Source organism: Pteronotus mesoamericanus, unplaced genomic scaffold, assembly GCF_021234165.1.
Source record: "Pteronotus mesoamericanus isolate MK-2021 breed Mesoamerican mustached bat unplaced genomic scaffold, CSHL_Meso_final contig_657, whole genome shotgun sequence".
Classification (NCBI taxonomy): Eukaryota; Metazoa; Chordata; class Mammalia; order Chiroptera; family Mormoopidae; genus Pteronotus; species Pteronotus mesoamericanus.
The window spans coordinates 786,780-930,958 of NW_026555229.1; the positions used below are offsets into that span (position 1 = coordinate 786,780).

At 41.2% G+C, this 144,179-nt stretch overlaps 2 protein-coding genes and 1 pseudogene across 2 annotated transcripts; 1 reads left to right on the forward strand and 2 right to left on the reverse strand.

Moving 5' to 3' along the window:
- Positions 1-11,163: 11,163 nt before the first annotated feature.
- On the reverse strand, positions 11,164-83,373 carry BLNK (B cell linker). Its single transcript, XM_054581293.1, has 17 exons — positions 83,200-83,373; positions 59,182-59,247; positions 55,613-55,662; positions 45,826-45,866; positions 41,101-41,257; positions 38,246-38,406; positions 36,135-36,216; positions 34,870-34,941; positions 27,616-27,688; positions 25,953-25,980; positions 25,099-25,141; positions 22,788-22,872; positions 22,288-22,319; positions 19,173-19,249; positions 18,256-18,339; positions 16,014-16,169; positions 11,164-11,491 (listed from the first exon to the last, which is right to left on the reverse strand). The coding sequence occupies exons 1-17, from the start codon at positions 83,244-83,246 to the stop codon at positions 11,372-11,374; spliced, it is 1,374 nt and encodes a 457-aa protein (XP_054437268.1). The 5' UTR covers positions 83,247-83,373; the 3' UTR covers positions 11,164-11,371.
- Positions 83,374-107,908: 24,535 nt separating this feature from the next.
- On the reverse strand, positions 107,909-125,674 carry LOC129077031 (sodium-dependent serotonin transporter-like). Its single transcript, XM_054581217.1, has 13 exons — positions 125,341-125,674; positions 121,631-121,765; positions 120,969-121,188; positions 120,120-120,258; positions 119,449-119,583; positions 118,994-119,097; positions 117,731-117,858; positions 117,360-117,472; positions 116,562-116,693; positions 115,408-115,507; positions 113,866-113,966; positions 109,817-109,984; positions 107,909-107,989 (listed from the first exon to the last, which is right to left on the reverse strand). The coding sequence occupies exons 1-13, from the start codon at positions 125,672-125,674 to the stop codon at positions 107,909-107,911; spliced, it is 1,890 nt and encodes a 629-aa protein (XP_054437192.1).
- On the forward strand, positions 122,254-123,537 carry LOC129077266 (60S ribosomal protein L4-like; annotated as a pseudogene).
- Positions 125,675-144,179: the final 18,505 nt, after the last annotated feature.

Genomic DNA, 144,179 nt, shown 5'->3' on the forward strand with positions numbered 1-144,179 from the left:
CTGAAGGACTCAGTGTAGCAGCGTGTGTGTGTGTGTGTGTGTGTGTGTGTGTGTGTGTTCAGATCTAGCAACAGGAATTATCTGGGAATATCTTAATTTTTCCTCTTAAAAGTGTAGTTTTGCTGAATATATGTTGGTGGGTTTTTCTTTCTTCCATTCATCACTTTGTCATCTCTGCATTCTGAGGTCCTTGGTTTCTCATACGATATTAATCACTTCTCTCTGGCTGCTTTTGGGATTCTTTGTTTTCTAACAGTTTGATTATGATATGTGTACTTCCCTCAGAGTTTATCATAGTTGGAGTTTCTGGGGCCTCATGGATTGGTAGATTAATGTTTTTCATCAAATTTGGAGAGTTTTGATTATTTCTTCAAATATTCTTTCTGATGCTTTTTTTTTCTTCTCTCCATCTGAGACTCACATGTATATGCTGTTAAGTTTGATGATGTCCCACAGGTCTCTGAGGCTCTCTAGTTTTTCCCTTCTGTTCCTTGAACTGGACAGTGTCAATTGACCTCTTTAAGTTTATGGGTTCTTCTGATGATCAAATCTGTTGCTGAGCTACTCTAGTGAATTTTTAATTTCAGTTACTATACTTTTTAACTCTATGTAGATAGTTTTAGAATTAAAACTTTTTCATAACTTTATAGTTTATGTTTGGTTGAGACATCATTCTCTTTCCTCTTGGTCTTTAAACTTGGTTTGTTTCCTTTTGTTCTTTGACTATATTTAAAATAGATAATTTAAAGTCTGTTAGAATTTCCGGTGCTTGGACTTTCTCAGCATTTCTGTTGATTGCTATGTATGGGCAGTACTTTTTCTTTGCATGCCTTGTAATTTGTTGTTGAAAATAGGGTATTTAAAATATCCTTTGTGGCAATTCTAAAAATCAGATTCTCTACCTCTCTCCTTCCCTGCCCCAAAGTTTGTTGTTGCTGCTTATTATAGTTGTTTGTTTGTTAGTAACCTTTCCAAATTAATTTTTAAAGTCTCTGTTCTTTGTCGTGTGTGGCCACCAAAGTCTGTTATTTTAGCTTAATGGTCTGTCAGTAATTAGAGATTTCCTTAAATACCCCAAATGGAAAAATCTCCCACTGTGTGCCAGTGGACTCTGTGCTTTTGTGGTGGATCTTCAACACTCATCCAGGCACTTCACACCTCTGCCTTTGCCTTCACCTCATACTTTGGCACAGCCTCCATGTCAGAGGAGATGACAGCTTAGGGCTTTCTCAGGTCTTTCCTCAGCACACACATGACCTGGGCATGCATGCAGCTTTCTAGATTCCCAGGAATATGTTGGAGCTTTACAAAGCCCTTTGGGCACCTCATTTCCCAGCCTTTCCTACCTAACTTTTTGGTTAGTCTATTTACCTCAAATGTTACCTATCACTTAAGGCTACAGCAACTAAGTCCTTTGCTTGTTTGTGTTTTCAGAATTTCCCCTAGGTAGCAGCTTTAGTTCTGGGCCAGCTTCAAGTTAGGCAAAAGCCAGTCTTCTAGGAATTACCAAACTGGTCAAAACAAATAATTACAATTCTTTGTGAGCGAGTTCTGTGCTGTTCCCTCTGTTACCGGGAATGGGGGCTTTTATTTTCAGGGTTATGGCTAACATCAAACAAAAAGGTGAAAGACAACTTTTCCTTTAAAATTAGGAACAAGGAAGGATGTCCACTTTCACTGCTGCTATTAAATACTGTATTAGTGGTTCTAGTCAGGATAATTAGGCAGATAAAAGAAACAAAAGGCATTCAGATAGGAAAGGAAGAATTAAAAATACCTTTTTAGATGACATGACCATGTATGTAGAAAACCCTAAGAAATCCACTAAAAACTCAACTAATAAATGATATCAGCAAGAGTACAGAATACAAGATCAACAGAAAAATCAATTCTACTTATATACATTAGCAATGAACAATCCTAAAATGAAATTAAGAAAAATTCCATTTACAAGAGATCTAAAGGAATAAATTACTTAGGAATAAATTTGACAAAAGAAATGGAAGACTGTTATACAAAAACTACAAATTATTTTTAAAAGAAGTTAAGGAAGACCTGAATATGTGTAGAGACTTCCAATGTTCATGGATCAAAGGCTTAATTTTGTCAAGACAGCAGTACTCCCCAAATTGATCCATAGATTTGATGCAATTCATATCATTTCTAGCTACTTTTTTTTTTTGCAGAAATTGACAAGATGATTCTAAAATTCTTGTGGAAATGCAAGGGATCCATAATAGACAAAGTAATTTTGAAAAGAAGAATAAAGTTGGAAAACTCATAACTCCATTTTGAAACCACAATTCTGTAATCAAGATAGTGTAGTTCTGAAATAAGAATAAATATGTAGGTCAGTGGAATAGAATTTGGAGTCCAGAAATCGATACATTTATGATCAATTGATTTTTATAAAAGTTTTTTTAAAATTTTTATTTCTACAGAGGGAAAAGGAGGGAGAAAGAGAAGGAGAAAAACATCAATGTGTGGTTGCATTCCACGCACCCCCTACTGGGGACCTTGCCTGCAACCCAGGCATGTGCCCTGACTGGGAATTGAACTGGCAACCCTTTAGTTTGCAGGCCTGCGCTCAGCCCACTGAGCCACACCAGTCATCGTTATGATCAATTGATTTTTGACCAGAATGCCAAGACAATTCAATGTGGAAAGTATAGTCTTCCAACAGATGCTGGGACAACTGGATATCCACATGTCAAAGACTATATGTGGACGCCTACTTCACAGCATACATAAAAATTAAAATGGATCAAAGATCTTAGGAGAGGGAGCTGTAAAAATGTTACAAACATGGGCATAAATCTTTGTGATCTTGAATTAGAGAACAGCTTCTTAAGTAAGACACCAGGAGCACAAACAAAAAAAGGTAGATACGTTGGAATTTACTAAAATGAAAAACTTGTGTTTTAAAGAACTCAGAAAAGTGAAAAGATAGCCCACAGAATGGGAGAAAATATTTTCAAATCATATACCTGTTAAGGGAATTGTACTCAATATATAAAAATGATTATAGTTCAAAAATTAAAAAGTAAAAAATGGTCAAAGGATTTGAGTATATATTCTCCAAAGAATATACACAAATAGCTCATAACCACATGAAAATATAGTTAATATCTTTAATCATTAGAAAATGCAAATGAAAACCACAATGAGAATACTACCTTATATCCTTTAGGATGGGTATAATCAAAAAGAGGTACAATGACAAGTGCTGGTGAGTATGTGAAGTTGGAACATTGCAGGTAAGAATGTAAAATGTAGCCACTTTAAGAAGCAGTTGGACATTCCTCAAATCGTTAAACATTGTTACTATATGACAGCAATTCTACTTCTATATATATTCTCTGAAGAAATGAAAAACATATCCACTCAAAAACTTGTACACAAGTCTTTATAGCAGCATTATCTACAGTAGCCTTTTAAAAAGTGGAAACAACTCTATCAACTGCTGATAAATGGGTAAATGGAATATGTTATATCTACATAATAATATTCAGTGATAAAAAGAAATGGAGTACTGATACATGCTATAGCATGTGTGAACCTTGAACATACGCTAAATGAAAGAAGCCAGTTGCAAAGGACCACATGTTATGTAATTCCATTCATATGAAATATTAAGAGTATGTAAATCTATAGATACAAAATAGATTAGTGGTTGGCTGCAGTGGACGTTATTGGAGAATGGAGTGTCTGGTTATGGGTATGGGATTTTTTTTTTGAGGTGAGAATGTTCTAAACAGATTGTGGTAATGGTTGCACAGCTCCAAATATAGTAAAACCCACTGAATTACATAGTTGTAAGTGGGTAAGTTTTATAGTATGTGAATTATATCTCAATAACACCATTAAAATTATCAACTGGTAAAAATTGGTTAACTATTAGAAAGGGAAAACTGGATGCTAAGGAGTACAGAAATGGTGAATGCAGGAATTAGCTACTATTTATAAGATTGAGAGAATAAACAAGAAAGAAACTTAAGTACTTAGAATAGGGCTCCCTACCCTCCTGTCTGAGATTAAGACCTTACTGAAGAGGTTGTAGCTGCCACAGGTTTGTTCAGCTTGCTGATAGTGAAGAAATTCACCAGAGGGTGCAGAGCTGTGCTGGTCTGTCGGAGTAATCAATCCAGTGGCTGTGAAACTCAGTGTGGGGTGCTGGTCAGCTAGAGCTGGTCTGCTGTGACAGCCTGCTGAGTGTTAAAGAAACTTGCTGGAAGCTGTGAGCAGCCTTCCGCTGGTCCACAGGAAGTCGTCCCACTGGGTGGCAGAGAAACTAGAGAGCGTGGCCCAGCTGAAGCCTACTGGGTGGCTGAAAGAAATTCACTGGCGAGCATTGGTGGGCTCAAGCCAATTAGCAGAAACTGGTGGCCTGGAGGATAGCACAAATGCTCAGTGGAGAATCTCACAGGCCAGAACTGGTCTGAAAAAAGTGACCTACTAGGTAGCTGAGAAACTCACTGGGTAGTGATTGTCTCTGGGCATCACTAAGCCACTGAAAGGATAAAAAAACACACTGGGACCAGGAAGGGATTTATATATATATATATATGAAACAACACCCTTATTGGCTGCCCATATTCTGCCTCAGTGGTTATGTTTCTTAACCTCCACAACTCTGTGAGTTAAGCCCCCTTGACTACTGGAACTCAGATTTTGTCAATTGTTATGATAATTGAGCCCCCTGGCTTCTGATAATTAAGCACTGCTGTCATTGTGCTGGTATTTATGAAAATTAGCCCCAGGTACTATTATCCCTGGCCAGTGGAGCAGGAGCACCAATGACTTTCTTAGTAATGCTCATTCTGCTCTTATCAGTGCACTTCTGACGGCCTTGGGGAACACCCTTGTCCTCTTGAACATAGTTCTCTGGTGGGTCTTCTGCCTTTACATAATACATCCACCCTTCCCTGAGTTTTCAATTCCTTTCCTCCACTATCTGCCATTGTAATTCAGGCATTTCAGCCTCAAATCAGTGAAGGTCACCACTTTCTCTGGTTTTCCAAGAGCCACCCAATGAGTTTGCATATTCCCTAGGGCTTTTGCTAGGGTGTTTAGTCCTGTATCCTGAGAATTTCCCTTATGTTAATAAATTCTTCCTTATCCAGTCTTATATTCTGGCTCCTTTGCTTAAGCATTCTCAAAATCTAGTCCCATGGTACTCGTCACTTCCTGTCAGCTCATGGTGCCTAATTCTTCCATCTCCTTCAGAATTTATTTTCTTGCCTCAGCAGGCCAGCATATTTCATAGGTGGTTTTCGTGGCTTGGCAGCCAGGATGGAGGTGAAGACATATCCTGAGGGGAATTTCTGTTGCCTTGTAGGGGAGAGGACTCTGCGGTATCTTTCCACATGGGCAGAGTGCTAGTTCTTATTGAGACTGGGTATCCCTGCAGACTCAGGGTTCAGAGGAGTAGGAGAAGCTAAATAATTCATGCCACTCACCACCAGTGAGGGATTTGCCACCATTCATCACCAGGTGTACTCATCCCGTCTGTCAGGGTCCCAGGTTTTCTGAACTAGGACTCTGACCTTGGCAAAACAGATCTGTCTTGGTTTAGCATTAAATATTCTTTGAAGATCAGCAGCTCTATTAAATCCTGAGTTTGGTCTTCAGCTTTCTTCTTTTCTCCCACTGCAGGAGATTAGCAATTGAGTTGCCACTTTGTACCAGGGATGATTCAAACGCCCCTAGTATGGGGTCCTCATTGCCATGCAAGTGGTGAGTAATCTGGTCCAAAGACCCCAGATTTATTACCTCCTCTCTTGGACAACTCCTGGTACTAACTTTGTCAGTTGGGTTTTCTGGGGAGAAGATGCTGAACGGAGTTTGGAGTGTTAAGAGTTTTATTGGGCAGTAATTCCTTGGAAAGGTGAAAGGGGAGGAAGTAAGACTGAGCGAGAAGAGCTTTCAGACCATAATGCAGATCTGATACTGGTGAAAGAAAAATGGTGAGTGGAAGCAAGTTTGGTATAGAGAACCTTAGACTGCCATGCGTCACTGATAGTCAGCCAACCCAATGGGTGCTCGAGGTTAAAGACTGTCTCTTAGAGGGAGTTCCATTCTGAGCAGAAATGGCCGGACGGAGGGCTGCCTAGGAAGAGGAAAGTCTTGGCTCAAAACCCAAGGCAGATTCTCGACCTGAGAACCAAAGGCTATTGGTGAATTACACTCCTCAGAGCTGAATGCCAAGTTTTTCTTGATGGGAGATCCAAACAGTGCATCTCCATGACTGCCTCACTGTGGGGCAGTATCAAAGAGTGCAACATTCGTGAAACCATGGTCCCAAAAAGGGAGGAGGAGAAGGACAGGAAAAAGAGTATTTGAAGGATTATTGAAATTTTATTTTTTAAATTTTATGAGAACTATAAATCCAAAGATCAAAGAAGCAACATGAAGCTCAAAATAGGCACGTCTTTTCATCTAGTTAGTCACGCTTGAAACTGTAGTTAGTATGAACTTACATTTCTTCTCTATTCCCAATATGCAGTCAGTTAACTTTCTTGTGTTCATCCTTAGACATTTCCCTTATACCCGTTTATAGGACCCTGGTCACTACCATACTGTAAGCCCATATCTTCTCATGAGAGATCTGTGATGATAATCTTCAAATTATGTCCTTCTAGATCTACAAGTGGAGTATTTGAAACTTCATCTGTGGTGTTAGCATTTATTGGGACCTACTATGTCCTAGGTATTTGTATCTATTATTCTCATAAAAACCCTACAAGGCAAATGAGAAAACAAGTTCATTGAATATTTTGTTTAAGATTATACAGCTGGTAAGGGATAGATCAAGCATGCTCAGAGTCCAGGCCTAACGGGCCCACTTACAGGTAAGAAAAAGATAACAGGTAAGAAAAAAAGTTCTACACTTTTCTAGGGGAAAAAGAGAATGCAGCATTGCACTTGAGATAACAGGTAAGTGATTTTGAGTACGGACTTCTATTCACTTTACATTTTTTTAAACAAGGGTTACTCTAATTGTCATTATTTCAAGTACGATAATCATCCTGGATAACAGTTCTGTTTGATATTTTTATAAAATGATAACTCTGATTTTAAAAGATACTTGAGTGGCCATTTAGATACCTTCAAGGATTTGAGATTATTTTTACATTTCATATACCTGACATGCATATGGCAAGCTCCATAAATGTTGGCTGGGTGAATGAAAAAATAGTAATCACTTTGAAATTTTACAATATTTAATGTACTCATTGAACAACTCTATGAAGTAGGCTGCATTATCATTCTCCATTTTACATATGAGAAAGCCAAGACAATTTGTACAAGTTTATACAATGTTATTGGTGGAACTTGGATTAGAAGCAGAGATAGAGGCAATTCATTCCAAGCCCTTGCATAAAATCACAGGAGTATCCTACTTCTCAGCTAATGGAGGTGTTACTTTTAAGGTCATTCAGGTCTTTAGTAGAATAGTATGTCCATCTTGATGCTTTGAAATTGAAGACAATGTAGGACAAGCATCCTTAGCCTTGGCTCTTTGAATCTGTGGTTCATGGAGAGGCCCTAGTGGCCCATGCATCTCTTGAAATTTGATGAGATTTTGTGTGTATGTATAAATACATTTTTCACTTGGGGCAAGGACCCATAGCTCTCATCATATTCTCAAAGAATTTTGTGAAAACTAAAAGATTAATGACGATGAATGTAAAGAAATATTTGGGACTTTCCTGAGACAATTAAAATTATTAAATGTTCAAAAATAGTTAACTTTTTAAAAAATTGATTTTACAGAGAGTGGAAGGGAATAAACAATTCGTTTATTGTTCCACCCATTCATGCATTCATTGACCCCTGCATGTGCCCTGACTAGGGATTGAACCTGCAACCTTGGCACTCCAGGGCAACACTTTAACCAACTGAGCTACCTGGCCAGGGCTGTTGAAAAATATTTACAGGTAGGCTTATTGGAAAAGTCCAAAGACTACTTTTTGCCTCTGCAAAGGAGATTTTGGTTAGGAGAGTAGGAACTAATGTTTATTAGGTTCAACTAAATGCATTTAACATATACTAGCTTATCTTAACTCTTGTATCATTACCAGAATACAAATGTAGAAACTGAAGCTTAGAGTGTTAAGAAACACGCCTGATACCATCCTGATAAATGGAAGACCTAGGTGCAGGGGTGTCCAACCTTTTGGTGTCTTTGGGCCACAATGGGAGAAGAAGAGCTGTTTTGGGCCACACACTAAATACATAAATACTAATGAAAACTGATGAGCAAAAAAAAAGGTTTAAAGTAAATTTACAATTTTGTGTTGGGCTGTATTTATAGCCATCCTGGGCTGCATGCAGCCCACGGGCTGCAGGTTGGACTCCCCTGACAGGGTATCCAGATCTAGCTCTGAAGCCAGTGCTGTCTCACCTTGTGGTTGGATACAGCTGCTGATTGTTAAGGGCATTCAGTGCAACTAACCTTGCTGGGAAGCAGGTCTTTTAGTGGTTTCTATGAAGTCCTGCCTAGAGGCTGTTATATGACACCTTAAGACGATTTTGAAGGCAGGAATTCAACGTTTCTTTTAGATGATGTCTCTTGCAGTGCTGGCTTTGCTTCACATCTCTGCATTCTGTTCTCTGGGGCTCTCTTTTAGGCAAGTCTGTCACAGCTACAGTAAGAGTGGTTTAACTTCCAGAAAGCACAGTCTCTGAACCATTGTCCTGGCTAGTTCATAATAGCCCATCAGGCTTCTGATGGCTATAGGCCTAGTCTTCTCATCTCCATTGTCCATTTGAACAAACTTGAACAGCCTTCCTACTGCTGAAGCTGCAATCTAGTTTGCAATATCCTTGAAACAGAAAACAGGAACCGGAGTAATTAGTTTCCTTCAGTTGCTATGTAGTGTACTTCGCGACTGGAAGTGTGATTCTACTACCTAGTCTGCCTGAAACTCATCCTATGCAAAACCATGTATTTGCCAAGCATTGAACATCACGGACAGGGCCTTTGAGATCTCTTGAAGGCTTTTCTAGTGTCATAGAGAAGCCTATACCACCTGCAGAGGTGAGTTTTACAGAAGTGTATAGAGCAGCCTTCCAGTGGACTTCTTGTATGAGGTGGGGGTAAGGGGAAGACTACTGTCTTGGATTAGGTGCTTGTGCCAGTTTTGTGGAGTGGATCCCTCAGCAGAGATTGATTTAATCTCCCAGAACTTCTCACAACCTCTGCTCCAAGAAATCCACACCAGCAGTGCTGAATGTCAACTGATTGTGGATTAATACACCCTCATGACTGTGCTCTTCCACCTAGCTGGATGGAACAGGCCACTTGGAGGAGGAGAGATTAGGGATGGGGCAGAAGAGTTTGTTATGGAGCCAGGATCTTTGTGGTACCAAAAGGAATTAGTGAGGATTTACTTAACTAGAAAATTATTCCATGTAACACCGAGGAAAACTGATGAACTAGAAAGGACGTAACTTCACACTACAAATGGATACTTTGCTTTAGAAAAGATAAATTCAGTTTCCCTTAAAAGGTGAATTATCTCTTTTAGTACATTCTAAATGATTCCATTTTTTTCATAGAAGGAAAAGAGAGAGAGCTTTCCAAACAAAATTTCTAAAACCTGTTTATATCTGATTCCATTGTCAAAAATGTGTATGGAGTATATTAGTTTCCTGGTGCTTCCATAATGAAGTACTAAAAGTGGGGTGAATAAAGAACAGAAATGTATTGTCTTCTAGTTCTGTAAGCTAGAAACCTGAAGTCAAGATGTCAGTAGGGCCTTGTTCCCTCTGAAACCTCTAGGGCAACCCTTCATTGCCTCTTACTAGCTTCTGGTGGTTTACTGGCAATCTTCAGCACTCCTGGGCTTGTAAGTACATCACTCTAATCCTCTGTCTTCATGTGACATCTTCCCTGAGTATCTCTTTACTTTGTCTTCCCTCTGTGTATGTCTGATTCTGTGTCCAAATTCCCCCTTTTTATAAAGATACCAATCATATTGGATTAGGGCCCACCCTAATAACCTCGTCTTTTTAAAGATTTTATTTATTTACTTTCAGAGAAAGGGGAAAGGAGGGAGAATGAGGAGAGACATCAATGGGTGGGAGATACATGGATTCATTGCCTCTTGCATGCCTCCAGCTGGGGACCTGGCCCGCAACCCAGTCAGGTGCCCTAACTGGGAATCAAACCAGTGACCTATCAGTTCACGGGCTGGCACTCAGTCCACTGAGGCATACCTACCAGGGCCTAATAACCTCATCTTAATTTGACTACATCTGTGAAGACCACATAAGTACACTTCTGAGGTACTAGGGGTCCGGACATCAACATATCTTTCTTTGGGGAACACGACAACTTATAAATAGTAATCATGATAGCATATGACATTTAAAAATACACTTATCTTTACAGGTGAGTCTGTGAGTTACTCTGAAATCGTTACCTTCCAGCCTTTCAAAATCCTTTCAGAGATTGCTGTCTTATTCAGTGATCAAGTACATTCCTCATTTAATTATTAGACTTACCTTAATTATTTGATTATCATTTTAATGCTGTCTAAAGTACAAGTAGAATAAAAATACAAAGTATAAATACATTTCTGGGGTGAGCTAAGATTTCAGTTAGGGCTGCTCAAAATGGTATCTTTTGTGTTCATCAGTCTGCATTCCTGCCCTTATTCTGTTTCTCTAGGAATTTGACCTAGTTTTATGCTCATCTTACTTTGAACCTTATATCAAGTTTAGTGTCCAATTAATAGATGTGCAGATCAAAGAGGGTATAATTATTTTAGTAAGCAAAACTAACATAACCATGGACAAAAACTCCTAGAAAGGCCATATTTATATACATTTCTCATAGTTGGAATCATTACACCTTCCTCCATTATCTGTACTTATAACTATTGTAAATTATCTATATTTTAATTTCTACAAATAAAAATCGTAACCAAGAGATAATTGTTAAACATTGACAGTAGCTATCTTAGTTACATTAGTGTACCAGTGAGCAGTGTAGTGGCTTAAATTTCCAGCTGCTTTGTTTTATCCAAGATTATTTTCTTATTTTGAAAAGAGTATAATTTTCTTACATAACTGAAAATACTTTACACCTGTTCCTTTTAAATAAGAATGTTTATTTGGAGAATATTAATAGCATTATAACTTCACCTCACCAGATATTAACAGTTCATCAGGTCAGGCAATAGAACAAGTCCATGTGAGCTTCTTATAAGGAAACAGGTGACCATCTGAATAGCTGCCTCTGTCTTCTATTTTATTACTGGATGATCAATAATCCAAAATACGAATCTTCGGGACTTTTTCTTATAAGTAGAAATAGAGCAAATGTCTGAAGCAATGATGTTGACTTCCTTTTTTAGAAAATTTATGAAACTTTAACTGCATATTTCAGTCTTGTGGAATCCTTTGTGTTATTTTGACTGTCGATAAGAACCAGGGGGCTGTGTTGATGGTTCTTGATAATTTCAGCAACACTTCCAAAGTACTAGAGCAAGAAAACATAGATTAATTACACATTGGCATTTATATTAACTTTGAGCTTCACTCCCCCCCATCTTTTCCCATTTTCTCCAGTTAGTCAGTTATTAGGTCCCAGCTGACATTGTACCCCAAAATGTCTAATTTAACAAAGACTATAACCTTCAAGGTGGCAGACCTTGGCCTTTCCTGTATTCAGTAAGACTAAATACACAATTGACAGCTTCAATTAGTGTAAGTACTTAGAGAAACTACTTCATTGAATTACGACACAATCTTTTAATATTATCTTTTTATGTATTGTCAAGTGTAAAACTGTCATACAGTGAATTTCTCTACATTATTTACTATTAGGTTGCACAGTCTTAGATACAAGGACTGATACAATAAATTAACCTTAGAATTTAGCATGAGGAAACAGTATTTCCTAGAAAAATTCATGTTTTCCTTCTTGTTTTCTTTTTTGAATAAATAAGCAAAGCTTTGTAAACATTCATATTTTCATTTTTGCTTTAGCACCCAGTAAGTTTAGAGGTAAATTAGTGCCTAATTGAAAATGGAACTTCATGCTAGGCTTTTACCATACATATTTATTTTTCCATGTTAATAACTGTTCTCTAGATTTTAAGGTTATCTTATTTTTTTCTTAAAATGGTCAATGTTTTAAATGAAAGGTAAAATAAATACAACGCAGACCATGAAATCAAATTCATTGATTATACAAAAATGCTACAAGCGCACAATCATCAAATAAATGCATTTAGAGGCACTTTTTAAAAAGTGATAATTATTTTGCAACAGTGCCATAAATTTAGCAATTATCATCACTTGATTTTATTTTTTCTTAATTTTTAGATAAAGACAAACATCTGGAATATAAAATTTTAAAAAGCTATATTAATTCCTTGGATAGCTTCCAAATATCTATATATTGAATAAAATAAAGTATTCACAATATTCGTCAACTTTTTCAAAGGAAATAGCAGTTGCCTTTTAGATAATTGGCTATCTGAATATTAGGTCAGTGTGGAGAGGTGAGAGATGGGGACCTTTGAGTATCTGCAGTTTTTCTTTCTTTCTTTCTCTTTAATCATTCAGCCGTCTTGCAATTGCTAATGATATGCATAAAGACTTTCATTCAATTTGTTTGACATAGTATGTTTTTAAACTGATTCACTTGGAAGTTAAATTTATGGACTAAAGAACCAGAAATGAAACAGCACAACCTCCTTGAAGTGGATTCCAAGGGAAAAAGTGTGTTCTGAACCCAAGAAACATAAGAGAGGGTTGCTATACTTAAACATCTCATTCTTTCCTGGTCCCTGAATATTTTTTAGTATTGCTTGGAGATTTAATGGTTGAAGAAGGAGGTTGGGTTGAAATTCTTGTAGTAGGTAGTGTTATTGACCTATTTTTTACGTTTAATTACATTAAGAATTGAGACTAATTTACTTGCATTTCCCCTCTGTGCTCCTTTTATTTTCTTGTCTAAACTAATTCAGTGTATTTGAGATATTCATACATGGACAAAGAACTTGTTTGATAACTGAAAATCTCATAATCAATTAAAAAATACAAACAGATATCAGAGCTATAGAACTACTCAATACTACATCTACACAATGCCAAAACAGTTACATAAAGAGTTAAACAATTAATCAACTGGTTGCTTTTTTTACCCATATATACCCAAACACAAATACAGACAGGCTTTTCTAAATATCCTTAGGGTTGACATCATGTGACTAAAGTTTGCATTTTTCATTCAGATGTTCAGTAAATAGGAGATATAATCTTTCTATTACAGGTAATTTAAGTAAGAGTTTAATGGATTCTGTCAATACTTCCAGATGCCACTATAGTAATATACTATTTATTTTGGTATCCATAGGCTGGATATGTGGGAAGAGAGATAAAGCTCTGATCTATCCATTCTGAGGTAGGGATGAAGATTCTTTAGACCAAGAGGAATCCCTGTTTACCAGAATTTCAGGACCTCCAAAGAGAACAGCTCCCTCACACATCCTTTAAGCCTCTTACAGAAGTATGGGACCCATGGGGAGGCTTTAGAATGAAACCACCCATTGAAAGTCCTGCTAGGATCACCACCATCTCCTACCACTGATTACTACTATTATGAGCATTTATTTGAAAAGATTTGCCAGATAAAGGTTGTAATGAAAATGAAGGTTTTGTGAGCAGGAAAAAGCAGACAGTCGTTAAAATTTCACTGATGTTAAATGATAATGCAATCTATATTTTTAAACCCAAGTTTAATCTGGATCAGTGTTTGTGGTTTCAGATTCAAGAGTTTTGCATTTTTTAACTATCTGAGACTTAATTAAAAGCAAAATAAAACCCTAAACTATAAAAACTCATAGAAGAAAATATTGGAGACAATCTTCATGAGATTGTATTTGGCAATGATTTCTTGGATATGACACCAAAAACACAGGCAACCAAAACAAAAATAGACAAATAGGACTACATCAAACTTAAAAACTTCTGTCACTCAAAGGTCACAATCAACAGAGTGAAAGGTAACCTATGAAATGGGGGAAAATAGTTGTAAATTGTATATCTGATAAGGGGTTAATGATCCAGAATAATGAAGAACTCCCACAACTCAACAACAAAAGATCAAATAACCTGATTTTAAAATTGGAAAAGGGCTTGAATAGGCACTTCTTCAAAGGTGATATACAAAGGACCAATGAACATGAAAAGATGCTCAACATGACTATCATCAGAGAAATGTAAATCAAAACCATGATGAAATCACCCATTAGGATAGTTACTATTAAGAAAAAAAAAACAAGTCTTGGCAGGGATGTGGAAAAGTTGGATCCCTTGTGCACTCTTGGTAGGATTATAAAATGATGCAATCACTATGGTAAACAACATGGATGTTCCTTTCAAAATTAAAAATAGAACTACCATATGACTTAGCAATCCCACTTCTGGATATTTATCTAGAAGAATTGAAAGCAGGGTCTTGAAGAGATATCTGCACACCCATGTTCATAGCAGCACTATTTAAAATAGCCAAGAGGTAGAAGCAACCCAAAAGTTCATCAGCAGATGAGTGGATAAACAGAATGTGGTACATAATACAATGGAATACTAGGCAACCTCAAAAAGGAAAGCAATCTTGTCATGCTACAACATGGATGAAACTTGAGGATATTATGCTACATGAAATAAGGCAGTCACAAAAGAACAAACACTGTATTATGTGATCCTGCTCATAGGAGGTATCTAAAGTAGTCAGGTTCATAGAAATAAAAAGTAAAAGGGTGGTTTCCAGAGACTGTGGAGAGTGGGGAAGTGGATTTGTTCAACAGAGCTTCAGATATGCAAAATAAAAGTTCTGGAGATCTGTTTCACCACATTGTAAGTATATGTAATACTACTAGACTGTACACTGAGTTAATATGGTAAATTTTATTATATGTGTTTTTACCACATTTTTTCAAAAGAAAAATAAAGAGTACACTAATTGACATAAGACCTTATCAGTTCATTTTACAAATGTTATCCTCCTCTCTGTAATCACTCAATCAACAAATCCATTCATTTAATAATAAGTACTTATCAAGCATCCATTGAAGCCAGCCAGTGTGCAATGGTTCTAGAAATAGAGAGGTGAGCAAGGGATAGTCTAGTCCCTGGCCTTATCTAGTGGAGAAGACAAATATTTCAGAAATTATGACACTTCCTAACAATTGCTGAGTTTGGAATGGATATAGTTCCTTCTGAAAGAATATTGAAAGTAAATATAAATATTTTGAACTTTTAAAATACTATTTTCTCTTCTTAGGTTCTTTCCACTTTTCTTCTCATCCATTTCAACTTTCATTCTACCTATAATTCAACCCATCATTCAAGACCAGAACAAGTATCACTCCCTTTCTGACCATTCATGTGTTATTCCAGTCAATATTTCAGGGCTCACTTATAGGAACAAACTGGCTAAATGTAGCTATGGTAAGCATTGAATTTGGTCCAGATTAAAGAGGAATTGAAGTTCATGTTTGGTTAGTATTTAAGACCTACTGTAATGCTGAAAGCCCAAAAACTTATTCTGGCCCAAAGGTATAGCCTAATGTTTCAACTCAGGTTACTGAATCTCTTCTAATCTCTCCCTGGTCATCCACCGTGTATTTGAGTTGAGATCCTAGTTCTTAGGAGCTCTGGACACTGACCTCAATGTTTACAATATTAATTCTACTTGACATTTTAATGTTGATTTTTATGTTCACCTGGACTAGAATACTGAGTCAGACTGACCCCACTAAGTAGCAAGGTAAAAGGCCTCAAGTGTGACCCTTACATTATACCAGCCTTTCCTCCTTTTTGTTCTCTCATAGGATATACTCCCCAAACACAGTACTTCATCTGTTTATAATGTGTGCATGTGGACCAATTACTCTTATATCCTTTCTCCTCTTCTCTAGTTTCTAATACAGCATGATGCCATTGTGTTCAATACATAGTTATAGAGTTGGATTAAAAGAGATATTACTGACCTCTTCACCATTTTTCTTTCTGCCCAAAGCATACTGTTTTGTGGCTTCAATAAATCGCACAGGGACATTATAAACCCTCTTATTAAAAAATACAACTAATGTATATGGTTGTTTGGAATCATGGCCAGAGCTTTTCCGAATAAGAAATGATCCATCCTGTTTATTAAACAAAAAGCATAATTATGGTTAGTATTACTTATATCTCTACAGGTTGAAATTAGTTTATGAAAAATACCTATGTTTAAAATATAGTTATTTAGCTATATGATTTTATTATTGATAAGTTTGTTTTATTATTTTCCAAGAAAATGCTTAAGTAAATTACATACTAATACAAAATATAAACTTATCTTCTATATTTACCTATGTTTACATATGCTTACAGAAAATCCTGAGTAAAATCAATGCACTTTTTTTTAAATCCTCACCTAAGGACATTTTTTCATTGCTTTTAGAGAGAGAAGATGGGAGAGAGGAAAAGGAGACAGAGAAACATCAATGCAAGAGAGAACCATTGATCGGTTGCCTCCTGTACATGCCCTGACCAAGAACTGAACCCGGAACCTGAGCCACACCAGCCAGCACTCAATGCACTTCTTGATGCGCTAAATAAGATATTATGTTTATAGGCTTTAGAATGTCTGAAGAGATACATTAAGATCAAACCTAGAGGGTACTCTTAAACAAAGAACCATGTCCACAAGTTGCCTGTGAATAAAAAAAAAAAAAACACACAAAAACGATCAAACACATTTTATTCCAAAGTACTTGTAAGAAGAAAGTAGAAATTTGGAATAAAAATATTTCAGCTGACAAAAATTCTCTCCCCAATAACTTATATTGAAGCAGATAAAAACTGTAACACAACATTCAAAATTTGGTTAAATATTTTATAAAATATTCTAGAATCATAGATTCAAAAATTATGAACTAAAAATGGACAAAAAGCAGGAAGAAAAATGCAACAACAGTTGATCAGACTCTTCAAAGAAAATAAAGACAATCTTATCTCAAATGAAGATTTAATTAATCTCTGAAGGCAGGCATGGAAACCACCAAGATAGAGAAGGTTGGGGAAGATTTAAAAAAAGAAGTATAACAAGAGTCAGGTTGGTTGGAATGAAAGAAAGACAAAAAAGGTCCAAGATGTGTGTAATTTTAGTTCTTGAAGAAAAAAAGCAAAACAAAACAATGAAACATAATGACCCTTTAAGATTCTAATTTAAGAAAATGTATAGGAAATAAGAGAAAACTTTATTTGTTGAAAGGCTTCCGTCTATCTGAAAAAATTGACCTGGAATTCAACTCAGAGACATATTCTGATAAAACTATTAAATTTTAAAAACAAAAAGTCTGCAGCGTTTTAGACCAAAATATTAAATTACATATAATGGCAAGAAAATAACATTAGCATCAGGCAGAACAAGCCAATCTAGTGGAGCAACACTTAAAAAAACTCAAGCCAAGGATTTTATAACCAGCCAAATTTTTGTCCAGGTATCAGGCTATGAAAAAACGTTTTGAATGTACAAGAATTCATGGAATAACGTAAACACAGTTCTCCCTGAGAATCTAGTAAAAGGTAAGCTTCATTGAACAAAAAGAGATAACCTTGGAAGCCAGCAAAGGGAATAATGGAAAGCATTTAATATATTTAATTGTAGCATTAGGATTAAAATGAGGGTGGCAAAAATAGTATGTATTTATCACATATTCTGACAGAGTAGGGTGCAAGTGAAAAATGTGGGAGGGGAAAAGGAAAGAAAGGGAAAAATGGTACTTTAATCTTGGATTGTCAAAACTGTCCCTAGTGTTCCTACATGACTGGGCTTGGATACTTCTAAAATCTCCTTCCAGGTACTCTGTGCCATCTTGACCTCAACTTTTATCCCATGCATTGACCCAAAATAGGCTGTTACTTTGCACTCCTGAATGGATCTCATGTAGCAAAAAGTTTTCCTGAGATCGCTCCCTGGAGCCTTCTTCTCTCCCACTATTTGGAGAGCAGGGAAACCTATGAATCCTTGTTGAGACGAAAGGACAAATAGAGATGAGATGGACGAACAAAGGAGAAAATGCTTGAAAGAGAGGAGGGGATGGCAATTCCTCGAGAAAGTAAAGAAAAAAGATCCCAGCATCCATAATTGTTGCAGTTATTTAATTAGCATATTATTAATATTAGGATGACAACTGTGCCTATTATAGGCTGAGGACAGGATATGAGATTTAAAAATGGCCAAACCTTGTTTGATCTGTATAATGCCTCTTCAGCAGACTTCCGATCACAGGCACCAGCGTACCATGGCTTACAGTGAACCTCAGCTTCCTGTGAAATAGAGGGAATTGTTAAGCATGAGATGATCCTTCAGTGATACTGTACCTCTGGTGCATGAAAAACAGTCCCATTTTGCATTACCAAGACAGGCCTAACTACATGTGGACCAGTAATTTGTAATGAGCTTATGCCTTCTTTGATCAATTACAGGGTTATATAATTGACTTTTTTCCCATTTGGCCTTAGCTACTAACCTTAGTAATTGAACATAAGAAATAAATCCTGCTACAGATTCCTGAACCATTTATTCCTTTCTCCTAAATAATTTATAATCTCCCTTTCCATTGTGACCTCATTGTTTTTGCTTTGTGGGGTGCTTTTTAATTTCCAAAGTGTTTTTTATAAATGTTATATGATTCTTGTAACTACTTTGAAGGCAAGAAGGATAAATGCTGTCATCCCTGTTTTACTTTGGAGAAAACCTAGAGAGACTTGTCCAAGGGCACAGAGAGTCCCTTCTCTTTTTAGATCCTATGCTGTTTTGTGTGTTTTAATATCATATGCCTCCACAGATCTATTCTCAGAAAATTACATAGTTTTAAGAGAAGTTATGTGAGGGGAAGAACAACAAAAAGCAACACATTTCTTTTATGATTTTGAAGAACCACAACTTGTTATTTAGGGAATCTAGAATACAGATTGGAACAAATGGAGAAAGGTCTTAATAACTGAAAAAAAATTGTATTCTGTGCCCATCAGCAAATGACAGCTCACAAGCCAACTTAAAATAGAGTCTGTTCTCAGGCTTCACTCCAAACTGTCTCTTATAAGAAGACCTGCCCTTTCCTGCAGCTTATGGTAACAAATAAGAGTTCTTCTCATACCTGTTCCGACATATTGGAATTAGACGAAAAGCTGGGTAATGGAACATCCACAGTTGGGCTGCCCCCTTCTGGAAACCCTGAAAGGGATTTGAAAAATCAAGGCATCTTTATTATTTCTTGAGCAGTTCCTATGCCTATATCACAACAGTATGGGAGGTGCTGCAGGGGACACACACACTGAAAAGTCTCACACACACCAAAAAAAAAACCTTAAGAGCAATGGTTCTCAAAGCATGGTCTGAGGATGCCTGGAATTCCCAAGATCCTTTTGGGGGATTTTTCCAAGTACATATCTCTGCGAAGCCCAGTTTTCGTCATATACTTCAACCAGAAGAATGAATTGCAACAGATTGACTGTAGAATCAGATAGGAGAATTCAATTATCTCTGTTATTCCAGGCATTATAGAGGTTTTAAAAATGTAAAACAATGCCACTCTTCCGACTAATTGTTTTTGTTAGATATAATTATTTTTCATGAAAACGTTATGGTAACATGTGAGTTTAATATCTTAATGGATTAATAAATATGTTTTAAATGTATGTTTTAATGAATGCATTTAACATCAATAGAAATATATAAACCAAATTATTTTAGGTCTGATTTTAAGAGTGTTAAGTGGTCCCAAGACCAAAATGTTTGAGAATTGCTGCCTTAAGGTATAAACTCAGTCTAAGTGTAAAGACACATGAAATAGAGAAAATACTGAGCTGCTTTCATTTGTTCATTCATTCATGAATTCATTTATTCATGCATTCATGATTATGTGCCTTCCATAAATCAAGGCATTGGGAATATAAAAGTCAACAGAACAACAAAATGCTCTGGCATCCTGGAGCTTAAATTTTAATGAAGTGAGACAGGCAATAAAGACATAAATACATATATAATATTACAAAGTCACAAGTGCTCTGGAGAAAAATAAGCAGGGAAGGGGGCTGGAGACAGCCTCAGACAAGGAGTACGTTTAAATATGCTGATCAGGGAAAGCCGGTCTCGCTGAGGAGGCATTTAAGTAAGATCTGCAAATGGAGAGAGAGGAGGCAGCCATGTGATATCCGAGGAAAGAATGCTCCAGGTAGAAGGAGCAGTGACCGCCAGGCCTGGCATATTTGAGGACTTGCGAGGGGCCACTGTGCCTGCAGTGCAGTGAGGAAAGGACAGAGCAATAAGGGATCAAGTCCCACAGGAAGTAATGAAGGGACCAGATTTGTAGGACCTGGTGAACCTCTTGGCATGACTTGAGCTTAAACAAGCATAGTATGTGAAGCCTTTGGAGGATTTGAACAGAATAATAATAATGTGATCTGCCTGCTTTTAACAAGGTCAGTCTAGCTGCAGGGTTCAAAATAGAGAAAGGCAGTAAGAACAGAGAGAAGAGGCCAGTTCAGTGTTCTGCAAGCCCTGGCAGGAGATGATGTGGCTAGAAAACAGGTGGCATCGAAGGAAGCAGTGAGAGTTGTTGGATTCCAGACACATTTTGAAGAAATAGCTGGAATGTGGTGGAAGAAAGCGAGCAAGAAATCAAGGGTGACGCTCGGGTTTTGACTAGAGCAATCACAATTACCGTTTATTAAAAGGCAAAATCTGCAGGAGAAATCAGGTTTTAGATACACTAAATGCTTCATATGAAAGTGTCCTAGGAGCTCACAGGAGACAGCAGGATGTTCAAAGAAACAGGGAGGAACAGTGAGAGCTTGGCAGGCCCGGCCAGGTTGGGTCTGAAGGAAGGGTGTGCCCTAGGGGTGTTGGGGAGAAGCAGGGGACAGCAGGTGGTCAGACTCTCCCAAGACACACAGTACAAGATGGTTGGTGGTTTCTGCAGTTGGGGCAGTTAGTGGAGTGGCAGGCCAACCTTTTCTGAGCTCTTAATACATGCCAGTCCTGTTCTGTTTTCCACATCTTCCCTCATTCTGTCCTCACATCAGCCCTTTGCAGGAGGAGCTGTTCGACCCCATTTTACAGACGAGGCCTTCCCCGGCTGCCCCACCTGAAAGAGCAGTCTCTGTGCCCCCTCCTCTGCCGCTTTGCTTTTCTTTGCAGCACTTGAGCATTTACTTGATATTATATAATTCATCTGGTTTATTTTTTCTGCCTGTCTCCTCCAGTAAAATAGAAGCTCCATAAGGGCAAGGACTCTGTTTTGTCACTGCTGTTATTCTCTGTGTCTAGAAGAGCACCTGGCACCTGGCAGATGGTCAACATATATTTATTAATGGAAGTAATGACTTTAGGTTGAAAATAAAAGGTATAGTAAAACTTTATATAGTGAGACACAAAATTTCTATAGCTAAACCATTTTCATGTTGTGTTCAGAGCTTTTTAAAAATTTGTATTTAGTATGTTTATTTAAGAAAAATGAAAAATCTAATTAAAACCTAAAAAATGGATTTTTGTTCAGTATCAATAAACAAAAGTTTTTGGTACATAACAATTATTCTCTGTATTTAAAATTATTGAGTCTTGGTTATTTTGGAACATTTTCCAAATTACCCATGTAAGGTAGGGTTTGTTTTGTTTTATTGTTTCATTTTTTTCCCTACATTAAATAGAAAGCAAACCAAGGTTTGGGCAGTTATGTTTTGCAAGCATAACTTATCTGATTCATATATTTTTAGGGTGATGTGATCTTTGCCTTGGGAAAATTATCCAGATATTTTCCAAATCTTCTCAGGGTACCTTTTGTAGATCTATTTTATGCTCATTAAAAGGTATTTCAGATTTAATTTAAGGAACTATCATTTATTGAGGACCTTCTGTGTACCAAGCATTGTACCAGATACTTTCCATAGGTTATTTTACTTCTCTTTAAAACAGCTGTTTTGGTTTTGTAAAAAATCAAATAATATCAAATAAATAAAATATGACCAATATGACCAGTAAAATATTCAATGAATACAAAAAATGAAAACAAAAATTATCTAAAATCTCTCTACTTTTCAAAACAACTCTATGAAGAATACTCTTGGCCCCATTTTACAGAAGAAGCTAGGAGGATACCAAGGTCCTCCAGCTGCAAGTGACGTGTTGTGTGGGATCCCAGGTGACTCAGACAGGAAGATCCAGCCTTAGCCACTGCTGCATGATAATACTCTTCATGACTCCATTGTACTTACTTGGCAGAGGTACAGGTTTTTGGTGGACTTGTCTGGAAAAAAAAAAACCAAAAACACTTCAGGTTAATGAAAGGGCAAAGCACAAGATGAGTAAGTTTGAGTTTCTGTTTTCATTCAAGACTCTGTGAACATGCACATCACAAAGGAATCAACAGGAGTGGCCAGTGAACCAGATCTAAAGATAGGAGAGGCACCAGACCTTCAAGATAAGTAAAATTGTTCCCTTTACTTTTGAGAAAGGAGGAGCCTTGACTGAGGTGTTATATTTTAGTGAAGTCCAATAGTTAACCTGAATATTAGGTCTGAGATTCTAAGCAGTTCTTTTAAAATTGTTACCTACTTGAAAACTTAACACGCTTTCAAATTTAATTTTGCAAAGCAATAGAATATCAGATCTTTACCAAGCATCCCAAGCCAATGTCACTGTGTGGTGCAACAAGGCAGGCGTTAATGTCTACAGCAACAAAAGGAAACTTGTTTTCAACGGGAAGGATTCTTACTTCTGGGCCAGAGGAAACGCTGGTGACTGCACAGCCTCTTGCCTGTGACTAGACCCTCGGTGGCGTTCAGCAGGTATAGGTTTTTCTGTATGAAGAGAATTTTCATATTAGAGTTAGAGTGAAATGTCTGTCGCCATGCCAAAACCTAGCAATATCAACTGAGAAGCACTGGACTTAGTTGGATGTCTTCCTATGAACATATTTTCACCAGGATGTCATCTGTTTGTGCACCTGTCGGCCTGGTGATATGTGTGTGCTGTTAGGACCGGCACTCCCACCCCCAGTGTCAACGGGCATACTCTGTCGCCTCGGCTTTCATCTCTTGGCAAGGTGTGTGAACCCGTGGGATCTGGACCTTTGTGTGTGTGAGTGCAGGTGGGAGCCAGAACCTGAGCAGGTTTTAGCCACCCACCTCCTGCTTTCTATGTGGCCTCCCCACAAGTGTTACCACACCTTGGGGATGACTTCCTCAGTCATAAGAGGTGACTCTAAGAAATTTCTTACAGATAAGTGGTAAGATATGACATTTTGTGAATTCTCTACTCTTTTTGAAAAATTAATTGAGCAAACTCAAGGCTATCCCTAGAACAGTGGTAATCTCTTTTACATTTCACTGTGTTTTCCTACGGGGGAGGGAAGAGGAGGAGTTATAAGTAGTGCACAGGGAAATGGGCACAACCTGAAATGTAAGAAATTTACTTTGAAGTCCATCATGAACTTTACTGCTGGACCAGTAATAGGTGTGATTATAAATTATTTGATGCTTTATCCACCCTTAAATTTGGTTTAGGGTGTGTTAAAATCTGGATAGGTCCATGGTATATCTCTTGCATAGAAAAAAGGTTGAGAGTTGTTAATCTCCTGTTACAAGAACCCACCGGGAATAAAAGCAGTAAGACCTTGAAGATTCAGATAAATGGTAAAATAGACTTCAGGGGTTTTTGTGGTACACTGAAATTCAGAAGCCTTGAACCTCTGCAGACTGTGCTTCAAGCTTGTGGCAAGTTACTGTGAGCTGCCATGGGAGAGGTTTTATTCCCAACCTAACAGCTTGGTAGTTTCAGAAGGGGGAACTACAAGCACGTTAGGTTCCCCATAGCTGATTAGCTTTGACCACACCTGCTTGGCCCTGTCATCCTGGAGGCTTCCTTCCAGGCGAGAAGAGGCCACTCCCCATTTTGAGTTTGGATGGCATGCCAAGCTCCTGCACTGGGAGCCTTTGAGAATGAGGACACTTCAGCCACACAAAACATGCCATGAGCCCCTGTGGCTGGTTTTCAGAGGCTCCTGAAGCCATGAAATTTGCACAGCATTGTACTAACTTCCCGCAGAGGCCCACCCTGCGGGTCCACTATCACTCCAAGCTCCCTGCTCAACAACCATGGAGGACAGCCAGGAATGGGAGGCCATCAAGGCAAAAGCACCAAAGGAAAGGCAGAAGAAAGCAAGACAGCAATAAGGGAGTGATGCTCAGAAATAGCCCTGGGGGAAAAAGATGTGGGAACCGATATAAAAACTTTCTAAAGAAATTAACGATTGGGGCAAGTAAAGCAGACAGGTGAGTTGTAATGGATATTCAGAAAATGTCCACCATCCATTAACTCTGCCCGTATTAACTCAGGAAATGGTAAGAGGAACAATTCCTAAGCTTTTAACATTAAGTATCTTGAAGTGTGGAATCAGACGGGTACAGAAATTTAACTTAAACGTAGTATTTTAGGTGTTGAGATTATGGATGCTTCTTTCTGTTTGCTCCCTGCACCCAGGATTTTTCAAATGCAAATATTTAAAAAATTGGAATTTTCTAATAAAAAGTATATGTAAAATTTTAGGATTATGATAAAACAAAGGAAGGAAAGAATTTGAAGATATACTAAGACAGATATTTGAACTCTGAAAACATTATTTTGAAAATTAAGCAAAAGAACTGGTTAAAATAAACACATTTTTAAAAGTCTCATTCCTGAACTAAACAATTAGTTTAAAATGCATGAATGGTTCTGAATTAGTCTTCACACCAGTGGGAGGCCACGGCACTGTTTCTGGCAAGGAATACCTGTCTGCAAACAGACAGGTTTGAGGGGTGTAGACTGTAACCCCCTCCAAAGATGCTGTCCAGGCAAGCTCGGGTCCTGACCAGCTTTGCTGCTCACTGCTCATTGCAATGGGGAGGCCATTTTGTTTAGAAAATTGAGTTTCAGGTTTATGATTAGCTTATAAATAATGAAAGAGTTTAGAAAGACATTTATACACAAATCTTTAATTAACATAACTTTTAGAGGACATCTCCTTTAAAATAATAGAGATTTACCTTCACAAACACTTGAGGCATTCTGTTGAGAGGCAAGTGACATCTATTAAAAAAAGCAAGGATATTTAATACAGTTCAATGTGGAAATAAAAGTCAAAGCAATATTATTAAATTAAATATTGGGGGAGAACATTTCTCTGATGCATAGTTATTCTTCCAATCGCAAGAACAACAATTAAAAACACGCAGTCTCCAGTATGACCTTTGCATTAACTGACAACTGACTGGATGTGTCTCATGGAAGGAGCAATGTCGCCTTGGTGTTGAGACCTCCCTGCTCTGCCAGTAGGGCTGATGGATCCTGTGACCCCCAGCCGCTGCCGGGCAGTAGCGCTTGCACAGTGGGAATCTGGCATATGGCTTTCATCTCAGGGTCCCCACCGTCTCAAGGTTTGCTGGGTGCTTATACATGTCGGGCTACAGAGTAGATACCAGGTCAAGGTGGGCTTCCTTGGATAGTGGGCTGGTCCAGGTTCCCTTTGTCCTGGCCAGAATCTGAATTTAGTCAGGCCTATGTGCACCTGATATGCAGTGCCAGGTCCCCAGCCAGAGAGTTGGGAAGTAGACACACGGGATGCCCGAGGGGAAGACAGATGTCACGGGAGGCAGAGAGCCTGGCTGCTGATCTGCCGCTGGCTCTCAGGGAAGCTGCCAGAGCCTTGAGGGTGACTTCCCAGGCAGCATTTTCTCAGGCTAACTGAGGACTCCAAGTTCTCCTTGGACAGTCCAGGCAACAACTTCTGTTGCTAAGATTGCTGTGTTCACCTGCTCTGGAAGCACTGTCAACTGTAAATATGTGGATAAGAATCAACACTGTAAGAAATGCGAAGTGTTTAACTGCAAAATTAACTTACTGTCTTCAGTGGTGTAGCTGGCTTTTTCCTGGGGGATAAAAAAGATTGGCTTTGTTAAAACACAAAAAGATAAAGTAGAGCCATCTGCTTATCATTCTGTTATCAAATTTAAAATAGAGCAATGAAAGGGATATTTGAGTATGTAGAAAGTCTATCCTGGCAGGACAGAGGGGGAGGAAGTGGGGTTTAGTTTTGACCCCCCCCGCCCACCTCCGATAGAGCCCACCGGCAGATGGCAAAGAGGTTCACTGGGGATAAACAGAGCGCCAGTTGCCAGGGAGTCGGTGTAACTCAGCTCTTGTTCCAGTTCTGTTGTTAATTACTCTGCAACCTCAGGCCTCTTTCTCCTGGCTGTGAGGCCAGTTGGAGTTTTAGTTTTCTCATCTGTAAAATGAGGACCGGTGTTTTCAATGTGTATACAAAGCCCTCCCTCCTCCAACAGCACCCCGGGCTGCTGCCTGGGGATGGTGACAGGAGACACGAGGGTGTCGTTCAGGGAAGGTCGCAGCCAGTCCCTCCGCATGCCGACTTCGCTTGCTTCTAGGTGGCTATTCTCTACTATAGCCTAGGATTTCATCCTGAGCAGAGAAAGCCAAGACCAACGCAAGTCTGAAAGTCACTGTGATTTGTGATCTTGAAGGTGCTTGCCTAAGCTAACATTCTGGCTTGTTTTACTTCCAGTAGAGATTGGAATCTAATATTTCTAAGGTTTAATGCTTCTCTTTTGTGTTTATTTTAAATGCTATCTGTCTCTCTTGCTTCGTTTTTGGCTGAGCGCCGGGAGCATGGGGGAAGAATACCAGTGATTCCCAAGTGCCTCTATGATGCCTGGCACTGAGCTAGGTTCTTCACATATTATATATACTTCATGGGAACATTTTTCAATGGATATTATTACTACATTTTAGAGATTAGGACACAAGGCTCAGAGAGATTCAACAACTTGTCTAAAGTGGGAAATGTACACAGTTTTGGTTAATAAACACCCCTGAAATTAAGAATTGCTTTACACAGAGGCAGAATGCAGGCCAGCTGAGACATTTAAATGGGCTTTTACAACAACCTACTGAGCCAGCATAAAGCCGTGTGGTCACTAACATTAGCGCATTACAGTCCTCACCTGGCAGTTTACAAAGCCCACTGAGGTTCAGTAAGAAATGATTCTCTCACCCACTTTTTGAAAGGAACCTGGGCAGTGTTGTTTTGATGGAACTCCCCAGGTTATGTTGTGTGAACCACATGTTTGTTTAGAGATGATTAGGAACTTGAAAGACTCCACATAGACTCCAAGGGTATTCGAGTGCTGGAACTTCTGTCTCGTAGAACATTGTAGGTCAAAGAACTCAAGATTTAACTAAAAGTTTATGGGAGGACAGACTATTCATTTCTTATTTCAGCAGAAGCACCCCTAGTATGACCTGTAGGATGCTGGGGGTGGAGGAGAACAACAGGGCAGTAGGGTTGCAGGAACACATCTATTGTAATGTGAGGTGCACCTGCATCTGAGCTTGGGCAGGTGCGCTCTTCTGTGTGGGAACAGCGGAAAAGCACCCTCCCCCTGATTCTCAGGCAGGACTGTTTTTGGTTCCCGGCAAGCCCCGCTCACAGCAGTGGTGGGGAACATCCAGTCTCACAGACCTGCTTCTCTGCAACAGGTACTCACCCGGCCCTGGGCAGTGGCGACGGCACAGCAGGTAAAGAAGATGCCTTGTAGTCCCAGGCCCCGCTGCTTCGACCTGTACAAATGTATACACAGGTCAGTCTCCGAATCCTAAATCTGGGGCTAATGGTCACAGTGAGGCTGGCCTTTTAGACAGGCTCAGAAATACATGCACACTTTTTTTTTTTTTTATACTTTCAGTTAAGCATATATAGGTAGCTACATTGAAGCTATTGGGGAACTTGTAGGTGAAGGTGATGAAACATTTTTAAAAATGTCCATTTATTGGCCCAGAACTAGGATGTGAGTTCGGGACTTCATCATAGACACAGAGAACAGACTGATGGTTGCCAGAGGGGAAGGGGCTTGGAGGACTGGGTGGAAAAGGTGAAGGGACTGAGAAGTACAGATTGGTAGTTACAGAATAGTCACAGGGATGTAAAGTACAGCATAAGGAATACATTCAATAATAGTAACATTTCTAAGTGACCTTTTCCTTTCCCCATGGGACCAGCCAAGAGCCCCTGATTCCATGGGCTCAGTGAGAGCCACACAGGGATTTCTCTGGGAGAAAGCCAAGAGCTCACACTGGCATGTATGTGCACACCAGAGGTGCCTAGAGACGGAAGCACACCCCCCCACTCTTGATACACACCCATTGACATTGCTCATTCATAATCACACAAACACTGGCACCTACACCTAACTTCACATTCGTGGATACTCATTCATCTCTGAGTTCCAAGGGCCTTTGCCCATTGGACATATAGACAAATTGCGACGAGTGGCAAGCTACTGCCCTGATCTCATTTCTGAGATCACAGAAGGGATCCAGAGGGCTCTGTTCAATGCACCCAATTCCTCCTCGCCCTCTATGAAGATAGAAGCCAGGCAATCACTGTCAGGGAAGAAGATGAGAGACAGAAATAGAGCTTCGCCACTGAGATAGAGAGCAAGCCTGGAAGGGGAGAGGCCGGAAGCTAGGCCAGCTCCCCTCAGGATATTCTGGCTGCCTTCTCTCGGGCCTGCGCTTGCCTGCATGGACACTACTGCCTACTGGGACAAATCCTGGTTATTGAATCAAATTGAACTGAATAAATAGTTTATTAAGAACTTACATTTGTAAGTCCACAATTCCTAATGGACCTAAAGAGGATACTCTGTAAATGCTGGTTGGACCTGCCCTCAGTATATATTATTTTAATGTGTGAGATAAAGCACAGCTACGTAATCATTGAGGTAATTATCAACTACCAAGAATTACTGAGGACATGGCATGAGGAAAGCACCGTGTTCAGGGCTCAGGGAGAGGGGAAGAGGTGGAGACAGGCCTCTGCCCCCTCAGAATGTGTAACAGGGGAAACCATGTACCTCATGCCCCCTCACCTGACTGGACCAGTGATTCCAAATGCAGAAAACAAAAGGAGGCCTCAAAAAGCATTAAAAATAGAGATCTTAAAGCTCATTCTCATGCACGTTACCAGAAAGGCCTTCAGGCTTCCCCTCGGCATCCATCTGCTCTTTGTTCTGTTTCTTATTTTCAATGACGGTTTACATTCAGTATTATTCTGTATTAGTTTCGGGTGTACAGCACAGTGGCCGGACAGTCACGCACCCTCCAGAGTGGCCCTGGCAATACTTCAGGCATCCACCTGGCTCCACACATAGCCATTATGATGTTACTGACGATATTCCCCAAGCTGCAATCTACATGTCTGTGGCCCTTCTGCCGCTACCATCGTGTACCTCCCAATCCTTTCCGCATGCAACTCTGACATTTCTATAAGCACCCAGCAGCCCAGAGTGGCCAGTATTGATGCCGTGAGCCGCCTTCCCCAGCACCCTGTAACGGAATGCCCCCTGTCCCGGGAAACTCCTACCTACATGTCACCTGACCTAGATGTGATTTTGAAAAACAAACTACAGTTGGAGTTTGTGACATTTCACATGACAATAAACTGGAATGTCATCTGAATACGTGGTATGAGTCCCACTGTGTTTCATTAACTACTGAACCAGATTGATACTGTTCTTCAAATTCTTCATACCTGAGATCCTAAAAGTACACTTGACTACTCATAGACTTTAAGGAAGATTTCAGGGAAGAGGAACAATAAACTTTGTCTGAAAAATAAGGAAGTGTGAAGAAGGTCTAAGTTAGAATTTCCTCCCATGGGGTTTTCCCTCCTCTTAAATACCAAAGGCTCGTTTGGCCTGAGTTCATTATCATTGTCACATCTACTGCCTGGCTGTTCTGCTAAGCTTCCCTTTCCTTCATATCTCCAAACAGTCTGCCAACGTCTTCCTTCCCCTTCCCTCCTTATAAATAACTTCTGCGATCAGATCAGAGGGCATGCTCATTCTTCTCTGCTAGTGGGGGAGGACAGGACCAGTGGAAAACCTGTGGTCTTGCATCAGGAAGACAGGGTTCTAGTTATTTCTCTGCCAGAAAACAGGCTGGATGACCTCTTACAAGCCACTGTGTCTCAATTTTCCTCTCTTTGAAACGGGACACTACCACCTACCCTACCTACCTCAGAGTTACTGTGGTAAGATAATAGAGCAACTTTAAAAATGTAAAAAAATTAGCTAAATATAAAGTAATATTCTTGGAAAGGGATTAAAAGTACTTGAGGTTTAAAAACATTATGCTAAGTAAAAGGAGCCAGATGGAAAAGACTATGTATTATATAACTTCATCTATATGAAATGTCCAGAAAAGGCAAATCTATAGCAACAGAAAGCAGACTGGCGGTTGTCTCGGGCTGGAGGTGGGAACAGCATCGACCACAAATGGGTATAACAGATCTTTCGGAGTTGAGGCGGGCATGGAAAATTTCTAAAACTGGACTGCAGTGATGGTTACAAAACCCTGTAAATGTAGTAATTGACAAAAATCATTGAATTTGTACATGAAAAAGGAATAAAAATTAAAACTCATGAAGGAACTCAGTAAATATGATTATTACTGTTTTTGTTTTATCATCTTGTTATCAGCCACCCCAGTATCTGAGCGCTGTACCAGGTACTTTAAATGCACAATCTCTAAGCCTCACAGAACAGCAACTGGAGCAGAGTGAGTCTCAGAGAAGTTAAGTGGCAGGGCTGGGGTTGGAAACCAAGGCCATTTGAGTTTAAAGCCCAGGCAGGCCCTTTCTTCCCCAGCCAGTACCTCGTAGTGTTACTGTGGGGCGTGGTATGGCATGAGGCTTCACTTGCTGCTTCTCCCTCATTTGGGGAAAGGCAGGTGAAACAGAGGTCTGCTTTTGCAGCTACACATGGGAGGATGGAGTATGACTCTTCCACTTCACGGGCCAGTGACCCTTTCTGCTGCTCCGGGTCTAGGTGGGACGACCTGGTACCCTCCTCACAGCCAGATCCTTGCCTTCTAACCAAGTGAAGTTCTTGGTCAGAATACTCCAAGGGAGAACTTAGGAACGTGATAGAGGGAGACATGTCCAACGGTATAATGATAAAAGTGAAAAATTAGCTTCGTTTTGATCAAAAAAATTGGTTAATGCTTGATATAACAGTGTAGGCTTTGTACAAGCTGGTGCTTACCAAAGCTTCTCAACTAATAAAACAATTTACCCTTAGTTTTTCCTTCTACCGTATATATTTTATACATCATTCTCTTTTTAGTTTTACATACAAATGTTGGTAAGTTTCCTTAATTCTTAATGATTCCATGTTTGCATTCCAAGCCCTTGGGATTTAACTGTCTTTCAGCTGTTATAGAAACCTATTATCATTAGGGGCTTGCACATCATCTGAAGTAGCCTTTCCTCTCAGGGACCATATGGACACATAAAATAAAGAGATTGAATTTAATAACTTCAGAACAGTTTGGGCTATATGTAATAGCCAACTTGCTTATTAGCAGAGAATTGGAAATTCCAAAACTCCTCCTCTATTTTAGAAAATAAGAATATAGAATACTTTTACAATGCTATTTACTTAGAAGAAATTCTGAAGTACAAGCCCTCTCTACCGTCTTCTGACAAAAGTTACAAATCAGCCAGAGGTTGATACTCATTGAGAGATAAATCACAATGGACTTGAGTCTTTCAGTTGGTTTAAAGCAGTGGTTCTTTGCCCTGCATGGACACTTGACAATGTCTGACAACATCTTTGTTTGCCACCACTGGAAAAGGGTGCTGCTGGCATCTAGTGGGTGGAGGCCAGGGGTGCTGCTAAACATTCTGCAATGCATGGGACAGCCCCCAGAACATAGAATTTCCCCACCCCAAATGCCAACAGTGCTGAGGCTGAGAAACCCTGATTTAGAGTAAAGCTTTACATGAAAAGGAAGACACACAATTGTTTTCTGAGAGGTGTACAGGATGCTCTGCCAGACCGTTCATGAATTTAGGCAGGTTAAACTAGGGATTCTGAATAATAACAGTAAGTGAAAACGAGCTATCATTTTAAGAACGTGATTCATGTGTATTTACTCATTTAATTCTCACAATAACCCTAGGCATTTTCTCCTCCATTTTTCAGAGGTTCACTCTAGGAAACAGAGAGATTACTTAGCTCATTAGAAATCTGGAACCTTGCAAGTGTCAGAGCCAGAACCTGAGCTCTCTGGCTTTGTAGCCCATGCTCAGTCCTGACACAGGGCCTCTCGGTCTGGAACACAAAGGTGGGGGAGAGCCTGCCACTGCCCCAGTTCTCTATATAATCCCCCACGAGCACCTCAATAACCATTAAAGAGCCAAAAGCAACATTAACCAGAGGCAAGCGACCTGGTGTGTCGCCAACCTGAAACCTTAGCCCTTTCATGACGTCTATGAGGACACTATCTGAAGCTTTTAATGTGTAATACAGGGTTATTCAAGGACACAGGCAAGCAGTCTAATCATTCAAATTATCCTACTTCCTTTCCCCTCTTGTACTTTCTCCTGTCTATATCCAACAACCTTATAATCAGGACATTATTTTCTTGTTCAGGTTTGGTTTGTTTCTCTGATGTCTCTAGTATTAAAATGTAGCTATACTTGATTAATAGAAAACAAAGGAATAATAAATCCAATGGGCTAAGGCCCTCATGATGGTGCCATGTGGTTAACTACAGCCAGCGTTGGGGGCTCAGCTGCTCTCTCCACCGACTGGCACATCCACCGTTTCCGCACCTACTCAGAGCCAGTCCTGTCCAGGCCCTGGAAACAGCTGCAAACCAGGCACAACACCGAGGGCTTTACCAGAGAGAAGGAGGACTCAGGAGGGATCAGGGGATAAAGGCGGAGTGTGGGGGCCCAAAGGAGTGCACACCAAAGGGATTTAGCCCAAAATAGGGTCAAGAAAGCCCTCCTGAGCAAGTGACATTTAAGGATGTCTTCCAGGAAGTTGCAATTTAGTCAGGGAGATTAGAGTCAGACACACACTAATCACAGAGCAGGTACGGGATTAAGTGTAAGTGGGATGAGATGGCAAAGGAAAGATCTCTCAGGGCTACAGAAGCCATGGTATGCTTCCTGGAGGAGGAGGCCTCAGGCTGGTCCTTGAAGGATGGGGAGGACTTGATGTCATAAAAGTGAGAACACAAAGACTAAAGAGTAGAACCCATGAAATATAGAATGATTGGGGTATTGGGTGTGTTTTAGGAAGAAAAGCTCTTATTTTCTTCCTACAGCACTTAGGAATCTGCAAACACCAAAGATTATTAAACTGTTCTTCTAAAGGAAAATTTAGGCTTCCGTTGATTTATTTCAAAGAAAGATTTTCTGTTCCAGTGATAACAGCCTTCTCCTGAGTCAGAAGTCGCCATGTCAGCTGGGCCCAAAGCAATCATGATGTATTGATATTAGTTGATATGCTGACATTTGCTCCCAGAAGTTAAATGAGCTCGGTAAGATGGTTCTGACTGCTACTCCTCAAATATAAAGAGTCCATGGATTCCAACGGAGAGGCTAAATAAGACAAGAACTTGTGAAGAGGGTGAACAATTGCATAAGATATGAATCTAGGAAAAGTTAAAAATATACTCTTCTTTCGTATTTTCTCAAGGACCATGGCCCTGGAAGCAGAGAGCTCTGTCTCCCCATCTTTTGTGTTCAGCCCTCAGCTCTGGGAGAGAGAGAGTGACTGAGAGGTGGGTGGAGGGGCAGGGAGAGCAGGGAGGGCTGGAGGAGGCTCCGGAACCTCTCTGTGCTGCCATAGGGCGGGGGTGTGGGTACCACTCGGCTTCGTGGGCCACAGCTTTGGGATTGCCAAACCCTACAGGCACCCCTGGGAATTCATGGTTTGAGTAGCTCTGACATGGTAAAAACTAACTTTGTAATGGGATAAAACGGGCAACATATAGAAGCATTAAGAAGCTTAGTCTAGTAACTGAGAAGAGAGCCTAGAGGCAAAGTTGTGGCTAGTGACACTTACAGACAGAAGGTGTGAGATGATGATGCAAAAAAAGCCTGGGCTAGGGTAGTGGCGACTAAAATAGTAGAGAAAATTCAGGAAAAAGAAATAGCAGCCTTTGGAAGGAACGCCGGCACTCTGAGACAGGGGGCCTGCAGGCTGACGTGCGAAGTGGAACAGGGGCTCCCAAGGCGTAGGGAGGGGACAGAGGCAGCGGGAGACAGTGGGGATGTCCAGGTGTCCAGAAGGGAAAGCCTTTCAGGCTGGACACCAGAGCGTTATCATCGCAGACAAGAGAAGTAAAGCCAGAAGAATGGATGAACCCTAAAGAAGTGAAAAGGAATACTCTTTACTGAGGACCTACTGCATGCCAGCCACTGCACTGAGTTTCACACTCACAGTTTCAGAGTTCCCCTGTTGAAGTGCACTCTCCCCATTTACAGATGAGAAACCTGGTGTTTGCAGAGGTGATGTACAGGCCCAAAGTGGTATAGGTGGTAACAGGGATTCGAACCCAGGTCTGTCTGGCTCAAAACCCAAGCTCTTAACTACCATGATATTCTGAAAGAAGGCTGAGGGCTGAATGCAGCAGACATCCTCAGCCTGGAGAGGAGGAGGAGGAGCCAGCAAACCACCCAGTGAGGTAGGATGAAAACTAGGGCTTGTCTAATAGAAGTCCTGGGTCATGGGGCAGGGTTCCCTTCAACATCGGTCCCACCAGACAGTGCATGAGGATGAGGCCTTCTGTTACCATTTATTAAGAAATTTGAAAATACAAGTGATTATTTTTTTAATATGTGATCTCAGTTGTTTATCTTGTTTGGAATAGATTAAAAACCAACCCCCCGAATGTAATCATTCCACAATTTTAAAAAACATGAAATCACAAGTATACTTTACCTGAAGCTGTCACTGGAGGAGGGGCTGGCTTGGAGATGTTATTTGGTTTGGTTGACCTGTTCACCATGGGAGCTTAAACACACAAATACATACACAATGATTATAGATGCAGCCTGCTGAAGGAGATTCACACTTACGGGAACATGCATTGTGGATATGACAGATCAGACCAGAGGATGAGCAAAGAATGGGAAACATACTTATTAAACACATAAGCCATTAAAAAAAGCCTTCTTAGGAGAAATACCTTTTGAATAACTATAGTAATGATTAAAGGAATAATCAAATTATTTTATGATATGGATTTTGTTACAGTGAATACTGGCTTGGAATTTCCTTTGCCAAACTGGAGGTCTAGGAGATGAAAGAGGTGTTTGTTTGTTTGTTTGTTTGTTTGAGAAATGTATTGAACCTAATAGTGGAGGGGCCATATTAAGAGCCCCACCCTCCCTGCCACAGGCAACACATACCAATTTTTTTTTTTTTTGTATTTTGCAGGCTTTGTTTGGGAGGGGATGTTTAATGTGTATTTATTTTCATGGTGATGGTTGACTCAGGAATTCAGATGAGTCTTGAAGCCATTGGTGATATTCAGGGAATGCGGGAGAGGGTTGCGATATAATGGAACAATAAAAACTGAGTACTGCTACTTTAGAGTGGAGTTATTAGATGAGTAATGTTACTTGAAGAGGTATCACTTACACAGGATTGCATTCTTTACAGTGACTATATCCGGAGTAAATAGGGACTGCTCTGCTGAGGGTATGTGGTACTGGCTTTTTAAAATAATTTATTTATAAATGCATTTGTTATCCTGTGAAGGACTTACAAACAAAATGTTTCTGAAACAGCACTAAACTTAAAGAATCAAGACCCAGAGCATATTTTCCTCTTTCATTTTTTTTTCAGTCCTCTGCAGAAATTGTTCCTGGTGCAATATTTGTAAGACCAACATGGCGGTTTTGCGACTTTGCGAGTATGAGGTTTTATGATAAACCCATTCTAGGTGAGGACAGCTAAAGTAAGCACCTGGGTGCTTTCATAATTTAACATGGGAAAACAACCATGAAAGAGGACAAAGGAAGGAGGTAAAGACTATGAAACACAGAGATGGCTCACTCACTGCTGCCTCTGCTCAATCTGTCAAGTAAACAAATGCTTGGGCACTATCATTTCTGAGACCCTTAGTGCTTGCCACCAAATAATCTTGTATGCCCTCATCAACTGGTAGAGATTTCCAGGTGCCTGAGACTACAAACACTTGCCTTTTTCAGATGGGAGAGAACTGCTTTCTGTGGGATGAATGTAGTTTTCATCTTCATCTCCTACAGGGACCACATAATCAGCCTAAAAGAAAAGCCAAAATGAATGAGAAAAATGCTGTACATTCATTGGTTATTATATGGGAAGGTGTGATTTATAAAAAAATAACCTTTACTGAGATATAACTCATATACTATTGAATTTCCCCATATAAAGGGCATAATTTAGTGTTTTGAGTATAGTTACAAAGTGTGAAACCACCACTGTAATCTAATTTTAAAACACCTCATCACCCAAAAAAGGAACACTGTACCCATTAGTCATTCTCCATCTACCCTTTTCCATGACCTGTCAACCAATAATCTACTTTCTGTCTTTAATATTTGCTCATTCTAGACATTACATGTAAACAGAATCATACAGTATGTAGTCCTTTATGACTCCTTTCATTTAGCATAATAATTTCAAGTTTCAACCCTGTTGTAGTAAATATCACTACTTCACTTTCTTTTATGGCCAAATAATATTCCATCGTATGACTATACCATCTTTTATTTATCCATTCATCAGTTGATGGACATTTGGGTTGTTTCTACTCTTTGACTATTATGAATAATGTTGCTATGAATATGCATGTGCAAGTTTTTGTGCAGACGTACATTGCTATTGGGAATACGCCCAGTGGTAGAGTTGCTGGGTTATGTTGTAGCTCTATGTTTAGCAGTCTGAGGAGCTGCCAAACTGTTTCCCACCAGCAATGCAAGCAGGGTCCAGTTTCTCCATGTGCTCACCAATACTTGTTGTTGTCTGTCTTTTTGGTGATAACTATCATCATGTGTGTGAAGTAATATCTAATTACGGTTTTGGCATGCATTTTCCTGATTGTTAATGATGTTGAACATCTTTTTGTGTGCTTACTGGCCATTTGTATCTTTTTTTAGAGAAAAGTCTATTCAACTCCTTTGCCCATTTTGAATTGGGTTGTTTGTTTTTTTATTATTGGGTTGTGAGAGTTCTTTATATCCTCTAAATATAAGTCTCTTATCAGATATATAATTTGCAAAAATGTGATCCCATTCTATAGATTGTCTTTTGACTTTCTTGGTGGTATCATTTTATCTATTTTTCTTTTGTTGTTTGTGCTTTTGGTGTTGTATCTAAGAAACCATTGCCTAACCCAGGATCATAGAGATTTATACCTATGTTTTCTTGTAAGAAGTTTATAGTTTTAGCTCTTGCATTTAAGTGTTAAGTCTATTTTTAGTTAATTTCTTATACATTGTGAGACAAAGGTCCACTTTTATCCTTTTGCATGTGGCTATACAGTTATCCTAGCACAATTTGTTTAAAAAAAAACTATTCTTTCCCCATTGAATTGGCACCTTTTTTAAATTATCAATTGATTGTAAATATAAGGAGGGAGTGATTTTTACATTGATATGAGGCAAATGAGGTAATCAGATCTCAAAAGTGATTTTGCAATCTGCCTTGGTGGATAGCCAAAGTGGGTACTGAGGGAAACAAACCAAACACTTATTGAGCGCTTGTTGCTGGGTGTTCATCTGAGTACTTTAAGTGTGTTATGTCACCTAATCATTTTAACAACTTAATAAGGTAGGTACTGCTATCAACTCTTCCTGCAGACTAGGGGTTTCCTTTGTACATGCCACCCCTCTGCATCTTAGAGGAGGACTGTAGAGGAGCAGAGAGAAAAGAAGGTGGAGGAAAGGAAGCCAGGTGAGGCAGGGCCAGGAAGCAAAGGAGAGTAAAGATGGGGAACTATCTTAGAGGGGAAAGAGAAGATTCACAGGAAATCAGAAGAGAGAAATGGGGTAGTAAGAGGGGCATAGATCCAGTATTGATATTATACCACATGTCTCTAAAAGGTCAAAAATTATTACAATAAGAGAGAAACAAAACACCCTTTCAGCATAACACTGGAGAGCTAGAGGGAGGTAGTGAAGGGGCAAAGTGGTTAATGCTGCATGGAGAGCAGGGATGGAGGAAGGAAGACATGCCTGCGTCCAGACTGTCCTGGTGCCTTCCCCCCTCCCCCACCCTACATCCTGTCTTCCACTTTGTCGGGGAAGCCATTGGGACAGATTTACTTTACCTCATCCTCAAGATCCTTGGGCTTGGGTGGGACTTGAGGTTTCTGCAGAGAAGTTGGAGCTGGCAGAGTAGAAGTCAGCCTGGCCTTAGCAGAAGGCCAGCTGGGCTTACTGGGGAGGGTCTGGCTGATGGGTGGTGACTGCCTCTGGCTTGAGCGATTGTCTTGAAAGGAAAAACAAACAACAACAAAGTATAAATGAAAGGGGTTCTGGGTCATTCCGTGGGGGGAAACCACTGAGATCTAGAAAGTATAGAACCTCCAGCGCCTAAGTAGCCACAAATGATTATTATGGCATTGCCTGACAGAGTAAAATAACATATTAGATAAGAAATTTCAACTGCCCATTGACTTACATTACAAAAACTAGAAGAAGATCTTCATCAAAATCACTCTCCCAGGGGAGAGATGGAGACCCATTGGCTCAGGAGAGCTGATAGCTCAGCATTCTGCCCAACAGAATGGATGATGACCTTGGCAGGGTGGGGGTCTAAGGAAGGTGCTCCCCTGTGGGTTCACTTGCTCTATGAAACTTAAGGGCAGAAATTCTCAAATTTCACTTACACCTGGGATTTTTTAAAAAATGTCAAGACCCAGGCAAGGCACACCCCAGACATAACTAGTTTGAACTTGTAGGGAAGGACCTAGCTTTAAAGATTTTAAAGGGTCTCCAGGTTATTCTACGGTGTATTCAGGGTTGTGACTGCTCATCTGGGTGAACCTACATGCTCCTCCCCTCAATGATTTCCCTCAAATCATTGAGAATTCACAAATTCCCCTGCCTCAGAATGTCTTCAACAGGTATCAGGGAAGGAGTCCAGGATCTGAAGCCAAATGGACCTGTATTCAGTCCACTGCTCTGCTATCCACCAGCTGCACTCCTCTGGGCTAGTTATTCATTATTCAACCTCTCTGGGACTCACATTCCTCATTTTAAAAGTGCAGATAACCCTGGCTGAGTGGCTCAGTGGATTGAGTGCTGGCCTGCAAACCAAAGGGTTGCTGGTTTGATTCCCAGTCAGGGCACATGCCTGTGTTGTGGGCGAGGTACCCAGTAGGGGGCACTCAAGAGGCAACCACACATTGTTGTTTATTTCCCTCTCTCCCTCCTTTCTCCTCTCTCTATAAATAAATAAATAAATAAATAAAATCTTTAAAAGCGAGGATCATCATAACCATGTCAGAGAGATACTGTAGGGATCAGGAAGAAAGCAGTGAAAGCCACAGGAGCAGTGTGTCTGGCAGAGTTGACACCTAACAAATAGAACTGATATTGCTCCTATAAGGTGGTGGAGGGCGTAGGCAACATGGCATCTGCCCAGCCTGTGAGGGAAGATTCAAACTGATGCGTTATGGGAATATCTTAGCATGGGAATAATTTTGGGTGCTCCCTATCCTGGGAACAGCACAGGCACTTACACTGACTTCCTTCTGCTTCCTCCTGCCACAGCCCACTGTCATGCCCCCAAATTTGATCTCCTCCTGGGTCACTCCTGCTCTCAGCCCACGTGTCCACTGAAGGTACATGCTTAACTTCATGTTTGTTGCCTCTTGGGCAGCCTCTTTCTGGGTGATACAGCTGGGCTCAGCCAGTAGGTCATCTATTTTGCTACGCCTATTACTCTGTCAGTTTTTATAGTTTTACTTGAAGCTCTTTATTTGAAACTGGAGTTTACTTAGTTTTCTTAATGTAAGATATAAGCCCATCAGAAGTAGCAAAACACAGACGACAGGCTTTGAAGAGTGTGCCCTTGAATGAGCTACTTAATCACCCTGAATTGTGGTTTCCTGGTCTGGAAAATGGGCCTAGCACAGCCCCTTCCTTCCCAGGGTTGTTGGGATGATTGAAGAGTCCCTTAAAAATATGCCCTGCGGCATGCAGGGCAGAGCAGTGACGAGTGTGGGCTTCGAGGCTGAATGGACTGGCTTGCATCCCAGCTCCACCACCATCTGTAAAACCTTGGCTCATTAGTTCGTTCCTTTGAGCCTTGCTTGCTTCCTTTGTAAGGTGGGGATGAATGCTTCTCTCAAGGTTGTTGAGAGGGTGAAGTAGTTCATAGCTGGAAAGCACTAAGTAAATTAAAAAGTCTGGGAGTCTGTTTGTCTTGTTTGTTGCTGAATGCTCAGTGCTTAGCATACCTCTAGCACATAGTGGGGCTCAATAGGCTGTGGCATGAAGCCTCAGTGCCTGGTGGTCTAAGGAGGCAGTTAATGGCAGTGATAATGGACAAACAGCCCTTTATAGGTAAGGACACTCTGCAGAAATGCGAGTATCATTGTGATTATCGCGGACACACATACCTCCTAAGACTGGAACACAAACTTCTTGGGGACATTAAAAGCCACCACACTCAGGCCTGGAGGTCAAACTGGAGCTGGTTCCATTTAACCTATGAGGCTAATTCCAGACTTAAACGTCCTCACCCTACCTTCACCCCCAGTTAAAAGTCCACAGTCTTGCAGCCATTGTGGGTGTGGGCATGGAAGAAGGAGGAGAATTAATAGGTACTGGGATCCTTGGTGATCATCTTTGTTCTGTGTAGGCATCTCAAGAGAAAGTTCAGAACCTCGTGCTGAATTAGTCCAAGTAGGGACTAATCTGGGAGTCGATTTCACAGATTGCCTGGAGTTGGGAGGAGCCATCAGGCTGTGCTCTGTTATCTTTTGCCTGTTTCCACTATTCCTGGTTAAGGAAGGATACTTTGCCTCTCAAATGGGCAAATTTGCCAGTGGGGGCGCCATTACCTGTGAGTGACCAGATGGCCCACTTGGAGGTGATGCGAATGGGAGGTTCCAAGCCAACGTCGGCCTGCCCCCCACCCCTGCTGAGCACCCAGGGCCCGGGGGCTTGGCCTTACCTATGTACTCGCCCCTGCTGAATGGTAGGGCTGGGTGAACAGTCCTTGTCTCCTGCTCGACGGGTGGCGGCTCATAACTGTCATCCCCTGTTTCCTCGGCGGGCAGCACGTACATCTCTGAGTCAGAGTGCTCATCTGGGTTTTCATAATCACTGTCCTGCAAGTGCAGACGGCAGGCTCAGTGCCTGGCTGTGCTTAGTCGTAAGGACAGCTCCTGCCTTGGGGGCTGGGGCTGCCCCCCAGTGTCAGGATGAGGAAGCAAGGCTTGGACGGGCTGGCTCGCCAAGGTTAGGCAGCCAGCAGTGGTCATGGTGGGGTGCAAGCTGGGGGGAACAAGTGGACCATTGAACCCACAGGGTGGCTGAAATTCTACGTGGGTAAAGAACAGTTGGAGAGAAAATATATTTTACGAAGACAGAAAAATAGAATAACTGATAGGTTTTATGTATTATAAATGTTGACAGTTGAGGAAAACCTAAGTTTAATGAAGAGGGGAAGGGGACACACAAGAATACCTAAATACCTTTGATGAAATGAAGTTAAAAATGATTATTTTTAAAAACAGAGCTGGTAAGCCAGAAGGGCTAGGCCTCAAATGGACTCAGAGTCTACTCTCAAGTATAAATTTTACTTAACTTAATATTGAGAAATACATTGACATATTCTAAAGTTTAAACACTTCAGAAGGATGTAGTGAGGTCTCCGTCCCAGCCACTCAGTTCCTCTCCCCAGAGGCAAACAGAATTACTAACATCTTGTGAATTTTGTTTAGAGATAGTGTATGTATATAGTATGCATACATATGAGTATATTCAGTTCAAGAAATATTTGGTTCAAGAGTGAAAAGGTCCTTTGACCTCTGTATCCACTGCCCCTGCCACCCCATTGCCTGACATGATGCATGATCCATATGTGATTTCCCAGTGAATGGACGATGCACCTGCCTGTCTCCTTTGCTTGCAGTTGTATAACACAGATGCAGGTGTATGTGAGGCAGGTGTAGTATCTCCTTTACTGCTGTGTCCTCAGGGCCTATAACAGGGCTGGCATAGGATAAGAGCTCACAGTGTGTTGGAATGAACAAGTGAATGAATACATGAGTGAGGTCTATGTTTTCTTCCTCAGTTTGTAGGGAGATAGGGAGAGAGGAGGAATAGGATGAAGAGTGGGATAAGGAATGAGAACAGAGGCTTAAAAAAGAGTGGCTTGTCCTTGTCCTAGAGTAGGGGAGAAGGTGAATGGGATGAGATAGGAAAATTCCAGTACATTGGATTTTCCCAAACTCCGATCTCAGCAACAGTACGTGGGAACTCCAATAATCTTTCCTGAACATGAACATGAATTTGGGCTGAATAGAATAATGATAGTAATAATATTCTTGTAACTGACATTTCAATATGCTCTGTACCTCATTTACTCCTCACCAAATCATGAGATAGTTTTCTAAAAAGCCCATTTTATAGTTGAGAAAACTGAAGACAGGAGTTGAGTAATCTGAGCCCACAGTCTGTGTCTCGCAGAAGTGAATGCCTGTCCCCAGCAGGCGGCCTAGGAGGTGAGGTGGGAGTGAAAGGGTGGCCAGAGCCTGGCTTCCCAAGGCTAATCTGGTCCAGCAGGAGGTGGCTGGCACTTTCCGCTTCCAGGCCAAGGACCCAGTCACTGCTGTGGTGGCCTCTCAGAGAGACAGCAGTACAAGTGCTGCAACGTAGTGGCTTTAATGAACATCTGGAAAGTGAGAGAGTCAGCAGGCACCAGATACACGAGTCTGAGTGAAAGATGGTTTGGGCAGCCCACTTTCTTTCAATCTTCATGGAGCAGGGATGGGAAATTCTGAGACTTAATCAGCTGGAGGCTGAGGAGCAGTGGGTACCTCATGGAGGACACTGCGGTCCTTGCAGCCTCGCATGCTGGGCAACCTGAATGAGAGGACCACTTTGGCAGAGGTGGCAGAGAAGTGGAGGAAGAAAGACTCCATGTCAGCTGTTCCTCTGTCACTGGGCTGCCGACCAGATGGGGAGCCTCATGAGGACAGGACTGGGACTGTATATCCAGGACCCAGCACGGGGCCTGTCAGACGGTAGGTGCCCACTGCACCGCTGTGGAATGAACAAATAAACCGAGCTGCTGCCCTGGGCTCCGAAGGGACTGAGGAGGGAGGAATGGGAGGAGCTCAGGCTCAATTCTGGGCGCTGGAGGGGAGTCCTGGGTTCTCATCTTGGGCTGCTGCGTAATTGAGCAACAGTGGGCAAGTCGTATTCACTCTCTTGGCCTTAGTTTTCTTATATGGTGTGTTGTTGAGTGGAGACCCTATTCGATCCATTTCTAGATATAAAATTCACAAGTGACCTGTAGAGGGGCCACTTCTTCTCTCCAGAGAAGTTCTGGCCTGATCCTTCATTTGGAAAATCTTTTCTGTGGGAGACCCACCATGGGTACTTCTTGCTTTAAACACAGGGGAATGCATTGAATGTTTTTTTTTTTTTTTTTATCAAGAGAATAAAAAAGGAATATGCTCAAACTTCTGAGAGTTTTAAAAAAAATTCCCCTTCCCTCAAATTATTCTAAATTCTGGCAAACAAAAATCAATCACTTATTCAATACTTAACAAGTGCAATATGCTGGACAGTCTAATGGAAACTATGAAGAAGAGGATGTGTAATTAGACAAAATGTCAAATTGTCCATTTATTTGTTTAATCAGTTAACAGTGGTTGAGTCCTCCCATGTGCCAGGCATCAGGCTCGACTCCGAGCATAGTCCTTGCCCTCATAGAAATTAAACTCCAGCGAGGGCACCAAATGACACACAAATAGTGAATAATAAATAACAAGTAGATCATCAAACAGATAAAATAGCTATCACTATCGGGATCCTGAGACAGACAGCAGTGAGGAGAGTCAGTCTGCCTTGGATGAGGGTACCTGAAAGGCCTTTTTGAGAAGGAGACACTTAAATCAAGCCTGAAGGACAAGAAGGAGCCGACCAACTGTGGAAGAATGGAGGAAGGCTCTTTGATGTCTTCTCTTTTACCTTCTTGTTCCTGCCCAGGGGCCATGAGTCTGAAATCGCTGGGGCAGGCAGGTCCTTGGCATGTTATAGGAGCAGTGGGCAAGCCTGTGGGACCGCGCTGTGAGGAGCAAGGTGCTGCTTAAAGGTGGTGGGCCCTGGACAGGTCCACAGGGGCCAGATTTCATCAAGCCCGAAGGTGTTTGCAACAAGCCTGGAGTTCATTCTATGTGCAATGGGAATCCAATCAGGTAAAAATAACTGAGTGAATGTTTTTTCAATCCTTATTATAGTTGGTACCTTGATTTTGGTTGTTTGACTTTGAGATACAAGTCATCTCCTCCTCTCCAGGGTGGTTTTATCTTGTGCTTCCTAAGTCCCCTCTGTGTGTTCTTTTTATCCAGCCAGCAAGCTAAATTTTCTTGGTTTCGCTCAGCCTGAGGACCAGCTTTCTAACTTTAATTAAGATATGGCTGTGTACGTGCGGCCAGCAGGGGGCGCAGGTGCAGTGCTTCTGAGGGCTCAGGGGCTGCTGGGCTCTCTGGGCAGTGACTCCGAGCCCAAGTGACCTGTAGAGAGGCCAAGGCGTCCCCTCTTTAAAAAAATCTTTTCTCTGCAGTTAAAAAGAACAGAACTCCTGTTTCCCAATACTCTGATAAACTCCAGGTGGTACACACAACGTGGAGCTCAGGCTCAATTCTGGGCGCTGGAGGGGAGTCCTGGGTTCTCATCTTGGGCTGCTGCGTAATTGAGCAACGGTGGGCAAGTCATATTCATTTTCTTGGCCTTAGTTTTCTTATATGGTGTGTGGTTGTGTGGAGACCCTATTCGATCCATTTCTAGATATAAAATTCACAGATTGGAGCAGGCTACTATTCTGCATGAATTCGATATGTGCAGGACAATTATTGTGAAGAAAAATTTTTAGGATATCTTGTCCCTGTAAGACTCAGCCTAAGAGAAAAGTGGCTGCTGGGGTTTTGTGGGTTGTTAAGACACCTCGAAGAGGTTTATAGTTAATTCTGATGTACCGCCCCCCACTGTCGTGATGGCCAGGTTCCTCTGTCTCATTCTTGGCTTCCCACACTCTGCTAAGATCTGCTTGGTCACAGCAAGCAGCTTGGGGTTTAAAAGCCTGGGTCTGGGATCTGACATCCTGCAAGTGAATTTTGGAACTGCCATTAAATGCTCTGTGCCTTGGTTTCTTCACCTGTGAAATCGGAGGGGCCGATACTCAAAATGTTTAACTATTGCACTAAGGAATGTTCCGAGGCCCCCGATGTGCCAGGCCTTTATTCTTTGGTTGTTGGTTTGTGTAGAGCTCCCAGGAGGGGCTGGGCACTAGGAAATTCAGGACAGAGGCATTTGCCGACTGACATGGGGATATTTAAACATTTTAACTTCCTTTTTGGCTGTGATGGTGAGTACTCTGAATACGAGCAGAAAGTGGGGATAAGAATGCCTATTCCGAGAGAGGGCTGCAGTGAGGACTAGGCGAGGTAATGCATACAAAGCTCTTCGCCTAGCAAGATGCTGGCTCAGGTCTGTCAGTGTCAGGTTATTGCTGCCTTGTCTGCAGGTGTCCCTTCTAGACCAGCTATCTCCCCTCTGGGACATGCAGCCGATCACCAGCATGTGATTCAGACACAAACCCTTAAAGACGCCTCCCGCAGGCCCCGGTGGGAATGGTACCCTCCTAGTCCCAGGAGCAAATACTTACAAAGTCGTCCGACCACTGCTCCTCTTCGTCGGCAGGGCTCTCTGAAATGGCGTGTGGAAGCAGAATGGACACACATAAATCTCAGCTGGCCAGTTCCTCACTGTCCACAAGCACCTTGCCCCTGCCCTCGCTGCCCTTGGGCTTGCTGGTCCCCTTTACTTGACCTTGAATGGCCATTACAGTCATCTGATGTTCATTCACTTTTGAATCTTTTTTTTTTTTAAAGTCAGTTCTCAAAGCCTGAAGAGAAGTCCCAGCGGGGCATAGAAATGGTGCATCAGACCCGTGTCTGTCGTTGTCAAGGGGCATTCTGGGTACCCTAGGGTAGCCCAGTAGGAACCTGCAATCCATACTGTGTTGCTTCCAAGGATTTCTTTGAATCAGTATGTGGATGGCGAAGTAGGAAGAGCACTGGACACAGTCAGATAGACCTAAATTCTCATCCAGACTCTGTTCCTAACCCACTGGACTGTGGGCAAGAACAACTAATGTCCCTGGGCCTCAGTTTCCAGGTTTATAAAATGAGGGGATAACTTTTAAGATTCTCTCTGGCTCTAACTTGGACATTTTATTAAGAGAATTTGTATGTAGTGCTTTACTACATACCAGGCAATGCTATTAGAGATTTGCATTCATTGGGCTCTCTTAAAAAACTAATGTGGAAAATGAGGCCTAGATAAAATGCCCTGTATTTTGCTGTGTATAATGTGCACCCACATTTTTGGCCCCAACTTTCAGGACAAAAGTCTTTCATTTTAATTTTTATTTCAATTATTTATTTATATTTAGATACTTGTTTTTTTGTATTATAAAGGGTATTATTTTGTATATTGTTATTGGTTTCTAGAGTTACACTTTTAACACATAAACATAAATAAAATAATTTTAAACATTTATATAGATATGGAATTGGTACTACCTATGTATAATGCACATACTTATTTTTCCCTCAAAAATTTGGGTAAAAAGGTGCACATTATACACAGCAGCCACTTGCTGTGGTAAACCACTTGCCCAAGGTCAGATAGTAAATGGTAGAGCAAGGGGTTAAACCCTGCAGGCTGACTTCCAAGTGCATGCTCTGAACCCCAACACCATGCTGCCTCGCCGCCTTTGAGCACCACCCTAGTCTCTGCAGGGGTATAAAAATGGATATGACAGATCTCACATTGTTTTGACATTGAAGGATAAAATAGGTCTGGATTATGACAACCAAGGAGAATATTTGACCCCTTTTTCTCCTAAACACATTTGGAGTATGAGAAGCTTGGCATCTATCACATCACATAAACTGAACTTAGAGGTTAAATGCAATCCATGCTACTCTTTTGGGTAGACAATCAACCAGACATAGGTCCAGATGGCAGAGTGGCCCCAATGACTACACCAGAGGGTCCCAGTGACCCTCCCATCCTACTGAGCAGTTGTTGCTAGAGGGCCCCGTGAATGGTCCCTGATGTCCCCAGAACCTCAGCAGAACCCTTGGTTACCATCCCTATCCTCTGCCACAGCAGGTCATTGACCCCAGCTCCACGGGGATTCCACACAGGCACAAGGAAAGGGCTTGGGAAGGTGAAATGGGGCAAGAGGTCTTTGGATCAGAGTGGCCAGAGTTTAAATAACGGTACCCTCTCTTGGGGGAAAAAAATGATAGGCGCTAAGAAGGAGCTTCATTCTACAAGCCAAATAATGGATCAAACTTGGACATTAACAGAAAAATAATTCTTATTAAATTATTCTTTGGGTTAATTTATACCAAATTATAATGTATTGCAGCCATTGGGGCTTGCCAAGAAACTCTAGAAGAATGGGTGATAAGTCCTATACCCATTAAGCCAATACCTGGCACATAAGTTCGGAGAGAATCAAAAATCAACACTTAAGGTGACAAAATGTTTTCATTTCAACCTTTAAAGTAGAAACCTTTATAAAATGCCTTTCTAAAACACACTGCCCTGCCTTCGTCAAGTGCACTTGCTGACCCTTTGCTCAGTGAGTCAGGGTCCACTTTGTGATCAGTTACTGGTGAAAATACTCACAATAGCCTTCTAATTAGTTTCCCTGTCCTTGTTATCTTTCCTCTCCAGTCATCTTTCCTACTGTTTCTAGTTATTTTCTTAGAGGTTGGATCATGCTCTTCCTTTCCTCAAGGATTATCAGGGGCTCCCTATGGAATAGAGCCAAGACTCCCTATCAGCACATTCACATGCCTCCACCTCCGGTCCCTCCATTGAATTCTCTTGCAGCCCTCTTCCCTGTTCACTGCCAGTAATATCAAGAGCTTGCACCTCCCATCCTGCACTTTTGATAGGACCCTGCTCTGCTCATGCTGTTTCCCCAGCCCATCTTCCTCCTTCCATGGAAATGCCTGTCTTACCTCCTCCATGAAGTCCTCCCTAGTCCCTCCGGTCATAACCCATCACTTCTTCCTCTAGACCCCTTTAGATGCTGCTGGCACCTTGATGTCACATCTACTTCATCCTGCCCTTTGCTACAACTAATTTTTCTCACTCAGTATTGAAAAGCAAGATCTATTTAATTTATCTTTGTATCTGGATGGCCTTTTGTATTTGTAATCCATGCATTAATAAAGGTCTGAACCAGTAAATGACTGAATGAATAAAAATTAGTATTATAATAGTAGATACTATTTATTGAACGCTTCCTATGTGCTGGGTGCTAGGCTAGGCATTATAAATGCATTTCTTCATTTATCATCAACATAGTACTATGTGGTAGGTGCATTATGGTTTCCGTTTTACAGTCAAGGAAACTGGGTCTAAGAGAAGTTGCAAAATCTGTCTGAAGGCACATGGCTAGCTAATGTGGGAGCTGGACCGAAGGCCTGGTTATCTGTTGGCTCCTGCAGCTGCAATCTCATGTGAGCCACCTGGCCTTCCCTAGGCATTCAGGTAAAACCTAGGAGAAACAATAAGGGCCCAATCAAGGCACCTTGGCACACCGAAGCAGTAAAGAGACAAAAGCATCCTGTGGCAGAGGTTATCTGATGGTGCCATGCCCTCTACCAGCGACCCCATCTTTTGGTTCTGCAAGCAACTCACAGCATCATACTTTGGACCCCAAAGTTCAAGGTCTTCTCACGGAGCCACCCTGTACAATAGTAATAACATACCTAAAGCCTAGGAGGACAATTATGTATTAGATGGTCCAGGGTGATGTAAAATTCCCTGGTAAAGTCACAACTTTGTAGGCCATTGCCCACAATGAAAAGCGTGACAAGCCAAAGTAGTAGATCTAAAGTAGTGGGTGGTGTTCCAGCGTCTCAGGGAGCCTCCCACGGTGTGAGGGTGGTAGTTTTAGAACCAGGCTCCCTGGGTTCCCATCCTGGCTCTGGCTTTTGCTACATGTTTGGCAGTGGACCAGTAGTTTAATTGTTTAAAGTTCAATTTCTTCACCCATAAAACAAGGATAAGAGACTGAAAGCCTCATGTTTTTATGAGAGTCGAGTGCCATAACACACGTGATGTGCTTTGCAAAGCCTGGCACGCAGTAAATGCTGTATTGATGTTACTTATTGCTGTCATGGGTATTGACAATTCTCAATAAACCCTGAAAACACTACCAATTCTATTTCACTCTAATGGCAACCATGCAGTATGGCAACCACAAAGACATAAATCCAAGAAAGCCTCTAGTGTCCTGGGTGAAATTTTCAGAAGGGTAAATTCAAGTTTAACATGGGCTGGGCAGCTTAGTTTGGGGAATGGGATTTCACACCCCTGCCAGGAAGCTGAGGTGCTGATGGGCCCCCTTGCTGGGGAAAGCCTTTCCTGCTGTGTCATGCACCTTGTTTGGGGCTTATGCTCCATTGGCTGTGTCATAATTTCATGCCACACAGTAGAAGGACTCCTCCCCTTGCCTGGCTGAGGCTTTGGGATTCACATGGCCCTCCCAAGCCTGTGGACACAGCACCTGGCACTATGAGACACATGAAAATGGCCATGATGGCCCCCATCTCAGCATCTGCTCCAGGCAAAGACACACGGGGTCAGCTGTCTTGCTTACTTAAAATCCTGATTCTGCCATTTGCTAGCAGTGTGACCTTAGGCAAATTGCATAACTTCTGGGCCTCAGTTTTCTTATCACTAAAACAGACATTATTGGTAGTACCTATATCATAGGGTTTTGAGAGAATGAAAATGAAATCACACATGGAAAGTGCTTAGACGAGCGCCTGACATGGAGTAAGAGCCCAGTGAGTGATAGTTATTACTGTTACTTGACTTTCTGCTTAATTCTCACAATAACCTGAAGGATAGGTAATCTTATCTCTAGACCAGAGATCGGAGGCTGGGGGAAGCTACAAAGGTTTTCTTGGCTCACACAGTACTTAAGGAACAAAGCCAGGATTCCACCCCAGGCCAAAAGGACCCCAAAATTCAAGGTCTTCTCATGGAGCCACCCTGTACAATGGTAATAACATACCTAAAGTCTAGGAGAACAATTACGTATTAGATGGTCCAGGGTGGTGTAAAATTCCCTGGAAAGTGTCCCAGCAGCTGGAATCATGGCCCTGTGCTGGGTAAGTTCAAGAACAGTGCACTCCGTGAGGGCTGAGAGGTTGCGTGAAGCTTTGTGTCAAAGATGCTATTGACTTGGGCCCTGAAGGACCAGTGGGACTTGAGTGAGAGAATGGAGAGGATGCAGAGCTTAGCTGAGGGGTGGCGGGGGCATCCATAAGGCACAGGCATGCACAGAATGAATGACCTGCCCTGGAGAGTCCCAGGAGAATATGCCAAGAGGGAAAACAAAGCCAGGTTCATTGCCAGCCAAGGGGACGTTCCAGCAACAGTGGACACTGTGGTCCCAGTGACCAGCTGAGATGAGGAAGCTGACAAGGGTGGTGTTCGAGTAACTCTGCCATGAGGAGACAAAGGCTGAGGCAGACCCGGGAGGGGAAGGGATGGCTGGAGGGACAGCAAAGGACTCCATGGAGTGATCTTGATGGAAGAGGTGAAGGGACGGGGTGAAATCAACCTTTCTGTTCTGAGTCATCAGGAGCACGAGGGACCGTGGGGCAGTGCTGGTGGCATCCCAGCCATGGGCTTCGAGGGCTGTACGCCACAGCTCCGTGTCTGACACGTGGCCTCAGCCGTGGCTCTGGTCCCACTCTGGCTGTGCTCTGGGCCACTGGGTCCTCCCATTTCTCCTCTGACAGGGCTGGTGGTGGGATGCAGGGGCCGATGGGAAGACCGCGGTGGGATGCGGGAAAGAAAGAAGGGAGGCAGGGGGACTGGGTGCGGGGGTGGGGACAGATTCAGGGAAGGAACAGAGAACAGAACTACAGAGGCTGCAAGGGAGGCCATGGGCGGGCAGCCCCACCTGGTCCTCCCTGAGAAGAGAAAGGAATGCTACCCAGGGGAGGAGCTGAGGCCCAGGCCCAGACCCAGCCTGGCTAGGAGAGGGATGGAGCCTAAATACATCTTAAAAATTCCCTTTTTTGGTATGTTTATTTATTCCTCCCCAGGACCCTATTAACAGGGTGTTAGGTGTGCATAAGTTGGGGACATAGTCTTGGCTTAGCCACCATCACCTGGCTGTGTGACTTTGGGCAGTCACTTTGCCTCTCTGGTCTCCAGTTATCCCTAACTTGAGAAGCTTGGATTGGGTGAGTTTTCAGGACTTTCTAGGCTATAAAATGCCTTTCAGTCCAAGTTTCATTCCTTTATTCTTAGTCCCATGAGGAGGACTGATGTGGAATCTGCTCTCCCCAAATGAACTTTGTTGGTACCACCGGTTAGGGTATAAATGAGGAGAAAAAAGCCAGGTGAATGCTGGCTTCACTAAAGACACCAGAGTGGGGGCAAAAGCAGGGTTACATTTCACTTCTTTTGTGGACAAAGGGTCATTATGCATACCCCGTACTTCGGTGGCAATCATTTACCCACAAACCCCTGTCCAGGTGACTTCCTCTGCCCCGCCCCCGGGTGGTTGCTCTGCTCTCTTCGCTGCAGGACTTTGGGGGTGGGAGGGGAAGGGGGACCCCCTGGGGGGGGGTCCTGGGTAGCGCAGCCCATGCACACAAGTAGAGAGGCCTCATTCATTCATCCCCTCTCCAGCTTTGTGCAATGACCCCAGCAGATTCTGGGGTCACCAAAACTGGTCTTCCTGCCCCTGCCCCCCGAGCCAGACCCCAGACTTCAAAGATACAGGAGGCTGTTCAACCATGAAAGCACAGTAACTGGAAAGGTGCTGGTGTTAATGTCAGAGGCTCTGGACCTTCTGAATAGTAAGAAATTCTCCGGAAAAGTGTAACCATCTAGGGTCAAGGAGGAACACCAGAATGAGAGCCTGGGGTGGGTTTCCTGCAGTGGCTGCAGTAACCTTGGGCATGTAACTTCATGTTCCTGAAATGCATTTTCTTCTGGGAAACCGAGGTAGTCATGTCTGTATAATGGTGCTACTGGGAGAGTAAAGGAGCCAGTGTCTGTAAAGAGCTAAGGTTAATACCCAGAGCAGAGTAAACACAACATGTTTTGGATATCTTCCCTTCCCGAATACCAGCTGCTTGGGCGTAATACATCCTGCTCAGTGGACCATGAGGGCCCTGCAGGCAATGGTTGCCAGGTCTGGACTGAAAGCAGCCGGCTCCATCCTGGTCTGATCTGCATCTGTAGGAGAGCCAGGCCTCCGTTCCTTGTCTAATTCAAGCTTTGAGCGGCTCTCTAAGGAGAGTAAGGACTGTGGTGATTCTCCGACTGACCGCTGGGAGGCGCTGGGCCTCTTCATCCTCTGCCTTCTGAAGGTCAGCATCACCAAGGTCGACCAACTTTCCCTGCTACAGGGTCGGGAAGCCATGGGCTTCTGGGACTGGAAAAAGGGTACAATCCCAGCATCTAGGGGAGACAGGTGGGGCTGTTTCAAGTCTGCACAGGCCTCCAGGGAGTGCCTGCCTGGCCTCCCGCTCCGGAGGTCTGGCGGGTTAAGGTCTCCAAGCACTGGCGCCTTGCCAGCACCTTGAAGACTCTGTGTTCAGGAGGAGCTGGTTTCTGAGGCCTTAGGCTTTCAACTGCTCAGGGTCCCCAGGGCTCAGAGGAAGCAGCTGGAAGTGCTTCTAGGACATGAGTTGGGGGTTGGGCAGGAATGGCAAGGGAGGTACTAACTGCAGGTGGTGGTGACGGTTTTGCCAAAAGGACCTTTCCTGGGGACTGGGTGTAGGCAAGGCCCTATTGGTTTGGTGAAGTGCAATAGGATGAATTTGAGACCCTGGAACTTCAGTGGACTTGTCTTTCAGTTCAGGAGCAGCAGTAAGGACACAGTTTGTGGTTTATTGCGTGGTTTCTCATATTTAATATACATTCAAATCCCCTGGAGCTAAAATGCAAATTCTAATCCCTTAGTTCTAGGATGGGGTAGAGATTCTGCATTTCTAACAAGCTCCCAGGTAATGCTGATGCTGCACACTAGGGACTGCACTTTAAGTAGCAAAGGCTTAGTAGACCCAGCTGAGACCCAAGACAGGTTAAGTACAAATCAGAAGATGCAACTTTCCAAAGCCAGGGGAGGTTGGGAGAAGCTTGCTTCATTACTGGGCCCTGGGTTCAAAAGATTTGTGGTTCTGTGAGTGTCGAGAATTAGCATTGGCGGGAACCTGACAGAGCTTCTAGTTCCGTCCCTGTGTGATATATTACATAATAGATAAGGAGAAGAGAGTGTGGTGGCCAGGGTTACACAGCCTTGCGGTTAGACATTGAAGGACCTTGTGTGCAGGCTCAGTGGTTTGCTATTTCTCCTGTTGACGATGTAAAGCCATGAGAATATTTAAACAAATGTATTTCAGAAAACTCTCTGGGGGAGGGTGAAAGGACCACATGGGATTGGGAACTAAGGGGACTGCTCAGAGGCTTTGTACAGACAAGCCGTCTGATGACAGGGTCGGAGCTGTTGCTACGTGAATAGAAGGGGACAAACATGTTTGAGGGACACTTAAAGGCTAGAATTAATAGGATTTAGAGATGAATTTTTTTTTTTTTTTGGTAGAGAGAGAAGGAAGAAGAGGAATCAATGATGATGTGTGGGTTAGGCAAAAGGAGGAATAAATGATGAATACCGCCTGTCTTTTGCCCAAGTAGAAGACACAAGAAAAGGAGGGGCCTGAATGAGGGAATGAGCAAGAAGATGGTTGAATATGAGGGAATCGTCAGGAGACTCCATCCTGAAACCAGATATATCACTCTGCTTAGGTTTCCGAGAATTGCCCAAGCTCCTAACACTGGTGTCCAGCATCTCCAATGCTGTTGGTTCATCTACAAAATGACAAATGTTTCTGCTCATCCCCCAGGACTCAAATTAAAATGTCACCTCCTTAGCAAGACCTTCCCTGACTACCTAAGTAGCCCCACAGTGATTCCCTGAACTGCACCTGCCATTTTCCTTCATAGCAGGGACGATGTTTGGTAATTTAGATTTACCTGTTGGCATTCGCATTTATTACCTGACTCCCCATTAACCATTGAGCACCTTAAGGGCAGGGACGATATTTTGTTCCCGACTTCATCTCTAGCCCAGTGAGTATCACATAGAACACACTGTGTAATATTGGCTGAATGAATCATAGTATGTGTAGAACAGCCGAAGCACCAGGAGATGTTTATTCTAGAGAAGAAAACATTCAAATGAACTAACTTCTCAATTCTATCCTTGGAGTTACACCAAACAACTGTTTCTACTTTATTTAATATTTAAGACTTGTACTACGTGGCCATCAGGACAGGCTATGGAAACCACAAGGAAATGGATGACAATTACATCCGCCCAGGCCTGACTGTCCCTGCCCGAACCAGACAGGTTTGGGAGGTCACCACAGGAGACATCCAAGCGGAGAGTGGGCCTTGTGTGTGGTACATGCTGGTGGGGCATTGCATTGAGGATTGTATTGGGTATTAGACTATGTGATCTCTGGGGTTCCCTTCAAGCCCAACACTCCATGATGTCATGATTTTTTTCCATCCAACTTTGGGTACTTAACAGGTATCGTCTCCTTTATTTTCTTTTTTAGAAATTGGAGAGAATAATGAGGATTTTAATTGGTTTATTTGTTTTTTTTTTTTTAACTGAGGGCTGTATGGACCTGTTCACATCTAAGAAATCTTTGCTTTTAAGCCATTAGAAACACATTTTAGTCCTAGCCTCCCAAGGTATCTGTTCTAGAAAACAAAAGTATGGTGGATAATTTACTTTGCTTGCCACTACCATAAAAACTACCAGCTTCAAGACTAACTAATCTTCCCTGACAAAGTTGATCCTAGTTGGAATGGTGTTGTAGGGCTAAATCTGGAGAGGATTGGGTAACCTTGCGCCATCTGTAATTCCCACACTCCCTCCAGCCCCGCTTTCAGATATCCATTTTAATAGTTCTTTATCCAGGAAGGCTTTCCTTCCCACTTCCTCCACATCTTCCACCTCAGGTTAGATTAGATACTGCTGTACAGCTTTGTGCTTCCTGATCACACTGAATTGTGATGGCTTTTAACATCTATCTTCCCTTCTGGTATATAAATTCTGTAAGTATGGGGCTATATCTATCTTGTTTAGCACTGTATTTCAACCCAAGACTTTGTATGTGCCTGGAACATGGAAGATGCTTAAAAAATGTTTGATAAGTAGATGAGTGGATAGATGGATGGATGGATGGTTGGGATTAGGTCATTCTTAAAATTAGGGTGGGCACCTTTTGTTTTCATATGAGTAGAACATAGTTCCCTTTTCAAGAGGTAAATATAAACATTGAATTAGTCAAGAATCCAAGTATTAGAAATACTCTTACCAGAGGCATAGTCCCTTCGAGGAACACTTGGAGGTTCTTTGACTTTCAGCCTGTAGGTAACAACCATGAGACAAATGGTCAGTGGGTAGGACAGCTATTGTCAAGGCCCAGAATATAAGCAGATATGGAGATAATAGATGGATAACTAATAGAACAATGGCTTCTTATGGACCCATTGCACTGAAAGACAAATATATTGACAATGCCATAAAGCCATTGATCAAAGGTTTCCCACCTCTTCCCCTCTCTGCAGTGCCCAATGTAGCTGTGACTTGGCAAAGGCAAAGCCAAGTAGAGAAAGGGCTTCACGAGGTCAGAGTACTAGTAAGCGCTGAGTCCAGGGTTTCAAGGAAAATAAATGATAAATGTTGATTTGTTGGTAGGAAGGTAAGGGAAGATGTACTCTATTCTAATAAATAATTTCATAAACGCCTTAATAGGAAAAACTAGTTATAAAGAGCCCTTTAGTTGTAGGTTGGACCAAAATGATTTTTGCGCCATTAAAAACTGACAAATAAGTGAGCAGTGAGTATCTCTAGGTTGAGGGTTGTAAAATTTCGCTTATTTAGAAGTTGTACTGTTTCAAGCACTTTTAAAACTACTGTAGGATCTTTATACACAAATAAAATGTTCTGAATATTCACAATCTTTCCCCACTATTTAAAAGAAGAAAATTAAAATTACATTTTAAAAATGTATCCCAATTTTTAGGCTTTTTATAAGTACTGGCAACACCTTCCCCCCCATTATTTGAAATGCCTAAGATTTATAGTAAGTTATTATTTTTAATAATAGTTACCCATTTTATTTAAGAATGATTTACTTAATTAAAAATTTTAAATAAGAAAACCTATATCTGCTACACTTTATTCACTAAACTATCGCATCCTTTAGAAGCAACATATAAGGTAATCATTGCACACCAAACATATTTCATTTCTTGGGGGGAAAAAAGCAGTTTAGAAATACATGTTTGGTTACAAAAAGAAAAAAACAAGGCATAATCAAAAATTATAATGTTGCAAAAATAGCAATATTTATATTTGTATAGAAATTCTGCTTTTTGTTTTCCCAAAGTTTCTCATATCTGTATTATTTCATTCAGTTTTCATAGTGAGCCAGCAGGGTGGGCCAGGAAGATACAAATCATTAAACCTACGATGAGGCTGGGAGAGAGAGAATAACAATGGTGTTGTAGGGAAGAAAAACAAAGACAAAACTGGGTCTGGTGCCAGGTCTATTCAAAGACCAGTAAAATTTCAAAAAAGCACAAACCATTACCCATTCTTGTAATCATTTCATAAAAGAAATGAAGGTGTATTTTAATACCCTCCTCCCCAAATGAATGAAGATCATCATCTCAGAATAAAGGACAGATGCAAGAAAGGACTGTTGGGCACTGAACTCTAACCAGGAACAAAAGATGGGGCCTGGGCCTGAGCAGCCAGCAGCTGCACACCAACCCCCAGCACTTCAAGACCCTTACTTTCTCATTCAGCCATGGACCAGTGACAACTCTGTCACGGTTTTGTGTTAAGAAACCAGTGTGTTCAACCGTGCTTCCTCCCTTCAAGGTGGCACCTGTTGCCCGGCTACGAGTGAGAGCTGAGAACTGCATGTCACTTAGTACCAAAGAGCCATTGGCCAGGGTTCGGACAGCGGCAGCCATAATTCCTAAGCTGAGAAGAAACACGGTTTGTCAAATGTATTGGGGAACAATGGGAATAATGCAATAAAAACTGTCTGGAAATATTTGGGCCCCCTGGCTGCTGTTAGTATGACTAACCATAGGATAGACATTTCATACAGAGGCTTCATGCTATTGAAAAAACTGGTGTATTGTAAAACTGGCAACTGCGGACTAATCTAGAATCGCTAGTGATTAAAACAATGACTGGCAGGGTTCTCTCATTTCACCGAGGTTCTGAATTAATAAATGCAATCAATCACACACCTTTCCCAGTCACAGGACAGACCATTAAGGCGAAGCCTCCTCCTCTGTGAGGTGACTATCGCCCCACAAGTAGGAGACTGTTTTAACTATTTTATGATGATAACTTACACCTATTGAGATGACTCATTATGTTTTATAGTCTGAAAACACCACAAAAAGCATTTTTTATTTTTAAGTTTAGCAAATACCAAAAAGGAGTGAAGATACTCTGTTCTGATGGCACAGGGAAATGTACTTTCGTACACTGTTGGTGGTACAAAACTTGGAATTTGCTAATATCAATAAAAAATTCAAGGGCACAAATCCTTCCATCCAGAGATTTCATTTCAGGAATTTAGCTTTCTGGTATGCTAAAAGTCTGTAAAGGATATTTGTTGAAATATTATTGACAGTTAAATAGAAAGAAATGCCCCCCAAATTTTGATTTTATCTAAATTGATGTTACCAAATTGCTTCCCAAAAAGGTTGTAACAGTTTAAACTCCCACCCTGCCTTTAAAATATGTCCAACAATATATATAGTTTGATAAATGAACAATAATGCATTTGCAGTAGACTATTAACCAGCTTTTTAAAAGGAAATATGGTTTATTTTCACATAACAACAAAGAAAGTTGTCCATGACATAACATTAAGTAAAATCACCAGACAAAGCAAGCTGGTAGAATGGTTTGTGTAATATGATACCATTCATGATGAAAATGTATGTGTGTATAGATATGTATATGGCTTTGTCAGTACATGTATGTATGTGTCATATATATATATATATCTCAAACTCACACATGACAATGTTCATTCTGGGAAGTAGGTTAAAGTAGCAATGTGAAGAAGTGGGAGATTTTGACTTTATACAACTCTGAACTCTTTGATATCTCCCCAATCCCAGTGAATCTGTATTAATTTAAACAAAAAACTTTAAATTAACAGAATAACATTTCCCCTTTCCTCTTGATCTAAATTTTGAGTGTCAAATGCAAGTAGATGCAATTTCATGTACAATTTCTATTCCCTTGGCAGAGACAAATGTATTTGAAAAAATAAATTAAAATAAAATTTAAATAAATAAATAAATAAATAAATAAATAAAGTTTAAGAGTTTTTGGTGTGCAAGAAGATTTAGAATTCTGGCTTTCCCTCTCCAAGTGCCAACTGAAAACATCATTGAAGGTAATAATTGAAAAAGCAGAAATCAAAATATGGAAAAGAGGCATGGCATCCTAAAGAAGGCGGGGCTGTGTTCTTGGAACTTCTCTTTTGGATTTCTCCAACCGTGTCCTTGTGGTCCTTAGCTAAGTGGTTTTGGAAGCTAATTTTCCTGCTTCAATAAACATCATTTTGACATTTGCTCAGCACCTCAAATGGTATCACTCACCTTTTGAGCAGTGGCAGGGGGGAAGCGAACACCCCTAGAACCACCCCATTCACCCATCATGTTTCCTGAATATGGACCTGAGTGCCGTGGACTCTAGCCACGGGCAAGGAAGGGTTACGTGCCAAAGAGGATGCAACTCTTCACTCGGGTAACAAAGAACTTTGTTTTCTCCCTGTAGCACAGGCTGGCATGAGATATTTTTCTTATAAGTGCTTGTATGGTGCTATGAAGTCTAACTTACTTTTTGATTTTGTTCATTATTCCTCCTTCATTGTTCTTAATATCATGGACCATCTTTTGAAGCTGTCTGTAAGGAAAAAAATTAAACATAAACTATTAATAACTAAATTGATTTTTTAAAAGTATGTCTCTTAGCCTTCTAGAAGAGAAAGTGAGGGAGAGGGGGAGACAGACAACCCTAGAATAAAACTCCCAAATAGCATGAATTATATTGTGTTTATTTACATTTAATTAATTACATTTAATTAAAGCATCCATCTGCTACTTTAGCAAAATGGAAAGGGTGGCTGATTCTATGATTCTATAAGGAATGCGGTCATTGGGCCATGTCCCCATCCGTTGGACGTCTGGGCCTGTCTCAGGTGGCTGTGAAGAGGAATTCCGATTCCCAGGTCTGTCTGTTCTGAGGAGACATGTGAGGCCAAAGCCCTCTCTCTGATCCTATCATAAGCATCACTGTTCATCACTTACTGTCCTTTAAGCCCCTATGTTGCAAGGATAGGGCTACCTTGAAGCACACAGTATAGGCTGAAATCAGGCCCAAGATTTTCTGTTGTTGTTAACTTTACTAAGTAGAATCTGGAAAAATTGTCATTTAGAAGGTACACATATAGAGAATCCATAAAGAAAATGATTAGTGAACCTGACTGCATAGACATTTGAAACTACTGTAGAACAAAAAGCAATGTGCACAAAATCAAAAGGTAATTGACATGCTGGATAAAATATCTGCAACAAATAATAATAATAACAATAATTACAATTTTTGATTTACGGAGAAATCTTACAACTCAGAAAAAGATTAACAATGCAAAAGGAAAAACCACAAAGGATGTGAATACATAGCTACAGAAAAGAAAAACAAGTATTCAACAGTCCAATGAGAACATACTTAACATTACTTACTGTTCAAGAAATCTAAAACAACAACAAGATATATTCTGCCTATCCCACTGGCAGAACTTAACGCGTGTGGTAATACCCACGGTTAATGAGGGTATGAGAATACAGATATTCTTGGGAATGTAAACTGTTATGGTCGATATCTGTCAAAATTTAAAATGTCCTTGACTTTTGACCCAGAAATTCCACTGCTAGGGATTGCCTTATGAATGTAATCATAAAACTATACCACTATATAGATATCTACATCATATACATACAAGCATTAGAGGTAATAACCCTAATCCTTTCTCCCTCCCCCCTAAAAAACATGGAAACAACCTAAACACCCATTGATCACTAAAAGGGAAGTAGTTACGTAAACTTTGATAAGATTACACAGTGAAATAACACAAACCCATTTTTAAAAATCTGTATTACTGATATATAAAAATCCCCAAGAAATATTAAGTTAAACAAAAATTAAAAGGTTTAAAAATTATAAAAATCCCCCCAAAATATTAGGTTAAAAAAATTAAAAAGGAGAAAGAGGCATAAAACCCTTCTTAGTGGTAAGCTTATGTGTAGCATATACCTTTTTGGGGCCGGGGGGAAGGACACATCCATGTCTATATGCTGGTATGTACATAACTCTTTAGAAAGGGATGCAAAAGGTCATTGAAAGGTTGTTGTCCAAACCAATTTCACACAAATTAGAAAAAGGGACCCTTTTTTCCTCAGCAGACACTGCCTAGGGGCAGGGCACAAAGACTGGCAAACAGACAAGGAGATTTCAGCCCCTGTCAGTCCTTACAGCTGGAGGGCGAGGATCAGTGGCTCGGGGTGCGCGAGGGGCTTCTGCTTCATAAAAAGGAGACTTTCACAAGGGAAATTTTTCCATATTGTCTGGTCCTTCATAGCATGACCTTAGCATATTCCTTTTATTACCTGTTTTACATACATATAGAAAAATGTTAACAAAGTTGACGTATAGGGCCACATTTTGATATCTTCCTAATAATTTGCTGACTATATATATTTCACATAGTTCTGCACTGAAAGAGTAAGACATTTGAATTCACCTTTTAGTCAAGCCTTTCTTTTGTTCTGAGGAAACTATTTGATTGGGTTCTTCAGGTAACAAAATGAAAAGACCGTACACAGATTGTACCTGGAGATTTCTCTGATTCTGGAAGCCAGGCCTTCTGCGAGGTAGTATGAATAATGGCGCACAATTCCGCTTAGCATAGGTCTATGGAACCCTGTTGGTTGTGGGGAATCTGGGAGAAATACTCTCTGGCTCTGTAGGATTTAGAACCCATTCACCGTGAAGTTTTTTGGTGTGTATGGAGAAGTTTAGAGGATGAGAAGGCAACTTGTCAGAGGATCTCTGCCTGGCCTGGCCTGTTGGCATCCTCCACTAAGTGTTAACTTGAGGCCAAATAACCCAGTTATGCTGATATTCTGCTGTAGTTGTTTATTGGGGCCGTTGGGCAACCAGGTGAGGTGAGATGGATATTTGTACTCTTCATCGTCTTGGGAAAAACGGGGTTCTCAGAAAAGGAATGGGAACTTAAACTGCGATTTTAGGGAGCTCTTTCTCCTTCTAGGCCTAATGACCATTAGGAGCTAGAGTCCTGAAGAGCATATACGAACCTGAGGGATAGTCAATGATGGGGAGATGGGGAGGGTAGAAGGATGACAGGGTGGCCCTGAACTTGAGGCTGGAGTCTAAGCCTCAGCTCTGAGAAGAGCCATTCCCAGAGGCACTGCTAGCCATTTTCAGTGAGATAATTCCCCTCTATTGTCCCTCAGTCTACAGCAGTGTTCTGTCAGTACTGTGGCCTGGCCTCCCCAGGGTTGTGGGGAGGGGTGGGTTCCACGGGCCAGAGGAGTGGAGCACAGAGAATGGAGAGACTGGAGGGCAGGGTACAAGGACAAGGGAAACCTTTCGGGACATCCTTAGGGCATCTTGGGGAATTACCTGTACAGCTAGGGGACCCAATTTGCGGCCTAACTTGGGATATGGGTAGGGGTCAGTGCCGAGTTATAATTTGGATAACAAAGGAAAACTGATGACATTTTATATCCCCAGTTAGGGAGGCTGGGCATGTTGATCCCATTCATGTGAACTCAGCACAGCACCAGGCTCAGCAGCAGAGGAAAGAGTGGGGTGAGAGAAGGGGGACCGCCTAAACCATCAGAGACACACAGAGCGTCCCCAGAGCTGGACCCGTGAGTTGCCTCAGAACCCTGCAGAATTCTAGAATTTGTTCACACATAAGCTGCGTCAAACCCCTTCCTCCTTTTCCTGAGGAACTATAGAGAATCTCTGAGATACAGGAATGAGGGAAAACTGAAAAAAAGAGGACTGGGAGTGGAGAGAAAGAAATTGAGAGAGAGAGGTTGAAATGTATTGATTGGGAGGAAATTTCGTAATTTCAAACGAAGATCAGAGGTCAACTGTGAGTCAAGCTGACTAACTGAATGGAGTGTCATTGGCTTAAGTTAATGCTTAACAGGACAAAGGGAAGAATGAGCCAGAGTAAAGGATCCTTTCAGAAGTTTGCCAAGAGTTGGACACAGGCAGTGTAATAGGGATCCAGGGGCTGATTATATGGGGTTCAGCACAGATAATGTCCCTTTTTTCACAAAATTTTTTATTACAAAATCATAAGCATGTAATTGGGTAACATAACAATTTCACACTCAAACACGCCATCTGACATTTCAGGTGAAATGTGCAAATTCAAACTATAAATTATTACACCCCTATTATTACGCTACCAACCACACTCAAGCAGGCGTTACTTCTGCAGGACTCTGTAAAAGCAACTTTGCTGTAGGTGTAGATTAACATGTAAATTGTTGTTGAAGAATTTAATGTTAATTTTTTCTTTTGCTCAACTTGGTATTTGATACTTCCTGGCATTTGCTTTTTAGTATCTTACTAAATTTATTACAATTATAGGAAATGGTGAAAGTGTTTCATAAACTATACATTTTGCATTTAAATGTTTTCTTCTCTTTCTGCATCTTGTTCACACAAATCCTGGTGTCCACTGACTGCTCAGTTATAGCTGCCACACCTGTTACCTGGTAAAGCACAGGGCCCCCAAACCGAGACGGTGTGATGATGCTCTTGACTCATTTGCTCAACCAGGCACACACTGTGTGACGCACAGCTTCCCCTCTCTCTAGTATCATCAGCTCCATTTGGGAGTACTTTTTTCTACCTCAACTTATATCATATGAAATGACAAAGGACTATGCAACAGGACTGTTCCTGGGGAGGACTGAAACATCAGTTGTTTGTGATAAATCGTGCATAGGCGAAAACAGGTAAGACATTAAAGAGTTTCCCTTTGATTAGACCTTCCAGAGAGATACTTCTGTGGTTGGGAGAAGGATAGAGAATGACAATACTTTAATTTTTTAAGGTTGTGAAGAGCTAGCCATGTTCACTTAGCAAAATAAAATGAAGAATGAAGCTTCTCCAGTATGTTTTAGAACAATATTATAGGTAAGTTTTTAAGCAGCCTAGCATTTCAGCATTTAAAAATGATGGGAAGGTCATAGAAGTAACTATAATTATTATTACTTGTATAAACCAAATCAAATTTTATACTCTCTCCTTGCCTATTGCTTTAAAATTTTTTCAATTAACGTCAAAAAACTTAGTTATTTAACGGCATACCATAGTAGTGTGACCCTACCTGCGCCTGAATCTCAACAGATTTAGATCTCATGATGTACTGAGAGAGGACAGATCATCGTTAGAAAGTTACTAGCAGTTTTTTGCCTGCAAAGAGGTGGCTTCCTTTAGAATCTGACAGAGCAGTGATTTTCACATTAAACTGCATCTGAATCACCTGGAAAGCTATTGAAATGCAGAGTTTCAAACATCCCAGAAGTTTCTGACCGGGTAGGTGTGGTGGGGGGCAGTCAAAGAATTTGCACTTCTACTAGGTTTGCAGGTGACTCATCCAGGTGGCTCAAGAGCCCCCATGGAGGTGCGGGATATGTAGTAAGCAGCCCCCCTGGACTCCCAGAATTTCAAGGGCAAGAAATCTGTAAAAGTGGAACGGAGTACTGTGATTCTAATGACAAAAGAAGCTGTGATTTTTTTTCTTGTGTTTTTTTTTTTTTTTTTTTTGACTTCACAGGTAAGTAGTGGCATAGGCTGTATGGTTTTAGATTTTATAACTTTATTTCTGATTAAAATGTAATTTATGCTAAGTGAAAGAACCCAATTTTAAAAGGCTACACACTGTAGAATTCCAACTGGAATCTGGAAGAGGCAAACCTATGGAGAAAGTAAAAAGGTCAATGATTGTCAGGAGATTGGGAGAAGGGAGGGAGGGATGAACGGGTGAAACGGAATTTTTAGGGCACGGGAACTATTTTGTATGATGCTGTAATGGTGGCTACATGTAAGAGACGTTCATTGCATCAAAATTTGGAAATAATACTTAAGATATCAGTCTCCCCCATTATTAACATTTAATTGAATACTTCCCATTTTTATTACACACATATAACGTGTATAGATGTCATATGATTAAGCTCATACTTGACATTTTGTAATTTGCATTTTCCATTTGAACATTTTTGTAAGTTAGTACCACCCTCAGGCATTGTCTGCTTAGCCAGCTAGTCTTTCTTTTTTCTTTTTTGTTTCAAAAGAACTTCTACTTTTAGGTTAACAGAGGAATTTTTAAAAATTAAAAATTTATTTTTAGTTACAGTTGACATATATTAGTTTCAGGTGCACAACCTTGTGATGTGATCACTTTGAGAAGCTGAGCACCACCCCCGCCCCCCCCACCCCCGCCACCATGCATGCTTGTTACAAAATTATAGCCACCTAACCTTTACCTGCACCTCTCCTCCCCTGCAAACTGAAGGCCTTTCACTAGCTGAAACTCTGATCCAGGTGGGCGTGACAGAAAGTGGTGAAGTGTCAGGACCCTGTGCCAGAGAGAAGACCAGAGCAGACTTGAGGAGACCAGGAGAAGCCGATGCTGCTGAGAGTAAGAACGGAAGGCCTTGCTTCTGGGAGCCTTGGATCAGCGGGGTTGGGCCTGAGGGGCGGGAGAGAGCAGCCAATCTCAGGTTTCCTCCTGGGCCTCCAAACCAGACCCCCGCTGTTGAAACAGTTTTCCAGGGTGAGATCTGAAGACTTCCTAACTTTCCCATCTGTAAAACGAGGATAGTGCAAGGTCCCTTGTGGGGTTGGCGTGAGAATGACAGATAATGGACGTAAAGAGCCTGCGCACGCTGGTGTTTGCAGTCCAGGTAACGGTTCTTCTAAGACCCGGAGGACTGGATTTGACCAGAAACAAAACTCCAATCAGTGCTGCCTGCTGGAGACGTGAGGGCAGGGGGCAACATTTCCACTTGGGTAGGTTTCCTCCAGGCCAGAAGGCGACCCAGAGCTGGGTTCAGTTTGGTTTTGTTGTTGTTGGTACTGGGTTTGGGGCGTGGAGGGCGATGGGTGGTGGCAGGGAGAGTTGGCTAAGAACCCTCCCCACCCTGGCATGGCTGGCTGGCACCCACCCGTGGAAATGGCCTGCTGGCTTCAGTTCTGCATAAAACTGTAGGTTTTTATGTACCCTGGTATGGAGTGGCATTTTGACCTCTAACATACAGAAATGCCCTTTGCAAATAGGTGAATTTTGGGGGTTCTTAGGGTGCACTAAGAATTAGCACTAACAAATGCTTCCATATAGTCTTCTGTAGTGAAGTGTAAGAAGGGAGTGTGCTAGTCAACACTAAGTTTAGTATAATTAAAAATGATGTGCTTGCCAAAAAATGAAATTAAATTAAAAAAATTTAAAACTCAGCCCTGACCAGTGTGGCTTACTTGGTTGGAGTGTCATCTGTAAACCAAAAGGTTGCAGGTTCGATTCCCAGTCAGGGCACTGGCTCCAGTCAGGGCACCTTGCAAATTTAGTCCCCAGTCAGGTGACTCATGAGAGGCAACACATCAAAGTTTTCCTCTCACATCATGTTTCTCTCCCTCTCTCTCTCTCTCTGCCTCCCTTACTCCCTGTCCAAAATCAGTAAGCATGTTCTCAGGTAAGAATTTTTTTTTAAAGTTTGAAAAAAATTGATTATTGGGCCTGAAACCATACCAGGGGAATAAAAATCCCAGGGGGCCCCAGCAATCTGCATTTTAACAAACTTGCTAGGACTGGTGACTTATGCACACGGAAGGCTGAGAACTTTTTTTTTTTTTTTTTTTTTTTTTTAAGGACCAGGGCTGGTTTATCTCCTGGGCCAGGCTTAATTGCAAGCAGAAGAGGAAGCTTGCCAGCCTCCAGCGTATCTTCCCACCTGCCCTCTAATGTCTGAAATATCTTTAGTGGCAGGTCTTATTCTTTGCTCCATAATGAGATGCCAAAGCCTTACCCAGACCCTCTTCCCAGGAAAGGCACACACTGACAAACGGAACTATTTGGCAGTGGTATGATGTCTACTTTCAAAAGGGAAAAAGAGCTGAAAGAATCACTTGTGGCTGCTGACCAGCTTTTACCGTCACCTGTGCTCCGATCAATACCAGTTGGGCACAGAGATACTTCTCGCCTGCCAACCTTCTGTTCCTGCGCCTGGCACCAGTGCGGGGACTTCCGCCTTCTGAATGAGTATTTTCTGAATTAAGGTTGTGAGGTTACATCAATGGGCAGCCTCTATATATCTTCTTTTTGGAAGAAAATTTAGGCTACAGAAGTGATCTTGACTTTGGCTCTATATCACAATCACCTTAGGGAGCTTTTAATAATCCTCATACCCTGGTATCCTCCCAGATCATTGGCTTCCAAGCGATTCCAATGTGTGGCTAAGGTTGAGAACCATTGGCACTGTTGTCAGAATAGGCATTCTTTGTAGACTTACTGGCTAAGAGCATACAAGTTGGACAGGAATCCATAGATGCTGACTGCCCTTGGAGGGAGACAGAACAAGTCCAGGAAGCCTGGACCAGTGGGATGTGGAGCTCCCCCAGGGCCACGAAGCACTGGGAAGGCACCTGCACTTTGGTATTTTGGCCAGATCGCTAAAGAAATATCCAAGAAAATTTTCTGTATTTTATGATACCTTTCCAATATTTTTATTAAACACAGGAGATGATTTAAAAGATGGTATCATCTGCAAGAAGTATAGTTTTTAAAGTTTAGTAAAAAAAAAAAAAGGGAGGAGCAGAAAACATTTTGTTTCCTTTTGGCTCCTTAGTGCATTTACAAAGGATCATGAAAAGGCAGGTTTGGGCTTATTTTTTTCACTCTCTCTTTCCAGGAAAGGTGAAATGCAAAGTAATGTTGATCAGACAAAATTCCCATTTGTTTATTTAATTTTTAATGTTTATTTTTTAAAGAAAAATTAAAATTATAATTTTAGGCATATTTCTTTTTTTCTTTTTCCATTCAATGTTAGTTTGTGTTAGTTTCAGGTGTACAGCACAGTGGTTAGAAGATCCTGTACACAGTGTTCCCCCGATGGTTCCAGTATCCACCTGCCACTATACGTAGTTATTACAATAAGAAAATCGCTGTTCAATCTGGACTTAGGAATGGGTTGAAGAGGCTCTCATATTACAGTGACTCTTGGCAAACAAAAGGAGCAAGGAACTCCTTCCCCCTTCTTCGTTCCCACATCTTAACCTCAGGTCCAGTTCTGGAGTTTCATCCTTTCCGTAACCGCAGGGCTGGCCCTCCTCTTGCCTCCGGGATCCACGCCTACACCTGCTCCTTGGCAGCAGGAAACACGGCGCCTGCCCAAGCTCCCGCCCAGTCCATGGTCGGAAGGTTTGTCAGGGCCCTATTCAGCTGCTGTTTTTAAACCCAGTTTGCACCAGGCCACTTCCTCCCTGAGAATCTGCAGCCATCGGCGTCTGCTGAATCAAACCTGACTTTTTGCCTTGACAAGAGTTATTCCGTCTCCCCTCGAGCTCCCAGGACTGACAGGTGGCTGCCTGTGGATTATCTATCTACACCTACTCGGTTGGGTACCCTTAGAATGTCTTCTCACAACTGGCCCAGTATCTCCAACTTTCATGTTTCTAAGATCAAATTGGAGTAGAAATCTCTGCAATATTTTCCTTGGTATATATGGAGGCAAGGAAAACATCCAGCCTCTTAACCTCTTTGTGCTGTGAATGGATTTTTTAAATGTAATGATCATCACTGGGTTGGCTGATTCTTTAGCTCACTTCCTCCTTTTTCTAATGTTTATATGATCTCATGTTGTTGACTCTGGATTTCTTTTTAAGATCCTGCTCATCATTTTTACAGTGCATTTTATTTTTGTAATTAAATTTTAATGTTAGTCTCTTATGGAAAATTTAAAGTGTCTGACAAGAAAATAAAGTGGCATTTATAATCTGGTGTTCTTGGATCTTGAGGCTTGAAACTTCTGACCTTTCTATGACCTTTTTTCTCTCTTTGACTCTACATCTCTTATCATTAGTCAATTCATCTTCAGATGAATTTTATCTGTCTCCGTCCTCTCCTGTCCATTGTGACCATATGAACAATGGACTATGCCAGTGGCCTCCCATTTTATCTCCCTACTTTCAATCTCTTCACTTCCCTAACTTTATTTTCTTAAGCTTCCCCTTTCATCATGACACTCTGCTTATGAATAGTCTTTGTTGTCTCCCTGTCCCTTGCAGGATAAACTATGAACTCACTAGCTTGACCTTCCAAGGCCTTCACGACCTGGACCCAACCATGCATTTTAGACATAATTAACCCACTGTTGTAAACCCACGATTGTTTTCATTCTAGCCCCGCCAGCCCAAGGCCCGGCTCAAGTCATCCCTTCCCCATTCCCGGCCATTTCTTGGGCGCAGGAAGGGAGTCCCTGCAGGAAAACAGCACCGTAATGAGTATATCGAGAATCTCCTCTCATCTCTGCTGCTTCCTGGCTGTGCAAACCTGAGCGATTCTCAGCGACACCCAATGCATCATTGTTTCCTATAAAATGACAAGGTCCAATTACATGGACACTCAGTTCTTTTGTGGCTTTAAGTTTTACTTTTATGTAACCTGAATTTGTAGCACTTCAGGTAGTACTACTTACTGGTCATTTAATCTCTAGTCTAATAGCAGTTTTTGAACTATTATTTGGTTCGTGTGAAATTTTTTTGTATTTTATATCTTAAGCTGGTTTTTTGGGTCCTAAACTGAAAAGGTTTTTTTTCCCCTGTAGTTTATGAAAGTAACACAAGCGAATTTAAAACAATTCACATGATTCAGATAGGTAACAAGTGAAAACCACTCATAATTCTTTGCAGGGAAGATCGGAGAGCTGGGAGGAACCTAAGAAGGGGGTGACTGATTAAAAGTTTTAAGATGAAGAGACCTGGGAGCTGGGTCCTTGTGCAAAACAGAAATTCACAAGGCAAGAGGGTGAGGGACAGCAGCCTGTTAGTTAAACAAGTGCAAAGGCTCAGAGGTGAAATTGTCTAGGATGTTGGGATCCAGTAAGAAGCTGAGAGTGGCAAAAATCTGGGGTATTTGAGGGAGGGGTGTGGTAAAAAATAAGCTTGGGGTGCAGGAGATGAGGTTTATAGATGGTGGGAAGCCCTTGAAGACCTTTTTACTCAGGGGTGTGTCCTGATGAGGGGCGAAGAGTGGAGGATTTGTGGGGAGGTCTGGGCCTGGGGACACTGTTGGCTGGGAGATCAGTATGAAGGCAGCTCTCCTGGGCGCCAGCCAAGCCGTGGCAGTGGGGCACCAACCTAAAGTGCTGGGATAATGTGAGGAGCGTCTCACCTGGGCAGAGGGCAGAACCGACGGCTGCAAGGCCGAGCGCTCTCAAAGAAAGCTTTGCAGGGTCACCGTGCTGTGTCACCGCAGTGGGGCCTGAGGCTAAATGAATCAGCAGTACTCGTCCTGTCTTCATTTAAAATGTCAGTATTTTGTTCATCGGGGATTTTTTTTTGTATTAATTTTGATTTAAAATATCTTGTGCTATTATTTGTCTTGATTTACTGATTTGGGGGTTCCCCTTAAAGTTTGATGTTATTTGTTTTATACAAGATGTGTATTTGTCTTATTTATTATAGCAATATTCAGTGAATGCACACTGAGCAAGGCACATGCAGACACAGAGCTAACTCAGTGCAAGTCTTGCCATCTCATAATGCAGGAAAGAGGTCCCTTCAGCCAGCTCTTGGCCTGACAAAAACCTGACCTGTGTGAAACCAGAGGACAGATATATAGGCAGAGACTGGGTGAGCCACACAAAGTAGCTTTCTTTTGGATAATTTCTGTCTCAAGGCTGAAGCCTCCAGCCACCACCCATCATTTTGAAACAAAGTGTCACTTTTTAGTGACTAGACTGTTATTTGCACTGTTATGTGGCAGAACTTGTCCTAGCACCAGCTTCCCTGCTCTGCCTTTTTCATAGCCACTTCTAGTCCTGGCCCAGCTTCTTCATGTCCTGCTTCCTCCAGCCTGCCGTTGTGGTTTTATTGAGGTTATATTTAGATTTGCAAATCAAGCAGCCAAGACTGCTTCCATCTAAACAGTGATTCCACAGTGGAGCCAGCACAGAAATGTTGACAGTTGCCTCCATGGTGTGATAACTGAGGAAGCCTCCCAAGGCTGAGTGAGCGCCCGCAGCGCCAGTCACAGATGCAGGTACTGAGGCCCAGAGACGCCGTGATACTTGTCTCAGGCCACACAGCTTTAAAACCCTGACTCCTAGGTAGTCACAGAAATTTGACAGTGTGACAGACTTAGGGATTATCCTGGGTCCACCTCCTTTTGTAAGGGACGGAACTACACTCCATGGAAATTTCACCATTGCCCCAAGATGAGTTAGCTGAGGAGCCCCTCCGCTGTTTCCTCCATAGCCTTTCCACACAGGGCCAGATTCTCCTGCTAGAGGGTCAGCTTTTCCGTGGCAGGATTCTGTCATCCACAGCCCAGAGCCACAGTTATGGCCAAAAGCCCAGGAAGTCACGCCAGTGGTCAGACTCAGATAATCAACGGCAGCAACAGTGCATGCCAGCTCCTACTGAGCACGTGTTATGTGCCAGGGGCTTTGCAGGCATTATCTCATTTCACCCTCACAATGATAGGTAGGTTCTATGATTATCCTCATTTTAAAAAGTGTGATTAAAAAGTCACCACATAACATAAGATTTACCATCTTAGCTCTTTTTACGTGTACAGATCAGTGGTGTACACACATACACATTCTATATTCACATTGCAGTGATTATCCCACTCTTACAAATGAGGAAGTTTTGCTCCAGGAAGTGAAGTAATTTCCCCCTGGTTCTTCAACTAGCAAACGGCAGAGATGGGATTCAAAACCTGGCTGTCTTACTTCAGAGCCTACGTTTCCAACCACCGCTGGGTGTCACCTGCTACCTGGTTTTAACTCCCCAGGGCAGGTGACCATGTGCCTCTTTGGGCACCTTCCTCTCTGTCCCTGCAGAAAGCATCTAGTTCCACTACCAGCCACGTAGTTTTTACTGGGGACACACGTGTCCCCACCACTGCCCTGCTACTCGTCCTCAAGGTCAGACTTGTTGCTAGAGGGAGGCATGAGATCTTAGAGGCCTGTTACTGTCTTTAGGGAGGGGCAGAGAAAAAAGAGGAAGGGACAGATGACAGGCAGAAGGGGAAAGAGAGAGGGTGGTTCATCCAGGTGGCAGGAGGGAATGTGGCAGGAGGCTCTCCAGGCTCCAGCACATGCTCAGAAGTAGAGCTGCCTGAACTCAGCTGGAAGGAGGCCTCAACACCAAAACCTCTTGTGTCCTTTCTCAACACACCAGTCGGAAAGACAACCAAACCTCGGAGTGCTGGCCTGTGGGGAATGCACTCTACCCATGAGCCTCTCACAGCCTGGGTTGTCTTGCTAACCACCTATTAACTAGAGACAGTCATTTGCAAGTTTTTCCAGACACTCTATCATTTATTTCCTTTTCCCACACTGAGATTTGCAAATATTTTGTGGTAGTCTTTGGCATGTCTGAACTGCTGATCTGGGTTACAGGCAGGCAGAAACTGGGCTGACTTGGCACAACTATGAGGAGGGATGATCCTACTAAAACCCCGAGTCCTTAAAAAAACAACAACAAACCCTGGCATGCTTTACCCTATCAGAGGCAGTCAGGCAGGGGACCCACCCCCCTGAGACTGATGAGATGACAAGGACGCTATGGTGTATTAGCTTTAGAACGTTCTTAGAAGATTTGCCACTTGGTGTGACAGAAGTTGTCACGGCTCTCCCCATCCCCACTTGTAAGGGCAGGAGCCCTGGGGTCCCAAAGGGCGGAAACACGCTCTTTCCTCTTTGCACTGAGAAACCTCTCTGGTTCTTGCTCTCACCCGCCCACACAGCCCAGAGGGGCTTGGGAGAAAGGGATACATTTGCTTACGAAACTGGCAATTCTCAAACTTGGAATACCAAATGACAAATAATTCTAATCATATTTCAGAAAAATTCTGCAGATGTAATCCTGTGTACTTCTAGAAAATAAATGTGTTTTAAGACTCTGAGTGTGTTCTTTTAAGAATTAATCTTAAATTCTTAAAAACCATTCAGAAATGTTTCTCAAAAACACATTTTTTAAAACTTTGAAACACTATCGAATTGGTCAAAGAAGAATATGATATGGTTCCCCCAAATATACTATTTTATGGTAAGTATGGAAAATAATTTCATTATCAATTTTTTATTGTGGTAAAATACACATAATATAAATTGCACCATTCCAGCCTTTTCAAAGCATACAACTCAGGGGCATTTTGTATATTCACAATGTGGTACAGTCACCATCGCTACCTACTTACCGACCGAACATTTCATCACCCCAGGAGGAAGCTTCATGGACATAGAGCAGTCTTAAGCAATTTTGAAGCACTTTTTTTTTTTTTTCAATTAACTTTTGTGGTAGTTACATGAATGGCTTTTGTTTTAATTATTTTAAGAGGTTGTTTTCAGGGATATTAGACCCGATCACCTGGGGTTGATTTGACAACTGTGATGGTCTTTCCATCTAGAGATGATAGGAAATCAAAAGTCTTCCCATTGTAGAAAGAGAACTTTGACCCTGAACAGGTTATAGAGACCATTTAGAAGGCCAATTGCTCACGTATATGTAGAGGGTTCACTTTTCCAATGATTTAGCATTACCTTTTCCATGTTCTGTTTTGGAAGTATATTTCTTATGTTTGTATTTGATTCTCCAGTATTTACTTGCACTAAAACATTGTAAAATGTCAATTCCCTTCCTGTTCAGCATTGAATACGGACATTTACTTGCCTTATGTTCTTGAAAGATTATTCTTCATTCTGCAGCTTTTTATACTTTGATCCAAGTAAAGTTATCAAGTAAACAACAACAACAAAAAATTGAACGTGGGAGGACATTTCTTTTAACTTTGAACTCAACTCTCCAACCCTCTAGTCCAAGCACACTTAGTCATGGTTCCACCCTGGGAATTCCTTTTGCTAGGTGAGGCCTCCCTCCCCTGACCTTTCCCTCTTTCTTATCACCACTTTGCTGAACAATATTCCATTCTTTCAGCTAATAGCTGTTATTGAGTCCCCTCTGTGTGTGGGAGGTAGAAGAGTGCAGCCCTCTGCCCCCTTGGTCTGATTTGACATTAGATCAACATTAGATCAATGATTCCTGCCTGGGTGTTAGTGACGTATAACAACTTAATGCCTGAGCCTATAACACTTAGTGGCATTTAATTCTGAACCAAGAATCGGGAGACATTGCCCTATCCCATGCGGATGCCTCTCTGTTGACACAATCTGGGGCATCATGAAAGCCCAGGCCAAAAGGATTTGGCTGGCAGGGGGGTGGCATTCACTGAGCTCTTTTTTTCTAGTCAACATAGTTACTGTTACAACACCCCTATAATGGTATATATTATCATTCCCATTTTCCAGTTGATAAAGCTGAGGCTAAAACAGCCTAAGTGACCTTTTCAAAGACCATGAGCTAGTAAGTGCAAAGTAAGTATCCAAACCTAGGTCTGCCTGATTCCAAAGATCATGTGCTTTCCATTCCAACAAAAACAGCTCTCTGGGCACCTCCTGGATTATGCCACAGCATCCCTGCTTACTCAGTCCACACGGACGACCAGCTCCGCTCTGCGTAATTATCGCTCATTTTCAGACTGCAGGAACTATTGTGGAAGCATTTTATTTCATATCTTATTTTATTTTATTATTTTTGTCAGAAACTATGCTTTACTCCCCAGCTCCTGCAGCCGCTTGGCCTGCGTGTACCCCGCTCTCTCACAGCAGAAGGATCCGACCTGAAAGGGAGAGGTGTGCCTGGGGGCCACTAACATACACCCATGCCGAAAAAAGGAACAGAAACACTCCCTGAGCCTGAAACAGGGAAAGATATCCCCGAACAAGGTGATAAGCCTGGCACAGCCTGCGTGAACGCCTCATCTCGTGGTAAAGAAGTAGTGTAGGCCTCAGGCCCATTCTTATGCTACATGGGTCAAACTGCTTCTCCCCGCAATTCCTTTTTTAGAATTTCTTGATTAAACGTCTTTCTTCCCAGTAGACTCTGTGTTCCTCAAGGGCAGTGACCCTATCGGTGCCTGCGGTACAGCGAGTGCTCGATAAATGTCTCTTGACTGCAGAATGGAAAGACTGCGGGATGAATGAATGAAGCAGTGAATCATTGATCAGGGGAGAGGGGCACTGGGGGTTGGATGACACATCGACCCAGAAACAGATGTGATGGCAGCGAGAGGGCAGTGGGGGCGGGGTCGGTGGAGGTAGGCAGGGGGGAGGAAATGGGGACAGAAAGAGACTCACTTGGGGTGACAGGTGCGCAATGTGGTGCGCAGATGATGTTTTGTGGAGTTGTACACTTGAAACCCGTTTGGTTTTATAAACCAATGCCTTACTCCAATAAAGTCAGTATTTTTTTTAATTAAAAAAAGAAAGCAAAGGTTAGAAAGAGAAAGCCACTGCAGAGGTGCTAAGTCTCAACATAGTAAGATACCTAAATTTAGAACCTGATAAGTGGGAGCATTCTTTAAAAATGTGTATCAGTAGAACAGCAAACACATCTGAGTAAGCATGGGATTCAAGTTTGGGCTGGAAACATGTAAAAGCCTGAAATACTGACGGCATGATTCTGCAGGACTTCACTGGGGATTCTGACTAGTAAATTGGTTGCCTTTTAATTAAGAAAATGTCTAGAAAATGTTTAGAATACCAACAAAGCTAGAATGTTTTATTGGTCAGTAAACAACACAGGCAAAATATGAAAAAAATAAAAAAGGAGTATGTAGCTAATTATCTTCTTGGCAGGCAAACATTGAGATGTAGTTCTAGAGAGGGCTTTCTTTGCGGGTGTGAGCTTGAACAGGTAACTTCAAATCTCTGGGCCTTAGCTTTCTTGCCTGAGAAATAAGGGGGCTGAAGAGATGGCCTCTCAGTCCTTGACAGATGAACCTCTGTGATCTGGGTGGGGGCTTTTCCATTGATGTCTGTGCCCCTACTCATGGCAGGGGGAGGTGGGTCAGCCTCGTAGCTCATGGAACGGGTGGCCCAGTATAGATGAAAATGCAGGGCCCCTTGTTGAAAGTTATGCAGAATTTCAAGACTGCAATAGCAGAGCGTAAAACCAAGCATGGGGCTCTTGAAGCATGGGGCCTGGGTGAGGGCACGGCCACGCTATCAGGAAGCTCAGTGGCCTCTGCTGCGTATTCCCTTCACTGTGAGAAGGGAGGAGGTCTGGATGGAGGAGGTCTTGGGGAGGCAGGGATGCCCCTGGGGCTATGAGTTCCTTTCTCAAGAAAGTGGCTAATGGAGAAGCATGACTCACTAAGGAGGGGTGAGCTGTCACTGAGACTGGCTTCCTTGCCTTGCTTTTGAAATGAGCAGTGAAACAGCCAAACTGGACTGAGGGAAAATGGCCTGTTTGGGATTCTAGATCATAAAGGGTTATAAAAACATCTGAATTAAAAATAAGCCTGCAGGTGTAGCTGCTGATGGATGTCCTTCCAGAAGGGAGGTGAGGCAGGACAGGTAGGGGAAGGTGAGTCAGACCAGAAGAGCAGGGACCCTTAGCTGGTTTAGTGGACTTAAAAGTTTTCCTTGGCAAGGCCATTTCTATAGTTGGCAAGAGCACTGGAGCTCCGTTAGTTTGGAGGCAGAATCTAAGATTGAACAGGAGCCTTGAGCACCTGACATTGTATCAGAAAGCAGCCCCCTGCCAGCTTGGATCCCTCACATATGTACCCCCTCACCATTCTCAATAGTATAAGAGAATCAGACAAACTGTTCCCTGACATCTGGATGAGATCAATACCAATTTAAAATGTCACAGAGGTGACATGGCGGAGATAGAGGATTGCTTTATAATAGAACTAGAATAAGCTTTTTGGGGTTGTTGTTTTAAGTTGTACCCTCAAAACCCATCCATCCATCAGTTTCACAAAGTATACACCACTAGCCACAGAGAGGCCAGGCAAGAGAGGGTGAATGCTGCAGCAGCAACCATGCCAGCTGATGGAAGAGTTATTCCAAATCCATGCCTCAGAGACATAGCTGCAGCACCTTCATATGTAACTGAGAAGATATTAAAGGATAGACAAGCAAATACATATCATCTCCCCTCCATCCCTTGACTTGTCTTTTCTCAAACAGTGTTCTACCCATAGACCTCAGGGCAACACAAGCTGCTCCAGGACAACAACAGAATGCCTACATCTGTCCACTATTTGGCCACTGGATCAGATCCATAAGCCCTCAAACTTCTTAATAGCTATGTTATTACTTAATTTGCTTTCCACCCCAACTCTAAGGGTTTCCACTTAAGACTCATCAAGTCTACTTACAGAGGTAGAAACAGAGACTATTCCAAGATGATCTTATGTCTAGACACTTTTTCTCTTCCCATTTCTCTACCCAGGGGTGAACAACATATACCTCAATGGTGCATGTAGTTCATGGAATCTAGTTTCATTACACAAGCAAATTTTTTAAAAAACAACAACTCATACCCTGACTGGTATGGCTCAGTGGATTGGGCATCATCCTGCAACATGAAAGGTCATTGGTTTGATTCCTGGTCAGGACATATGCCTGGGATGTAGGGGTCGGTCCCCAGTGGGGGCACATATGAGAAGCAACCAATTAATGTTTCTCTTACACACTGATATTTCTCCCCCTTTCTTTCCCCCTGCACTTCAATGTTTCTCTCCTTCTTTTTCTCCCTCCCTTCCCCTCGCTCTAAAAATAAATTTTTTTAAAAAAAGCATTGAAATATAGGTCCAAGTACTTCTAGCCCTTCCCCTTGACAACCCCTTACTCAAACCATCCCAGACAAAGAAAATCAGTCCAGCAAGCAGAGGCCACATCAACTGCAAAGTTATATATAATATTCTAAACTTTAAATACATACCATCATTATAAAAAACACGTAAATGAATGTGTGCTTCTTGGTCTGAATCAGAGTTTTTCAACAGTAGCACTATTGACATTTTGGGCCAGATAATCCTTTGCTGTGTGGACTGCTCTGAACAATGTAGGAGGTTTAGAAGCACCCCTGGCATCTACTACTTAGTGTCTACAGCACCCACAACCCCAATTATGACAACTGAATGTTCCCTTGAGAGCAAAATTGTCCCGGGTAAAGAACCACTGATCTAAATGATGCAGCAATATCTTGGGGGATGGCAGGAAAAGGCTACTTCTCTAGGGTCTGTTAAAAAGCCAAAGAAAGCCATCTGGTGTTTCAATTTCCCTATAGCAAGCTGTCATTTAATTTCTCTTTTTTTTTCCTCCCTCAACCATATTCTTCAACAAGCCTAGATTTCTTGATGTTATTGCATAAGGGCAATAGTTAGATCCTCTCTGAAAATGAACCAAACTAGTAAACTCTACACAAAACAGGAGAGGTTAGTCATCTGTGGGGGGAAAACCAGAGACTGTCTGTAAATGTGCTGCCTGAAGCATTCAGTACCAGCCAGATCTCTTCCAATCCAGTGATATTGGAGGCAGGGCTGGAATGTACTATGGTTCAGTTCTTGGAAAGTTAATTAATTGTATCATAGCCCATTTGGAGACTGGTTGCATGAAGAGTGAGGAGCTGTTTAGACATGGCTCACAGATGATCATTGGATTCAGAAGAGAGCGTGTCTTCGATGTGTAGACTCTGGTTTAGGGTTTTCCTGGCCCAGCTATAGGTGAGAAAGAGTGCCTTGAGTTTCCTTAGCTGATAATCCTGAAATCCACACATATTTCTAGGAATGTGGCTCCCATGTAGCTTTTCCACAAGGGCAGAGATGCTTTGAGTATTTCATCCATCAGTGTGACACAAGATGGCCCAGCTGAGCAGATTCGCAGAGGATATCCGGCAGTGTGGAGAGCATGGAAAGCTACACTTCTCAGGAAGTCTATTTTGTTTCTACCATCAGGTTCAACGCCTCCTTTTTTCCCTCCCACATCGGCACTGGCTTCTGACCTAAGTATATGAAGAACGTGAGGAGAGATGCCCCCAGACATATGTGAATTGAAGAGTTGCTCTATCCGCCATGAGCCCCTGGACAACTTCCTGCTCTGCATGCCATTCCAGTGAAAGACGGTTGGGTCTACTACCAAAAGTAGGAAGTGAGACAGTAGGGAGTTATACTGATTATGGACAAATATTATTCAGTGCACCGCAGCCCATGTTATCTTACTTGGTCTTCACAACAAGCCTGTGAGGAAGGCATCTCTAGTTTTATTTGACAGCTGAGGAAACTGAGGCTCAGAGAAGTTGAGGGTCTTTCTCCAGAACCATAACTAGTAACTGGCAGTTGGAGACCAGCCCTTTTGGGCTCTAATTGCATTGTCCTTCTCAATATATCAGAACTACCTTCTAGATAACTCATGTGGGCTCTGTCTAGAATCATCCTCTGACCCCTGTGTTCAGAGATGGGCAGCTTTCAAAACAATAGGAGAAGAGTTTTAAAATATTGTGAAAACTGTTTGTCTCAAATACATCAATAATTTGATCAGGAAATATTTCCTGAGGGTCATGAGATAAAATAATAGTGCTAGGGGATGTAACATATGTTAAGCATGGTCTCCATGCCTAAAGGACCACACAGTGTCAGAGAAGGACTCTGGGAATTGTCTGGTGTGAACTCATTTTGTAGATGGGGGCACAGGGGAGATGAGACTCAATCCAGCATGTTGGAGTGGAAAAGGAAAGACAAGGGCATACATGGAAGCATCATTAAAGAAAAACTACAGGGTGAATGGAGGTGCACAGAGGATGAATCGGACTTCCGTCTGCTGCTGATACTATTGCCGGAAACAAGGAGGGTCGGGGGGCGTGGCGCTAGTGGTGGAAAGGTGAAAAGAAGGTGAATTTGTTTCTGAAGAATTGAAATTGGTAGGTAGAGCAACTGAAACTCCAAATGACAATTCCAAGACCTGAGAAGAGAAGTCATGTCCCAGAATCTGTTAAATGAACTCTCCAAGTGAGAGTTTCAGCATTAAGACCCAGAGACCCATGGTAGGACTCTGCCACGCTCACCAGTTTAATTAGCCGCTTAGGTTAAGGCGGAGAAGGGATGTTTGTCACATCCACAGTCTGTGCAAATCTCGATGCCACAGATGTCAGAATGAACAGGTAAAATAACTAAAATAGCCAGAAAGAAGAACTGAAACTAACATGAGAATTACCAAGGATCAATGTAAATTTCCTGTTCAGAAAATCAGTTGCACACCTATGGAATTAATAAAAATAACAATATTGATATTAATAACTACCATTTATAAATCCAATAATTATTATGTGCCAGGATTACTATGTGTCAATGCTCTACAAAATGATTTATTTAATCCTTTCAACAGCCATATGGGAACAGAACAGCTATAATCTCTGTCTTACCAGCTGAAGAAAAGAAACTGGGATAAGGAGATTAAATAGGCATTTCTAAAGTTACACATATGTTAGTTTGACTGAAAACTACCATACTTTTAACCAATAAGATGAAGGGTGGGGAGACTTGGCTTAACCAGACTCATGTCAAAGACCCTTTGTATTTGTAAAACTAAGTCAATCTGTGTTTGTGGGTGCTACAAAGAAAACTATGCAAGCGCAGATGATGAGTCTCTGGGAGGTTATTAAAAGTATACGAACACACAATTTCCTTTTCAAACTAGTTTCACTAACTTGAAAGGAATACAGTCAATGTGATCAGGATTGGAAATTTTGAAACATTTACCTAGAAGTGTAAACTTTTTATGATCATAAGAATGTTTATTGTGGAAGGATTGAGAACCCAGGTCTTAGCTGGGTTTCTGGTGATATTATCTTATAAAATCCAGGGGAAGTCATTGGTTAACAAATCCTAAGAGTTTATGAATTCCTACTGACAGAGAAACCTACTTTGTATCATGCCGCAATGGGCAAAAAGGAGAGAATCTACGCTCACAAATTCTGTGGTCATACACAACTTGGCCACCTTGCCTTCCTCAATTCTTCCACAGCAGAAAGTCTCAGGGTGAATACTTATCTCCAACGGGGTTCACCTGGGAACCTTCTCTTTCTCCTTCATTTTGAGAATCCCTTCTTTCCTTCCAATCCTGCCCGCCCTTCTTTCCTTGGTTGATTCCGCTTCTTTCCCCTCCTGGTCACTCCTTCTGTCTCCAGTTTCTTTTCCGCCTTAGGAATATACTGACTAGATCAGGGTCATCCTTTTTAACCCCCCTTGATGGACACTTGCTATCTTTCTAATTTGTGTGGCTAAGGATTTAAGCAAAGTCTCATATAAACTTTGATAAACCTAGAAGTATAAACACCGCCCTTCACTTATATCATCTTGTGCCAAATAATTGCACATTTAGGCAACCTTTTGGATTGGTGTTAGTCACAGAGGATATAAACCACAGGGGTGAAATACTTCATTTACCTATTTCTCACTATCCCATCTAATTACAGAAAAACATTTAAGATGGTGCTTCAAATCCACTGTGCTCACAGTTTCAGTTCTTTGAAAAGTTCCACGTTGACAGTGAACATTTTACTAAAATAGGCCAATTCTGTAAAGACAGCTGAGTAACCAAGTAGGGGGGGGTTATTTCTGCCTGAGCAGATGAATGTAGTGTATGATTATCCACGATATAATCTTGGTTTTCTACCCCATAATCTATGGTTGTATATTACCTATCGACTGCTCTGTCATCAAGCTGGACTTTGTCCCACAGGGAGAGGTCTTCAAGTGATTTATGTTCTATTGCCTTTCTTTATTTCAATTCTCATCTGAATTTCCTGAAAGAGGTTCCAAGACTTAGTATAGCTCTAGGTTATGAAATGGCTCTGAAAAGGACCTTAAAAACCCTCCTGTTGATAGAGAGAAGCCCTAATATCCATTCATTGTTAGTTTCTTTGGCATGTCTTTCCTACCTCTCCTTTCTCTTCCCTTGTCACTGCTGTGCCCTGAATCCAGGCCTACAACACTAGATGCTTATGCTATTTACCTGCCCTTCATCTACTAGTATCCTTGCCTCCAGATTCCCTCCCCTGCCAGTCCATCCTGCCAACCTCCCAAAGCTTGCTTGTGTGACACCTCTAACAGTGTAACACATTCTCCAACTCTGTGGTTAGGGCCCTCACACTGGCTTTTGTAATCTGGCCCCATCCCACACATCCAACCCTATCAGGAACTTCTGGTCCCACATGCCCTACTCAATAGTCTCTGTTGGACAGAAAACTCACAAATGGACCGCACTCTAGTCCAGCTCAAAGTGTCAGCTCCTGTATTTATTTCCTCCCTCCCAGAACATAATGCTTTCCTTGACCTGCTTTGATCTTATCTGTCTTTCAAGGCCCAGATCTCTTTTTATAAAATTAAATTTATTGGGTGACATTGGTTAATAAGGTCATATAGGTTTCAAGTGTATATTTATAAGATACATGATCTGTATATCAAACAAAAAAGCTTCCGCACAGCAAAAGAAACCACCAACAAAACAAAAAGGCAACCAACCAAATAAGAAAAGATATTTTCAAAGCCTAGCTCTCGAAGCAAGCATCTTCTCCCTGAAACCTTCTCCAGCTACTCCAATTCTTTCTTATATTCATTTAGTCACTTATCACTTCTATTGTTTTACCTGCTCCCCTCCTATGAGGGTATAGAAACTTGAGCCCAAGGGCTAGAGTGAGGCGCCTCCTTGTCCCCCATCGCTGCAGATCATAGGGAAGATCAACAACATGCCCTCAAAATGGCCGACCGCGCCGACGCTGTCTACTGATTCTAGACCAGCTGTTCATTTAAAACTATCATTTATCAAGCACCTACCAGGCATGAAACCCATATTCTACATGTGAAGGGTTGTCCTTCTGCCAATTCCAAACTAACTTCTCTTAAATTTGGTCTCAGAAGCTCTAGTTCTCCTTGATATTTGTGATAACTTACTTGCTACACCTGTCTATTCACCCCATGAAAAATGGAAGTTCAAGTGGAAGTTGGAATATAAAACAGTCATTGAACATTTAAAAGTTCCAGTCTCCAAAAACCATGGTGCCATTACAATGAAACAAAAAGAAGACTTCCAGAATCAAAATTTGGGAAGTTATCTTTTCAGTAGACCAAAGAAGTTTCTTGATTCTTGCCCCTGGATCATTTCTGGTTAATTCTTTCTAAGTGGATTTTTATAGGTAATTGTTACACTGGCCTGAGGACATGAGAAAAACAGATCTAATCTCCCCCAAACACTTGTGATATATACCCGCAAAATAAAGAAGAGACAGTAAAACTGTACAGAATACAAGTAATTACATAGCAATCTGCAATGAAATTGTTGAGGATCAGATTAGACTTCTCCTTAGAAAAAGCTTATAGTATTCAGACTCTGAAAGCTGACTTGCAGAACCTAAACCTTTGGCATTTCTTTTTATTGCCTCTCCAGAGCTTTACACGTAGTCCATGGCAAAAGCCAGCTAGATAATAAGCCTACTTCTTGCTATGTACAATCTTTAAAAATTCTGTCCATTTCGCTATAGCAATTGCCACCCGTTGCCTTAGAACTAGCATATATTCCAGGATTTCAGTTTTTCTGAGATGCACTAATATCATTGGGAAAAACCAGAAGAAGAAGGAAGAGAAAAAGAAGAAGTAGTGGATGGGGAAAATCTTACCTCAACTTCTGACTGGCAGGGACAGTTATTTTATTAAGCTTGTCCATTCTTTTTGGTAATGATAACAGCCACAAATAATCGTCCAGTGGTAATGTCAGCAGTCCCTGGCCCTCCTAGGGAGTAGCATGGTAAACCTGGGCTTTCAAGGGCCACAGTCACTTGAGTCTGATTTCTCAGAGTGCAGGCTGCTGGCAAAACACCCTTGTACCAGGAAGAAGTAAAACTTGCTCGAACACATAGTCAAGTTTCATGTTTCTACATAATCATGTGATCTGGGTAGCCAGCCAGTTTGGCTGACTACTCCACATTGTGTAAACTTTAATAGTGAAACCTGTTGGACATGCAAATTTCTTTCCAGCTGCTTTCTTTTATAACCAGGTTTGTAACCAGGTCAGGGCAAGCTCTGGCTGGTCACTACTTCCTGTTATCTTCAGCACCTCTAGTCCTGTTTTCAGCAGGTGTCATGCTGTTCCCAGCAACTCCTGGGCTCAAGAAAAAGCAGAATAACCAATTCCATCTGGTTCCTTTAGAACTTTATGCTCATTTGCATTAAGTCATGGGTGAACTTTTCCACTTGATGAACCATGATATGAAAATGAAATTTTTATATTGTTCAGCTCGCCCCTTCCACTTCCCAAATATTTTTAAAGTGAATATCAGGGTTGGCAGTGACACAGTGTACTCAGGTAACAGCCTACTCAGAGAATTAAAGTTTTATTTTCCTGAAGATCTATTTAAAATGGGGTGGACAATTCTCTAGGCAAGGCAGAAATAGGTGATCTGCTAAAGAGGAGAAGATCTCCATCATAAGATGTGTGCCCTCCTTATCAGCCTGCTGGAGTCAGGAGTTGTGTTGTTAGTCAGATGCTTTCAAACACACCCAGGATGTACCCAAGAGTCAGCTGAGAACAAATCTAACAATCTCCCGACAATGCAATTCCGACATCAGGCCATTTGGAAGTCTTCCAAAAAGCAGGGAGCCATTCTTCTCACTGCCTTTATCCCCTTCTGCCCTCGTCCATTGTTTGCTTTCATCCCAGCGGCATGCACACCTGGGAGCAGAAAGGGCGTCCCAAGCACAGCACATGGGGCAGGAAGCAGGGAGGAGGGAAGCATACCTGCAGGGGCTGAACCATCCAGAGAGGTCCACTTCCCTTCTGGAAGGCTTAACTGTTCCTTTGACCTGCTCTAAAAACTTCGAATTCGTCTGTCATTTAGAGAGCACAAGACAGTTTAGAGTCAGGATGAGAGGACATGAAAAGGACCGTTATTTTTATACCTGGACACACTTCCCTGCAGCCAGCAGGAATGCCCTTTTGACCTTTGTGAAGTAAGTGCACATTTTCCCCATTTATCCAAATGACCAGTCCTCTCTTGGGTCTGAAGAATACACAGGATGGACAAAGTAGAGAGACCCCAGGTACCTCTCCTATTACAGACCCAAGATAGAGGGGGAAGAGACAACAGAGAGAAGGAGAAGGAGAAAAGCAGCAGCAGCAACAGCGGAAGTGGAAGCAGTAGATGGGTTTCTTCCCTCCTGTGCCTCTCCTTTGTATAGAGGTTCTGTATTTCTCCAGGTAAATCTTAATTATCCACCTTCATGCGCTGCCTCTGTATTTCTAGTTCAACGAGATGTTCAGGAGCTGAGTCCTCAGAGCTGTTGAAGGGTGGGGCCCTTCTGCTTAGCCAAGCCACTGAATTGGCCAAGCCAGCAAGAAGGCAGACAATTTTCCCGAGAAAAATATGAGTGCTTGCCCAAACAAGCAAATTTATTTTTCTCGCAATGCATCCTGAAGGAGCCCTATACCTTCCCATAGTTTCTAACTGAAACTAATAGTCTACGATGATAAAGGCACATAGAATGTCATCAAGGATCAGGAAAACCAAACTTCACTGAATGGGATGCTGATAATCAGCTTGCTCTTTCTAAATTATTGTAAAGTACACCCCATCTGCCGCTAGATTTTTCTCTCAACCAACAACCCTGCTCAGCACCTGGGCTGGCAACTTCTTATTTCCCCAGAGAAAAAGACCACGGGCAAGAGTAACACTTCTGCTTTTTCTTTTTACAGACACTTGTCTTTCTTCTTTTTACTGTATTTAGTCTGACGTGATAAAAATGAGAGTCTGCTTTTCCAGACTGGACGTTTTGCCTCATGCGGTGTGTAGCGTGACAGCCGTGATGTCCCAGACTGCCACCACTCTGCAGGTGTGACCAGCTTCCCAAGGACGTCAATGCAAGCATGGGAATCGAGGACACCAAGTCTTACCCGATACTTTTCAAAGGAACGAACTCATAAAACATGGTTTCCACAGCACGTGGAGAAAAACGTATGATGGTAAACAACTCAATCTCTATCTACATGGCACAGTGAGCATAGAAATTAATTAATCACCAGATTAACAGATGAAAAATGGATAATTCTAAACTTAAAGGAAATTGAGAACTCCTTCTGAGATCAGACAAGATCAGGCGCGTTCAGGGTGGTATGGCCGTAGACAGAAAATTGAGAACTCCTATACACTGCTGATGGAAGTACAAGAAGGTGCAATGACATACATACCTATGATACAGCATGACTCATAGACATAACTGAGATCATGTGCAAGAATTGTCACCGAAGCACCAGTACTAAAGAAGATAAAGCAACACTGGAAATGACCCAATTTCCCAGCAAGAAGAGAATGAATAAATTAGTTGTGGCATATTCATGCAATGGGGTGTTATTCAACCGTGAAAATGAGAAAACTACAATTCCATTAATGTGGATAAATAACAAAAATGATTTAAGCAATCAAGACAGGTTAAAGAAGATCATACAACATTGATTCCAGTTATATTAAGGTTAAGGACATGTTACACTAAGTACTATATAATTCAGGGCACAAACATATGTAGTCAAACCAAGGGAGGGAACAATAAATGTAAAATTCTGGAGAAGGATGACCGGGGAGTGGGATTGGAGTGAAGGGGGCAACAGGGCTTCAAAGGCAATGCCAGTGTCCCCTCCCTCCCTTCCTCCCCTTTTCTTTCCTTCCTTCCTTCCTTCCTTCCTTCCTTCCTTCCTTCCCCCCTTCCTTCCTTCCTTCCTTCCTTCCTTCCTTCCTTTCTTCCTTCATTCCTCACCTGAGGATGTTTTAAAATTGATTTGAGAGAGAGAAGAAGGGAGGGGGAGAGAGAGAGAGAGAGAAACATTGATTGGTTGCCTCTTGTATGTGCCCCAACCAGGGATTGAGCCTGCAGGCCTAGGTGTGTGCTCTGACTGGGAATCAAACCTGCAATCTTTTGGTATATGGGATGAGGCTCCAACCAATTGAGCCACCTGGCCAGGACGGTGTCCTATTTCTTAGGTTACCAAGTGGTGGGTATATAGCTATCTACTGTAGTATTAAATATTTAACAAAAACAAATAAACTAAGATCTGGACTAGAATTATAGTGCAAAGCCAGGACAGCCTTCCTAATTCTCAGTTAGTTCTGTGAGATGATGAGGCTTGAGATCAAGAAGACAGATTATATTGAAGCTTTGGATTAAGACCAAACCAGCCCTGATTTCCCTTGGACTTTTTTCCTTGAACCTATTAATAATAACAAAAACAACATGCTTACTGAATGCTTTTGTGTCCATGCGTTATGATGACATTCATTTTACATGGGAAGAAACAGATTCGTAGAGCTCAAAGTTATGCTGCTCATCAATGGGTATGCTGGGATTCAAACCCCAGCCCATTCCCATAGTCTCAGCTGCTAATCACAGGGATTTACCATTGCAAGACAGATCTGTGATTCAGTAGAGAGCCCTGTACTGGCATCAAGGCACCAACTTAACCACGACCTTGAGGTAATCACTTAGTCTCCCTGATCTCAATTTCTCACTTTAAGGATGGACAGGAAAGGTTATTAGAGGAGGGCTTAGGCTCCTTCCAACTTGGCATCTGGACACTGGCCCATGTTCACAGAAATTGGATTCCTGAGTAGAAATACTCTCATTTTCTAGAAAAGCAGCCTCTAATTTCCATCCTAGATCGCTTCCCAAAGGGTGGCTAGGTAGCTGTGGCAATTTACAGAGCCTTGGAAGTAGTCTGAGTCCTCACTGGAATGGGGAGATCAGGCATGGTTCACCTTCTCTGCCCTGCCACCCACCTGCTGTCGGCTTCTCCCTTGCCAGGTCTAGTTTAGCAAACTGCCGAAGAAAATTAACAAGGTTTGATATTTGCACGCTGCAATATGGTTCTAACCATAACCTACTCCTAGGATAGCCCAGCCTCAGAACAACTCTGTGAGGTGGTATTATTATCATTCCATATTATGATGTGAAGCCTGAACCTCAGAACACTGACGTAGCTTACCAGAGGCCATTCATCTTCCCGACCCCTGAGCCAGGGCCCCTAACACCCAAGGCATTGTTCACTCTCTTTTCCTCTCTTGTGCTGGCCTCCTTTCTTGGGGTAGGGGTGGCAGTGAGGATGGGAGTTGGGGTGCCCTGCAGGCACAGCAGCCCTGGCAGCTTTCTGACACACGCAGGCCAAAGGAGCAGGAGCTGGCTCTTTGTCAGACGCAGCCAGGGTCCCTGGCCAGTGTCAGTGAAGGGCCGATGCGGAGGAGGGAGCCTGGGTAAGCCAGTGGGGAAAAAAAGCAGAAGAGGCCCTGGAAAGAAGAGAGAGAAAAGGAAGTTATGGCAGATGCTGGCAGCTGTCTGCCTGTTCTCCTTTGTGGGGAGGTGGGGGAGGGCAGGAAGGGAGGAAGAAGGAAGAAGAGAACACATCTGTGATTTGAGCAAATCGGCAAAGGCTGTTTAAGTTCAAGCCTTCACTTTCTGTGAGATAAATCAGTTCTTATTTACAGTGGTGAGTATGGGAAGCAAAGTTTATTCTTATATTATTATTTGTTAATTATTGTATTATTTACTTGTATTATAACTGTAAACCTACTTTTGCCCACCTCTGTATATATCTCACATAACAGATTAGCAAAATTCTAAAAGTCTGGTGATAGGTTGCTTTCAGGAAACAAGCACCCTTTGCTTACATGTTACAGTCTTCATGGAGAAGAATTGGCATAACCTAACAACATACATGGATTTACCTTGTAACCCAGCAGTCTTCTAGGATCCTGTCTTGAAGATAGACTTTCATATACACACAAATGCAATATCTACACACAGTTACTTATTGCAGCTTATTTTCAGTAGCAAAAAAACCCTCAATGCCTTGCAGTGGGGTCTGGTTGAATAAATTTTGATCCATCCTAGTAGCAGAGTTCTGTGCAGCTATAAAAAGTTATGATCTCCAGGAGGTGTTAAGTGGAATAGACAAAATTAGGACAGTATAAGCCCTCTTTTTTAAAAAAACAAGAAGTTAGAGGAAGTTTAAACACACGCTTGTTATTGCAAAAACAAACATTGGAAAGATAAATCAGAAATTAATAAAAATAGTCATCTATGGGAGGCAGAAGTGAGTGAGCTGATAATAGAGCAGAAATGATCTATCTTTTCATGGAGTTTTGATTTTTAAACAAGGTAATGGTTTTATATAGCCTAGAAACAAAATTAAGGCAAACATTTTTTTCTTTTAGTTACTTATTTAAAAATGTTCGTATTTTTTAAATGTATTGATTATTAGAAAGAGAGAAGGGGAGAGAGGGAGAGAGGAAAAAGAAACATTGATTTGTTGTTCTACTCATTGATGCATTCTTTGGTTGCTTCATGTATGTGCCCTGATTGGGAACTGAACCTGCAACCTTGGCATACCAGGGTGACTATAAGCAAGTGATCTGCATGGCCAGGGCTAAGGCAAAATTTTTTTAAAAGGCATACTTTAGAATAAAATTAAACAGAAACAAATGAAGTTAAATGGTAACATATCCCAAAAAGGAAAATTATTTCAACTTCTGAACATAGTCCTTAGTTCATCCTCAGTGAAATATAGTCAAAGAATGAAAATATCTGCAGAGAAATCTCAAACTCCAGTCAGCATTTTTATTTTTAGTAATAAAATGTGTATTATGATTTTGAAGTGATTTTACATATTTTAGATAAAGCTAATAAATATGTTAATATTAGTAGAAGCCAAGATTATTAGTATGAGAGAAAAAATACAAAGTCAAAGAAGAAAAAGTTGATAATGTTAAATTTAATACCAATCTAAACTCATGATTTCTTAGCACTAAATATTAAAAGTACCTAAAACTAAAGAAATCTAGATTTTAAACACATGAAAAGTGCTTAGTTACCATTATGCCAAGAAAAAGATTCCCCATTGGCAGGAAGCCTCCATGAAGGAAGGGTTGAGCTCAGGTTTTGTGGCATGGAGAATAGAAGGTGAACCAGAAATATCTTGTGTCAGAGAGCAAGGAGATGCCCAAAGGTTAGTGGGTGGGTGGTGGGAGAGGGTGTCAAAAAGATAGGAACAGATCTTTAGAGGGGGCAATTTGAGCATCAAAAAGAATAATGACTGTAATTTATTTTAAAACATTGAAAAAATAAAAACCTGCTAGTCTGCAATAATAAAACCCCCAAACAAATCATTTGTCACAACTGAAGGTAACTACTCCACTAACTCATTACTTCTGATGACTAATACTTTTTTTTAAAAAATGAAGCATTTACCCTAACATTTTAAAAAAGAAATTAAACATCTTCCTTGCCCTGGCTGATGTGGCTGAGTGGCTTGAACGCCAGCCTATAAACCGAAAGATCGCCTGTTCAGCCAGTCGATGATGTATCTCTCACACATCGTTGTTTCTCTCCCTCTCTTTCTCTCTCCCTTCCTGTCTCTCTAAATAAATAAAATATTTTTTTTAAAAAAACCTTCCTCTGTTTTCTATGAATGCTAACTAATAAATGAAGAATTAATGATAGAATGATAGGCAATGTAAAAGAATAAGAAAATCACCATTTTGCAATCCCAAATAAAGAAATAAGTAAGGATCATCAATTTGTGTTAAAACTAGTAGTTAAATGCTGGAAAACAGAATATTGTCAAGGTATCAAAGACTCATACCATAGGCTGCTGGCTAATTGCAAAAGGGAAAGCCAGCCTTTGCAAAAATGAAATCTGGCTGTCATACCATAAGTGATCAAACTCAGCGTTATCCTTGTTTCCTTTTGATGTAATGTAAAACTAAGTACATCTCATACTATGAGCATTCTTGCCACAGGTGCTTAATCTCCATCGAAACAACTTTTAGACTTAACTTCCAGTTTCCACAGAGTGAACATGTACTTAACCATCCAAACTTTTGAAAGTTAAAGGGAACTCACTTAACAATTACACTGGGATAGCAGGTGTGAACAGGTAGGACATGCCTAGATAAACTGAAATGTGAGCTCCAACTATGTTTACAGGAAATAAAATAGGTAGAGAAACAATTTGGACAACACTAAGAGGAAACAATAAAAAAAATTAAAACCCAGATGTGGGAAATTCTACAAGACAACCACCTGGTCTTCCTAAAAAAAAAAAAGAAAAAGAAAAAAAGTGGAGGACATATTCAAAATCAGATCAGACTTAAGGTTCTTAACAACCAAATGCAATGCATTGGGCATACTGGTTGAAAGAAAACAACATTTGGGGACAATTGGGAAAATTTTAATATAGGGTGCGGCAAAAGTAGGTTTACAGTTGTTTGTATGGCAAATAATACAATAATTAATAAATAATAATACAATAATGAACTGTTTCACATACAACTGTAAATCTACTTTTTGCCACATTCTGTATGGTCTGGATATTAGATGATACAATGAAATTTTTAATATTCTTAAGTATGATTATGGCATAACGGTAATATAGAAGAAGATCCTTAAGACATTTTTGGAAGATATATATTGATGGACTTAAGGCTTAAGGATAGTGATGTCTACAAATGGTTCAGAAAAAAGATATTAGCAATAATTGAAGCTGGGTGACGGGTATATGGGTGTTTATTTACCATTCTTTCAAGTTTTCTATACATTTGAAATTTTCATGTAAATAATGGCAGGATTCTAAATGTCACTAACCTTTAAGACCTTCTAGTTAGCAGTCAGGGGTATGGGATCTGCCAACTCTCCTCATCAATGTGGTTTCCATCAAAGGAGTATCCTGCTTAGGAGTCTCCTGGCAAGGCTTCCCAATCTCCCATATGTTGCCCCAGCCTTCACCATTTTTTAATTTCTGTGTGTGTGATTCTTTTAAAAATATTTTTACTGATTTTATTGGGGTGATGTTGATTAATAAAATTCCATGGGTTTCAGGTGTACAATTCTATAATACATCATCTGTATATTGCAATATGTGTTCACCACCCAAAGTCAAATTTCCTTCCATACCACTAATCTTCCCTTTACCCTCTTCTACCTCCTCCAACCCCTCTTTCCCTCTGGTAATCACCATACTGTAGTCTGTGTCTATGAGGTTTTGAGGTGTTTTTTTTTCCTAATCCCTTCACTTTTTTCACACAGGCCCCCACCCCCCTTCCCTCTGACAGCTTTCAGTTCTCTGTATCTATAAGTCTGTTTCTATCCCTCTCTTTCATTTTGTTCATTAGATTCCACATATAAATGAAATCACGTGGTATTTCTCTTTCTCTGACTGGCTATTTCACAGAGCATAGTATTTTCCAGGTCCATCCATGCTGTCGCAAAGCATAAGATTTTCTTCTTTTTTACAGCTGAATAGTATTCCATTGTGTAAATGTATCACTGCTTTTTATTTTCCCCCACTCATGTACTGATGGGCACTTGGGCTGCTTCCAAATCTTGGCTAAGTAACGCTACAATGAACATAAGGAGTGCATATATTCTTTTGAACTAGTGTTTTGGTTTCCATGGATATATTACCAGAAGTTGAATCACTGGGTCATAAAGCAGTTCTATTTTTAATTTTTTGAGGTACCTCCATACTGCTTTCCACAATAGCTGCATCAATCTGCATTCCCACCAACAGTGCACCAGGGTTTCCTTTTCTCCACATCCTTGCTAGCACTTATCATTTGTTGATTTATTCATGATAGCCATTCTGACAGGCATGAGATGATATCTCATTGTGGTTTTAATTTACCTTTTTCTGATGATTACTGATGTTGAGCATCTTTTCATATGTCTATTGGCCATCTGTATGTCCACTTTGAAGAAGTGACTGTTTAGGTCCTTTGCCCATTTTTTAATTGGATTTTTTTGGGTTTTGAACTTTATAAGTTCTTTATAAATTTTGGATGTCAATCCCTTATCAGATGTATCATTGATGAATATGTTCTCCTATTTTGTTGATTGTTTTCTTTGCTGTGAAAAAAATTCATAATTTGATGTGGTCCCATTTTCTTTTTCTATTTCCCTTGCCCAAGGAGATATATCAGAAACAAAATATTGTTATGGGAAATGTCTGAGAGTTTACTGCCTGCTTTCTTCTAGGATTTTTATGGTTTGGAGTCTAATTTAATTTAAGTCTTTTATCCATTTTGAATTTTTTCTTGTGAATGGTGTAAGAAAGTGGTTTAGTTTTATTTTATTTTATTTTTTGCTTGTATCTGTCCAATTTTCCCAACACTATTTATTTAATAGACTGTCTTTACCCCATTGTATTTCTTGCCTCCTCTGTCAAATATTAATTCACCATAAAGATATGGGTTTATTTCTGGGCTCTTTATACTGTTCCATTGATCTATATGTCTGTTTTTATGCCAGTGCCATGCTGGTTTGATTCCTATGGCCTTGTAGAATAGTTTGATATCAGGCGGTGTGACTCCTCCAACTTTGTTCTTCTTTCTCAATATTGCTGTGGCTATTCGGGCTCTTTTTTGGTTCCTTATAAATTTTTTGGAATATTTGTTCTAGTTCTGTGAAATACACCATTGGTATCTTTACATGAATTGTGTTGAATCTATAGATTGCTTTAAGTAGTAGAGACATTTTATGATGTTAATTCTTCCTATCCACAATCATGGTGTGTGCTTCAACTTATTTGTATCTTCTTCACATTCTTTCTTCAGTGTGTTATACTTTTCTGAGTATAAGTCTTTTTAATCCTTGGTTAAATTTATTCCTAGATATCTTATTATTTTATTTTATTTTATTTTTTTGGTGCAATTGGAAATGGGATTATTTTCTTAGTTTCCCTTTCTGGTGCTTCATTATTGGTATATGAAAATGCAACTGATTTCTGGATGTTTATTTTGTAACCTGCTACTTTACTGAACTCATTTATCAGTTCTAATAGTTTTTTGGTGGAATTTTTAGGACTCTCTGTACACAGTATTATGTCATCTGCAAATAACAATTTTACTTCTTCCTTTCCAATTCAGATGCTTTTATTTATTCTTCTTTTCTGATTGCTGTGGCTAGGACTTCTAGAACTATGTTCAATAATAGTGGTTTTGTGGACCACTGTTTGGTGGGCCAGGAAAGTGGACATACCTGTCTTGTTCCCGATCTTAAGGGAAACACTTTTAGATTTTGCCCATTGAGTATGATACTGGCCGTGTGTTTGTCATATATGGCATTTATTACATTAAGGTATGTTCCCTCTTTCCTACTTTGCTGAGAGTTTTTTTTTGTTTGTTTTTGTTTTATTGTTGTTGTTTTTAGGATGTCATTTTTTATTACATTGCACATCTTTTTTAAAAAAATTTTTAAATCATGTTTATTCTATTACAGTTGTCTCAATTTTCCCCCCTTTAACCCCCCTCTACCCATCTCACCGTCACCCTCTGCTCCCACAGTCAATTCCCACTCAGTTGTCCATGTCCATGGGTCATTCATACATGTTCTTTGCCTAGTCCCTTCCCCTTCTTTCCACTATTGTCCTCTTTCCCCACCCCCTCTGGTCACTTTCAGTCTGCTCCATGTTTCCATGCCTGTGGTTTATTTTGTTTGTTAGTTTATTTTGTTGAATAGATTTCACTTATAGGTGAGATCATATGGTATTTCTCTTTCACCAACTGACTTACTTCCCTTAGCATAATATTCTGCAGTTCCATCCATGTTGTAGCAAAAGGTAGGAGTTCCATCTTTCTTTCTTTCCTTCTTTCTTTCTCTCTCTTCTTTCTTTCTTTCTTTCTTTCTTTCTTCCTTCCTTCCTTCCTTTCTTTCTTTCTTTCTTTCTTTCTTTCTTTCTTTCTTTCTTTCTTTCTTTCTTTCTTTCTTTTTCTCTCTCCCTCTTTCTTTCTTTTCTTTCTTCTCTCTTAAATGCAGATTGATTTTATTTATTTTTTAAATGTCAAAGTCAATTATATTGAAATAATATATTGAAAAGTTTAAATCCATTGTAAAGTCTCAGCAATTAAAACAGCATGACACCAGCACAGAAATAATCAAGTAGATCAATGAAATATAATGAGCATTCTAGAAACAAATGTATATTATATCTGTCTAATGATGTAATATATGATTTAGTTCATATTTCAAATCAATGGGTAAAATAAGGCTTATTTAACAAAAAGATGCATGGACCACTATTACTTGAAATAAAAAAAATAGAGAGCCCTATTTCACACATTATACAAGAAATATTCAAGTGAGTTAAAAACCAATATGTAGAATCTAAGGAGTTTTAGGAGGTAATGCAAACTAATATTTTTCTTACCCTGAAGTAAAATATTCAAACCCAAAAGCTATGAAGTAAAATATTGACAATATGACTATATTAAACATTTAAAACTATATAGTAATATATATAAAAAACTAAAGGACAAGTAATAGAATGGGAAAGTATTTGCCACACATCTAAAAAAGGGGTTAATAGTTTCTTTTAAGGAAAAAACTTCTGTAAACTTTTAATTGATAAATGGATAAAAAATACCAAAAAGTCATTTAAAGCTTTTTTTAAACAATAGAAATAGGCAAGAAATATACAAAAACAAGTTTAGTTTCAACAAATAATAAAGGAACAATTAAAATAACACATCATTGTCACAATCACATTAATATGTATTAAAAAATATTGATAATACCAAGTATTGGCAACTCTGAAAGGAACTGGGTATTCATAGATTCTTTTTCTTCATCTTAAAAGCAGTTCCTTTAGCATATTTTGCAGTGCTGGTTTGGTGGAGGTGTATTATTTTAGCCTTCTTTTGTTTTGGGAAACTCCTTATTTCGCCTTCCATTTTAATTGAGAGCCTTGCTGGGTAGAGCAGTCTTGGTTTCAGGCCTTTGCTTTTCATGACTTGGAGTATTTCTTGCCACTCCCTTCTGGCTTGCAGTGTTTCTGTTGAGAAGTCAGCTGCTAGCTGTATCAGGGCTCCCATATATGTTACTACCTCTTTCTCCCTTGCTTCTGTTAGGATTCTCTGTTTGTTTTTGATATTTGCCATTTTAATGATGATGTGTCTTGGAGTGGACCTCATTGGGTTCCTCTTGAATGGGACCTTCTGTGCTTCCTGGACTTGTGTGACTTTTTCTCTCCTCAAATTAGGAAAGTTCTCCATCATTACTTTTTCAAACAGGTTCTCTCTCCCTTCCTCATCCTCTTCTCCTTCTGGTATCCTTATTATATGGATATTATTACATTTCAGGTTGTCCTGCATTCCCTCAATGCCTCTTCATTCTTTTTGAGTCTTTTTTCATTTTCTTGCTCTTTCTGGGAGCTTTTTTCTACCTTGTCCTTCAGCTTGCTGACTCGATCCTTGGCTTCATCTAGCCTGATTTTGATTCCTTCTACTGTGTTCTTCAATTCAGAAATTGTATTCATTTCCTCTTGTTTCTTATTGATAGTTTCTATGTCTGTTTTCATGCTGATATAGTTTGCAGTAAGTTCCTTGTAGTTTCCCTGTATTTTTTTTTAATTCTCTCTGAGCTCACTGAGCTCATTGAGCTTCCTTATGACCATTGTTTGGAACTCAGTATCTGATAGTTTACTTGCTTCTATTTCATTTATTTCTTTTTGTGGGGATTCCTCCTTTCCCTTCAAGTTGGGGGTACTTCTTTGTATTCCCATTATTTGTGAGACTCTTCTTTTTTGCTTCTGCTTCTTAAGTTGATCTGTCTTGATTTCCTGACTTTGTGGTGTGAACTTGTATGGTAGGAGACTGCTGTGTTTTTTCTTTCTGGATCTGCCTCTGGGGATATCAGATGTTGATCCTTTCTGAACTTAGGCAGTCTGTTCGAGACTTCCAGGAATCTACTGTCTGTGGCTGTCTCCTTCAGCTGTTAGTCCAGTCACTCTGCACTCAGCAGGCTGGCATAGACAGCTCAGGGCCAGGCAGAGTTCCTCCTGGGGGCGGAGCTATTGGGTCCACTGATGCTGCTGCTGCTCAGGGGGTGTGGTCTCTGCCTGACCAAGATGGCTGCTGCCGCATGGGGATGAGTCAGCACCGAGATTCCGCTGGCTGTTCTTTCAGTTCTCTCCCCAAAGCCTCCTTCCCCAGTCTTTCCTCATGTGTCTCTAGCCCACTCTGCCCCCGCCTTTGTTGGAGACCAGGGTAAGTGGCAGTTGAATTGCACTAAAGCTGATTCTTCTGTCCCTGAGGTTATAATGCTCCTCTCTTGCTATTGTTCAGTTGTTTGTTCCAGGTGATTTCTCCACAATTTAGTTGTAATTCCAGGTTGGTCCTGGGAGGAGGTCAGTGTGACTTCCACTCACTCCTCCGCCATCTTGATTCTCTGCTGAAGAGTTCTTAATCATAAATTGGTGTCAGAATTTATCAAATGCTTTTTCTGCATATATTGATATGATCATGTGGTTTTTATTTTTCATTTTGTTTATGTCATATATCATGTTTATTGATTTGAATATATTGTACCAATCTTGCATCCCCAGAATAAATCCCACTTGATCTTGGTATATGATCTTTTTAATATATTGCTGGATCTGCTTTGCTAATCTTTTGTTGAGGATTTTAGCATCTATGTTTATCAGGGATATTGATCTATAATTTTCTTTCTTTGAAGTGTCTTTATTTGGTTTTGGAATTAGGATAATGCTGGCCTTGTAAAATGAGGTTGGGAGTCTTCCCTCCACTTAAACTTTTTGGAATAGTTTGAAAAGGGTAGATGTTGTTTCTTCTTTGAATGTTTGGTAAAATTCACCTGTGAAGCCATCCAGTCCAGGACTTTCATTTGTTGGGAGTTTTTGATTTCTGCTTTAATTTTATTTGTTGTAATCTCTCTATTCAGATTTTCTGATTCCTCCTAATTCAGTTTTGGAAGATTGTATATTTCTAGGAACTGATCCATTTTGTCCAGATTGTCTAATTTGTTAGCCCATAGTTGTTTATAATATTTTCTTACAATCTTTTATTTCTTTAATGTAAGTTGTTACTTCTCTTTCATTTCAGATTTTATTTATATGGGTCCTCTCTTTTCTTGATGAGTCTGGTTAAATGTTTTTCAATCTTGTTTATCTTTTCATAAAACAAGGTCTTGGTTTCCTTTTTTAAAACTTTAAAAAATTTTTGTCTTTTTAAAAATACATATTTTACTTATTATGTTATTATAGTTGTCCCATTTTTTCTACCCTTTATTACCCTTCACCCTGCACCCTGACCCCACCAGCATTCACTGCCCCCTCAGTTCATGTCCATGGGTCGTACATATAAGTTCTTTGGCTTCTCCATTTCCTGTACTATTCTTAACCTCCTCCTGTCTATTTTGTACCTACTATTTATGCTTCTTATTCCCTGTACCTTTCCCCCCATTCTCCCCTCCTCCCCTCCTCCCCTCTGCTCTTCATTTCTGTGATTCTGTTCCTGTTCTAGTTGTTTGCACAATTTGTTTGTTTTAGGTTCAGCTGTTGATAGTTGTCCATTTGTTGTCATTTTACTGTTCATAGTTTTTGATCTTCATTTTTTTCTTAGATAAGTCCCTTTAACATTTCATATAATATGGGTTTGGTGATGATAAACTCCTTTAACTTTACCTCATCTGGGAAACACTTTATCTGCCCTTCCATTCTAAATGATATTTTTGCTGGATAGAGTAATCTTGGATGTAGATCCTTGCCTTTCATGACTTTAAATACTTCTTTCCAGCTCCTTCTTGCCTGCAAGGTTTCTTTTGAGAAATCAGCTGATAGTCTTATGGGAACTCTTTTGTAGGTAACTGTCTCCTTTTCTCTTGCTGATTTTAAGATTCTGTCCTTATCTTTAATCTTGGGTAATGAAATTATGATGTGCCTTGGTGTGTGCATCCTTGGGCCCAAAGTCCTTGGGACTCTCTGAGCTTTCTGGATCTCCTGGGAGTCTATTTCCTTGGCCAGATTGGGGAAGTTCTCCTTCATTATTTTTTCAAATAAGTTTCCAATTTCTTGCTCTTCCTCTTCTCCTTCTGGTACCCCTATGATTCAGATGTTGGAACATTTAAAGTTGTCCCAGAGGTTCCTAAGCCTCTCCTCATTTTTTTTTGAATTCTTGTATTCTTTCTTCATTCTGTTCTGGTTGAATTTTTATCTCTTCCTTCTGCTCCCAATCATTGATTTGAGTTCCCTTTACTGTTGGTTCCTTGTATACTTTTCTTTATTTCACTTTGCATAGCCTTCACTTTTTCCTCCATTTTATGACCATACTCAATCAATTCTGTGAGCATCCTGATTACAAGTGTTTTGAACTGTGTATCTGACAGGTTGGCTATCTCTTCATCACTTAGTTCTATTTTTGGAGCTTTGATCTGTTCTTTCATTTGGGCCATATTCCTTTGTCTCAGTGTTCCTGTTATGTTGGGAGGGGTAGAACCTTAGGTGTTCACCTAGGCGGGGCAACCCAGGTTGCTGGGCTGTGACGCTGTGTGTGGGGGAAGGGTCCAAGAGGAAACAAGTCTGCTTGCTCGGTTTTTGGCCAGCTTTCAGTCACTTCCCCCACTACCCACAAGCAAATTGTCCCTTCTAGTGCTGATTCCTGGGTGAGTGGGTCTGTGTACATCCTAGGACCCTGCATGAATTCTCCTGTGAGGCTGAGAGTTTCTCCCATTGCCACAACCCGCATAGGTTTTTACAAACAGAGGTTTTAAGACTTTCTTTTCCCGCACTGGAACCCTGGGTTGTGCAGTCTGTCTCACTCCCTAGCTGTTCCTCCTGGCTTATCTGCACACAAATGTGGGACCGTCAGGTCTACCAGCTGCCGCCTTGCTGTTCATCCTCTCCTCCCCAGCTTCCTGTCTCCACTCCTCCTACTAGTCTGGATGACTTAAATGTTTAAATTATTGGTTGTTGGACTTCCATACAGTTCAATTTTCTGGCAGTTCTGGTTATTTTTTGTTTTTAAACTCATTGTTGTCCTTATTTTGGTTGTGGTAGGAGGCAAAGTATATCTACCTACTCCTCCATCTTGACCAGAAGTCCAAGCTCTTGGTTTCAATAAACCTTTGCATTATTTTTTTACTCTATTTCATTTACTTCTTCTATGATCTTTATCATTTCCCTTCTTCTACTCAATTTGGGTTTTTTTTTAAAAAGATACCCCAGTTTCCTCCCACATCCCAAAGATGTGCGTATTATGTGAACTGGCATGTCTATATTGTCCCAGTCTGAGTGAATGTGGATGTGTGTGAGTGGTCCTTCCAATGGAACAGCATCCTCTCCAGGTGTGGTTCCTATCTTGTGCTCTGAGCTGCTGGGGTAAGTTTCAGCCACCTGATACCATAAACTGGAATAAGCAGATTGGAAAATAACATTTTTATTCATCTTTCTTAAATGTATATAGCTCACATTTTTTCTTTAATATTAGGAGTGTTATGGATCTTTATTTAGAAGTTTGGTGATGTTTTTGTGACCAGAAATAAGTGTAGGAACTTATCTCCTGTTTATATCAATTAGCCTGTAGTAAAATTGGTTTCATCATATGTCATTTTGCTTAGAGTTGCAGTTTCCAAGAACCTACCAACAACATTCAGTGAGGACTTACTGTACAACATTTTTGAAAAACAATTTGGCTTTATCTAGTAACATCGATGCTGCACATTTTCTATAACTTCAGTATTCTTCCACATGAACCAGGAATATTCATAATAGTGTTTTCCATCACATTGGAACAACCTGAATATCTATCAGTAGTAAATGAATCTGGCGTGTATATATACACAATACAGTGAAGTGAACACACTATATCTACACACAACATCTTGGATGAACTTCACAATGTTGTAAGAAAAAGTAGTTCATATAGTTTATATATTAAACAAACAGGCAAAATTATATTGTATAGACATACATGGATAGGTGGTAAAACTAAAGAAAAGCAAGGAAATGATTATTACAAAAGTCAAGATAGCATTCGTGTTGTGGGAGAGGTGCATATTGTTTCTTGACCTGAATGGCTGCTACTTGGCTGTTCACTCTGTTTTTTCAATTGTAAATATTCTATGTGCACAATACATCTCACAGTAAACATTTTTGTAATCTTAAAATTTTAATATATGAGTCAGAGGAAATGTTAGCCATCCTGGTTAATCTTAGTCATTTCTATAGGAAGACACTATATAGATGTTGATTAGTTGAATGGCTTATGCATGGGCCAGCAGTTCTTTGATAATGTATTATTTGGACCAGTGTGAAGAAAGGATTCATCAAATTTGTTGCTAGATATCTGTTTCTTTCAAATATATGAGGTCTAAAATAATGTACTTAAAGAACTTTTATTAATTGTCTTAATTTTCAATAACATATGAATGACTCAGAAAATCTTCATTTTCTTCTCTCTCCGCTTGTTTACTCTTACTCTGATCATATCAACAGCATACATAATGCTGTTTCATGATACCTGTGCCTTCTCACATACTGGTTGCTTTGTCTGGAATACCATGTTTTGCCTAACTCCACAGTTTTTTAAAAATTGAAGTGTTATTACCACTACAAAGCTTCTTTTAATACCTCTCTTTGTTTCAGCAACACTTCTGTTTTCTTTGCTGTCTGTGCTTTAACACAGCATTATAGTTATAATTATAGTGATAGTATGTGAATTGCTTGAGGGCAAAGAGCCAATCTCAATTTTGTATGCCCAAAGACTCCTATTATACTGGCATGAGTGAAAGTTAAAAAGTTTTTATTTCATGGTTTTAACTTCATTTGTCTTAGTATCTGTTAAATATGTTTTAGAATTTTCAAACTGAAATGACCTTAGATATATAACATAGCTCCTTCAATTAAAATGTTTTTAAGGCACTATGACATCATGTTTAAGAGCTGAGACTTGGAAGTGTTGGGTCTACCCCTTGCTGCATAATCTTGGGCACATTATTTAAGCTCTACAAGCTTTACTTTTTTCTTACTTGTAAAATGGGGGTAACAAGTATCTCTTTCATAGGATTGCTTTGAGGCTTGCTTGAAACAATGCATGTAATGCTGTGCCTGACAGTAAGCACACAGTAAATATTAGAATTTATCATCATAGTTACATTGCTACCCATGAGGAGTGGAGCCAGTAAAGTTGAGTGACTTGTCCGAGGCTACTTTAGCTTGGTAGTAGCTGAGAAAGGACTTGACCCCTTGTCTTCTCAATCCTATCTGGTTGCTCTTTCCATAGATATAGAAGAGTTTGTGCTTTTTGGCAAAATGTATGATGAGCCATACTTATGATGGAGGGAAACCAAAATAGACATGTGACACAAAACATATTTTCATGGATTTAGCAAGTTGGGGACTATGTGTCAGATGTGCTATATTTTTATTAATTGTGTTAAGAAGACAAAGCCTTTAAGAAGAATTAAATAGTTATCAGGAAAGCCTTTAGGTTTTGGAACAGAAACTGAGAAATATACTTTAGAACTGAAGTTTCTGCCCTGGAAAAACCTTTGTCCGTACCCTGCCCATCCCACCATACTGCTAATCCCCTTCTTCATTCTGTCCCTTAAGACAGTGATAGCTCTTTTTGGCTATAATTGTAACTATTAATGTAAACTTGTCCTCTTGCTTTTTGACCATCCTTACCAACTCAGTCCAAAGCCATTAAATGGGACTGGGCAAGGTAAAGCTATCATGGTCCAGAGCTGGGTGTCCCTAAAGCACAGTGAAGAAGAGCAAAGTGTAGGAGCAGCCTCTGCTTCTTGTCAGCCTAAATGGGGGTGAAGGGCAATCCATGCAGGGAGGCGGCCCATGCGGGATGTCAGAGCCAAATGGGGTAGGGAAGGCAGTGGGTGGTGGTGACTGCTGAGCAAGGGTTGTCAGTCTGAGCAGGGTAGGAAGGACATTTGTACAGGCGGCAGACCCAGCATGAGGTTTCAGAACCCGAATTGGGTACAGAGGGCTTCTATATAGAGGATGGTGGCAGTAACAATGGAATATTGCTTACATTTAGGGATTCTCATCAAATGAGTCAGTATACTCAGGATAATGGGAGCCAGGTCTCTCACTGTCCTAGAAGGGGTAATAAATATGAAAAGAGAAAACTAGAATGAACTTTGTAGTTCGGAGTTGGAATTGAAGCTAATGATATGAACACATAGTTTTCACAATAGAGAAATTATTATAGATGCAAATGTGTACATACATACACACATACATGCACATACCTTAGTTCTGTCCAGTGAGAGGACTTGTGATCAGTGACACCCCAATAGAAACAAGCATAACCTAGCACCTAGATCTTAGTTTCTAAATACATTCTTCACAAAAGAATCAGGGCTTCTGGGAGAAGTGTCTGTGGCAGAGATAATATAAGATGATACTATAAAATAATTTATTCCAAGAGTTAGAGGGACATGTCAAAAGGACACAGAAGCCAGCTTGAAAGGATTCTCACTGGCTAAATATGGAACAATTTGAGCACTGAAATAAATAATAATAATGAATTATAATCCACTGAATAAGAATCTGTAAAAAATAAATAAATAAATGAATTGAGAGTTGCATGAGAAACAAGATATTTGCACAGTCTCAGAATAATCCCTCTCTACACAATGCTAATTAATTACAAAAAGAAAGACTACAGTGGAAAACCTGGCAGACACTACCTTAATCAAGTGATTAAAGTCAACGTTATCAGTACAGGGACAAATCAAATCATGTTCTACCTGATAGGATGTAGTGAGAACTTAACATCATTCCCATGATATTTTTGCCAGAGATATGCAGTCTGGATCTAATCATGACAGAATCAATCATTAAACAAATCAAACTGAGGGGCATTCAACAAAATAACCGGCCTCTAATCTTATAAAGTACTGAGTTCATGAAAGTCAAGGAAAGACTGGGAAACTGTTCCAGAGTGAAGGAAACAATAGAGATATGAAACAAAATTAAAAGTGAGAACATCTGGAAGGGATCCTTTTGCTAAAAGGACATTTCTGAATGGGGTCTGAGATTAGATGGCAAAAATATAGCACAGTTAATTTCCTGATTTTGATGGTTGTATTGCGGTTATGTAGGAGAATGCATGTCTTTGTTTGTTGAGAACATATCCCTCATGATTTTCATTTTTTAAATTTAGGATCTGGGTATTTAGGCTTTTTTGGATGATGATTTCAAGGAAGACATACAAATAACCTTTGGCCAGCGATCAGAAAACCTAACGTAAGGCCTTTCTGGAACTTTCCACTGTGTGAAATTGGGCAAATCAATTAGTCTTTCTGAGCCTCAGTCTTCTCATCTGCAAAATTGGGGAAATAATATCTGTCACCCAGAGCTCTGATATCAAATGTGGTGATATATGTGAAAGCACATTTTAAGTTAAAGCTCTGCACAAATTGCAAAGAATTATAATTATTTAGCTTTGCTAAATCTCCCTTTAATCTCTAATCTCCCTTTTAAGGAGTGGAGTGCGGTGTGTGAGTTAAGTGGAAATACATACACTTCAATTTTGAGATTGATGACACCAAATTAACAAGCTTAGTAAAAAGAGGCTGGTGAGGGAGTAACTCATCTCACAGAATAACTTTTGGCCTTATTTTGAGATTTCATTATTTGATTTTGGAGCTTTCTATTGACTTTGGATTTGTCAGGGTCTTTGCATGCAGGTCCAGATGGGGCAGTCAGGGCAATGAATTTAGGTCACAAGTCATCTGTATTCCATACAACAAATGGAAGAAGTTTTAAATGGTAGTAAGTTTTCTGGAAGGGAGATTAATTCTTTAGACTTCATTGCATGTCAATATAGGAAATAATCTCAATCAATTGAATTGCCTCCATGCCTTTGTCTTGTGTCTTTCCTATTTCTTGGGTATTTCTTACTAATAAAAATAGCATAAAAATTAACTTTAGTACTTAAGTAACTATACAATTCAATTCCATTTTTACTTTTATGTAAATGTTTCATTAGACATAAAAGTTCTTTAAAATATTATTAGTCTGTCTACCTACACTTAAGTTTTCCTTTAAAAAAAAAATCCATAGTAGTATTGATAAATAGGGGCCAAGTAATGGCAAACTATGCAGAACAGAGTTGGTTTTTTTTTTAAGTCTAGTAAAATTTGAAAAATTTTCAAAACACCTGAACAGTATCTTTAACATCTGTCTTGACAAAACTCTAAGTCTGTTTGAAAAGGTACTTTTTAAAACATGTTATCTTTGGAGTCCGCATAAGTGTGTGGGGGATGGGGAGAATATATATTCAAATATCTTTATAATGCCAGTTCTTAAAATTTGCAAAGCTATTGACTGAATATTCTGCCCCTTATATAACTCTCGCCTTCAAGCATGCCAGAGATCAGAGAACGGAAATAAGATAGCAAGGAGGAATGAAAGAGTGAAGATATTGAAGGTAGGTCAGTATGGAATATTTTTTAATACCCTTCCTCTTTTTTTGGTAATATTTTGGAAGACTCGGCCACTGTCATCTAAAAGGACAGTATTCTGCTGGAAGAAGCAAAGAATCAGAAGTAGAAGGATATAGTAGGAAAATAAGAAGGTAGCCAGGACAGATAGTTGGGGAAAGGAAGCCAAGGCAGGAAGAACTATAAATGAATAAAAGCAGGCTTCTGCTATATGGATCTTCTTTCTATAAGGTTGTTAGAATTAAATTTAATTTATGTATAGGACTGAAGTGATATGGAGTTAGATAATTGAGTTATTTTATCATTGACTGGGCTTTATTCCCTTTAAGTAAGATTTTGATAAGAAAAATCTCACACAAGGTAAAATTTGCTTCTCCCCACCCATGCATCTGAGAGACATGAACCACCTAATGTCAAGTTCACTTGATCTGTATTAAGGGCTATATGTGGAATTTGAAAGGTTATTCATTTAACTGACCCTTTTCCAATCAGCCTTACTTAAACTCAATCTTGAAAATTATCTGGAGGCACACAATCCAGCTAGTCAACCAGAGGAGGTCAAGAGGTTGGGGATGGGTGTACAGTGTTTATTTTAAGGCTATCCCAGACACTCCAATTACTTTTGGATTGAGGATGACCTTGATTTAGCGTACCAAATCTATGTACCCTATAAGAGAGAAGTGGACTTGTCCTCTCTTCACAAATCGAAGTAACCTCAACAGTTAAACTCAAGTCACCTGAACTACACAGAGCTTAAATCAGATAGCCTCTGAACACCAAAGATGTATTTGTCAATATCTATCTCCAAGGTGGTTCATGGTCAAGCCACAGCAACTAATGAAATGAACCAGACTTGCCTGTGGAACACTACACTTAATGTTCAGCAGAGAGAGACAGGAAGATGGCAATCAAGTGCCCATAAAGGAAAGTGGGTGGGTTCAAGTAGTGTCACTGGGAAAGGTGAAGGGGACAGAGTATGTTGTAGTAATTATGCTCTTCAGATAATAATATACATACACATTTGGGTAGGTAGAATTTGTTAATGTAATAAAAATTAGAGGAAATTCATATAGTTTGTAATGGACCCAAAGTATTGAGCTAAACATAAGGATACAGTGAAAAAACAGTACATACAGACACACATGCTCACATGTACAAATTATTTTTCACTTCAGTTTCTTGTATTTTCCTCTCCTGACATGGGTTATAGGGTTCTCATAGATCCAGTTATAGAATTCTATGCTACTCAGAAAACATATGGCTAGCAAGACAGGATCTCTGTTTTCTCCTTCATGGCTTATGCAGCCATGAATAGTGAAAACTTTAGAAGCAAACAGATGTGTAATACCAATGATCATGATAGAAGAGACATTCACACACTCGATTCTAAACCTAATCCTAACTGATTATACGGTGGTTTTCATTACCTCCATACACACTCTCACGCAGCCAACAAAGTCCAGTTCAGCAGCATCACAGAGTCTAACCTGGTGATATGTACAGGAGATTTTACAGAAATAAGTGGCTGGAGGCTATAAGAGTCTGGGCACCATGGTATTTTGGAACTGTGTCCCTGTGAAGAAGGCCCTTCCATTGTAAAGCTTAGCTGGAAACTCATTCACTTAGAGCAGCAATTTTCAACCTTTTTCATCTAATGACACACACAAACTAATTAGTAAAGTTCTGTGGCATACCAAAAAAAATAGGTGTAATTTTTAAAATTTAATCTTTATTGTATTTTTTCCCATTACCATGTAGTCCCTTTATACCCGCCTTCCCCCAGCAGTCACCACACTGTTGTCCATGTCCATGAGTCCTTTCTCCTTTTTGCTCAATCCATCCATCCCCTCCCCACAACTGTCATCTGCTCTCCATCTGAGTCTGTCCCGCTTTCCTTGTTTGTTCAGCTTGTTCATTAGATTCCACACATGAGTGAAATCATATGGTATTTTTCTCTCTCTGACTGGCTTATTTCACTTAGCATAATGTTCTCCAGGGCCATCCATACTGTTACAAAATGTAAAATTTTCTTTTTTTATGGCCAACTAGTATTTCATTGTGAAAATGTCCCATGGTTGTTTTATCCACTTATCTACTGAGGGACACTTGGGCTGCTTCCATATCTTGGTGCCTGTAAATAACGCTGCAACAAACATAGGGGTGCTTATGTTCTTTTGAATTAGTGTTTTGGGTTCCTTTGGATATATTCCCAGAAGTGGGATTGCTGGGTCAAAAGGAAGATCCATTTTTAATTTTTTGAGGTATCTCCATGCTTCTTTCCACAGTGGCTGCCTCAGTCTGCATTCCCACCAGCAGTGCAAAAGAGTTCCCCTTTCTCCACATCCTCACAAGCACTTGTTGTTTGTTGATTTATTAATGATAATCATTTTGACAGGTGTGAGATGACATCTTGTGGTTTTAATTTGCATTTCTCTGATGATCAGTGGAGTTAATGTTAGCCCCGAAACCATAAAAATCATAGAAAAATACATAAGCAGCAAAATCTCAGACATTGCTCGTAGCAATATTTTATTAGACATATCTCCCCAGGCAAGGAAAACAAAAAAAATAAAAAATAAACAAATGAGACTACATCACACTAAAAAGGTTTTGTACAACAAAGGAAATCATCAACAAAATAAAAAGACAATCCACAGAATGGGAGAACATATTTGCTGATATATCTGATAAGGGATTAATATCCAAAAATCTATAAAACACTTACGAAACTCAACACCAAAAAAAACCAACCCAACCCAATTAAAAAATGAGCAAAAGACCTGAATAGACACTTACCCAAAGACGACATACAGATGGCCAATAGACATACGAAAAGATGCTCCAAGTCACTAATCATCAAAAATAAGTATAATTTTGATTCAACCACACTGGACACCTATTGTGTTGGCTGTTGTCATTTTTCAAAGTTGGACAGTCTAAGGGAAAGGAGGTCAGTGCCCCTGACTAAATAGTCAAGTATTGCATGTTTTAAAAATTCTTGCCACGCACTCGTTTTGAATCATTGACTCAGAGGGAGAAGGTGAGGTGCAGCTTGTCAAAACTGGAGGAGGAGATTGTTAGGAAGCCACTTTCCTCTCATTGAAGCATTTTATTCAAGTGGATGTCCCCACTGGGAATTTCTGTTGGTGGTTCTGGAGTGATACTTTTAATAATACGCTGTTGGGGAAAAAATATTATGTTAAAAACATTCTCATAATTTAACAGTATTGAAAAAGTATTTCAGCATTAATATTAAAACAGAGTTTAAATAACACTTTAATGGCATTTAATAGTAAGCTGGAATAGTCTCAATGACTTTCCTTAAGAAAGGAATTACCAATTTATTCATTCTCCAGTATGAATTAAAATCGAATTATTTAGGAACTACAAGCATCTGTAAACTCATTATGAAAGTCCTTATATCATTAATGGGAGAAAATAATGAGCCTTCAGTAGAACCCCTGCTGGCCTATAACATGCCTTTGATGACCTGGGAAAATACATCTTTCTCTGGAAGAAGGAGGTTCCATGCGGTCGCACAGGGCTTGGGGAACGGTGCCCTCCCTGGCTCTCAGCCCAGCATACATATTACAGGCGCAGAACACAGCGCCGTCAGCCATGTAACAGCCAGGATGTTATTGATTTCATGAGTCCACCTATAAAGGAGTACTGGTTAGTTCATTCAAGGGTGCAAATCATCACATAATTTAAAAGATGTGACCATTGAAATCATCGCTCCTAAACTAATCTCATGCTGACATAGTACTCGCCACAGGGAAAAGCCTAAGAATTTTAACATTAGAAACAGCTGAGGTGCATAGAATCTTTAAGACAGATCTAAAACATGCTTGGGTTTGTGTATGAAATATACCACCCACCCTGTAAAAGCATTAGTGTGACATGAAGCAGCTCAGGGATGCGGAGACGGAATTGAGCAGTATTGAGGGAGCTTAGAAAAATCTTTATGAGGTTGCTTCGTGACATCTTTGACAACAAAGTCTGTCTGTGTGGTAAGCAGGCAAAATTGGATCTGAATCTTTTGATTTACTGATTTTAGGTGAAGCTCTACTATTTGTTCTTTTTATTTTAGATTGAAACATTATGTAGTCCCCTTCAATTTTATTTATTTTTTTATTTTCTGGTTCTGGGAGTTTGTTTTCCTTTAGGAAGCAAGGCCTATGGAATTCAGAAAGTTCCATTTTCATAGTTAATGAAGTGCACAAAATTGTACATGTGGTGTTCCTGATGGCCTAAAGAGTCAAATACTGAAATCTCACACTGGAATCCCATTTTAAGAAGGAGTTGCTGTAGGGCCCAGCAGCTCCCTGGACATGTGAAGCCATAGAAAGCAAAATCTCATAGACCATCCTTCCCCACAGAGAAACATGTAACCCGATGAAACAGAATGGGATAATCTACATGAAGATCCTTTGAAAAATACACAATCTTATACAAATTGTAAGGTTTTGTTATTAAAATTTTTACAGCCCATTATTAATTACTGAAATGAGTCTTACTGTAATGGTAACTTTTTTATTTTTTACTCCAATGGCTTGAACTAAAATTATTATGTTATAATATCCTTATTTAGCGATGATTTTCAAAATAGCCCTTGTTAAAAATGACCACAGATATCTTCCATCATGATATTCACTTAAATCAAAGTTTGTGTATTGCCCCCAGATGCCAGTGATTTGATGTCCATGCCAACGGCAAGCCAGAGGCAAAGTAGTTATCTGGTAGGTTAAGGACGCCACACACACGCCAAGCTGCGTGCTATGGTGCTCCCAAATGACCAGCTCACTTCTTCGCTGTTGCTTTTAAGGAAATGCCATAAGATAACAATGGCAGCTGTTAGAGGTCTCCAGAGTATATGTCATATAAGTACATAACACGAATTTCACATAATGGACTTACCTCCTATGAAGGGAGCGTAACATGAGAACCCTTTTCTCCCAAAACAATTACCAGTCTGAACACACACACATACACACAAGCACATACCTCCTTCAGTGTCCCTGGAGTACTGATCAGCTGGTAAATTATATACATGGGGACACAGATGAAAGATGAGGTTCCTATGCAGTAACCCAGGATGATACTCCAGTGAGGATAAGTATAGTTGAATAGTTGAAGCTGTGGCGGGCTCATCAAAAAACTGCCGATGATGAACTGGAATGGAAATTCCAAGAAACATGAAAAACCTTAACAATATTTGTGCCTCTAGAGACAGTTCTGATGTCATGAACACCTAATGTAAAGCTAAAGTACTTTTGGGAAATTTCTGAAATGGGATATATCTTAGACTCAACTCTGGCACACAAAATTCACTGATTTCTATGCCCAACTTTCTGCAGAAATAAAACAGCTAGGTGCTTATCTTGATTTTTCTCCTTACGCCCTGCCTCAGCCTCTAGAGTAGGGATACCAAGACCTCAGAATGTTATTCAAGGGAGTTACAGCACCCCCTTCAGGGCAATGGGGAAGAGATTGGCATCCATCAGAAGTGGTTGGGGCTCCTCGCGTCAGACGGTGGAAGAATAAGCCAGGGGACCCCGGCCCGGCCCCTGCCAGGACTAGGGCTTCCTACATCGGTCTGCGCTGCTTTCGTTTCCTCTTGCCTTCCTCAGCGGTGCTAGTGTTTGGTGGGATGGAAGGTACCCACATCCAGGAGCGATAATAAGGTTCTCAAGACCTGACGAGACTCGGGCTCTTCTTGGGTGTGCTCCACCCATCTCCTTCCCGAGCTCCGTGCTTTCGGTAGGAAGGACACCAGCCTGGGGCTTTCCTGTAGGATGGCTGCGCCACCGGGCATCCCAGCCACGCGACTGCCTCGACCGGCCCTCTCAATAAAAGGAGTAACAGATAGAAAACGCGGCTTGCTACGCTTTTAACTCGAAAATTCAGCGGAAATTTTGATCAAGAAAACTTCCATGGGGTGCTCCAACACTCAACTTACGACTTTTTCTTATTTCAGTTTGGTTTCCAGAGAAAGCGTAAATAGCAGCTTTTGCCTAGTAACCACTGTGCTGAAATAATTATTGTTCTTCATTTAATTTTATTATTTCATAGTCATAAAGAAGGCAGGAGTATAAATTATTTGTGTGATTAAACAGATGTTTATGTCTTTTTTTCTTTGTCTGCAGGTAATGAAATGGGAAATTGTTAAACACACAGCCATCTTCCAAACAGTGTTACCGCAGGCCAGAGTTTTCAAAACAGGAGCCTGGCCAAATGCAAACCTTTCTCTGGGTTACTCTCCTCGCTCCCAGACTTGGCTACTAAGAAAGATAGTTTTGGATCAGGGAAAGAGGAGTCTGGTTAGGAGCCATCCCAGCTGTAACTCGTCCCAGCCCGATGGCGGGTGGGAAACAGGGAGGCCCCAGGCTCTTGTTACAGCCTGTATGTGCTGCCTCAGACACCCCTGTGCACATCTCGGCCTCTTCTTGCTTGTATAAAATACATTTTTTTTTTTTTTGTAACTTGGCTTCAGTGCGTAAGAACATTTTCAGTGAGCTATATTCATTGTTTACCTAAAGCAGCCTTAAAAAGCCCAGCGCAGGGTATCTGTTAAGTAACCCCAAAAGCGCAAGACAAATTCTCCTTCTCTTCATCCTGCCCTGGGGCAAGCACTTGCCTTAAGAGGAAGTGAGTACAGTGAACATGGCAGGAATGATGAGTAATGTGTCTGAAGCCAGACCTGTGTGTGGCTTCTGCTGGGCACCAAACTCACTGACAGGCCACCAGAAGTTCACCCAGTCTGTTCATGGAGAAGCAAAGAGTAGAAGCCTGGAGCCAGGGTTAGGGTGGGACATATGAGGCATCCACCTCAGGCCCAGTGGTTAAGAGGGTGCCCAATTTTCAGTAATCAAGATAAAGAGTATTTGAATGCAATATGTTAAAAAAAAAACAAACCAGGATCTGACACAGCCAGATTAGGGTCTGGTGAGTGAGGAACGTCATCCCAGGATAGGGTCAGATTCTGTCTTTATTTAAACTGTAGATGTTCTATTCATCAGGGATTTTTTATATTTCAATTTTAAAAAATTACACTCAAATTGCATGTATCTTGATCACTGCCCTGGCTGGCATGGCTCAGTTGGTTGGAGTGTTATCCCATACACGGAAAGGTTGTGGGTTCAATTCCCAGACAGGGCATATAGCTAGGTTACTAGTTTGATCCCCAGTCCAGGCATGCGCAGAAGACATCCAATCCATGTTTCTCCCTTACATTGATCTCTCTCTCCCTCTCTCCCTTCCTCTGTCTCTAAAAGCAATGAAAAAATGTCCTCAGGTGAGGATTAAAAAAAAATTTTTTAATAGCATTTATTTTGATTACTGAGATTTTTAGTGCCCCCCTAAATTTTACACCCATGTTGAGTGCCTCAGTTGCCTCTCCCAAATTTCAGCCCCGGGTATCATTTTCTCTCTGACTAGAGAATACTAAAGTAAGTAAACAAACATGACTTCTTCCTTCAAGGAATTAATCCAGTGTCTCTCTTGCCTTTGAAAAACAAAAGGAAAGCATTTAAGTCAGTCAAGGAGAGGCACTGGTAATAATATAAATTAATAAGCCATTTATGTCAGGACTTCTAGTAATGGCAGCCTAGGTGATTCAGACCAACCTTCTCACTGAAATTAAAAAATAAATTTTCTACTTATCTAAAAGCGACAGGGAGGTGATACGGAAATAAGGAACCCCTGAGCCGAGATCTAGGCGAGCACTGGAGCCCAGAGCACACACCAGAGCCGCTGGGCCCTGAGAATTCCTGCTGCTTGGGTTGGCTTCAGTTTTGGAAACCTCTGGGATCCAGGGACAGGGAAGGAAGTGAAGCACGGGTCCCAGAGAGGGGCACATGCAGCATTGCAAAGGCAAGGTGAGCATCTGGTCTATCTTGTCGATGGATGTGTGGTACAAAACATACAAAAATAAAGGGCTTCCCTGAGAAAATTGCAATAGATTACAAACAGGGCTGTTTTCTAAGAGGGGGAAGACTCAGCTGTATGCCAAAGGCACAAATGTCCTAAGAAAAATGGGTGGCCCGGATATTCTTAACTGCGCCCGACTAAAGGAAGTCTAACAACTGTCTTGGCTCTAAAAGATCAAAAAGCACCCCCCCGCACCCATAGAATTACAGATAAATGAAACAGGACAGATAAATGAAACAGAACAGGACAGTAGTCCCTGCTGCTGTGCATGGTGTCACTAGACCCTAGGCTGCCTCAGAGCACACTTGGGATGTTAGCGGGGCGCTCTTCCATCTTTGGGCCAACATCCCCTTCAGATGGACACCAGGAGGACACGCAGGGGCACATGCAGCGACGAAGTGAACACTGAACACATTTTGGCAGGTGGGCAACCCCTGGAACTGAACTTCCTCACCCGGGTCCTTGGGCAATAAATGGATTCTACATTTGATTCAGGTCATGCGTGAGGGCCTTTGCGTTGAGCCTCTTTAAGAAAATGGACACAAAATTACTAGGACCCTTCCCAGAGCCTCATGAGTGGCCCAAGAAATCCTTTGCTGGTCTTGAACAGTTTTTACTTACCATGTGACCTTGGACCCTTTCCTTAATGCCTCAAAGCTTCAGTTTCCTTACATGTAAAATGGAGCATTAGAACTATGCTACTTCATAGAATTGTTGTGAGGATTAAAAGGGCAATGAGTGCAAGTTTTGCACCAAGTCTGGCCTGATACCTAGTGTTCAGTAAAGGTTATTTATCATTATCAATGCAAAGGGGAGTGAAACAATAAGGTTTGTTTCTGAAGCCTAGACGACTATGGTGTACGATGACAGAGGAGTAGTTAACTACGGGGGTCCCAGTGACACGGCCGGGACACAGAGGGGCCTCTGAAATGTTGATCATGTTTTCATTTCTTGGTATGGGTTTGGCTACAAAAGTGTGCTTAATTTATAAAATTTCATTGAGATGTACATTTCTAATTTGCACCCTTTTCTGTATAGGCTTCCCTTCAAATAAAATTTATCTTTTAAAGTGTTTGAGTGGATCTTTCTCCAGGACCAGAAGGAGAAGAAGAATGATAACTCACCAGGAGAAACAGAGGGCTGATGGCTACCCAGCAGGTCTTCCAGAACCAGCCAGGGCTGAAGCCCAGCATTTTCTTCACATCGATGCAGAACCGAGTGACACCTAAAGTCATCCAGAAGAGAAGAGATTGATGGACAGCGAGAGGACATGGACTGTCTGATTCCTTGGTTCTCAGGGACAGAAGCATCTCTGAAATTCCTCAGGGGAGGGACTCAAGGCACCAATCTGGTCTGAAAGTGGGACGGAACTTCGTTTCCTAGCAAGCAACGTCCTTACGCCATGCAGGGGAGAGTAAGTGGACATTTGGGGAAGAACCTTAAGCCCCTTCTAGGGGTCTACACTGCCTTTCTAAGATGTTGGCATATATTTTATTTTATTGTTACTGTAGAAAAGAAAGTTTTGTCTAGGAATGACAAACCTGCTTGACAAATACTGACTTTGACCATATAACCATGTACTGGAAACTTCCAAGAAAAAATTTTAACCACAGTATGGACTATTCATGCACCAGATCACAGTTACGGTTCTTCTACACAAGTAACTAGTATGGAAATGAGAAGTGAGAACTCTGGTGGGAAGTTGAGAAGGGGAAGGAAGGTTGTTCTGCGGTTGCTTCCCTGAGAGTGCCTGGCAGTGCCTCGGGCAGATCTATAGTGATTCACACACTTGAACCTTGTCATCTGAATTGCTGAGGAGGTGGGGGGAACTTTTTTTAAAAAGCTGAACTCACATGCAACTTAAATTATGGAGACCCCTTCTTCATGTTACGCATAACGACAAACATTCTAATGCTGTTATATTATCATAGAAAGCAGGAAAATAAATACATTTCCAGCATGAAGTAATCACTTCTCGATTTTAGGGAGAGGCATCTCTGATCCTGGTTGTCTTTATTTCAGTTGCCTGTGCCCTTGTCCATCCCCACCCAGGGACTCCTGGGACCACCACCAGTGGACCCATGTCAGCTCTCTCTACCCTGCTTGTGGTTTCATCCTCATCAGATTCCATCTCAGGATCAGAGGGGGTTTCTCTGGGGCAGATAATCCACACAGGAACATTCTTGCCTCTTCCCTAGAAGATAAGTCCCTAAGCTCTGTCTAAGGGTTCTGGAGGGAGCTCTTGCTTGTGAAATTTAAGCTGAGGGCCACTCCGTATAATAGTAGAATATGTCCCGCTTTGTAGATGCATTCACTGTGCACTAGTTCTTTGTGCTCTGTCCAATTCTTAGAGCCAGTCAGGATCTTAAGTATCCACTATGGCTGAGCTATAGGGAACGTCTTCAGCTTGTCTCCAGTGGGGAAACATTTAAACTGAGAAGGAAAACACATCCTCCCAAGGGTACAAGCAGTAGACAGTGCAGAGGAGACGATGACCTGTTTCTGAAGAAGGCCCTGAGCAGAGCTTTTCTTAGGACCACCAGGAGGTAGCATCTCGTACGCTGCCCTGCCCTTTCATGAAACCAGGCCCTCTGTATTCTGGTGGCTATGGGCTGATGTAGAAAGGACTGTGGCTGGGGGGTGGGGGCAGGGGGGTAGTGTCTTACCATAGAACCAGTACACAGCAATTGCTTCTATCAGCACCACAGCGAGCACAGCAGGCCCCGTGGCATATTCCTCCAGCAGCTTCACCACGTAGGCCCCTCCCTGCAAGCAAGACCATGAACCTGGTTAAGGGCCCCTTGAGGCATTGCCTCCTCTTTACAATGTGGGCCCAAAGAATCTTCTTAACTGAGGATAATTCTGGAAAATTCCCAACTTAGACCTAATTTGAGTATCACTTGGACTGGCCTTCTCCACGTGGGCCAGATTTCACCCCATCAGATGCTTATTTCCTCCTTACTGTGCACTCTCTTCTTGTTTACTCTCCCCAATAAGTCTTAAGAGACAAACCCAAAAGGGCCTTCATCTATTTTCAACTTTCTGCAATTTACTGAACACCTACTGTGTACTCTACCTTGGAGAATCCTGGTCCCCAAAGACTGGATCTGGGAGAGTCCACAGTACCAGGCCCACTGAGCATGTTGCTCACAGTTTTGCTTTCTGTCCTAACTCACAAATCGGTCGGGTTCTGCTCAGGGTCCCGCCATCCTACTGAAGCTCTATAGACACTGGGGTCATGGCCTGAAGATGCTTATATGCAAAACTTGCCTTGAGTCAGGACACAAGCCCGGGATGCCTGTGGGTACTATCTGATGCCTGTTTTACAGTTTTACAGTATTTTCTTCAGTTCTCAAAAACAAACAAACAAAAATCATTGGAGAGGGTCTTCACCATTGCAAGTTTTCTGGAGGAGACAAGATGACATTACAGACATGAGATGCCAGCCTCCAGGTATCCTGCATATGTAGACATGAGAGCAATGTTGCCCTGAGAGGAGCCCTAAAGGCTGTGACTAAACCAGAAAAGCAAGTCTTAGTTTTTCTCCAGATACTCTGCCAAGCCTGAAATCTAGCTGGATCTACTGTAAAATGCAAAGAGCCTCCAGATACCATGCACAGATTCCACAAACAGATGCCACCAGAACACAACTTTTCTTTTTATCTTTGACAGACTTTCTATAAGTAGTCGCAACTTTTTACACCCTCCCTTTGATCCCAAAGCAAGGGCACCATGTGGGATGAAAGGAAAGGAATGGCTTCTTGCAGCGCTCTCTTGCCCTCGGGGAGGCTGACTCAAGGCTGAGGGTCGTGGTACTCACAAAAGTCAGGGTGGCCAGGGACCCGAAGAAGCAGGTAATGACCACACCGAGCACAAACCACTCTCGGCGCTTGGACCAGATGTGTGGAAACTCATCCAGTACTCCTGTGATCACCGCCTCCAAACCTGCAAACTGAGAGGGACACACAAATGGTCATAGGGGAGGACTTTGGGACAAATCTGTTACTTTCTAGGACAGTGAATAGGAGGGAGGGGTTAGGATTGCCAAATGACCAGTCAAGCTGATCATGACCCATTCCCCCTACTCACCAGCCCTCACTGGAAATAGATTTTCCTGTTTACACTGTCATTGAGAACACATCCCTAAGGACATGAAGGAAAGGAAATATGGCACACGGACAGGACTTTTTCATGTGAGGTCTCTTGGGGAGACTTTGGTTGCAGCAGAAAAGCCAACTCAAAACTGAGACTCATTCTAGACTAAGTGAAAGGCACTGGGCTCCATGCTGGGCAGCAGGGCACTGAGACACAAGAGTGGCCTTGCCCTGGTCTTTAGCTGCTGCCATCTGGTCAAGGGACAGTGTACAATAATAACAGGTCACATGTGCTGAGCCCCTGGTCTATGCTTGTGTCTATATATACAACAGCCATTTCATTCATGACTTAGGTCCTAGAGGGTGGTAAGTGCAGTTGAGGAGGAGTGAACAAGGGAATGGGGAAATGCCAGGAGGGAGCAGCCAGCACCATCTGGGGTAGCCAGGATGGCAGGGGATGGGTACAACTTCCTTTTTCTCCTCTTCCTTCTCCCAGAGCCAGATTTCCCTCCCCATTCACTCACCGAGCTATCCAAGCCCAGTGTGATCAACATCAAGAAGAAGATGATGGCAAAGAATGTGGACGCCGGCATGTTCGCTATGGCTTCTGCATATGCAATGAAGAGGAGGCTGGGGCCTGAGACAGGGTGGGGGGAGAGACACCCATAGTGTATTCAAGGCCCCGGTACTGGGTGCCAAGGGACCTTCTCCATCCCACTATAGTCTGAACTCCTGGAAAAGGTTGACGTCACCAAGGCATTAATTTTCCCTAAAATCTTTAACAATTTTTAAAGAAACATTTAGAAATAATTCATAAGTTAGATACTGAAAAAACCCAAAGAGCAACCAAGCAATTCAGTGGGAGCAAGGAACCTAAACAGATTCAAGGTCTTACCTGCATCTTTGGCCACCTCGGACACATCTTCATTCCTTATCTCGGCCATATATCCAAGCACTGTGAAGATGACAAATCCTGAAAGGAAGCTCGTCATGCAGTTCACCACACTGGTCACCAGGGTGTCTCTGGAGCAGAAAACCCAAGGGGGCTAAGACATTTCCAAGTCAGGAGTCTAAGGAACATCTGTCTCTGACTGTGGCAGCGGGTAGCACGCTGAGCTCACAGGGACTTCAAGCCAGCCCTGGGACCCCGCCCCACTTCCCGTGCCTGGCCTCTCAGACTGGTTGGATCAGCCTTGAAGCACACGCTGCCGTTATCCCCACACATGGCATGGGAGAACAGCAGGTCACGAGTGGTTTTAAAATACAGTCCTGTTGTGAACAAGCGCAGACAGACCTCTCCATTTCAAACAAGGCTTGCTCTGAAGCAGTGCCTGGGTTGGAATGGAAGCCAAAAGGGGACCTTGGCCTCACATTGGTGAACTCCTCAAATTTAGACTTTTGACATTATGTGCAAATGAGGTTACAAAACTGCCACAGTGATATCCTGACACTTTTAACAGAAGACCTTATCATAGGACTTCCGGCTGGTGTCCCAATGCAAGGCCACATTGCTTAGGGTGCACATGAATTCTTTTTTAAAAAATTCTGTAATTATCTTAGGAATAGCATAATTTTATTGCTGCACGTTGCCATCCATGATAGAACATTTGACCCCAAAGCACCATGTGGGATGGAAGGAAAGGAATGGCTTCTCAAAGTCAACTCTAAAGATGATGAGTGATATTTAAATCATAACTGGTGCAATACTCTCTGTTTCGTCGACATTTCTGAAATGGCAGTTTGCCACAAAAAATATGGCATCTTGTGTTGGTCAAAATAGTTCAATCATACTTTTTGTGGTTATATACATAAATAAATTATCACATTATAATTGTATTGTTAAATACAATATGTCAAATCTAAACATTTAATGTCTGTTGCAATTTCTGTAAACCTGCTTTAAAATTTCTTAATGAATATTTTTAACATACAGAGATTCTCACAAAACACAAGTGGCCTGGGGCCTCTCTCAAACCCTCAATGGCCTGGGTGAGGCACTGGCCATGGGTGAATTGGTCAGGGGTCTGTGGCCCCCCTGAGGGTCAGGGTGTCAGCCTAGCGGGGTTCGAGGCCATCAGTTCAATCACCTTCCTCCAGACCAGCTGACTCACACTCATCCCACTTTTAAGCTTTGCTTGGAGCGGGGCCTGATACTCACTGATAACAGTTGTTGTTGAATTTGTTGTAGCTAGCAAAAGCCAGTAGGACCCCAAAGCCAGGACCAAGGGAGAAGAAGATCTGAGAGGCAGCATCCACCCACACCTGGAACACAGCAGAGGTAGGGTGAGGGCTGAAGCCTGGGCTGATGCTGGGCACTTGCAGGGCCAGCATCCTCGTGCCCGCCTCCGTGAGGCTATGTGCAGACACGAAGAAACAGCTCCCAAGGCTCATTTCAGGGACAGCCACACAGCAAGTGCAAACATATGTGATTTCTTATCATGTAGCATAAACCAATCCAGTGGCCTCAACTGTACAGTTCATGCTTGTATTTCCAATTTAAAGCATTGCAGACTTGCCATTGGACCCAAATTTTAGTTGTTGCTATTGTCCTATTCGGAGGACTAGCTTCACGTAGTACATGACAGGTGCGCACTGTTCTCCTTGTTATCTAACCTTTGTCTCCAGGAGCTTTGGCCAGTCAGGTTTCAAGTAGAAGAGAACACCCCTCCAGGCTCCAGGGAGGGTGGCCCCCCTCACCAGCAGGACCAAAAGGGTGATATAAGGGAAGGTGGCTGTCACCCACACCACCTGTGAGCAAGGAAACACGTTATCACCATATGGATGTTGGTATCTTTTAGCCTTGAAAACCTCCAAGAAGAGATCTACCTTTTTTTTTACCCCCTGTAATTTTAGGAGGCAGGAGATCCTAGCCTTTAGAATTAGACGGGGATCTGACTCACTGTGTGTTGGTACTAACTACCTCTAAACCCACTCCCCGTCAGTGAAGTGGGGAAGGTGTCTAGCAGGAAACTATCAAGTAGCCAGTGTATACAATGCACTGAACATGGTCCACAATGGGTTTTCGATAAATTATTGTGAGTATTATTCATTATAACACTACCAGTGGGTTAAAGGGATTTTTAAAAATCACATAATCATTCTTGGGATTGGTCCATTCCTAGAACTTTCTAACAGGCTTGTTGAAGAGATTGAGCATCATGGCAGGTGTCTGGTGTAGAAGGAAGCAATGTGCCCCCTGCCTGCAGCTGTCCGGGCCGCTGAGTTCTGAGTGTGAGCTGCTCTGGGGCCCCTGGGCAGGCCTGACTCAGCAGAGTCTTTCTCACCTTGCCAGATGTTTTGATGCCTTTCCAGATGCTAAAGTAGATAACAGTGAAGACCAGCAGGATACAGAGGGTAAGCTGCCAGCTGATGCCCCCCAGGTCCTGGAGTCCCTTAGACCGGTGGAGCTGCAGGACATGGCGCCTTGGGTGAAAGAGAAGGAAAAGCCCATGCGATGGTCCGAAGAGTGACCTGAGCACGCTGCGGGTGATACGTGCGGAGGGCGCCAAGAGGAGAAACGGATGCCGCACTGCAAGCACCACGTGGTCCCTAAGCCTCAGCCAGAGCTGCGATTGGCTCTGCGCATCCTGAGGGAGGGACCAGCACATTCCGCCAACCAGCCTGGGAAATGCGCTCAGCCCAAAGGCAGACTTTCAGGGCTCTCTGTCCTGGCTCGGACCTGGCCAACATGCCTGGCTTTGGAGGACATGAGGATTTGTATGTGTGGGTAGTGGGCCCCCCCTACCCCAAACACACACTCTCTTTGGTCTGCCATTGCCTGATATTCCAGCATCAAAGAATACTCCCTGCACCAGGCATCTTCTTCCAAAGGGTAGATCTCATTTATGAAGTGAACACATGAAACCAGGAACTACGTGAATAGTTTCAAACTTTTGAAGTGGTCAGAGGCTGTGCTTCTGTGACACCAGCTGAGAACACAGCCCAGGAAGAAAGGTGATGTTGAAATGGGGGCAGGGAGCATTTTGGAATGTGCAGGTAGGGATCATCCTGGGCACGTTGGAGCCACCTATCATGGCACATTGGGAAGGACCGGATGGCACAGATATAAAGAAGTCAAATCCCAGGGGTGTGGCCTGCTCTCAACAGACCACCCCTCAGCTACAGGCACTTACGTGTAAAATTCCTCAGCAGGGGACGTGGAGTAGGGTGTCCAGGTGATGTTGTCCTCTGAGAAGTAGTTGGTGCAGTTGCCAGTGTTCCAGGGGTTCTTGCAGCTGGTCCAGGGCAGCTGGTTGGTGAAGGAGGAGAGGAGGTAGTAGAGCGCCCAAGCCATGATGGTGTTGTAGTAGGAGGCCGTGTAAAAGGCAATGATGCAGGTGGTGTAACCGATCCCTGGGACAGAGGGTGAGGGAGGCCAAGTGTAAAAGGCAGCCCAGCAGTGAAAGACTGACACAGGGCCTTGGAGGGCACTGCAGCGGGGGGTGGGGGGGGGGGCGGGGTAAGGGTGGGGGCTGTCACTCATTTCATTCTCCAAAGACCCCGGGAGGTGGCAGGAAAGTGGCAATATAGTAAATGACTTATATGTATTTGCAAGGTTACACCTTTCAGAATGTGTGTGTGAGGTGTTAATGCCTTAAAGTTTTTCTATTCAGTTTACTTTTGTCATTTATTCTGTTTCCCTTTATCAGTCTCCTATCACTCGAGCAGTCAAAAACTTAATTATTGTGCTCAAGTTATCTCCCAGGGTTATTGAAGTCCTGACTGGTTCTAGAAAGTCCCCAGCTGCCACCCACTGCTTTCTTAGAAAACCCACCCATTCAAACTTTTCAGTTACCTTTGAAAATTGGGCAGATTTTCTTCCATATGGAAATGCATCCATGTCGGTGGTACTGGCCCAGCACAAGCTCCATGTAGAAGAGTGGGATCCCCCCAAAAAGGGCCATGATGATATAGGGGATAAGGAACGCCCCTGAGGCAGATAAAAGACAATTTTACTCCCTGCCCGCATCTGTCCCAGGAAGGCCCCCCTGAGAATCACAGAGCCATCAGGTGCTCCAGCATCATGAAGTCATCTTATGCTGAGTGAGCTCACACTGTGCTCCCCAAGCCTTGGTGCTTTGCCAGAAGTAGTCGCAGACTCAGGTCCATACTGAAAATGAGGTTTGGCGGGAGGCAGAGAGGAACCCGAAAGAAAGCAGGGTTTGCGAGTCAGCAGAACAGGCACTGAGACCAGTTCCACTTCTAACTTCCTGGAAGGCCCAGGCCATGTACCCTCTCTGAGTATTTCCTCCCCTCTGAAAGGACATTCTTGAGGGGAGCTGAGGGTCCCAAACCTCATCCATCCATCCTGCCATCCGCTGGCAGGTTTAAAAACACACACCTGCCCAGACTTCCTAAAGCAGAAGTTCCAAGTATGGGTATAACAAAAAAAAATTTTCTTTTCCTGGGGGAGCCACCAGGTTAAGAGGAGCATGGCCTTCTCCTCTCTCCACCATGGCGGGTGCTCATCCACTGGTATCAGTGTACTCCAAACAGGGGGAGTCATTTAGCAAAAATGTCACTTTGCATGCTGTGTGCAAGACTCTCATTTGACCAGATATTGTGAACTTTGTTCACACCCACTTGAGCACAAATAGACAGACCTATGCTGTCCGTGAATTGGCAGGTCATCAAACCAGTGCTGAGTCTTGGGGTACTGGCGGAGCTGGGGCTTGAATTCCCCGAGTTCGAGGTGGTGGGACTCATTCTTCTGGCCAGGATGCTTTTGCAAATATGGGTCATGAGGGCTGCATGTCTGCACCACCAAAACCTGGCGCCCTTTGCATCGCAGAGTAAACAACACAGAAGTGATGTGCCACTGCTCTACCCTGGCTGCTCAGCCTCACCAGTGCTGGCCATGTCTAAAGGTCACCGTACTGAGGAAGTTCTTGAAATTCTTTTGGTGGTTGAAGATACAGTTGAAGGCTACAAAAACACCAGGAAGGCTGTTTTGCTTCTTAAGAAACCTAAGACCTAGAATGATATCAAAAAGATCTATGCCTCTCAGTGAATGAGAGCTGTCAAGGGCAAAATAAGAAACTATCATTGGAACTAGCCCAGAGGACCTTGCATCGTCTATAATGAGGACAGTGGTATCATAAAAGCCTTCAGAAACATCCCTGGAATTACTCTGTTTAAAGGAAGCAAACTGAACATTTTGAAATTTGCTCCAGGGGGGCATGTGGGGCATTTCTGCAGTTGCACTGGAAGTGCTTTCCCCAAGTTAGATGATCTGTGTGGCACTTGTCATAAAGCTGCTTCCCTTAAGAGCATCTACAACTTCCCATGCACAAGATGCTCAGTACAGACCTGTGCCTATTGAAAAGCCCAGAGATCCAAAGAGCCTTCCAGCTTCACACAAGAAGATTCATAGCCACTTCCTGAAGTAGAATCCACTGAAAAACCTGAGAATCTTGTTGAAGCTACACCCGTCTGCAAAGGCCATGTGCCGAAACATCATTCTTTGCCAAGCCAAGACCCACAAGCTGCTGGGTGTATAAAAAAGCAGCAGCGCTAGAAGCCAAAGTAGCTCAGAAGGGGGTTCCAGAAAAGGAGCCTGTGGTAAGGAAGGAAAGAAGGCTGTTGGCCTTAAGCAGAAGGAGCCTTTGGTGCATAAAAAGGCTACAGTTTCCAAGACACCAGCAGCTGAGAGGAAGCCCAGAAAAGAAACCCACCACAGAAGAAAAGAAGCCTGCGGCATAAGCTTAAATGTGTTTATTCTATAAAGGTCAAATCACTGTAGATAGCTCATTTTGAATAAAAACACGTCAAAGGCAACAAAAAAATTTTTAAGCTCCTCTGGAGATTCTGATGCAACCAGTACACAGACCAGCATTTGGGACCCTTGACACAGATCTCCGGTGACAACCTGTGCAATAGCTACAATGATCTAAGAGTCACTGAATTAGTATCTCTGTTCATCCGTATTACACCTGACTCCAGACTACTTAATTATCGATAGTTAGCTATTTTTCATAATTCCACTGAGCCAGAATGCTCCCTTCTGAGCCACTTTTGCAGGCGTGGCTGAACAGGCAGGTTTGTCACAGGCCGAGGAAAGGTGGGGCTGTGGCACCCGTGTGATGCTCCTGTCCCCTGGCTCTCATGGCGGAGGCAGATTGTGGAAATGCCAAGTTGAGCATTGTTCACCTATGGCCTGAGTTTCAGCCCAAAGGATGGGTGGGCTGGGATTTTCCCTGACAGTTTTTCTTTCCATAAAGTGTTCACAAGCAGAAACCTGAAGGCGGTGCAATTCAGAAAGGTCCCTCCTAGTTTACAATCAATCGATCACGCTGGGGAAATCTGGATTGAGAATAAGAACCGCGCTGTGTTGTCAGCGTGGCATTTGTCCAAAAGGACTGGTTGCCTGGCTTTATCGTAGGGAATGAGTGTAGGGGAAAAGGCAAGGGCCACCCAGCCCCTTAAGTAATGCTCGGGCTAAAGGTGAGTTCTCCCAAGCTGGAGATAAGACGACTCCAACCTCTGCTCCACCCAGGCAGGGAGCACTGGGCCCCCCTCCCCCGAACAGAAACTGCCTTTGCAGCTGCAGGGACCATGGCTCTTAAAGGTGACAAAGACAGGCCACTCAGTGTCAGGCCATGGACACAAATGAATTACCCCTAAAACCTCATTTAATCTCCTCTTCCAAATCTGTTGCCAAAACTCCTGTCAAAATAAATACCAACTGATGTGACTTCCCTCTCTCATCCTTTTCCTAATCCAATAGCAAGTCCAAAGTCAGCACAGGGCCCTCATACCTGCTCACTCCTCTCTCCGGGGTTGCCATATCCCTGCCTACAGTCAGTTACTATTTTTCATAATCCACCAGTTCTCTGCTTGGGAGGCACTGGGGGTCGAAGGAGGAATAAGAAATAGCCTCTGGCCTCAGAAATCTAGCCCTCTTGTCAGAGATATAAGACACATCCATGCATGGCTTGGGATCAGCACTAATGTCACGCTGTGGCTGGGTTCAGCTCTGGATCATGCCCAGACTTGAACTTAAGACTCTGGACCTGAGCTGATGCCCTTCTCTGATCTCACACAGGTCCAAAGGCCCGGGAGGGTCTGGACCCTAGAGCTACCTCCCCATTTTTCCTTACATGGCTCTATCCTCTCCAGACTCCTCTGAGCAGAAGCTGCCAGCGGGAGCAAAGGAGCTCAGCCCAGTGCTGCGGGTCAACCCCACATCTTGCTGCCTGGAGAGTGGAGCGCGGATCATGCAGGACGAGAAGGGAGCTCTTCAGCAGATGGAGCACTAATGTGCTGAATGATGTAGAAAATCTAATGAGGTCAGGTTTGGGAGATCTCATGCAACTTCATAACCCAGAGACCCTCAGATATGCCAACTTAAAGTGTTGGCTTCCAGGGCATTTATCTTTTAAGTAAGCTTTTACGTCTTAAGCAAACACATTTCCAGATTCGTACTAGTTGAACAAGACAGAAAAGACATGATTTATCCTCAGACCCCCCTGGTCAGAGCCCCCGCTCATGGCTCATGATACTGACCCCCTCCATTCTGGTAACATACGTAGGGAAAGCGCCAGACGTTGCCCAGGTCCACAGCGTAGCCGATGACCGACAGGAGGAAATCTACCTTCTTGCCCCAGGTCTCTCGTTCCCCTTGGTGAACCTCAGCCACTAGGGCGGTAGCAGCAGCTGGGATGGAGTGCTGGGTGTCACCTCCTGCACTGGGGTTCGGAAGCGCTGAGTGCCCACCGGAGATCTGGCCGGACCCCATCTTATCCCCAGGGGTGGGGACACCATTCTGCAGAACTACCTTCGCCTGACAGTCTTCTCCATCCTTACACACTGACAGCTCCTTGGAGGAGTTTAAGGACATCCTGCTGGCTAGTAGATGATACTGATGCCCATCTGCCGAGGACCTTAGCTGGATTCTTGGAGCACAAGCTCTGGGAGTGCTCAGAGCTTTACATCAATGGGATTGAGAGCTCTGTCGGGGAGACACACAGAGAAAGAATGGAATCAGGCATTTTACTTGGCTTTGATGTTAACTCACCATACATCTTAAACTACACTGGTTAATGGGATTATAAATGCATCTGTTAAAGGCGAGACATCCTATTTGTTGTATGAGAGTCAATAAAATCAACTACATTTTTCAACCTATACAAGAGAGCAGACCACAATCAAATAATCTGAAAAGGAACAAAACAAAACAAACAAAAATACACAGCAAATCACCATGGTCCTGCCCAGGCTCCATTTAAGAACAAAGTATTGCGTTTATGAGTAACTCAGAAGAATGTAGGAAGAGGGCTCGCTTCAGCAAAGCCCCTCAGAGAACTTACTTGGTCCTGGATGCTGTGCTGGGAAAAAAAATAGAAATAAAGAGGTAGTTTCATCCTGCAAGTAGATAAAGACAGGCCTCATATTTAAGCTGAACACTTGAAGTATATTGTGTGTAAGTTACAGGTGTGACTTTAAGAAAAAGAGAGCAAAGGATACAGGTAAAAGAGCCACCCTTTTGTGAGGCACCCTCAGCTCCTGGACTTCTTCACTGTCCCTGTCACTCAGCCCTTAGAAACCTTTGGGCAGCTTCTAGCTGCTTCGGGCTGGGTCAGGTCCGTCTGTGCTCCTCCTTTCTCTGTTCCCATTATGTCTCTGCAAGTCCTGCTGGGCCTCACACAGTGCTGCTGCTCACCATTCGGTTTGCTGCTCCCCAGAATCTTGTGGCTTAGCCACTGGTTATTCTGCAATAGTAGGCAGCGGGGAACTGCTCATCCATGCCAGAAGACCAAGGGGAAGGAGCTCAGTGTCCATAGATACAGGCCTGGCCGGTACCTTTGCCCCCACGCACCACGGTTGGGAGGGCTTGGCTCGGGTCCCTGGGCCTTTATAGCCCTGCCGCGGGCTGGGGTGCCAGAAAGTCAGCTCAGCTTGCTCTCCTCTGGATTGAAGTCTGAGACATCAAACATGGGGTAGAAATCTGAGCCCTTTTGGACTTTAAACCTATGGCCTGTTATAAAATAGTAAGCAACCAAAACCTTCCAGCTAATTGCATTTCTTCTGGGCCTGAACTTTTCAAGCTCCAAACAGCTTGGGAATTGAAACATGTTTCTGCTTAGCTCAGATTACATACGTTTCTAGGAAAAAGTGTCTAGGAATGATTGCCATCCCTATTCATAACTGCACAGATTTATCCTAACCTTGCAAATCCAACAATCAGAAGAAGGCCAGGAAGGGTAGCTAATAAAAATGGCAGTGTATGCGTCCCTACTTGGGGCTTTCAGGGAATATAACTTAACTATCCACACATGGGAACGTAAAGACAAAAACATAAGAGTGAAAAATTAGAACACAAAGTAGTAGATTCACACTGATGGCTATGTAGGTAAATATTGGCAAGGAGTAGACATGAACACCAAAGGACAGAAGTAATTGGAGTTTTCTGTTCATTACAGTAGAAAATAAAAATTTTAAAGGGATTGATTGCTGCCAAAAATATTACAGCCACGAGAGACAAACCAGCTCTATGGAGATAGAGTGTGTGTGTGTGTGTGTGTCTCTGTGTGTGCACACGTGTGCATGTGTGTGTGTGTGTCTGTGTGTGTGTGAAGGATACAAACACCTCTCATAGAAGAATACAAATTCTGACAAAGAGTGATCTAAATTTGAGGGGGGACCCCCAAAATAATCAGAATTTATTTATTAAAAATTGTGTATTTATTCTTAAACGTTTAAATATCAGTTACCTTCAAAGTTCTCTCCATTTGATACAATATACCTATTAAGACTTTTTCCACTGCTCAAGACAGTTTTTGAACTCATCAGTTTTGATGTCTCTTAGTGCTTCTGCCATTTTTTGTTTCACGTCTTCCACATGGGCAAAACATTTCCATTTGAGGACTTTTTTCAACCAGGGAAACAAAAAAAAAAGTCACTGGGGCTAGATCAGGTGACTAGGGAGGGTGGGGCATGGGGGTAATACTGGTTTTGATAAAAACTACTAAACACTTAACGTGGTGTGGGCAGGTGTCCTCATAAATCACTCATTATGAAATGGGCAAATGTGTTGAAAGAGTCTTCAAAAAAAATTCACTGAAGCTGAACATAGCTTCTCACAACAACGCCAGCTGGTACACTGGTACAGATAGGTTCCTGGAACACTCACCTAGAGAGGGAAGCCTATACTACAAGGAACCTGCCCTCCAGAAGATAGTTCCCAGATTTTTTGGGTTCCCTCTCATAAAACTCCATTCTTCTCATGTTTACATTGCTGTCCAGCCTCTCCCTGCTCTCTCACCTCCTTGAGACCTCAACTAGACTTGATGAACTTTTAAAATAACCACATGTCCTCTCATCCACAATAAGGAACTATGAGGCCAAGAAAGTTCTTTTTTTTTTGTTTTTGTTTTTGTTTTTTTGAGAGAGAGAGAGATAATGAGGTGTCAATATATTTAAATGTATAGCTAAATTCAACCTGAACTTGGTGGTCTCTGGCTGTGCTGTTTTAACAGAGCCTCTGTACTCTTCTTCAGTCTATATCAACAACATTCATTCTACATTAAACACCAAAGAACTGGAAGATCAGGTGGCAGAGATAAAGTGTTTTATGACATGCAGCCAGATGGCACCCAATGACAGAGCCTGCACCCAGTTGAGGGCTTCTTTGCTTGATATTTCTTTCTCCATCTTGAAAAATTGACTCAAAATATTCTTCCTATCTTTAGTATTACAACTTTCCTCTCATTTAAACTGAAGCTCAAAGAGCAAAGCATCACCCAACCTTTCAAGTCCACCATGGTCAAATGGGAGAGAAACATCATCCCTTTCTGAGGATACATTGGCATTTCAGCCATGCTAGTGATTCATCACCTTCCTGCCACAGGAGCTGAGTGATTCAATCTAGATTTCACTGACTTTCTCCCTTGGAGCACTCTGCAGGGAAATTAGAAAATGTGTGTGTTGGTGAACTTTACAAGGGCCATGTATGTTTATCGGGTCCTCAGGGGCTCAGCCCCCAAGGCATCTATCTGATCTTGATTTCTTGGCAGCTATCATGAACAGCTCCTCTAAGACTAATATGCTATTCTCTATTTTTGTTCTGAGTACTTACAAATGTCTTATTTCCTGAAATATCCTCAGCACTTTTTAAAAAAGGCTGAAATAGCCCAAGTCATAAGAAAATATGTTAAGAGCGCCCCTCAGCCAACTCAGACGTTGGTCTCCCCAGAGACTGGTCTCTCTCCATCCAGATCTGCTTTCTGACATTCTCTTCTTGTGCTCCCACCCCTGAAAATAGAACCTGGGGTGCAAATAACATAAGTTACAGCCACTCAAAGCCACCAAACTGGTAGAGATGCATGTCTTTTCATCAACCTCATTCCTAGGCCTCTCCCAATGAGCAGAAAACCCCTCCCTGTTATTAATCAGGTATCAGGTTGGCCAGGAGCAGATAGCCTGGCCTGGGCCCCCTTTTGCCTGCTTGTAGATCCTGATTCTTCCCATGTTCCTGATTCTACAGAGCACTGACTGAATTTTTCTACTGATACCAGCAGATAACAATGATTGAGAACAATCTGGCCCAGGAATATAGAAGTAAGAATTGCTAAGGCTGGTTTCCAAGAATGCTCTCTTGAAAGTCTTCTTTTTAAAGGATATTTTTGGGATCCGAGATGGCAGCAGAGCAGGTGAATGTTATACTCACCTCCTCCCAGGACCAAACTGGAATTACAACGAAACGAGCAAAATAGAACCAGAGGCATGGAAACAAGGAATAGACTGACAGTGACCAGAGGGGAGGGGAGAGGAGGATGAGGGGGAAAAGAAGGGGACGGGTCTAGTCAAGGGACATATATAAAGGAGCCATGGACATGGACAACAACTAAAAATCACACTGAATAACCAACTGAAGACTAGCTCAAGAGAAGTCTTATAACCCAGGGTTTACAGAACAAGCCACATGAAGACTGGTAGGAAGGGCAGAGATGTGAAAAGGGCTGGCTCCACTCCCATGGGCGGCAGCTGAGATTTTGGAGGGATATCTCAGTGACAAATGTTTCCAATGAGAAGCATGGGGTCTCCACCCCAAGCTGAGTTCTGCAGCCCAGAGCATCAGAGCCTAAAAGAGGCACCCATATAGTATCTGGCTGTGAAAATCAGCAGGGATTCTGTCCACCAGGGAGAGATGGGAGTCTGTTAGAGCAGTGATTTTCAACCCATGTGCCACATCACACCAATGTGCTGCAAGAATTTTTAATACATGCAAAACCTGACTAGTCAGGGTCACTGACCTCTTTTCCTTTATATTATCAAATAAAAAAATGGTAAAAGTCAACACAACAGCAGCCATCTGGTATGAATGAAACAAAATTATATATAGTTTATATTTGGGGGGGTGGATCAACAAAAGATATAATTTTTGGTGTGTTGCAGAATTTTAGTAATTAGTTTATATATGCCTTGAGATGAAAAAGGTTGAAAATTGCTGTGCTAGAGACACAGGTGCCCTCTTAAAGGGCCAAGGTGCAAAATATCATTTGCAAGCCACTCACCCTGGATTCCGATGGAGGAAGGGCAGAGGGGACTAGGGTCGCATAAGGAGAGACTGGGGTTTATGACTCTGGGGAGTGATCTGAAGAGACAGCCGCCTGGATCCCTGCACTGAGTTCCTCTCCCACACCGCAGAGCCCCTCTATCTTGGGTGGAGCACTCTCCTCTCTAAGGTATCAGCCTGGGGGAATGCAAGAGCCCCACCCCCTGGATTCCCTATTGCCCCACCCTGTGGAGCTTACACCCTACTGAGTAGTCAGCTGCCTGGGTCAGAGTGTCGAGGTCTGGGCAGACTCAAGGGTTGTCAGTCACTCAGTTGGGTGGCTTTAGGGTGGGGGGTCATTCTCCCTATTTTCCAATGAACTTGACTGGTGCCTCCCCTTTACTATCTGCTAGCTCTACTCTCTGGGCTCCTGGTGGCCCCTCCCTCCCAACTCTTGGTGGCTCTGCTCTGCCAAAGTCTGTGAAGGATCTGAGACAGACTGATTTGTGTGGCTCTGGGGCAGGGGCTACTTCCTCCACCTTCCTCCAAGCCTGGTCAGTTTCTCCCTCTTGCAGGAGATCCACTAGCCCCATACTCTTATTTCCCAGCAGCCCCATCTTGCTGAGATTGGACTCCAGACAGAATCTGGGACAGACTGAGATATGTGGCTCTAGGACTGCGGGGGCGGGAGGGTGGTGCACATTTTTCCCTCACACATCCAACTGATGCACAGCCCTCCCTTCAAACAGCCAAATCTTGTTGGTCTGTTTGGGCCTGATAAACTCTGTTGGCCTTGTAACAGGACAAAGCCAGGGCCCCCCAAAAGGGGATTTGTAACAGGGTCCAGAAATTGGGTGTTCAAGAAAAATATAGAATATTCTCACCTCCCCCTGACCCCCAGGTGGGCTGCCATGGGGGATGGGAGACAGGGAGCAGGGCCATTGAGAGTCATTTTGCATGTCAATACAGAAGGATAGCTTCATACTTCATATGCAAAAATGGTTATTTTGTGTATCAACAAGGCTAACCAGGAAGGTTTGCATAACTTTAACCCAGGAAGAAACTGGGAAGCTGCTCCCCCAGTAACAGTGCCTGCTAAAGGAGATGGAGATAGGGTTGTGGGGGAGGATTCACACAGTGGTTTAAAACCCAGGTGCAGCAGCCATGCTAGAGGCTCTTTGACCACGTGGCTTAGGAAGTGGGATGTAACTGGGAAGGGGAGACAGGGCCTGCAAGAGAGGGGACAGGACACAGACTCTGGGAAACAATGTGAAGACCACATGGGAAGAAAAGGGGAGAAAGGACTCTTGCTAGTGGGCCATGAGAAGGTGCCACATAGTTTTGGATTAAGAACTGGAGATCTCAGCAATGCAGCAGATGGTGCTGGGAATAGTGAAGGGACCTGCCTAGCTGAGCTCCAGACTTCTATTCTTTTTCTTCTGAGGGATGGTACGCCTGACTGGCATGACTGGGCAAAGAGGGGGAAGGCAGGACTGTGTGTTAGTGGTTGTTTTAAAGGGATTTTGAGGTTTTAACAGCAACATTTAGCCATTATTAAAAAGTTGTATAACTTTTGAGTAAGCAGTTCCTTTTCTTTTCATCAAACTGCCATTAGAGCCATAATTTCAAGGGCGGCAGGCAAAGGACCTACAACTGAGGGACTCCGGGGAAGGGTGTGGGCATTGTTTTGGTAATAGCATCTGGGCAACCTCACCATGGGTCCATTTGGTAACAGCCTCACCCTAACAACTCCCTGAGACCCCACCCACCACAAAGGTGTGTGAACACCCAGCAGGTGGCAGCTAGACTTGGTATACCCTGGGACATTTGCGAAGTGGCCTCAGACCCAGTGCTGTCACAGAGTTTGAACCTGTATCTATCTGATGAACACACCTGCCCCTACCTGGACTGAGAACCTACATTATGCAACTTGAATGCCTCCAAAGGCTCTTTCAATGACTGAGCTTAGGAGGCAGCCGGCAGGCACAGGCAGGCAGAAGTGGATCTCCAGGTGTCTTGGACATTTTGCTGGCCTCCCCACAGGCTCAGTGCTAGTGGAAGCCAGCCTTGGTGTGCAGCTTAGTTTTTCCTGCACACACGCAGGACCAGCAGATGCAGGACCAGCAGATGCAGCCACAAATTGTGGAGTGCTTTGTAGCTGTAAACAGGTCGCACAAGGCCAGTCACAGGCAACACCTGATATTTGGCATGTATCAGAGTTCCTCCCAAGAAGCCTCAGAAACAACATATCCAGTAGTCAGCTTCAGACAACATCAGAGCAGGATCCAATTAACCTCACAAGCAGAATATTCAAAGGAGGATCTTGGCAGGCACCAGAACTTGCTGAGGCAAATTCTGCTTTGTGTAGTCAGCACAGCAGCTCTATACTATGGTATGGGTTGATCCTCACAGTCATCAAGCCTGAGGGTTGCCCCACATGTGAATGGACCAGTAGCAATCAAGACTCAATTACAAGAGGAGCACCCACATAACCCACACAAGAGACATTCCTGGAGCACCCAGCTCAGGTGATCATGGAGACTGTGCCACTGGGTTCCACAAGACACTTATGTAAGGCCACCTTACGAAGCCTGGGAGACATAGTAAATCTACTTAATACATAAAAACAAACACAAAGAGTTAGCCAAAATGGGGAGAAAAAGAAACATGTCCCAAACGAAAGAACAGAAGAATCTCCAGAAAAAGAACTAAATGAAATGGAGACAAGCAAATTAGCAGATATAGTTCAAAAAATGGTTATAAGGGTGTTCAAGGAACTTAGTGAGAACTTCAAAAGCATGAAAAAGGACATAATAAACCATAAAAAATAACCAGTCAGAAATGAAGAATGCAATATCTGAAATGAAGAATACACTAGAAGGAATAAAGAATAGGTTTTATAAAGCAAAGGACTGAATCAGCAATTTGGAAGACAAAGTAGCAGAAAACATCCAATCAGAGCAGAAAAAAGGAAAAATATTTTTTTTAAATGGGGCTAATTTAAGGGAACTTTGGGACAACATGAAACAAAACAACATCCACATCATAGGAGTAACAGAAGGAGGAGAGAGAAGCAAGGGATCGAGAACCTATTTGAAGAAATATTGACTGAAAATTTCCCTAACCTGGTGAAGAAAAAAGACACATGAGTCCAGAAAATGCACAGAGTCCCAAACAAGATGAACCCAAAGAGACCCACACCAAGAAACATCATCAAATGGCAAAGGTTAAAGACAAAGAGAGAATCTTCAAAGCAATGAGAGAAAGACAGTTACCTACAAATAAGCTCCCATAAAACTGTCAGCTGATTCCTCAACAGAAACATTTCAGGCCAGGAGGGATTGGCATGAAATATTCAAAGTGATGAAAGGCAAGGACCTACAGTTAAGACTACTTTACCCAGCAAGGTTGTCATTTAATATTGAAGGAAAAATAAAGAGCTTCCCATACAGGAAAAAGCTAAATGAGTTACCACCAAGCCAGTATTATAAGAAATGTCAAAGGGTCTGAAGAAGAAAAAGAAGGAGGAGGAGGAAGAAGAGGAGGAGGAGGAGAAGAAAACAACATAGTTGTAAAGAATCAAAATGGCAATAAATCCATACCTACCAATAATCACTTTAAATGTAAATGGCTCAAATGCTCCAATCAAGAGACATAGGGTAGCTGAATGAATAAGAAAACAACACCTATATATATGTTGTCTACAAGAGACCCACCAGAATGAAAGATACACACAGACTAAAAGTAAAAGGACGGAGAAGATATTTCACACAAACAGAAATTTTAAAAAGCTGCAGTAGCAATACTTATATCTGACAAAATAGACTTTAAAACAAAGGCTATTAATAAGAGACAAAGAGGGACACTACATAGTAATAAAGGGACCAATCCAGTAAGAGGATATAATCCTCGTAAACATTTATGCACCAAACACAGGAGCACCTAAATATGTAAACCAAATATTGGTGGATATAAAGGTAGAGAGCAACAGTAACCCATTGACATCAATGGATAGATCTTCCAGACAGAAAATCCACAAAGAAATGATGGCCTTAAATGACACCCTTGAACAGATGGATTTAACTGATATCTTCAGAGCATTTCATCCCAAAGCAGCAGAATACACATTTTTTCCAAGTGCACATGGAACATTTTCTAGGATAGACTACATGTTAGGACACAAAACAAGTCTCAGTAAATTTGAGAATGTTGACATATCAAGTATCTGAACATAATGGTATAAAACTAGAAATCAATTACATGAAAAATACTGAAGAACACACAAAGACATGGAGGCTAAATAACATGTTACTAGACAATGAATAGGTTAACAATGAGATCAAGGAAGATATTGAAAGATACGTTGAAACAAATGAAAATGAGGACACAACAAACCAAAATCTATGGGACACAGTGAAAGTAGTCCTGAGGGGGAAATTCATAGCATTACAGGACTACCTCAAGAAACAAGAAAAATCTCAAATAAACAATCTAACCTTACACTTAACGGAACTAGGAAAAGAACAAAAAACAAAGTTCAGAGTAACTAGAAGGAAGAAAATAGTAAGTATTAGAGCAGAAATAAATAAAATAGTCTAAAAAATACAAAATATCAATGACATCAAGAGCTAGTTCATTGAAAAGATAATCAAGATTGACAAACCTTTAACCAGACTTATCAAGAAAAAAAGAGAGCAGACCAAATAAAATGAGAAATGACAGAGGAGAAGTAATAACTGGTACCATAGAAATACAAAGGATTGTAAGAAAACATTATGAATGGGAACTTACGCTGTTTCCAAATGTTGATTATTGTAAAAAGTACTACTATAAACATACGGGTAAATATATTTTTTGTATTGGTGTGACAACTATATGCCAACAGATTGGATAATCTGGATGAAATGGATAAATTCCTAGAAATGTACAATCTCCCAGAATTGAATCAGGAAGAATCAGAAAATCTGAAAAGACAGATTATAACTAATAAAGTTGAAGCAGTAATCACAAACTCCCAACAAGCAAAAGTCTTGGACTAGAAGGTTTCACAGGTGAATTTTACCAAACTTTCAAAGAGGAACTAACCTATTCTTATCAAACTATTCTAAAGAATTCAAGAGGAGGGAAGACTCCCAAGCCTTTATGAGGCCAGCCTTATTCTAATTCTAAAACCAGATAAAAACACTACAATGAAAGAAAATTATAGACCAATAGCACTGATGAACATAGAACATGCTAACCCCTCAACAAAGTATGAACAAACTAGACCCAGCAATACATTAAAAAAAAAAATCACACATCATGACCATGTGGGTTTATTACAGGGATGCAAGTTTGGTACAGTATCCTCAAATCAATAATTGTGATATACCACATAAACAAAATAAAAGATAAAAACCACATGATCCTATCAATAGATGCAGAAAAAAATCATTTGATGAATTCCAGCACCCATTTATGATAAAAACTCTCAGCAAAGTGGGAATAGATGGAACATACCTCAAAATAATAAAGACCACATAGACAAACCCACAAGCAACATCATACTCAGTGGGCAAAGACAAAACCGTTTCCCTCAAGATCGGGTACAAGACAGGGATTTCTGCTTTTTACATACTTGTTGAACATAGCATTGGAAGTCATAGCTACAAAAATCAGGTAAGATGAAGAAATAAAAGGCATCCAAATTGAAAAGCAAGAAGTAGAACTGTCATTATATGCAGATGACATGATACTGTACATAGAGAACTCTAGAGATTCCACCAAAAACAACTACTAGAACTGATAACTGAATACAGTAAAGTAGCAGGACACAAAATAAATATCCAGAAATCAGTTGCATTTTATACACCATTTTCTAATTTCTTATGGCCTATCCAAATTTGACTCTCCTTCAAGCTCCACTTCCTCCTGGAAATGTGTCCTGTCTTCTGATCCATCTGGTCCTCTGCTCTGACTTTCTCCATCTCTCAGTATTTGAACCACAGTTCTGGCTTTTAGCTATATGTCAACTCTAATATTTTTCCAGGGTATATACTATCACAAACATTGCAACCAAAGGACTATATCCTATTTCTTTGGCCTTTCTTTATAGCAAGCACAGAACTAGAAGATTATTTATATATAATAAACTTTCTGAATTAGACCTGGCAGTTATTAAAAGACACCTGCAAAGAAATAACATAAAAATTAGTTGTGAGATGTAACCACTGTTTAAACTCAGGAAATAAATTAATGTTAAGAATTATTGAGGTCGCTGGCTTCACACAGATAAGGTGCTTGGAAGTTGCAACTCTCTATCTTAACAACAAGTGAAAAGCTGAACAGAATGAAAAATCAACAATTCTTCTTTGATCTGTAAGAGAGGAGAGGACACAGGGCAAACCACTACTCCCACGATTGGAGAGAGAGGTGAATATAGGTCATTGCGGCTTACGGGAGAAGACACTCAGGAGGAAGTGGGTGATGGTGTAGTAAAACCTGACCTGGAATTAAGTTGCTAGAGGCCCGATGGGAATAACTGTGAGTTAAAAAATACAGGGTGAACCAGTCAAAAGAGAACCCAACAATATTGTGAAATTTATCGCTAGAAGCTTGACCAGGTTCCCACAGTAAGTATCAGAGAAAAATCCCCTTGGGATTTCAGCAGGGGAAAAGAAAAGAAACCATTTTGATACACACCAAAGCACTCTGTTCATTCTTTTGTAGTTGTTGTTCTTTTTGTTGTTGTTCATTCTTAACAGGTCTGTCTCTAGGTAAACTAGTTAACCGAACTCTAACCTACTGGCATTTTATCAGAGCCTAAGTGACCTGGGAAAGGGAAATACTCATTCCACCTGACTCTAGCCATCCTGTCCCACCTAAGGGGGAAATAATTAAAAAGAGAAACATTTGTGAACTTTGCAGTGTCCGGGCATAGAATCACTGAAAGGCTGAGAACTAATCATAGGACCATAGAATGCCTCATCTCTCCCTACAATGCATGCCCACATTGCTAAAGGCCTGCTTATAGTAATTCCTTTTACCCACTAGTACAGTATGCCCTTTAGCAAGAAAAAGTTATAAGGCATACCAACAGTAAAAACAAAACAAAACAAAACAAAACAAACCTTCACACAATTCGAAGAGACAGAGCAAGCATCAGAACCATATCTGACAGGGGTGTTGGAATTATCCAACTGGGAGTTTAAAACATCTGTGATTAACATCCTAAGGGCTGTAATGGATAAAGTAGACAGCATGCAAGAACAGATTGGCAATGTAAACAGTGAGATGGAAATCCTAAGAAAGAACCAAAAAGAAATTCAAAAGATTTAAAAAAGTAATCACACTGTAACAGAAATAAAGAATTCCTTTGATAGGCTTATTGGTGTATTGAACATGCCTAAGGAAAATATCTCAAAACTAGAGGATCTATTAATAGAATCTTCAAAAATCAAAAAGCAAAGAGAACAAAGACTGAAAAAGTGAAAAAAACAGAACAGAGTATACAAGGACTGTGGGGCCACTAAAACGATGTAGCATACATAAAATGAAAAAACAGAATAATAAGAAGGAAATAATAAATATTGAAACCACAATAACTGAGATTTTCTCTAAATTAATGTCAGACACCAAACCATACACCCAGAAAGCTCAGAGAACACCAAGCAGGACAAATGCAATACACATGTTATTTTCAAACTGCAGAAGATCAAAGATGGAGAAAAAATCCTGAAAGAATCAAGAGGGGAAAAAAATACCTTACCTTACAAAAAAACAAATAGTTATATGCTACTTCTCAGAAACCACACAAGCAAGAAAAGAGTAGAGTGAAATATTTAGTCTTGAGAGAAAAATACCATCAAAATGGAATTCTGTACCCTGTGAAATTATCCTTCAAAAATGAAGGAGAAATAAAGACTTTATGCGACAAACAAAAATGGAGGGAATTTGTTGCCAGTAGACTTGCCTTGCAAGAAATGTTAAAATAAATTACAGAAGAAAAATAATATAGGTAAAAAATGTGGATTTATATAAGTCAGAGCATTGAAGAAGAAGTGATCAATTAAGGTAAAATAAAAATTTTATTTTTTAAATTAATTGTTCTAACATATAATTGTTCAAAATAATAATATAGCAATGTATGCATGCTTATGTATATATTTTATGCATATATGTGCTTATTTATGTGTATATATAAATGAAAGAAATGACAACAATGATATTAGGGATGAGAGGAAAGAATTAGAATTTTTTTTTTTAAGGCCTTGATACTACTTGTGATATGGTATAGTGTTATTTGAAAGTGGACTTGGATACGTTGTAAATGCATTTTTTATTTTGTTATAAATGTATATTGCAAACTCTAGGGCAAACACTAAAAAAAGAAAAAGAAAAAACACAACCAGCATAAGCAATATACTAAGAAAGGAAAGAAATGGAATCATAGTAAACACTCAGATAAAACCACAAAAAGCAGAGAAAGTGTGGAAGACCAAAAAAAAAAAAGGAACAAAAAATAAGAGCAACAAGTAGAAAACAGTAACAGATATAGTCAAATATAGTAGATACTAATCTACCTGTCATAGTTGGAGACTTCATCTCTTCTGTATCCTAAATAAACAGATCCAGCAGCCACAAAATCAGTAAGGTCATAGTTTAACTCAACAAATATATATATATTTGGAATATATTTGGAGTATATACATATATTTGGATTATATTGTATTATATATGTATTTGGAATATATATATTCTAGGGGAAAATGAGGCATCTCCCCCTACAACGCACTGCCACATTACTAAAGGCCTGTTTATAGCAATTCCTTTTACCCAGTACAGCATGCCCTTTAGCAAGAAAAAATTACAAGGTATACCAAAAGTAAAAACAAACAAACAAAAAATCTCACACAATTTGAAGAGACAGAGCAAGCATCAGAACTAGACATGATAGGTGTGTTGGAATTATCCAACCGGGAGTTTAAAACATCTATGGTTAATATCCTAAGGGATGTTTGGATAAAGTATAATGATATATATTATTTCAAATATATATTATTTGAAATAAATTATATATATATATATTCTTGAAGTGTGTGTGTGTGTATATACATATATATATTCTTCACCCAAGGATTTTTTTTTGTGCTTTTTTAGAGAGAGGGAGGGAGACAGAGAAATGTCAATGTGAGATAGAAACATCAATTGGTTTCCTCCTATATGCGCATAGACTGGGGATCATATCTGCAACTTAGTTAAATGCCCTAACTGAGAATCGAAACCACAACCTTTTAGTTACAGGACAATGCTCCAACCAACTTAGCCATACAAGCCAGGGCTCAACAATGATATTAATCAACTGGATATAATTGATATTTATAAACCATTTCATCCAACAACAGCAAAATACATGTTCTTTTCAAGCTCATATGGAACATTGACTAAACTAGACCACATTATGTGCCATAAAACACACCTTAGCAAAATTAAAAGAATAGAAATCATACAATGTCTGCTCTCAGACAACATAGAGTTAAACTAGAAATTAATAACAGAAAAATAATTGGAAAATCCCAAAATACGTATTAAATAATACACTTCTAAATAACACAGAGGTTAAGAAGAAATCTCAAGAGATTAAAAAGTATTTTCAACTGAAGGAAAAATAAAAACACAACATATTAATATTAGTGGGACTCAGTAAAAACAGGGCTTAGAAAGAATTTTATAGCATTGAATACATAATTAGAAAAGAAGAAAGATCTAAAATCAATAATCTAAGTTTCCATCTTAGGAATCTAGAAAAAGAAGAGCAAATTAAATCCAAAGTAATCAAAAGAAAATAATAAGAATTAGCAAAATTCAATACAATTGAAAACAGGAAATTAACAGAGAAAATTAATGAAATGAAAAACTGGCTCTGTGAAAAGATCAATAAAATCAATAAGCCTCTACTCAGGCTAACTAAAAAAAAAAAGAGGATACTAATTACTAATATCATAAATGAAAGTAGGGATATTATTATAGATCATATGGACATTAAAGTGTTAATAAAGTAATGCTATGAATAACTCTATGCCTACAAACTTGAAAATCTAGATGAAATGGACCAATTCCTTGAAGTACACAATTTGCTGAAACACATAGAAGAAATATATAATCAAGTAGTGCAATCCACCACACCAATAGGATAAAAGAGAAAAATCACATGATCATATCAATAGATGCAGAAAAACTTTTAACAAAATCCAACACCCATCCATAATAAACACTCTCAGTAAAGTAGGAACAAAGGGGAATTTCTTCAACTTGATAAAGAATAGCTTTAAAAATCTATAGCAAACATCATGCTCAAAGGTGCAAAACTTGAAGCTTTTCCACAAAGATCAGATACAAGTTAAAGATGCTCTCACCATTCTTTTCCAACATTGAACTGAAAGTCCATGCTGATGCAATAAGACAAGAAAAAGAAAATAAAAGGTATGTGGATTTTGAAGACAGAAATAAAACTGTCTTTGTTCATAAATGGCATGATTATATATTTAGATAATCTGGAAGAGCAACAGAAAAGCTCCTGGAACTAACAAGTGATTGTAGCAAATTAGCAGGATACAAGAAAAATACACAAAAGTCAATCACTTTCCTATATACCTGCAATGAAAAGAAATTTGAACTTAAAAACACAAAACTATTTATATTAGCACCTCCAAAAATGAAATACTTAGGTATAAATCTAACAAAATATGTACAAGATCTTTATGAGGAAAATTACAAAACTCTGATGAATAAAATCGAAGAAGAATTAAATAAATGGAGAGGTATTTCATGTTCATGGCTAGGAAAACTCAATATTGTTAAGATGTCAGTTTTTCCCACCCTGATTTATATATATTTATATTTATATTATTTATATTTATAATAAATATATATAAAATTTTTTTCAATGTGAACTCCATCAAAGTCCCAGCAAGGTCTTTCATGAATATCAACACATTGATTCTAAACTTTATATAAGAGGCAATAGACCCAGAATAACCAATACAATATTGACAGAGAAGCTCACAGTTGAAGGGCTAACACTACCCAACTTGAAGATTTACTATAAAGCTACCACAGCAAGACCATGTGGTATTGGTAAAATAATAAACAAATAAATCAATAGTATAGAATAGAGAGCTCAGAAATAGAGCCATAAAAATATACTTAACTGACCTTTGACAAACAAGCATAGGCAATACCATGAAGCAAAGAGTTTTTTCAACAGATGGACATCCACATCCAAAAAAAAAAATCTAAACAGAATTTACACAGTGCACAAAAATTAACTCAAAATGAATCACAGACATAAATGTAAAATGCAAAACTATAAAACTCCTAAAGATAACATAGGAAAAAACCTAGATGACCTTGGGTATGCAATGACTTTTTAGATACAATACCAAAGGCATGATCCATGAAAGAAATAATTGATAAGCTGAACTCCATAAAAATTAAAAACGTATTGTGAGAAAATATTTCAAAAGACACATTTAATATAAGATTATTATTCAAAATATAAAAAGGTCTCTAAAATCACAACAGTAAAAAAAAAACCACCCAATTTTAAAAGGGCCAAAGACCTTAATAGACACCTCACCAAAGAAGATATACAGATGTCAAATAGCATATGAAAAAATGCCCCGCATCATATGTCCTCAAAAAAAAGATCAGTGGTTGCCAGTCCTGGCCTCTTTCATATTGTCTCCAAACAGATCCCTGACCTCTTCAGGCTTCAACATTTCCTTTACTGCCATCCTTGGATGGTTACTTCTGGACCATGGCATCCCATTGCAGTTTGGGACCTCATTACCCAGCCCACAAAGTGTCCTGGGATTAGACTACATTTCATGGTTCTATATTCAATCATAATTTGTCAGGTCTGGAGCAGGCTTTAGAGAGACAGTTACCAAATTTAGCAAAGAAAAACAAAAAATGATGCTTCATTAAATTTTAGATAAACAACTGATACTTCCTTAACAAAACCACATCCCAAATATTGTACTATGTCCTGTATTTTATCTGGCAACTCTAAGATGAGGATATCAAGGCCCAAAGACTTGAGCTGGCTTACAAAAGTTCACTTTAGAGAAAGACCCCAAGCCAGAAGAAAACAATAGCAGAAAGAAGTAAGGTCTCCTTATTCCAAACCCATGGACAACATTCTTTTCTGCAAAGATAACAGTGTCTGTTGAATCAGAGCGAGGGTGCAGATTTTAGAGGGGGAAAAGGTGCGTGCTTTTTTATATCATTACCAAATTAATTTGGGTCCCTAAAGTAAAATGGCCTATGTGAGTTCTCACATCTCCAACCTCAGATTAACTGAATGAAAGAATTCCAATTCCTTTTTAGGAAATGGTAAATCAAGGATTGGTAGACAGGAACATCCACGAATGCATGGGACAGAGTTGGAGCTGGAATGATAGAGTGAAATGAATCACTATCAACATCCCAGAGCATGACTGCCCCTCCCATGCGATTTCAACATTCTACTCGTTCGTAAATGAGAGGACCCTCATGGAAAAAGTAACAAATATTTAAAGAAAGGCACTTCATATCAAGAAATATTTATAAATGTTCTATAACATTACTACATAAATAGAATTTTCAAATCAATGAGTAAATGGTTAATCCTCCAATAGAAAAGTGAGCAAAGAGCACAAAAGATTAATTCACAAAAGAAGAGGTATGAATGGTTAGTAAAGAAGTTCACAATCTCACCAAAGCAAAGAAATAAATAAATCAACAGAGACAAGAGGGAAGGAGGGAGGGGGGGCAGGGAAAAGGAAGGGAAGGAGAAAGTCAAGGAACATATAGCAAGGACTCATGGACAAAACCAAAGGGGAAGAGCTGAGGGAGGGAAGGAGGGAGGGGGCAAGGAAAAGTGGTGGGGGGGAGGCAGAGACAAATGTATTTGAAAAAATAAATTAAAATAAAATTTTTAAAAAAAAGCAAGTAAAGAAACCACTTTTTAACCTATCGAATTAGTTCAACTTTTAAAAAAAGACCATATTCAAGTTTGCCAAAGGCGTTGGTAAATGGGGACTCTAGTTGCTGAGAGCACTGCAAAATAAAAACTTCCTCAAAGGCAGAAGTTGGTAATGTGTGTCAGGATTCTTAAAATGTTAATAGGCACAAAAGAAAAATGTGAAATTTTAGAAAATTTTTCAAAGTGTATAGTTGTTCATAATAGTGCAGAATTAGAAATTATATAAACATCTAAAAATAATGTCATAACTTTATGATTATGAGAGCCACAAAATAGAATTCTCTGCAGCCATTAAAAACAGTATTTTAAAGTAATATATAATGATATGAAAAAATCTTCATAATGTATTGGTTAAAAAGAAAAATAGGACCTGAAACTGTCTTTACAGCATGATCCAGGTTTTATACTTACACACATAAACATACAAGAAAGCAGATTGATATCTTAAGAGTGACTATTTCTGGGTGGCTATCATGTCCACTTTAAAAATGTTTCTAAATTCTACAATGAATCTTTTGTTCGCTTTTAAAATTAGGGTAAAAATATAAAAGATACTTATTGTACAGGTAAAGTATTACTGCCTTATGTTAACTTCCTAGGGATCCCATAAGAAAGTGGTGGTTTAAAACAACAGAAACTAATTCTCTCACAGTTCTGGAGACCAAAGTTCGAAAATCAAGGTGTAAGCAGAGTCACACCCCCTCCCAAGACTCTAGGGAAATATTCTTCTTTGCCTCTCCCAGGCATTCCTTGGCTGGCGGTTGCATAGCAAATCTCTGCCTCTTTCTTTGCATGGCCTTCTCTCTTTTCATCTCTCTCCTCTGTGGATCTCTTATAAGAACA

Bases quoted from the DNA above. Each gene is read 5' to 3' on its own strand.
- BLNK (XM_054581293.1), bottom strand. From the start codon at position 83,246: ATGGACAAGCTTAATAAAATAACTGTCCCTGCCAGTCAGAAGTTGAG. The intron at 25,981-27,615 runs GTGAGTACCTGT...TTTATCCCCCAG, and splicing joins TCGCCACTGCCCAGGGCCGG to GAAAAAGCCAGCTACACCAC. The intron at 16,170-18,255 runs GTTTGGCCATTT...TTTAATAAACAG, and splicing joins CATTATACAGATCAAACAAG to GATGGATCATTTCTTATTCG.
- LOC129077031 (XM_054581217.1), bottom strand. From the start codon at position 125,674: ATGTCCTTAAACTCCTCCAAGGAGCTGTCAGTGTGTAAGGATGGAGAA. The intron at 115,508-116,561 runs GTGAGTACCACG...TCTTGCTTGCAG, and splicing joins CCCTGGCCACCCTGACTTTT to GGAGGGGCCTACGTGGTGAA. The intron at 113,967-115,407 runs GTAAGACACTAC...GGATGACTTTAG, and splicing joins TGCTGTGTACTGGTTCTATG to GTGTCACTCGGTTCTGCATC.